Below are 109341 nucleotides of genomic sequence, written 5' to 3' on the forward strand. Positions count from 1 at the left end.
AATATCAAGTGTTCTTAATGTAGCAAGCACCTGGTTTTAATTCCATCATCTAATATATCATTTTGTCATTAACCCATCTTTTACAACTCATTTTAGCAGTATGTATATTGATACTTTGTAAAATTAATGTAATAATCTTGAAATGTTGTGGGGGTGTGTTGTTTTTTTTTTTTCCCCATTGGCTTGCTTGCATTTTTTTTCCCCCAAGAGTTTTAGGAGCAGTACAGACTTCTACAAGAAGATTTTCCTTTTCAAATGACACCTCCTGTATAAATCCGCCCATTTCCATTTCAGCCAATGAGTGTTATGCCAGTTTGCATGGTATAATGCCCTGCTGCTAAAAAAATGCCCTTTTTGGATGGTCTGAGTGAGGTCTTACGCTTCATTTACTGTGCTTGTCCCTAGCAAGAATGACAGGACAGTTCTAGCAGAGTGCCATGTTATTAGTGTCTCTGTACAGACAGGTTGAACAGATGCCTTCATCCCAGGTCTGGTAGCTGCGCGGTTGAAGATGTCATGACAACTGGGTAACAAGGCAGCATTTTCCCTGCCAGCATGCAAACGTGGAGGATCTAGCGAGGCTTTGTGCAGCCCACGCCCCCACAAATCAAAGCCGGTGTAGAAGTAAGGTTCTGCTAGGCAAGGGTCGGTACTTACACAGCCACATCGCTTCTATTCAGCCTTCTGAGAGCAACCAACAAAGTCATCAGCGACTGCAACGGGGGTAAGGGCAATCTGTGAATACTATTAGGATTTCCACAACAGCATCTGTGACATTTTGTCCTGTTGCCTCACTTCCATTTCGGCTCCTGCCCCGTTTGTTTCTAAATCAACAGCACACTGTTTGAAGGATTACTATATCATCTGTTTCCAGGAAACTTTCTGAATTTTACATTACTTTTTACTCCAGCAATATACCGAGCAGGGAGTTGAAGCTGCGTAGGCCCCTTCCCCCTCACAGGATATTTTTTTAACCACCAAACTGCCTGCAAGGGACTTTTGCCATAAAGCTTAGTTTCCTCCATAATTTGAGGACCTTGTTCAGGTCATTCAGGTCTATTTTATTCAGGTTTATTTCATTTTGCTTTATTTTATTTTATTTTATTTTATTTTATTTTATTTTATTTTATTTTATTTTATTTTATTGTTTTAAAGATTGCACACATTAGTACAGAGACCTAAGCCCACACTGCGTTTCAAGAGCCAAGCTCTTACTTCTGATATTGTTCTTTGTGCCCATTTTTTTGAAGCCACTTACTCTATTTTCAGGTTGTGAAATGCTTGTAAGTGGAAGCAGCTGTGTCATGCATACTGCATGCTAAGCACATCCAAACCAGGTTAGCCTAAAGTTCAGGTATGCTCTAAAGACGTGGTAACTCTTCCCTGTAAACAAGGTCCAAGATACTTAACAATATTCAAGGACAGTTCTGCACAGTTCCTGTTCTGCGATTGCTATTGTAAGACATCTTCCATCCCCTTTTCCCCCTCAAAAATGCAAAGCCAAATCCCATTAATCCCCCCCAATGAAATTACAGTGAGATGTAAATTTTATTCTCATTTTCAGCATCTAGAACTTGTTATTATTTCACTAGTTCCTTTTCCTTTTATACCAAATTCAGCAGTTATTCATCAAAACACTGGTTGTTGTTTAAGTCTCTCCTGATCTACACAACAGCTTCTGGGCCTGTACCTAGAAACAACCTCACAAGGCATTCAGAGCTGACAATAATGTAAACCCATTTACCCTAACAGATATTATATGCTTACAGCCTGTAACCATGCAACCAAATAAGTGTTGTCAGTTTCCAACCACAAGCCCTCGTTTATATTTTTAGCTTTTTTTAGAAGACAGGAAAGGTGTGGTCAAAACTGATCAAACAGCATTTTGCAGAAAAGAGTTCACACATCTGTGAAATGAATTCTCAGTCAATGTGTGTTTTCTCTATTTTCTCTAGCACCAGCGCTCAAGACTAAAGAAACGATTAAAGCCCTTGGATTCTCAGTAACTTGATTTTTTTTGCTTATGAGTATGCAGTGTGGCCTTATTTTCATCGTGTTCCTCACATGTATATACTCAGCTCCCTCTCCCCTCCTTCATTCTGTCCTGAAGAGGCCATAACCCATGGACTTTATGTTTGATGGTAGAGATTCTAGATCTCATTACAATCAAGAAATTATACTAGCTTAAATATGACTTATTCAATACTGTTGTAGACAAAGCCGTATTGCCCTTCAAGAGGCTACTCAAACCAACAACTATGTATTAGATCAAGTCTCATTTCTATCTTCATAGCTTTTATTATGATATGTAAATCATGCCAGAAAAGGGGAGTGCTCCCCCTGGTATAGATCAATTAGATGGAGTTTATGCCAGTCAAATGTAACTGCTATAAATATATTTTTCATAATCTCTTGTCTCTGGCACTTCTTTCTGACCACCCTTTTCTCTCAAATCTAAACAAAATTATACAATCTCTTCAGCAATGCAGACAGTAATCAAAATTCCCGTTGCCATCACAATACATGGCTTAGGATGTGTTTCTGAGAGCAGGGAAATATGCAAATAATTAATAAGATAATACAGAAAAACGTGTCCTGGCTACAAATTTTGAATGATTCGCTGATGTATTTGTTTTTACCAAACCTATCTTTATTTTATTTGGCAGTATGAAGCACTATAAATCCAGCTTAATCAACCACTTTTGTATTGTTGAAATGTAGTGGTCAAGCTGGCTTTCTGCATTAATTTCCATACCTTGCTGCTGTCAGGGTAGCACAATTCGCATGCCCCTATAGAAAAGTGGTTTAATTCACTATTAAAACTGACTGGGAAAAAAAAAAAAAAAAAAAAAAAAGAGTCATTTTTTTTCCACTCAGCTGAAAAGAAACTAGAACTGCATCAATACCGAAACTCTCTCTTCAGGCTGATTCCTGCCCTGTCATTGCACAGATATGAACGCTGCTGCCTGACATTTCAGGAAAGCATGAGAAGAAGAAAAGCTGAGCTGCTGACTCTGCATGTTACACGCAGTCAGAGAGGATTAGCTCACCACGCAACATCCAGACTAAGAAACAGATGCAAGACATCTCCCAGAAGTGTTAAACAAAATGGAAAAAAAAAAAAAAAGAAAAAAAAAAAGACCTAATTAGTGAACCCAGAGCCAAAGGCTAACATGCAAACAAACTAGGCACAAGTGGATGACAGACAAGCTGGATCTGTCGGCTCCGTGCATGATACTCCAGCTCTCGCCCTGCCGTTCCCTCTCCCCCTCTCAGACGCACACCAACGAGTGGAAGGGTCGGTGGTGGTCTTCAGGACATTAGCTCTACCTGTCATTTAGCCCGGTGGACTAAATTCAACAATCTATTCCCTCTTTGTCTGGATGCCCATATTTCTGTGCCTCTTGTGAAGGTTAATTCATTTATTGCCCGTTTTTCCTGGCACAGAAGATCAAGGTGTCGCTCAGACTGTCGTCTTCCTTTCACTTGCTTTTCTCAGATCTGCTGACTGGCACTGCTGTCGTTCAAACCTCAGGCTCCTGTTAGCACCAATTAACAGATGTAGTGCTGGTGGTGGGTTCTGGGGCACACAGCCTGGAGCTCCGGGCAGGAGCAGGGTGTCCCGGTCTCCTCCCAGCACGGCTCAGCCCCGCGCAGCGGCAGACGCACCCGTTCACCTCCAACCTGAACCCGCCAGCCGCCTGCAGTTCCAGAAACCATTTTACAACTCCTCATTGCACCTTCGGGTTGTTATGTGTGGGCATAAAAGCTACAATGGAAAAACTTACTCATGGAAAATTATGAAATAATTGCCTCCCTCCATAGCCAGTCATTACTATGATAAACAAAATGAGCCGGTGATAGTAACTCACCTTTACTCTTTGTTTGAGATACTAATATTCCATGTGCCTTCTTTCTTTTCGAAACAGTATTTATGACTTGCTCGTGATTCACTGCAAACCCATGCCGGTTTACATCAGAATAGCTCTACTGACTTCAGGGATGTTTTTCCAGTTTGTATCTATGCCTAGATTTATTTCCTTCAAATTATGTTGATGCCTACCTACTCTTTGCAGCTAGATATAAGCAGATTATTGCATGGACTCTGCTTGCAAAACAAATATATTCACAGTGATAATCTAGGTCATCAATTTTAATCCAACTAATTTCTGCATGAAGGCCGTAACTTCTGATTGCACTACAGTATCTCTATGAAAGAGAAAATTGGTCTGTAAGGGCTGAACTGAGAATCCACTGTCTCCTTTGATAAATTATTCTAATAGTCCATCAGGCTTGTTTGATGCATATCTGAGGCTCTGAGCTCTCTATCTTGGACTTGCTTGGTTTTGCCCTCTTGAGTTAGTCTATTTCATATTTGTTTTGAGGGTCATGAGGAGAAAGACCAGCGGATCCAGTCCAGCAGAGTGCAGAAGGCCAGACAATGGACTCAGCAACCCAAATGCTGTCCGAAAGGAAGATGGCAGGGAGGCCGTGGTTGTGTAACCTGGATGTTTCATGGTAACTCAAGACTGCATCAGATTCAACCAGCTTCCTTTTAGCAAGCTGATGATACCTGCCAGGATCTTTCGGAGATAAGAGGTGGTTATGTGTGATATGGCAGTAATGTACCACAGGTGTCTCTGGTGCTGCAGATGACACTTGGATAAGCCAAAATTACTGCAGGCAAGGTGTGGAAGCAAGAAGAACTCTGAGCAGGTGGCTGTTGGAAGACTTAGGGTGGAGTTACCCTGTGCCTTCTAACATACTTTTTGGTGTCATCCTACATTGCTCTTGTAGTAGGTGTTCACGGTACAGCTCCATGCTCTCACCCACCCTGCGTGGCAGCCAGGGACCACTTAAGTCTAGGCTGATGTAGCAACATGCAAACTTTGTCACTGTGCCACATCCACCACCTCTTGAATCGCTGACTTTGCAAATATCCTGAACTTTCCATTCCCATGAACTCACAGGGTACTGATATCACTGACAAGCGGAAAAGTGCTCATTTAATTCTCCCTCTTGTGATTTTATTAGAAGAGACGTGGGGAAGTAAGGTGGAGGCAGCCCTTCCCCTTTCTGCTGTACCCTGAGCTTCCAGTCATGTCACAAGTAGCTTGTCAGTTGTGCAATCCCTGCACATTCATCCACAAAGCAGCAATAGCCAACAGCAGTCTCATGTTACTTACCCTCTTGCAATGACATCCAGGAAGGATCTGACCCTGAATTGGGAAGCCCAACACACAAGCAGGACCTTGCTCATCTTCACAATATCTCAAAATTTTAACTCTAAACAGCTTTAAACTGTTTCTTTTCCGCCTTCCTTCTTCCTCTCCCTAATCCCTGATACAAATAAAAAACAACAGATATGAATATATTGAAAACAGGAACACCAAAATAAAGGACTATATACACAAGTAATTTTTTTCATTTAAATCACCAGAATATGTTTCACTAGAAGACAAATACAATTCAAACACCCGGAACAAAATGGCAAATTAAATCAATTTCAAATGTTGATGTCCTTAAAGTTTACTGTTCACACTCTAGTGCATTGACCAAACCTAACATGATGTTTATGCAGATTATTTATTAGACAATGACTGATTTAATCGAAAGCAGTCTCTAAGATGACTGGAGTCAGAAACCTGATATCACAAAAACCACAGCTTTTAACCATCATTCACAATACCTGAGTATATCCATATTGTTCGATACACACTGATAAACTCTTATCATACATCAACAAGTAAAGTTGTTATGAACTCCTGACTTCCAACGCTATCTGCAAACACCCCATCTTGTTTAAAACCTAGGGGAAGCAGCATGCAGTGTAAACAAAGATGATGTTTGATTATCAATATTTAATGAAAATGTAAAACCTGCCAAGCCAAGTCTCAGATCAATGTATTTTTTTTCCAGCTAAAAAGGAGTTGCTATTCGGGTGCTGAATAGCAAGTCTCAGATCTCAATCGTGTTCATTTTGGCTTCATGAACAGATGGAAAAAAGTATTTTTAAGTCCTCTTCCACTATTAAAATAGGGAAAAGAGGGGTAGAATTGGTACTGCTCGGTGATTTTAAAAATAAATATGTTGAAGTTAATGTTTAGTATATGACCTATTCCAAAAGGAAAGAAAAGAAGAGAAAGCCACTAAAAAGTTAGATAACTGAAGAGATGGAGATTCTGGGGGTGGAGGGAGGGGGAGGCAGGGGGGAATAAATGAATAAAAAATCTAATAGAACTGAAAAACTTCAAGTGACCCTTTGTGCCCCTACACTCAGCTTTGGCTTCTTTTTTCATTTCTTTTATCCTTCTGTCTCTTTCAGCTCTTACGTTCTTTAATGTTGCTTCCTATGTTAGGAAGCCTCCCACTCATTGTCAGCCAAGCATCTTTCTTTGCTTTCAAGCCCTATTTAAAACCCACTACCTCACTGCACCTTTACTAACCTACCCGGTTTTTGTTCATGCCTTCCCCTTCCTGAACCTTTCTCATGTTCTGTGCTGTCCAAAGCTGAAATTTGGAAGATCATCATGCTTGGAATGATGTTTAATTTCTTATTTCTTTTTTTTTTTTTTTTTTTTGGTAAAGCATGGAAGAACAAACCGGTTATTCAACCTTCTGTGGTGCTTGAGGGTTTCTTGGGGAAGTATTCTGCTACTCACAGCATCTTCTTGAGACATGCTGCTGGGTCAATAAGGGAGGAAGGGAAGTCAGCTCGTGCACATTTTTGACAGGTACAATATTCAGTCTTCCAGACCAGCTAGTGGCCTTTTTTTCCTCTTCTTCTCCTTTGTTTTCCAGCAAGTCTATTTCAGGATGGGCAAACTGACAGCAGCTACCCTGTGGTCTTACCAAAGCCTTTACACAAGCTATAAAAGAGATGTTCTTTGCTCCTTCCACACCCTTGTCTGTCTTCTGCAACCATGTAAGGGAGAGCAAGATTTGCCTCTTTTTCCTCTTCCTTCCTCCTATTTTTACAAACACAGCTGAGATAATACCTACAATATGTTGCCAGAAATAAAATACTGCTTTAGTATCCCACAAAGCATGCTTAGAACTTGTCTGCTTTCAATCATTCCACTAAATCTAGTCAGAACACAAAAATACATAGAATAAGTGAAACAACGACACCATATACGGTGGTGGGAACTTAGCAACAAATAAAACTTCAAGAAAAAAATAAGGAAAAAAAGACAAATCTACAATACTTCAAACTTGGCAGAGTAGCAATACAAAAGATCAGTGACAGACAATTTCTGTGTAGACTACATCTCCATTTTTAGGAATGTTATCCTAAAACTTGAAAAAGAAATCCCAGTTGAAATGAACTGAGAGTCTCCCCAAGAATCTCAATTACCAAGCAAGAAAGAAGCCTAATCAAGCAGTTAAATATTACCCTCTGACATACAAATAACTTAAAAGAAACCAAATCTTAAAATAACATTGACAAATCCATGACGATTTAAAAAAGATTAAATATTCAGTAAAGACAAGACAAAACCAAAGCAAACATAGCAAAGCAGACAGCCAAGGTGCCACCAAAATAGCCAAGGGCCTTCATCAAACTTTCTGTCCTTATCGCCCTATGTTCAGATATATTTTTATGTCATGTAAGGCACAATAAAAAGTACTGTGAAGTTTTCCAGTTGTCCTTTATATCAACCTTTTTTTCCAATCTCCGACTCTCAAAAAGATGTTTTTACTTTGTAGTACAATGTATATTGGAAAACATACGTGATTTACAGTGCAAAGCACCATATGTGAGCATTCACAAGATCAGAATCTTATTTATGTCACAGAAGCTAATCATTGCACCCACTGGACACAAATAAAAAGTTTTAATAGAGTCATCTACAGTTTAATATTGTGCAAGTGTGTTCTGATCCAACTGAAGTCCAAAGGCCTATATTGATGTAGTCTAATTCATTGTCTAGCTTAAGGTTAGGAAGAAAAGTTCATTTGCTAGCTTTTAAATGAAAATAAAAGAAATTCATGTGTAATCAATTTTTGTTCTGATATAACAGATTTGTGTTACGTTAGTAATGACAACTGATGGCAATTCTTCTCAAATAGCAGCCTCCTGCCTGGACCAAGATTATGAACAGGTTTTCTTCAAGGCCCACCACATGACACCTCTTACATTCCTGCAGCACATCCTGTACTTCTTACCATCTTCCCAGCTCTTAGGGAGTAGCTAAAATGCATTACTACACCTCCAGGCTGCAAAGGCAGCTTGCAGAGAGAAGCCGGTCCAGTGGAAGCAGAGTGGACACTCTGCACTCTGCGAGCAGACTTCGGGAAAAAAAAGAATCATAAGCCTCTAAATCATGGCAACACCTAAAATCTTGACTGATTCGTCTCCCCTACTATCAGTAAAGTTGAGAGCCATCGCATAAACAGAGCACAGCCAGCCTCTAACATTTTAAGCGGTGTTGATTAGGCCTACTCTAAATAGATAACAACGTTGAAAATGTTGGCAGCTTTGTTTACCCCAAAGCTCTAAACGCTGCCAGCACCTGAGGAGCAAACCAACTGTTGCAGCACTGGGACAGGTTTGCAGCATTTTCCTGTGCCGATGAGAGTTAGGTCTCTAGATATGTTTGACCCATCTCCCTCAAGCAACGTCTGCTGCAAGTTGGAGAGGAGCTAACAGAGCCTGCAGCCCTTTCCATTAGATTAGGCTGCATCTTCTCCCGGCTTTATAAAACCCAGAAACATTTTCCTCTCCTTGTTATGAGAACAGAAGAAAGTCAGTTCCACTTCTGGGAAACATAGGATGAAGAATGAGGAAAGCCTTCACACCGTTTGTGAAAACAGATGATTTTAAGAACTGAAGCAGGCCAAGCAGAAGGAGCTCTCCTTATCAGCCTGGCAGGTGGGTCACTGTAGATGTTCAAGAACCCACTGGAGCTGCTGGCACCCTGGAGGTGGCCTCACCTAGGTGAACACTGTGTTTCCACACAACGAATTTTCTTTCTCATCTTTCATCAGAAGAGGCTGAAAGAGCCCAGCCCAGAATATCCTACCGGTTGATCTTCAGACTTTCACCAGGAAGTGGAAGGTTGAAATCCCCTACAGAAGGAAACCAGACGCCTGTGGCCCATCTACCAGGTGTGAGATTTAGCCACCAAGTTAGCAGTAAAAGGGGGTTCTTCCAGCATCACAGTCAGGGTTTGGGGTAGGTTTTTTCCAGGTGGTGTTCTCTGAATACACACAGTGGGTTAGCTGAATATCCACACTTTGAAAGTCAATGCCTAATTTGTGCGTTTCAATTACTCTTTCTGTCCCGTGAGTTTGTCAGTGTCTCTGAGCACCCTCAGGTGAGACCTATGCCCACTTGGAGAACTCTACTGGTAGAAACAGACTGATCTCAACATAGGTGTCAGGCAATGCCAAGTTTGAAGTTCCATATTTTGGAACTCCATAATTACCTATATTTGCAGCCTATAAATAGCACTTCAGCATGCATTCACTTTCCAAATTCCTGAGGAACAGGATGAGCCTCTGGGGAGCATGTTTAGACCTCCCAGGACCAAGCTAAACTCTGCTAGAGTAAAGCTTAGGTATATACAATATAAATGGTTACTAGGTCCTGGCTGGAGGTCAATATCAGGGTCAAATGAACTATCAGTGAAGGCATGTATAGATATAGATATGTGCTTTTCTGGATCTAGGCTCAGGTAATGCAAAGAAAGAGATCTAGTGAAAATAATTATTGCATAAGATGATCACTACTACAAGCCCATTTCAAGTCTGTCACACTACATACTGTTTAATATGTCATATAAGGTAGTGCAGCAGTTTCTTAAGCTGAAGGTTTTCAAGTTATGGTCTACATATTCTGCATAAGCTGTTACCAGCATCTTTAACAGGTAGCAAAGAAAATTGCTTATTGACAGTCAGCTTAAATCGACTGTGCAAGACGTATGCTGCCCGTGCAGCCAAGAGCACAGACAAATAGAGACTGAAAACCTTTCCCATGGCTGAGTGCTCTGGATCATAGGCAGGAGGGTATGTTCAATCTGACATTCCAAAATCCACTCAAAATGAGTTCTGACTGCAAATGATGAAGCTCAGGGTATTTATTAAATCTACTCAAAACAACTATTTTTAAGCATGATCACTAGTGAGATTGCCGCAAAACTTCTAAGCCCAAAGAAATTAAACAGTCACTCAAACAATGCATAAGCGCCTAATTAAAACATGTTTACATAATAAAACCTGCATATCAAGGCTAGTTTTAAGAGCAATTTGCTCCTCCAGTAAAGGCCACTAGTAGACTAAAGGCATTTTCAACAGTCAAGCTGGATGGGTGCTGGCCCATGTTTTGTCAGCCACAAAACCCTGTGCAGAATGGCCAACAAGGCTTCATGCTGTCCTTAACTAGCCTAGAAATTCCATTTAAGTCAGGTTTCATTTTCTTTGCACTGCTGTACTGGCCCTGTTCAGTGATGTCAGCTATTGTGTTCATTCTGCCTCAGAGTTGTAAATAAGGAGTATGTCCTCCCCCTCCAATCTGTTCTTTCAGTCAAACCTTCCTTTGGGAGTTCTGCCTCAACTTTTTTCTTCAGAATCCAAATTTTAGGCTTTTTCTTTCCCATTAATACATAAATATGTCACACATTTTCAACTTTAAGTTGCACTGATCTAAAAGTAAAGAAGTTCTACTACATACATGGACAAAACATTGAAGAAAAATACACTGATCATTAGCAGTCATTTTATCAATGTGACAAAGCTATCATTACTTTGTCATTGTATGTCCCATTTTACATATCACACTATTTTTTTACAGAATTTAATGTTCAAAAGAGCATTAGATTTGCTTTACCATCATATGACTGGAGGAGGCTATGCAGTCTTTGTATACTGGCCCTGACCCCCTGAAGGTTTTGTTCATGTTTAAATGTTTACATATTTCAATTATGATAGTTTCCCTAACTTTCTGTAAGTCATTTCTTAAGGCACTTAAGCTGCTGACACCCTTCTTGGGCATGGGTCACAAACAGACATAGAAGAGCGGGTCATTGGCGGAGAGGATACCCCAAGAAGATAACCTATATTGTTTACCATCATATCACCTAATAAAGCACCCAGTTCTGCTCACTCTCATGTAACTGTGAGGAAATTCATCTACCGACTCTCATGTCGAGACCTCTACCATCTGGATGGAATCCAAGTGCGACTTTTCAATTTGAGAACATAGACCAACTATCTAATATTTCTCCTAACAAACCTACGATACGGCTATATCTACATAGGATCCGGTTCCAGCTAACACCATAAGCTAGACATACCGTTTCTCAGAAAAAAACCCCACACAATAATTATGAGTAACTGCACTTCTGCATGACCTTTTCAAGCGTACTGTTTCATTTACTCAAAGGAGAAAACAAAGATAGTCAGAGACTGCTTTATAAGTAGCAGATCTAAATACAGTACTCCTAAGCCCATTCATCTTGAAAGCCCTAAGAGCCCAGCACTCAGCAAGAAGACAGGAATATTTCCTCTTCCTTCAAATTGCTCTTGTAGACAATTTCTCCTTAAGTAGGCTGTCAAAAATGAAAAAGTATATGTATTTACTTTAGCTCCTTCTCTTCTAAACTTTCCAGTCTGTCTGTACGACAAGACCACAAAACCCTGCTGGGATTCAGATGACCACAAAACCCTGCTGGGCGAATGTGTTGACCAAGTGATCTGCACAGTTTTACTTCATTTCATGACTTCATTTCCTCTATGACGATGATGTTTCATTTAGCTAAATAAACCAACCTATACAGAAAATTCCACTGAAATTTTACTTCACCAAAAAAGGGAAACACCATGTGAAAGCAAAATATGACCATACCACCATTACAGACAAAACAGAGTTGCAATCTGCAGCCAACTTGTGTATACCTTATAACATCAACCGGTATCAATCAACTATATATAGCTAAATACGTAAATCATCACACATACGTGCTTGTATATTTGTACTTGAAAGCTAAATGCAGAAAAACAAACAAACAAACAAACAAGGACATACACGACTATTGGAGATACTATCATAAAACTGGGATCCCAAAGGGAATTTCATAAGCCCAATGGTAGAGGAAGCAGCAGCATATATGGTACAGTGACAGTTCTCACAAAGGAGAACCCAGTTTCACTGCTCTATTGTACCTTGTAGAGGAACTGCCAATCAACTTTTCTTTCTTTAAAAATTGTAGGAAAGGTAAAAGAAGACACAGCTTTCTTGCAATAGCGAAGAATGTGCAGATCCGAGCTGCTTGCTCTTTTCCCGGAGAACTGATCTTAGCACTGCAATGAAACAGCAACAATGCAGAAGAATTTGGGAAGTGGCAAGCAACCGCGCACACAGTGTAGCCCACTTTGCTTTGCAATCCCCGTATCTCGATGAATAAGAATACATAACTCCAGAACAGGCTTAAAAAAGCATGTTGGCAAATGCAAAGGTATGCTATTCAAGAATTAGGGATGCAGAACTCTGAGTGAGACACGTTATCCTCCAGATGAAAAATACAATGGTTTTGCCTGCCATGCTATCAATAAAATTGTCCAATTTTATAAAGTTATTTGTGAAGTTATTTTTAGCGCATTGTAGTGAGAAATATTTTTCATTGTCACTGAACTATAGTTTCCATGGAAATTTTCTCACTAAACTCCTGTTTTATTTGCCCTTACACAGAAGAACAATTCTTTTAATGTCTAGTTATAGTTACAATCAATTCAGAAATCTCACTGGATTCCTTAGTGGTTCTATGGACAGGGAAGGAGAGAAGGTGGAAAAGAAGGGAGGGAAGGAAGAAGGGAAGAAGGGAGGGAAGGAAGAAGGGAAGAAGGGAGGGAGGGATAAGGGGGGAAGGGAGAGGAGAAAGGCAAGAAAAGAAGAAGGGAGGGAGGCCTTCTGCTTCTGAATACAACTGATTAAGCTCATACACCCTTCTCTAATCTCTTCAAAAGAAAAAAAAACAAACCACAGGTGTGACTACAACTACGCAGTCTTCTCTGCCCTAAAGCAATACATGGAGAATTACCCAGCTGGAATTAAAAAAGTGAGCAAGTAGGCAGTGGCTGGAAGAAAACATTGAACAAAGTCAGCAGTGAGATCCTGAGATGCAAGAAAACGCAGAAATTAAAAGTGAAGCCTTAAAGACAGGAAGGTCACAGAACTAATATAAGGCATATCAAGCAGACTTTTGCATAAAGGTTTGGACCCTTTCCTCCGTAATCTGTTTTTGTTTACTGAGGCTATATAATCCTGCGGGTTGACAGGTTCCTAAGACTATGGGTTTCAAGTACCTGCTGTGCCTTGAAGTGCTGTAGAGCAAAGAATGCTGGTACTGGTGTGGTTCCACAGCCTCAGCAGAGGGTTGGGATTAATTCTTCATACTCCTTCCAAAACCTGGGGAGAAGAAAATTCCTTATCATGTCTAGAACTGTGTGGTAAGCACCCTAAACACTGATATGCACCAGTCCAAAAGAGGGGACTATCTTGCTGGCTGTGCAGCCCTGCATGAAAGATTCGTGCCTGTGTGGTAAACTCTGTTCCCTTGTACGTACGGATCCGTCAGACTGCGCCTTCTCCAACTGAGATGCTGGGGCAAGGGTGAAAACATTTGTCTGGGAACATTTTTAATGCCTTAAAACGCAGGAGTGTTACATAGAGAAAACAACTGTATCGGGCCAGGGCTACCTAAGTTATTACAGGATGTATTTCTACATTTCACTAGCTGCAAGTTCTTAACATTTCCTGTGTTGAACTACTTCAATTCAGATGTGCTTTCCATATTTCCTTTTTTACCAGAGACCACCCATGACACAAGAGACTTTATTTAAAAAGCGATCTAAAAGGGTTTCAAATAAGACCTATCAGAACTTTGGCAATTCAGAAAAATGACCGAGAAAGTCTGGATTTTTTTAAAAATTAACAAGAAAATGAAATAAGAAATTAAATGAACCAAAGACAACATATCACAAAACAAGTAACTTGAGAAGTGCTATTTAAATCAGAGGTAGTATTTCACAGGTGAATGGTAACTGTCCTGAACTGCGTGCAATAAAAGTACTAAAGTCTCATGAGTGAGACCTCTTTTTTTTCTTCTCTATTTTAAATATATGATGGAGAGCGACAGGCCAGTGTTTCTGCGGAAATTATGAAGTGTGCTGATTAGTTAAGCGTGTAATAATGAGATTATGAATTCCCAATATGCTGACAGAAATTTAGGTGTCTGAAAAAACATCGCAGAGATGTGGCTATGAGTTTTCCCTTCAGCTTCTTCTTTCATTTATTTTTTTTCCTATGATAACTGAACATATGGAGATTAATTTCAGTGTGGGAGTGACAGTGTGGATGTCTAATTAATTGCCCTAGAAAATAAAAAATGTTTCTGCCTTACTCATAGAGGCCATTTGGCTGAAGTGGTGCCTTACATTATCAAAATCTGGATGTAATATGGAGTATTTGATGTAAAAACTGCACAAAAGGCAGAAAAACTTAGTTAAGAACCTGGTTGTTTAGTCATTCACCAGGATTTCAAGCTGGGGTAGGTAAGCTGGGCTGTCACGTATGTGTGTTGGTTACTGCTTGTCAGCTACTGAAGAACTGCAAATATGAATAGGTACAAGTAAAAGACTGATGAATTTATAAATAAAACAAATGGTATGGTCAAAGAGACATACAGGCGAGTTTCCCTTCTCACCTTTAGCAGAGGACTTTTCCAGAAGAGATAAGGCCGAAGCAGAATGGGGTTTTTTCTCCTCATATACCTCAGATAGATACTGGATTTACGTTTCTAAGATTTTGGGCTTTATGCTTTGTTAATTCTGGCCTTATTTTTCCCTACCACCAGTCTCCCCATAGCATAAACAATCTGGCAGATAATTTTTAGAAAAGCATTTCCTGAAAGGACTTCAGTGTCATGTTTCCTATGCTATGGGTTTATTTCTGAAGAAGTCCTTATGGACTTACAGCGTGCGGGTCCCCTCTTCTAAGGGGAATACGCTCAAAGGATTACCGAGCTGGTACGTGACAGAAAGGTGCTTCGTGGATAAAGCAGCTCTGACAACAACAAACCAGGAGAGAGTGTCACTGAAAAACACATTCAGAATATGCAGAGAGACCAACAGGCTGCAATGCTGATGTAAAAACTCGCTTGCGCCACAGCACTTCAGCCCGTTATACAAGTGGTGCGCGATTACACATTTGATGAGTAGACACTGTACTACAGACAAAACTCTTGAAAGACTACATAACTTAGTAGGGAGAGACTGCATAACTCAGTAGTAAAAGGCCACATAACAGATTTTATAATAAGTCAGGCATGTTTAAAGGAAGGCAACCATCCCTCAAGAAAAGGAACTTGAATTCTTCTCCTTGAAAGTGTCTCATCCTTATCCCGCAGAGGTACAACCCTCACAGGCTTATACTGGCTATGAAAGACAATTTATATCCCGTTCAAATCTTCAGAGGCAACACTATTTTTTCTTCTGTTTTCTATTTCCAAAGGACATCGCCCAACAAATCAAATGTTTTGAACCTTGCAAGGCTGACATCAAACATCCAGAGTTCAGGAGAACACTTAAGCGTGCCTTAAATAAGAGGATAGAAGAGTGTGATGAAAAGGCAAATAGTTTCACCCAAGAATTGGCAACAATTCAGTGGACAAAAAGATATACTATATCATGGAAATCTTTTGTATGGGTAAAGCAAATTGTTTAATTGCAAGGTAATACTATCATTAAATAGGGAGTAGCAATTATATCAAACTATATTCATAAAAATATATCCCTGTTATTATCTTGTAAAATTAAATTTAATGAGTGAACAATATATGAAACTTAAAGTGTACCAAAGGATAACAAGTATCTCTTCGTAGATTAGATTTTATCTTTAACAATAAGGATTGTAAACTTTATTAAGGAAACTTAAAATTAAAATTCAGAGAACAAACTGATCTTATACACTGTTGACACATATTTTCCTTCACTGTATCATCTCTTTCTCAAAGCAATATTAAACCCATTGTTAGGATAAATATTAACTATGAAGGAAACCCAAGATCAGGGAAGACAAGAATAAAACGTGGATACCTTTCCCCCAGATGTTCTTTAGACTATTGGAAGCTTGACTCTACCATGATCATCCTGGGTTAATACTGCTTTGTTTATTTACTCATGAAACTGGTACTATCTGGCGCTTAGTGAATTATTTTTTCTCCAAGTTGTTGCATTAATAGTCCATTAAAAGGCTGTTCCCTTTTTAACCACAATAAAAAGTTAGTATACTGTCTTACCGATGTACACAAACATTATTTTAGCTCACCCGAGTCTTCATGAACCTTTGATATGTCTTCCACAGTTTACACAAATATCACCTTTAACTCCTTCTTGCATTTGATTTTGATAACACGAAACTACTTCTTCAGGGAAGCCTGGCTATATTTTAAACCTATTTTTGGCTTTGTAATCAGATACATCGTTATTAATGCATAGAATGTCTCATAGTATAGGAAGATGGTAGAAGAAAAAAATGAAGGCACCAGATACTAAAAATTATTTCTCCAAAGACATTTAATATATAGCAAAATATGGTAACTATGCTGTAACGGTTGTATTAATTAAACAGATCCTGCAGTCGTCAGCTAAATGTATATAATCTAGAGATAACAATAGAAAAGCGAGCCAAAAATAGAGAACAAATAAATGTTATCAGGAAGGAAGAAGTATTGTATAAGAAGCATAGAGAAAACTCATGAGTCATGTTTATAAACAAAATAAAACAAAAAATAACTCATGTGACTAAAGCCAAGCAGAAACAGAACATGCTATTGATGTTTATATAGATTATGGTATAAAAAGTAATATCTGTCTTAAACACTAAAAAAACTGTATCTTTGAAACATAATTTAGACAAATTTGGGTTTATTGCCTCTTATTTCACTCATGGTTCAAAATACGGACTAAAGGAATTGGAATATGGGTGAATGCATTTTGTTTGATTATTCATTTGTATTTTTGTGCTCAAATAGTTTTTCATTCCTGTACAGTGATGGAGTACCTCTAAAGACAGCCCTGAAAAATACGAGATGGCAAGATTGCACCATTCCGGGAATGAATATGTAAGATACTACGACTCAGCGGCTCACGCTTGAGATCCATTACCCCTCTGATTTCTCCCTATCCCGAGGAATTAATAAATTTTTCTTTTATAACAGACAACATACACAAAGTGGTAGCTGAGTAGAGATGTGTGGAATAAGGACTTCATTAATTTTCTTCTTTGCTCCCTCCCACCTACCACTTCTTGAAAGAGGAAAACACTCCGCAAAGTCATTCATCCTTTCCATGCAGTGAGACACAGGTAAAAACTGGGAAAAGTTGAACAACAAAATAAATTGGACCTGCCCAGTGACTTCTATTTTAAAAATACTTGCTGATCCTTGTAACCCTGCTGAAAATGACACACGCTGTGAGGCTTCAGATCAGATACTTCTTTGATGTATTTCAGGAGGGCAATAAAGTTGAAATATATTAAGAAGAAAAAAAAAAAAACATTCCTTATTCTCATAACAATGGAAAATAAGTGCACATGTTTAAATTTTCAAAGGAACAGACTGGAGTTCTGGCAAATGTTTTTTAATATTGTAAATGGAAAGCAATTACTATACTGAGAGAGATACAGAAACTCCCTGATATGACGCAAGCAATATATTTTCATGAGTTCCTTTAGGCAGTTTATATCCTAAACCTGCAAAGGCATGCACAAGTTTAACTTAACTTATGTACATGTTTCTGTTTGGAGCTTGCAACAGAATAATAAAAACCCCTCATCTAATACAGGTATGAGGCATATATTATATTCATTGCTTTCTCTCACATCATTTTATTTACTTTTGTCAACCATAAAACCAAAAATAAAATAAGAATACATTCCAATGTGTGGAACACATTGAAGGAGAAAATAAAAATGTTGTAGTAAGCTATTCAAAAACCTTACCCCTCAACCTCCAAAAAAAAAAAAAAAAAATTGAGGGAAGGCAAAAAATTATGCGTTCTTACCTACCTCAGTATCATGTCAACAATGAGAAACTCCACACACAAAAAGTACTGTAGTATGGGATAAGAGTAATGTTGTAGCTTCATCTCTGAATTTCCTGGCATTATGGGTTTGAGAGGGGTACTTCATCTTATCTTTACCTGTCTGTCAATTTAATGTTTCATGTAAGTTTTTATCTAATTTAGAAAAGAGGAAAAGATCAGGGGAAAAAAAAAACACCTTGTCTACACAACACTATCTGTTTTCTAGCTTTAGAAGTCTTAATTAACTCTTGCTGGTTCCATTTCTCATTATTAACATCACTGTTTACCACAGAAGTTCTGGTTCCTTTTTAAAAAAAAGAACAAAATTTTGTACTGTTCCCATATAAAACCATCAGACCTCCTAACTTTTTTCTAAAATGGATATTTTTGCTCGTCTTCACAGCAAAATTAAAATGGATGGGGACATGCATGAGGAAAATATCATGAATAAGGAAAGGAACAATTTTGTTTTAGGTAACAAGCTGGATTTTGTAATACCAACAGAATTTATAGACATTTTACTGCTGGTTTACAATTTTTAAATTTTTCTTATTTTTGCTAATTGCAATACTGGTTTCAAGTTTTAGCTGGCCGTATTTTCAAATTCCAGTTTCCTTCTAAAGCAAGTTCTCTTTATGTATATATTTGTTTTTATTTATACACACCAACACTATATTTCTGAGGGGGATTCTCGACATTTTTCCAAGTGCTAACATTTTCTTGTACTTCAGCAGAGCATCACGGACTTCGACAGAACCACATAAAGGTGGGAGGCAGACAAACATACAGTGATTAGAAAGATCAAAGCTTAAGTCTCAGTGCCACTCAAGTCTCAGTGTCATTTTCAAAATAAGCTGTGATGGCGCTGGCACTTCCACCCTGCATCTCAAGCCTTATTCTTAAGAAACTCCGTACACTACACCCAGCATGGGACCCACAGCCATTTTCTTCCCATGACTGGCTAGCCTAGCAACAAAGGATACACTCTACTGAGTTTATCAGGACTGCAACCGACCAGCTCAAGGGAATTCCAGACAGGAGCCACATCCTGCAAGCCTTCCGCATGCCGATATGCCTTTGCTTTTGGATAGCTCCACTGGACTCAGACGAACTTCACTTATATTGTTACTTAAGATCATGTCATTTACTTCATAAGGATTATTCGCCTCAATTCAAGTTTCCATGCTTTAATTACTAAAAGTTGTTAGCAAAAGTTGGACTAATTAAAAAAGTTGCGTTAATTAAGAATCACTAGCAATGCATTGTTTTAAAACCTGGTTCTCCTAGCGTATTTTTCTCCTTTTGGCTTCTTGGCATACATTCTCCGGTTGAGGCCACATAAAAGTAATGGTTAGTAGACTAAGGGAGTCCAGAAAATCATGCAGTCTGAAAGAGAAGTTCATCTCACATACCCATTGTTAACCTTCTAAGAGTTAGACATTTAAATTCAAACTATTCATCCTTGTGTACCTCCAGAACTAAAGAAGGAATAGAGACAAGTACAGAATTATCCTAAACATTAAACTTAGAATGACATACATTGCCTTCTAGAGGATGTAGCTTCTTACCATTGACCATAAGAGGAGCCTAGGGTGACTGGTACAGATCTAGATGTGTCCCTTTTAGATGTCCACATGAGGACAAATGAATCTCATCCCATACTGGCAAGAGGAGGAATACCACACACCAACAGCACAAACTGCAAATTCATCATCTGGTCCATTAGTTCTACAGATGTTCTTGGGATTGGGTTGGGTTGGGTTGACTTTGGTTTTGTTGGCAGGAAGTGTGGGAAAGGTGTTACTTGGGAAAAAAAGCTAAGCTGAAGGAAAAATGAAGCGAGTATATAAAAGGAAAAGAGGCAAAGAGAGTTATGCAAAGGAATAAAGGGAGTGGAAGAGTATGGTTCAGCACTTTGGCACAGGGCTGGGCAAGTCCTAAAGACAGATCTCTAGAAGATCCCAAATGCCTACCTTGGCTGTTTCTGAAACTGCACTGTGATGTGACTGAATTCTTGATTGGTTCACCTCCGCATATTCCCTACTACGGCAGAGAAGTATGAACACTTGAGTCATCCCCATTACGAAACAACTCTTAGTCCGGAGCAGAGGATGGGCAGAGGTGATTCTAGCTGAGCTTGATTTAAACCTCTGACACCCCAGTGCCACTCATTACAAGTCCTTCTGCAGCAAGTGTAAAGCAAGTATTCCTGCAGAATTCCTCATTAACAGTAAGTAAATAAGCGTTTTCAGAGTATACAGCCAAAACCTGCACAAATGCACCAGGATAGTGGTTCTCAGATGCTTTGGACCAGTGGATTATCACTAGCCCTGATCAATTTTAAAGACCATTACATATGCTGTCAAGAACATCTCATACATTTACTCCTAACTATAGTCCACAGACCAGCTGTGGGCCCCTTCTGATGTCCTGGAGGCCCGTTCTCACGATTGTCTTTAACATCCAGCTGAGTGAAACACAAAAGACAAACAAAATTAACCCTTATTTTAAATCTAAAATGGAATAGATCTAAAAGCCTTTTAATGGGAATTCATTTTTAAATACCTTTTACTGATCCAAGGTATTTTTAGTAGCATAGGTGTCAGTTTTAGTAATTATTAAGCTTGTGCAACTCTCACTGAATCCCGTCAGAACTGACGAGAGCAAAACTGTCAATGTTTGGACTGCTGTCACGTACAAAATATTTTTATATCTTTTAATCCACTTGTGTCCTAAACCAAGCTGCCTTTAATGCTGTATGACATGTTGTAGCCTGAAAATAACCTACAGCAGCCCTATTAGTAGATGTGCCCATAACATGATATATTTAAACTCTGGTGGTTCAATACAAGGCTGCCATGTTATCCAATTGACAAAAGGGAATTTAGACAGAGGAAAATCCTATTGATCTTTTCTACTAGTACATAATAGGAATAGAGTCAATGTCACAAGAACTCAGTTAATTTTCCTCATTTTTATGAACTAACAAGCAACCTTATTTTAAAAAGTTTGTTCCTACTCAACTTAGTATTTATAGTGGCAGTATTACCTGATAATAAAGACAATGCCCCAGTCAAGACTTTGATCTTTTCACTGCTCATAATCTATCCTTAAACACCTAAGCATATTTGATTTTATATATACACAAGTATAAGCATTTTATGTAATACTTTTACTATAATTTATACTAGTACGAAGAATAATTTACTTTAAGGCTTTGATACTAAATATTTTATTTATATCCCCAAGTTTTCATAGATATCCAAATTTCGATCTTGATAATCTGCAGATCTATTTGTATGTATTTGTAATCTGGAAATTATTATTCCTGAATAACCATTGCTAGGCTGAGCCCAGAGTTTTAAACAATGCATGTGAAATAGGTCATTATTAATATTTTTTAAATGCAATTTTAGGTAGATAGGATATTTTTTGTAGTAACTTAAAAACAGCCAAGATGGTTTAGAGCTGTACCTGATCTACAAAGAAAACAAGTAATTTATTCAAGTATGTTCTGGTCATTGTTTATCATTTGAACGATTAATTGTTGATTAAGGTAGTGGGAATAAGTAGTGCATTTTTTTCTGATACTTCTCCTTGAAGGAAATGCAGAATGGGAGCTATTAGCTCTAATGACTCTTAAATGTTTCAAAACCGTCTTGAACAATTGCCAAGGGGCAGAAATGCTAATGTTTGCTGAAGGAACCTGAGGCTTAACTGAATTATCTATTTTCTTATCCAAAGGACTTTGAAGTAGCATTGCTGAGAGACGATTTATTGTTCTCCTCAAGACAATTACCCAGCAGTGATGAGAGAGAGGAGGGGCTACATTTACCCTTCCTAAAACTAACTTTTGTGAGTCAGGAGCGTGACTCAGAGCGGTCAGTGATGTTGATGTTAGCCTCAGAGAGAGACAGCTTGGTTCCCCGTGTTGCTTCTTATCTTGGGGAGGGGAGGAAAAACAAACAAAACCCTTGTCACTTGATCACAGAGGGCAGGCTCACAACACTACAATTTATGAACCAGGTATTCAGTCAGCATGAATTGGAACAGGCCCACAAAACCAGTGAAATCAATGAAGCTTCACAAACTAACATCAGCTGACGAGAGGCTCTCAAAGATAAGACCACAACTTCATCAGACAAGTTCAGCAAAGAAGCCTTAAAAAGCAACACATCTAGAAGGGCCCACGGTAGCACAAGTCAAATCAACTAACGCTTTTTTTTTCAATCCAGAATTGTACGTACCATGAAGCCCTAAAAGCACTTTTGCACCTTGGTGAGTATAACGGATACTCCCACGTGTTGAGTCTTGGGGTGATAGGTGACCTGCCTGAGCAATACATATCCGTACCAAGGACGGGCACCAAGAGATGATGGCTAATATCAGTTCCAAGGAGACGGCAACAGCACTGCGATTTTTAAAAAACCCTCCTAGCGAACTGGACCGAAATGCTTCCACGACAGCCCTGCTTGAGACTTTGGCCATCCTTTAGGAATTCAACAACGATGCGGGAAGGGTCTGGCCATGAGGGAGAAAGTAGCAGCTCCAAATTGGGGAAGTGCTACATAGCAAAAGCTGCTGCAGTGGAGGTAGCTGGGTGTTCACTGTATGTGTTTTGGAGCTCTACCAGCGCGCTATTTGCAGACTAATAGCACACATTCATTCATCAGCCATTTCTAACTTTCTAAGACACAGCCATGGTCATACTGTCTCATCACATACACTTTTTATTTTTTATGTTTTATCATGAAAAGTTCCCCAAACATGTGTTTGGGTTTTTTTCCTACTCTTTATAGCAGTGTAAAGTATGGTTATCCTACTCTGCCCTCTTTTTTTTCTTCTCCTCTCTCATGCCTGATCCAAGTCCTTTAATTTGTCAGATTCTCCATCAGCTCCAGGATTTTATGCTTTGTTGTTTTTTTTTTCCTTTGTATGTAGACGTTGCACCTTTGTTCATGAAATATCTTTCTGCTTTCATCTGGTGTTGGGCTATAATGCTTCTTGCTGTGGTGGCACCTTGAAAAGAAAATGTAAAGAAGAAACAGTTAACATATGAAGTCCAGTGTACTTTTTCTGATGTATTTCAAATACAATATATAAGAAAAAGTGTTTTGTATATACAACAATAACTGTTGCTTCTCCCATTCCTTTCTTTATTTCTTTTATCCTTCCCCTCCTGATCCTGCCGTATCACAGTAAAAGAACACCTAATTAAAAAAAAAACAAAACAAAACCAAAACCAAAAAATTTTGTGAGGGAAATGGAACAGAGCCAAAAAAATAATAATTCAAGTATTTTAAATTACTATATGTATTCATAACAGGAAACACATTATTCACAAATCCCGAGCTCCTGAACAGTCAAGAGAAAGAATTTTGAGCTGATAAAAAATGCAAATGTTTACAGATAGGCCTCTTTCCTGAGGGAGAGGTGGACGATTTCAGGATGAATTGAGCGATATTGTTTTGTTTCACAAGGTCATTGCTAGGATGCATGTTTGGATCATAGAGCAATTTGGCCATTGTGACACCTACAAGACGTGCAAAAGGCCAATTGTTTCCTTATCTAGACGGCCCTCTAGTCTTTTAGGCAACAGACTGATATGTTACAATGCAGGATACTGGGACCATCACGAGATGCAGCCTCCACAGCCCTGCAGGACCCCGGGCCAGGAGCATGGGGAGCAGGAATCTTCTCCAGGGTGGTCTGTGGTGAGTGGTCAAACAGCAGCACTGGTCTGAGAAAGCTGACTGGGAGAATTGTAGCTGGTATGGAAAATGTTTGGCTCTTCAAGCCCGGTGGAAGCTTTGGACACATTTCCATGCTTACACACAAATATTCTCCCAACTTCTCATGCTTTCTCCACTCTCCAGTTTCATCAAATGTCATTCATGAGCTCAGTTTCAACGGCATCAGCACTAGCAGGATGGTCAGGTAAACAGCTGCAGAATTAAATAAAGTTTAGATCTATGCACAAACAAGGAAAAGTCTGTTTTCTGCTTTCCCTTCTCAGATCAAGCTCATCGCGCAATTTTGCCAAAAGGCCCCTAGTTCATACAGGATGGTGAGGTGGTCACTCAGACCTTGGCTGGCCTTTCTCATTTTTGACCAAATATTGTAACGATCCAAATACTCCAATTCATACTCTTTGTGTTAAAAGTCTCACAGTAAGTAGATCACATTCAGGCAACCCACTTGAATTCTCTGTGACACAATTTCTGCCTCTGTATGATACTTCTGTCATTAGAGCGTTGGTCACGGAATGAGTTGAGCTATTGTCACTGATTTGTCAAGTCTGGCCTTTCCAAATTGCCTGCAAACCACGCTGAATTTTCCTGAAATGGTAATGTTTCCTCAAAAGTTAAATGAAAGATTTCCAGAAATATTCCTTTGTGCATCTTGGTTTTGCTTGCTTTATATGATTAGTGACCTACATTACATGGAATGTTTTCTGTTAGTCAATTACATGTCCTAACCTTTAGAAATAGGAGGAGTGCTTATTTTCTCACAAAAAAAATCATGAAGAGTGTTGTAGCTGGAGGATTAATTTGGAAAACATTTTGCAATCCTCAGGGAGAAGATTCTGGAGGGCTGGAAGAAATTTCTTCTTACTTTCAAGGTGTCACATGTTTTCATGCTATCCTCGGGTATGAGTGCAAGAGGAATGTTAAATAACAACTATTTTGTGCCTTGAAAAATGTATCCACTTAGAGAATTCTACCATAACAGTATGTAAAAAAATTAATGTGGATATGTACCCTTCCCACCTTTGCGCTTCTTTCCTGCGAAGAAAATAGGGTATTATTCCCATTTCATAGACAAAGAACTGAAGCACAACCTACCTACCTTCCCTCAAGACAAAAGGGAGCAGGTACAGACATGTACCCAAACTGCAATGCGTTGAACACATCATCTCCCTCTTAGCTGTACCAAAGCTAATTTTGTCTGCCTGAAAGCCGGGAGATATGACAGAACTGCGCGGAACACATCTGCCGGGCTTCTAAAGCTGTATCGCGAAATGCAATTTCCAAGTGCCTGGGGAAGCCTCGCTGAGCTACAGCGATGGGTGCAGAGGAGGGTGCAGAACTGCAGACAGAATGTAAGAGAATGTGTTTTATACGCGTTCAGATAGTTTTATGTTCCCCTTCTGGGAAGACACACAAGAAATCTCCTCAGCAGAGCAGCCTGCAGGATTGCTTACCTCAGTATTTTGATTTTTCAATTGACCTCTAGATATGGAGAGGTAAGGTAGTATTTTTAGCAACATCCAAAATGGGCAGGAGCCAATTACCGCTCACAATCTCTTTTGATTGCCTCTCTTGAGCAAGGAGAAAAAAATGTAACAGGCATTCAGGTAAGAAAGGAAGAGACAATGAAGCTCAGGCAAGCCATGATAATAACGTCGTTAGGATGATTTATTTATTTGCCAGTCCTTGTAGGCTGTTTTGTGCTGACTTCATCCTGTTGCTTTAACCCTCGAGGCTCTGCAGCATCTCGGGGCTGCAACAGGAGTGACACATCGGCTTTTCCATTTAATTCCCTTCGCAGCCCCGGCTCCGGCAGCGGTGGGATTTGGAGGGTGACAAAAGGCGGCGCGGGGTCCCGAGGGCAGGCTGGGAGAGGCTGACAGCCCGTGGCACACACAGCTGGCCAGCCGTTCCAGCGGGATGCCCAGCGGACGGGCAGGCAGGATGTCAAAACAAGGCTGGAAAAAAACCACACAAAGGGGTTAGAGAATTGCGTATGGTTTATGGATGGGGATTTTTCATTGGGAGCCGGGGAGGGTGCGTGGGGTGTGTGATCTCCAGAGGAGAACTGAAATCGGGGTCTTTTATTTCCAGTCTCATTCCCAGCCTTGTTATTGACATCCATATACGTATCCCCGGACACCTCACTGGGGGCCTCAGTCCTTCACCCCACCATTTATTTCCCTTTCTCCAATCGAAGAGCCCCCGGGATGGAGACAGGCAGGCGCTGAGCACCCGCCACCCCCGCTCCGTCCCCGTCCTCCCGCGGGGGAGAGGCGGGCACGCCCGGCGGGAGGCGGCTGGCCCCGCTGCTCCCCGGTCCCCACCGCCGGCACCGAGCCCACACGCTCTTTTCCCGCCGCTCCGGCCCTCGTCAGCCCCCGCGCAACAGGGGACCCGCCACCTCCCGCCACGCCGCATCCCTGCGGCCGCCGCAGAGCCTCGCCCGCCCGCTCAGGCCCCCGCGGCTCTCACAGGCAGCGGGCTCAGCGCTCGGCACCGCCCGGCTGCCCTCGCCGGGGCTGGGGTGGGGGGTGACAGGCCGTGAGGCGAGGCCGTCCCGGCGGGCACGGGGAGGACCGCGCCCCGGCGGACCGTTAGGGCGGCCCCGCGCGGTCACACCTCCCCTCACGGCGCTGCGCACCGGCCCCCTCCCTCCCTCCCTCCCTCTCTCCCTCCCTCTCTCTCTCCCTCTCTCTCGGGACGGCGGCCTCTCCCGCCGCCGGGGGATCCCCGCCCGCTCCCCCCCCCTCCCCGAGGCGGTCCCCGGCTCCGGCGGCTGCGGCCCGGCACCCACGGGCGGGTGTGTGGGGGTGGACACAGGCCGCCCCGCCCCCGCCCCGCCCCGCGGGAGCCGCTCGTGGCAAAGTCACCGACCCCCGGAGCCCGCCGGGCTCCATCAAACGCCGAGGCCCCGCCCACCGACGTCATGGAAACAAGCGCGTCACCCCGCTGCCCGCCAGTGGCGGCGGCGGAGGGCGGGGCGAGGCGCGCAGTGGCCCCGCCCACACCCCCCCGCACACCCCCCCCCCGGCCGGCGCCGTGCCTATCGCGGCCCCTCCTTCCTTCTCCTCCCCCACTGAAGGCGCCGCACGGCGGGACCCCCCTCACCCCGGCCGCGCGAGGGGCCTCCGTCACGTGACCGGCGCTCCGCAGGCGGTGAGGGAGGCGGCGGGGACCGGCGGCAGCGGGAGGGGGGCGGCGGGAGCGAACAAGTGAGTGACCGCGGAGGAGGGAGGGAAGGAGGCGGGCGGATCGCTGCGCTCCGCCCCGCCCTGCCCGGTGGCGCCCCGGCTCCTGTAGCGGTTGGCTCTGCGGCGCCGGGGCTTCGGCGGCGCGCTCGGCGCTGCCCGGTGCCGGTGCGGGGGGGAGAAGGAAGCGGGCAGGCCCCGGGGAACGGCGGCGGCGGCGGCGGCAGCGAGGAGGGCGAATCGTTGGTTCCTGCCGGTGAGGCGACGGGGGCGGGGCGGGCGGTTCGCGCCCCCCCCCCCCCCCCCCCCCCTTCCTCCTCCTCCCGCTCTCCCCGCGCCGGTGCCCCCTCCCTCCCGCCTTCCCTCCCCAATTCGGTCGCCGCTTCCCCCCCCCCCCGCCCCCCCTCCCTCCCTCCTCCCCCCCTCCTCCCCCCGCGGCCGCAGGGCGGGGGCGGCGCGGCGGGGCCGGCCGGCCGTGGGCAGGGCGGGGAGCGCGGGGACCTTGTGCGCTCGGCGAGCGGGCGGCGGCGGCAGGTTCACGGGCGCCTCGTCCCGGCCCCCGGCTGGGCGGCGGCGGCGGGGTCGGCTCCGCGGGCGCCAAGGTAAGAACGGTGGTGGTGGTGGCGGCTCGGTGCGGATCTCCTCCCGGTCGGCCGGGGAGGGCGGCGGCAGGTGCAGCGTCGGTCCGCTCCCGCCGCGGGGCTGCGGGCCGTGGCCGTGGCTGGCCGGGGGAGGCGGCGGCTGGTGCAGCGGGGGTGGTGGGGCCGGCCGCGGGGCTGAATGCCGCGCTCCCCGGCTTTCGCTGGTTTTCCCCGCAGGTAACCGGAGCGCGCACCTGGCCGCCGCCGTGCAGCCGGGGCGCGGCGTGACCTTGAGGGCAGCGGATGCGGGGCTAAGCCTCCGCGGGAGTGGCGGCCACCGGGCGCGGCGGCAGCGCCGCCGCGGAGCCGACGGGCGGGCAGGGCTGGCACGCCGCGGCTCCGCAGCCCCCGGCGGGCGGCAGGGCGCGCACACGCCACGGATTAAGGTGGTGCTCGGCCCCCGCCGCCCGCCGGGTTAAGTAGCCGGGATTAGCCCGCTGCGGCTGCACGACACCGACATCCCGGGCGCTTCTCCACCGCCCCGCGGGGGCCGGCAGCCCGGCACCCGCACCCCCGCAGCCTCCCCCGCCGCCTCCTCCGCCGCCTCCTCCTCCCTCGCCCGCTCGCCGCGCCCCCGGGGCGGTGTTTTTGGCCGCGGCTGAGTCGTACGCCGCTTTCCGTCGGAGCGGGCGGGCTGTTTTGATTTATCGATGCCCGGGCGGGCAGCTCATCGACCCGAGCGGGGATGCGGCGCTCCTTCGGCAGCCGGGAGCGCGAAGCCCCCGCGGGCGTCGCTGCGCGGGTGAGCGCCGAGCGCTGGGGGGCCGCCCCGCTCGGCGCTGGGAAGCGCCTCTAAGGGCGGCGGCGGCGGGGTCATCCTCGTCCCGGCGGTGCGTGTAACCTTTGGATGTGGCACCACGTGAGTTCGGGAAACGGGCCGGAGCCGCCGCCGGGGGATGGCCGGCCGGCTGCCCGGCGCGGGAGGGAGGGAGCGCTCGCCGCTCACGGTGGAGCGGAGCGGGAGGGCGGGTGTCCGCGCCGGCGCCTGCCCGGGCTTCCCCCCCCCCATCTCCTCGGGTTCCCGTCGGAAAAAGGCTGAGGTGGGATGGATTTAGGATTTGCGGAGGAAGGTCTGGTGGAAAGCTGGCGGGCAGAGGTGGTCTTCGGGAGCGCGTCTGTCGGCTCCGGCGGTGCGAGGGGTGGCTGCCGGGGAGGTGGGGAGGACTGGAGGGGTCGGCCGGAGCCCGGAGGAGCGTTTGGAGATCGGGAGCGTTGGGTGAGTCTGTCCCAGGTTTTTCAGCCTGGGGGGCAACCTATTTGCACGGCTGTAAGAGGAGTCTGTGCAGTGCTACGAGTGTTCCACGCTCGACTTAAAAGCCTCGCTAACATTTAAATGTGGTTTGTTTGGGTTTTTCTTCCGTTTCACTTTTTAAAATGGGTGGTGGGGAAGAAAAATGCACAGTACCAAAATTTCTTTTTTTCATGTCATTTCTTGTAATTTCGAGATCCCCATTACAGAAATCCTTAAATATCTATTGCATACAGCATTCTTAAATTTGTAGGTTCAGGTGCTGAGGTTTTCTTCTTAAGGTCTGTTTAAAAGGAACAGGTGATAATAACTTTATTCCTTGCCTTAAACGGTCCTTTTGAGCATGTGTTTGCCCTGGTATTGGGCTGAGGAGTGTTTGAGGGGTGGCTAAGTAGCTGAATATTCAAATCGTGTCCCTTAACGTGTCCCTGCTGGGAAGTGAAGTCCCAAGGCAAATGTACCTGTGAAACATGTCTTGCATCATTAGCCGCCTTGGCTTGTTGCTGGGGGGGACAGAAGTAGAGCGTATTTTTGGAAAACCACCACCTGTCCAAAAGCTGCTGCATCTTTAAAACACTCGTGGGTCCTAATGAATTTGACTTGAAATAGTGTCTTTTAGGTGCTTGAAAAGATCTCGGTTAGGTAACTTGGCAGCTCCTTGGTTCATCATACAGTATATTCAGAAGGTGGCAGCTGCAGCTTAGCCAGTGCCTTTTTTTTTTTTTTTTTTTTTGCCTGTTTGTTGGAGCTTTTCAAGGATTTGGTCCAAACACCACAAATCGTGAATTCCAACAGAAGTAAACTTGTGTATCTTTAAACTATTGGCTCTTTTGGCAGGAATAGATTCCAATGTACTAGGGCTTTAATACTTATGGCATAATGAATGGAAACTCTCTCGGTGTCAGTGGAAAAAGTGGTCACTGAATTCAGTGAGGGGAAAAAAACCTCGTATGCTTCAATGTGAAATTTTCAGTCTGGAACAGCATCGTTGCATCGCTTGGTGTGTTGCTGCTCTTTCGGTTCACTATGGTAACCCATCCTGGTTGGGTTATCTGAAGAAAATGGGGGATCCCATGTTGTGTACGGACACTTGCAGGTTTTCCCAGTCAATATTGCTGTCTTGGTGCTGAATTGCAGCACTACTACTTCAGTTCATTCAAAGAAAAATGCTGCTTATGATGTGGGTAACAAGAACGATGCAAGTCAAAACTAAATTTAAAGGGAATTGTGGCTGTATTGTGTGTATGCACACATACAGTGACTCACTATTGCATATTAAGCAGGCGTGTTTGGGAACTTAAAGCAGAAAACAGACTAGTGTTGCATTTGCATTGGGTAAACTGTGTATTGGTTTCTTACAAAGTTGCATTACATACAGGTAATGATACAAGCAAAGGATCCCCATTCGTGTAATACACAATCAGCTAATAATCTGTAGAGTGATCCTGCCAATTAAAATGCTCTGCAGTCCAACACAGAATCTCGTTTAGAAAGTGAGTCTTTCATGGACCGCAATATAGAGAACTTCTTTCAGCTGTTAAAATTGAGAACCTCTAAACCATGTTGTGGGAGCTTAACAGGAAGCTGAGAGGCTTGTAAATGTCCTGCAGCTCAGTCATGACGGTCTAGTAATTACCTTTTTTTTTTTTTTTTTTTGCTGTTTGAGTTTGTTTGGAAGAGTATGATAAACTGGAGACAGTCATAAGATGAAGATATTAAGAAAGAAACATAGACTGGATCTGCTGAAGCCACCTCAAAAACAGATGCTTTGGAAGAATTAACTTTGCCAACGTTTAAGATTTTAGAGCTAGGAACTCAAATATTAATTGACAAGTTCAAAATGGACTTGACAAAGCAGTCAATAACATGCCATAGCAAGCAAGTTTCCCTTGACATAAGGGTGGACAAGATAACCTGAAGTATCTTCTAACTCAAATTTCTTCCATTAAGGTAGACTAAATATTAATGGCACTGAGCATTCTTTACAGCTGAAATGTGACCTCAGTGATGTCTTTCGGTGTTTGAACTGTTTATTTTAATATATGTTCTCTTCTGTTTTAAAGGGAAAATAACACTTGTGCAACAAGGATGCGCATTTTGCTCAGAGTTGAAGTCGGGTTTCAGTTAGCAACATTTAATCTAATGCAGAATAATGAACAGCCATGATTAGCCCAGGGCATTGAAATGTAAATAAGGAGAGAAATAAGGAAAGACTACTTGAATCTATAGCAGATTTTGTTGTAGAAATGCATGCTTGCTTTCCTCAAACAGGATCAAGAAAATTGCAATAATATTCTTAAATTTGTACTCTTTAGCATTCTCAACTTGTGTTAAAATGAATAATAATAAAACTTGTTAAAAGCTGCTGTTCAGGAGATAATGATCTTTCTCTGTAGAGTATTTTAATTAAAAATTAGATAAAATCTAGGGGTTGCAGTATCGTGTCTAAAAAGCTAAGATTAGCTCTGCCTACTGGCTTGCTATAGCGCGTGCAACAGTCTCAAGTAGGTTGTCTTTTTTTTTAAACCTGTTGAATTTTCTTTTAAAGGTGTCAATTTTATTTCTCGTTATAAAGTTAACTGATTGAAGACTAAAGAGGGCAGCGCACATGAGGTGATGCTGTTCTCTGTTTGAAAAAGAAAAGTGAACCTATGATGATTTATGTAGAGGATGTGTATTTCTCACAAGCATTACGGATTACGAATTAAATCAAAATGGCCTGTCTTTAGATTTGGATTTTTTCAGTTTTTAAATAACTGTCACTAATGTTAGTTTTTCCCTAGCTTTGGCTTCAAATCGTTGAAAAGATCATGTTCACTAATTGCACAGCAGAGCGATAAAAAACAAGGAAGAAAATTTTTTTTTGTTTGTTTGTGAAGCCCCCCCCAAACATTTGTATCCACATGTAAAAAATAAAAATGTGTTCAGCATCTTTAAAATAGGGCAGTTGCATACAGAAGATGGAAGCAATGATAATGAGCAGTATAGAATGAGGATTTCTAGGAGGTAACATGGACAATGAAATCAACAGGCAAAATATAGACTAACACATCTTGGAACAGTCATACTTTCTTACATCAAATGTAGTTTCAGGACAAGTACATGGTATCGTCCAGTTTGTCTTTTATTTCTAAATTATGAGGTTTTCAAATACAGTTTATAAAAATTAGTTTCTAGTTTTCATGACAGGTTTCACTTGATATGAACAGTAAATTTGAGGGATCTGCCTGTTCAGGCTATTCATATTCCAACAAACATTATGAAAGTGATTTCTGCTGCCACTTATAAATCTTATTCTAACTGACAGATGACAGCAGGAGGTGTTATTAGTTTAATTTTGGTGAATTGCAAAGTAGGCATGAGGCTTTCTCAGTTGGTATTTCAAAAGTCTGGTGGGAGAAGAAATGTAAAGAAAATGTAGGAGTAAAAAAAAAAAAAAAAAGCCAGAAATAGCTCTAAAAATAAATCCAAATTCTTTTTGTCCAGTAAGAGATAAGATGACAAGACAGACAAATAACATCTGCCCTGCCTTTGGAGGGGGATGGACTGAGGAAGAGGGTATACCCTCCCCTTACTGCTCTTTGCAACTGTACAGTGCAGTTAAGGAGCACACGGATGCATTTTGAGGATTTGATAAGCTTTGGTGCTGACCACTAAGTCTGGTTGGTTTTGCCACTTAAAACGTGACCGGTCTCAGCACTAAGGGGTAGTGTTGCTTATTACTGGCTATTTTCTGATACTGCTTTGGAGGAGAGAGGTAGGTAAGTTCCCGCATGGCCTCCTAACTTGTGGTGAGCTTCAGTGGCTTGCATGTTTCAGGTTTTCAATATTGCTTATGAGCTGGATGCTGCTGCAGTTCCCAGTGAGCACAGGAAACACCATGTTCTTAAAACACACTTCTGTGGAGCCTATCACTTGTAATCTGCTACCCTTACTTGTGCCCTTATATTCACAGAAAGATAAGGTGGCAGCAGGGAATACAACACTGTTGGGTTCTGACCACTTGGTGTACAGTGTCTGGTTTACGAAGAGGAGGCCCGGGATGTACCGTGCTCTGCATAGGTGATAGCAACAAACCCCGTTTCAAGGCAGAAAAGATGATTCAGCCGCTCTTGCTTTGAGCAGCTATCGAACTTCCTGGGACTCAACCCAAGGTTCAGAGTGGTGAACTCTTTTTCTGCTTGACTTACGTCTTCATCGAAACTCAAAATTTGGTATTCATTTTAAGATTCTAAATCCGAGATTATCTTAATCACATTTACAGTATATGCACCAGTGGAAGAAAAATCAAGTGTGCTTTTCACTGGAGTGTCACAGATGCGTGCTTACATAGAGATCACACAACCTTTTTTGCACTTGTTATTTGACAAGTGACTGGCGGCTTGTCCACGTGGCTCTTTCAGGATTGCTTCTGTGTCTGTACAAACACAAGGTTGTGTTGGTTGCGGTGTGTACTTTGGCTTCCTGAACTACTGCGTTTCTAATGAAATCAAGACGTCTCAGGCCTTATGTGATAACAGATCTCTGTGTTTAAAAAAAAAAAAGTGAAGTGTATATGTATATTGCTGTATGATAGAATAAACATCCATGTGCAGATCAGAATATTTATCTGGACTTAAAATAATTCAAAACCAATTGATAGCTCCATATGGGGAAAGGAGGAAGAAGAGACATTAGCTCTGTTAGGTGGAGCTTTTCTACCATAGAAAGAAATACCCCTAGTGCTCTGCTCTTCATTGAAATAAGGAGCTTAGCCACTAGCAGTAAAGAAGTATTGTAGCTACTGCAAACTGCTTTTTAAGAATACTTGTAGAATATTGTAGAATGTTAAGATGATGGCCACCGTGACTCTGCAAAAGCTTGGAAAACGTTTGGTTTTGTATGGTGGATGTTTCAAGAGATAAGAGTCTGTTAAGTCCTGATCCAGAAGACTTGCTAGTCACTTCTGTTAATATATTTGATTGCTTTTTTTCAATATTCTGAAGTTATGGCACACTTATGGCCTTCTGAAGATGCTGTGTTGATCAGAATAATCCAAGAGACTGTGAGGACGACAAGACAACTTCATTTGTGCTTGCCTATTTGGCTTGTCACTGTGAGTGGAAAGTTTCATGGGGTGGCTGAAGTGACCCGGTAGCTGCTTTCATTTCCACCTTGTCCTGGACTGCTCAATAACTCCCCCCCTCCTTTGTGCCATCTCTGCTTCTTTGCATCTACTCGCAGCACCAGTAGATGATCTGTATTGCACAATCCGTGTGCACAGACAGGGCTCTCCAAGGCGAGAGAAGAGAAGCAGTGTGTCTTCAGATCGGTGGTGTGGGAACAGTGGTGTGGGAACGTTCCTCCTCGCGAGATTGTCACGTGAAGCCATTCCCTAGAGAGTGTTAACCTTTTCATGCAGAAGAACTTGAAGTTACTGTTCTGACAGTAGATCGGAGAGCAGTTTGAGTGCCAGCCTTCAACTAATGATTTTCCAGAAAAGATTATTTGAATCTATCCGTAAAGATCTTTGCACTAATAAAGAATATTACAACACATTAGCCGTATGCCTAGGTGGTTTCTGATACTGCAGTGGAGGAAATTAAAAAGTCCTTGTATTGTGTGTCCAGTCTTGCTTTCTGTGATTTTTACTTGGATAAGACTGAGGAGAGAGTAACAAGAAATGGGTAGAAAAGGTGACAGGTATGGTTAGCCCTTAAACTATCTGAGAAAGGGTGGTATTTTTTAACTTCTCCTGGCTATTCAGATACAGTAGAGACTAAAGCAGGATCTTAATATGCATATTGACAGGAGGTTTTTCACTTCCCTCTAGGTGCTACTGCTATCACTGTTGATATAGCACTTTATGTAGCTTGGATCTGCCAATTTTTCTTCACTTGGGAATGAAGCTGGTGCAAAACTTCATGAAGCCTATGGAATACCATGCAAATCAATACTTCAATTAGAGCAGTGTCTAGCAGTCTCACTCCAGTGAGGTTGTATGAAACATGAAATGATTTAAACTGTCTGGCAGGGTCTGTCCCAGGTGGCTTTCAAATATATACATAGTTGAGAGTGACAGCTGGGGAGGGTTGGGAAGGTGCTCTACCACTGCTAGCAAAACTGCTTTACTTCTGCTTTATTAACAACTCAAATCACTTCAGCTTGTGTTCACCTACTTCAGCTCTGAAATCCATGTAGTTAACGGTGACATTGATTTTCACATTCTGCAGTGAGCTTGCTTTGCATAGTGAAATGTCTTAACATCTTCACAAAGTCTGATTTCAGACGTGTTTTGGTAATGGGTAGATCTGGCTGTGGTGACTGCGGATCTAGGGGGTTTGTTTCTAAACTGGAGCAAGTTGAAAGAGATTTGTTAATAAAGTACTGAATTATCTAGGATTTGTGCAAAGCGTGGTCTGTTGCCTTTCGGATTTTTTTTTTTGGGCCTGTTATTTGGTTTCTGTTAGTGGAGGCACTTGCAGTGGAGCTATCCTTCAGATGGAGGTGTCTGCTCAGGGCCCGTACCAGGTTACAGGAACCTTTTGAAAGAGCTTTAGTACCAATACATATTTCCAAAAATGAAATACCAGCCTATAAAGCAGTGGTACGTACTAAGGATATTGTCTGCTTGCGAGTGGACAATTCACGTGTGGCTTTCTTTTTTCCCTCTTGATCCTGGCATCGCTGAGCACTGGACAGCAGCACCTCAAACTGTATTACCAAAACTGTTCAGAAAAGGTTGTCTTGGTTATGCAAAGTCTGACACCCTAAAACTAGGATGTGAACTTAAGCTACCTCAAAGCACAGGAAAACAGCTGACCAGGTGGGATAATATAAGGGGTGGGTGCTTGAAGGAATTACTCTATATTTTCTGAGAAGATACTGTAGTAACGTTTTTGGTAATTGGACTCCTCATTCCAGAACTGAAATGCTGAATTTGCATAGGCTCGAAGCTCGATGTTCTCGTTCCATTGTCAAATCTAAAGCTAGAGAAATGAATATGGAGAGTAAATCTATATATATAACCACAGGCAAAATGCTTTGAACAGGACAAAGCAAATACGTGTTACTTTGAGGCAGCGATCATAAAACAGGACAGTTTCAAGCTCCTGCTGGAAGTTGCCAAAGACCCCTTCTGAGTGTTGCTGACCCAGCAGAGACTTTACTGAAGGGCTTTGCTTTTTGCTGTGACAGTTGGGAGTAGCTGGACATGGCCACGTGTGTTGGGTGCTGGATTGTGGTGGCAGGACTGCCAGCAGGTCTAGATCCTTGGGGGTGAGGGTGAAGAGGAAAGCTGGGGTTGCATGGCGCCTGTCCCCCTGTGGTGGGGCTGGAGGAGGAGGTCCGCAGGAGAGGTCTCAGCCAGTCTGCCGGACCCTGAGTCCGCAGCAGGGCTCTCCTGTGCTGGTGAGGACTTGCCCACTCTGGACTGCATTAGCAAGAGCGTGGCCAGTGGATTATTGCCCTCCACTGTGCTCGTCAACCCGTCCAAAATGGTGCTCTATTTTGCACCTCTTCTGGCAGAGGGTCACTAAGCTGCTAAGGGGCCATCCTGTGGTTTGTGGGGAGAGGTTGAATGAGGTGGCTTTTTTTGACCTCTAAGGGAGAAGGATAAGGAGGGACTCTGATGGTGGTCTTCAGTGGGGCCTTGCAGAGAAGGTGCAGCCAGAAGGCTCTTCTTTTTCCCAGGATGAACATGAGAGTGAGGAGAAGAGCTTCCGTGATTGACTTGAGCTGGTGAGGCCTGTGCTGTGTTAGGAGGGGGCAGTCCCCATCACCTCTGTGACCTTCAGGAGGAACCGCCGATCTTGTGGCCATCTTCCTTGTCACTGGTTCTCACCTAGGCCTGTCCCCTGGCCAAGGGCTCAGGTGAGCGTTGGTGCAGGCACAGGCCATGGCACAGGACTGCACCTCCTGGCAGTAGCAGAGGCTCGGATATTCCTAAACTAACTGTGAAACCACATCCTTCCTCTTCTTGCCTGTGCCTGCTCCAAGATGGTGATGCAGCTGCCTGAGAGGCGAGCTCAGCCCAGCCGACCGACAGCGCTTTGCTTCGGCAGCTCAATCCCGGCCACTGTCACGAGCATCTTCAAAACCTGAAACTAGTTGCTCTGGGCCTCCTCTGATGCTGAAGAGACACCAGCATGTCTAAGATGAATCTCATCTGACTATTTCAGATCGTGCCCTAGGTGGCTAAATTTAATCTTTCAGCAGAGAAGTTACAATTTATTCATTGCCTATTGAGAAAAACAAACAAAAAAAAAAAACCAAACCAAAACAAAAAAAAGCTTGAAGTGCCTACCTTAAGATATAGGTGTTACCATTTGGTCAGGCAAATCTTCCATGTGATGGGAGGAATGTAAACTTTTAACCCTGTGGAATGCAAACAGGCTTCAGAACTTCAGACCGGACCTCCAGGTGGTGAGAGAAGGGGATGGGGAAGAGCACGACTTCAGCTTCGGCTTCTGAAAAAAAAACCTCTGGCACATGCCGCAGGCTGGCTGTTACTAATTATTGAAGTACTAAATCTCGAGGAGTGATTAATACTGGAATCAGTGATTCTTCAGCTGTATACTAAACATAAGGTCTTAAGCTTTTACAGTTAAAAACTGAGATAATAACAAACCTGTGTAGATCCATAAAGGCAGCTCTAGTAATTTTAAAGTATAAAATTCTGTGGAATTTGTAGAAACTTATCCAAGAAGAGAAGTGCTCCAAACATACTCATGCTTCAAGGGGTTTTTCATTGCTTCCCCCCCAGTCTACCTATTCCATATAAATGGATCACATGTTTTAACTTGCTGATTAGAAGCCTATTGTCAGTCTCCCAAATGTAATGGTATTATGAACATAAATATAAGCTATTAATAATACAGAAGCTTAAGGTGAAGTACATTCAGCTGTCAGCGAGATACCTTTTTTTTAAATTAGAAAAGGGAGGACTTGGAAGAGACAAAAAGCCAAGATATTAAATTATAATTAAGGATACTAAATTATTTGGGAGCTTAATGATGCTCCAGTTGCAGGATGAATTAGAGTTGTGATACCATACTCAACTAATAAATTGGTATGTAAATTTTTGGCATTCACTGTGCTTAGACCACCGGTTTACAACTTAGTCATAAATTCAGTCATGTCTTTTGAAAACTGCATCTTTCTTGCAAGCATGGCTTCACATTTGCTTTACTCAAGCAGGCTCATTGTAGTTCTGTGCCCTGTTTTGAGTTGGCACTGGTATTGGATTATCTGTGTGATGAGTTTGATTAGATGACCGGTCTGCCTGAAAACCATCGTGTTTTTCTGTCTGAATCAGCATCTCTTGTATCTGCAGGAACCTCACTGTTGTCACAAGAGACAGCAATAACTTGGGGAAGGGCAGGATGATCAGAGTGGCTGGGATGCATCCTGATACTTGGGCATCACCATGCTTGTGATGGAAGAGGCAGGGCTTTTCCTGGCATGATTGCCCTACACACACGCAAATACAGATCGCTGCTGGAGCCCTGAATTTCCACAGCAGAACTGTGAGGTGGTCTTGTCCCATGCTAGGGGAGAAACTTTAGTCACCTATATACAATATTCTGCCACAAGCTCTGTAAGATGGGAACCAGTTTGGCCCATTTTGACTTGCTCATTTAGTGAAGCTACATGTGAAAATGAAGCTGAGAAGTGAACGCCACTTTCCTGTAGGAAGTACAGAGCAGAAGCAGCCTTCTAACTTGCTAAAGGGTGGTTCTTCTATTTTCAAAACTTGAAACAAGTGAAGGCTAAATTCCATAGCTACAGGCACATTCTTCTTCTTGGGTAGGTAGTAATCAAAATCTAATGATTCAAGCTGTCAAAGCTTTTTAAAGTTCATGTGAAATTTAAGATGATGGAAATTTATCTTTTCTTTGGGAGCAGGAGAGTGTTCTTGTAGAGGAAATTTTGAGACTGAGCTTTTCGTACACAAACTTTTAAATAGCAAAACTTAAAAGTAGCCACCCAATAAAATAATTGGATAAACGCCTAAGATTGGCAAGAATTTTTTCTTAGTTTAGCCTCTTACCAACAAGTTGGGAAATACTGACTTTATTTAAATAAAGAAAAAATCTTGTCTAAATTTTTCAGTCTATACAAGCAAGGAGTGTCTGTTCGTGGAGTTTTTGCCAGGAAGGTATGTTGTCTTTTGTTGGCCTAGAGCTTAGCGTTCACCTCCTCGAGATGGCAAAAAGCTATCAATCTGTCTGCTTAAAGCCTGTTCCTCTTTCAAACTGTTTCCGCAGCCGCCGCTGTGTCAACACTGTTCAGTTGTAATTGCCAACTCCAGAGCAGACTGATCAATGGAAATGCTAAATAAAGCAGCAAAACTCTTGTATCAGAGGATGTGTAGAACCAGATTCGCCAGCAGGTGTGTGCCTCTGCAAACGCCGGCAGAAGGGTTAGCTGTTTATTACCTTCCAGTCCAACACCGTGACATGCCTTCCTGGCTCCTTTGCTAGTGGGTCGTCTTGAACTCTGAGTTTCTTAACTTTTCTTCCAGGTGAAGCTGCTTTTTAAGAAATGAACAACCAAAGGAGTTTAGCTTTTTCTGAAATTGAGAAACATCAGAATCAATAGGAATAAAAAATATCGTGGACTGTAGCTAGATAATGTGGGGGGTTTTGACGTGTGAAGTATTAGGCTGTTGGTACTCGTTAGTACTGTTAGAGCTGGTCCTGCCATTTTTGTCAGATACGAGACTTGGAGATATGACTGCTGGTTGGGGATCAGAAACAAAACACCAACTCTACTGGCCATTGACGTACATGTCTGTGGAAGCCTGAGGAAGTTCTTGGCATGCTTTAAATTAACGGCATTAGGTTTGCAGGCACAGCTCTTTTAGTGCTTTCTTACAAGGTATCTTTTCCATAGCCGATAAGTAAAATGATGTCTGTACTCCCTCTGCTGGCTCTGCAAAAATAGCTTTCATGAGCTTAAATATTCGAGTAGCACCTCTTACAAATATGCCTGTGTGAAATTCTGAGTTTGGAATAGTTTAATGAATGGAAGAGGGGTTTTCCTGAAAAATGGGTCAACAAATAGTTACTGAAAGCTAATCAGGTGTCTCAGATGCTATCTCCTGCCATAATGGTAAACACTGGTGTTGTATATACCTTTGTAATTGTAGTCTGGTCTGTTTTTGTGTATCAATGATTGCATGGGACTATCCAAATTAAGATACCAAATACTTGTGCATCTAGTCGTACATCTGAGCCCTATTTTTATAGGTATTGTGTGCCATATGTATATAAAAGAGGTATGATATCTGGAAGCCTCCAGTGGGGGAGGAGAACTTATGTCCTTCCATAAATTACAGTGCGCTGTACATTTACTTCCTCGTTTTGAGACTGCTGGTTTCTTCCTGTGTGAAGAGATATCAGATATAAAAATTCTCAGCCAGAATGGAAGAAGTTCAGCCCTTGAACGATAGATAGAGATAGGTGTTATGTTCATAATCAAAACAGTTGATCTTGGAAGTCAGAGACATCTTTACATGCCAAAGCAGTTCATTCTATTTTCTTGTTTTCTGATACTATTACTCTATTATACTGTTCTAGTTATTTTTGCTTTCTGGAATTTAGGGATGGTTTAAAAGTTTTGGAGGACCGAGGGAATCGCCTACCCTGCTATACTGGTCAGTAACTGGTCTGAAGCTAAGTGGAATAACAAGCCAAACTGCCTTTTTAGTATTTTTTAGTTCAGGATATCTCTGAACAAGAACCCCTGAACCTTGTGGTGTGGAGAGCCTGGCTTCTGGTTGCTAAGTCCGAGGGTGTTTTCTGGCTTTTCATGCCTGCAAGGTGCATTTCCTGGAAAGTGCAGTCTCTTGTCCAGACCTTTTCTTGTATAATTCATGACTGTCAAAAATTTCAGAACGGTAAGACTACTGTGCAAACCCGATTCAAGAGTTGGGTGCAGCCAGAGACTCTGTGGTTCCTCCTGTTAGACTTCTCTTTGGGTTTACCTGTGGATGCCTGCAATTGGCTTTAGGCATTGCTGTACTGAGAAGGGACTGCTGTATAAAAGCAGACAGTTGCGTGGGCATCCACACAAAGGTTAGATAGAGCAAGTCTTCCTCTCACAGTGAGTGTTTTCCCTCTCCCAAATATCCTGCTGTTCCAGTTTTTCCCTTTGGGCATGCTATTGTGGATTAAGGTCTTGAAGTTTAGCCCTATCACTTGGATATGCCCCGCTTATGATCAGAATTTAGAGTTTTACTGACATGCTCAATAATTTTTGTTTTAATGTCCCAAGTTGTATTTTGATAACGTTCACGTTAGTTGACAAATAAACCAAAAGTTGCTGACCTGCATAATACAGGCCATAAAATTTAGCTTAGCAATGCTTGCCTTGAACTCTAATCTTGTCCAAGCAAGAACAGCTGAGGATTCTCAGTGCACAGGGAAATGCTTCCATTTTCTAGGAAAGCCTAGCGCATTTTAGAAACCTCCAAGTTAAGGAGTCAGAGATTCCTATTCTTAAAATAGCTTAAAATAATAAAGTATCTTAAAATAGCTTGGTTTAGGCTTTCTTTGAGCAATTTTGCTGTGAGGCAATTGTTTAAATACTTGAAAATATTTGCTCAGTGAAAAATACTTTTTGACAGCTAATGGCTTATTTCAATAATAATTGCTCAACAACAAGCTAACGTTTTAGTAAGCACCTACTTTTTGAGTTTTAAGGAAGAAAGCTGTCTTGAAAGCTGTTTAGTCTTAATTATGTGCATAAAGCATCATGCCTCAAACTAGATCGTGGTTTTGACAGCTGTGTAGCTGCTGAAAATTGTTCCTTCACATTGTTTGATTCTGGATTCTAACTGTATATGGTTTGATCACGTTGCCGAGTTCCTTTAATTAGATACCTGCTCTAAACTGTGCTCAAATACAAGAAAAGACATTCTGAGACACCCCCGTGCCCCCCACCCCCCCCCACCCCCCCCCCCCAAAAAAAAAAAAACAAACCAAAACCCGTCAGCCAGAACTATCACCCTAATTTCATGCTGTTTTGATGAGAGGGAAAGATTTCAGTAGGAATGGGTACATGTGCGAAAATCTGACTCCTGTAGCAGGAGTGTAGCGCACCAAGAATCAATGTGCTATTAACAGTCTAGGGAAAGGTACTGGCTTCTGATGTTGAGTCCTACAAGTGCAAAATACAAAACCACACCTAAATGTTCAGTGTAAATGTCTGTTTGTTCTGAAGGTGAACTGGAAGCACTGTTTGCTATACCTGTGAATGTTAAACTTATTAAGTATACTCAGGATTCTGTTGGTATAAATTTGTGTCTATTTTAAAGCATCCCTTTCCTGCAGAAAAAGAAGGAAGTGGAAAACAATGTTGTAAAATATTGGAAGTAGAATCAAGCTAAGAATTTGACTAAACATAGATTAGATACCATAGTAGAACTTGGCTGTCAACCTCCTTGACACGGTGTACAGACTTGAATATGCATATAACTTAAATTAGCCAAATTCATAGCATAACTTTGAAATGAGGTGTATGGTTGTTTTTCAATGTGTAGGACTACTCAGAAGTTTACCTTCTTCCTAACCAGTGTTTGATTGCCTGCCTAGAGAGAGCTTATGAAGTCTGAAAGTGTGAAAAACAAGTCTGCTACTTCTAACTAGCAGACTTCATGCTTGCGCCCGTTTTTTCTGAGTCTTGTCTACCTCAGGTAGGTTTTTTGGAAACACTACTAAAGTAGTCCTTAATTACAGAGGTTTTCAGATGGCTTCTTCCTGTACTTCCCTTGACAACCTAATTGAAATAAGCCATTGTTAATGGGACTTGAAATAATAAGCAGGTTTTTGGAGAACAGTCCTAGCACAGCTGCTTCCTCGCGGTCTGCTTTCTCTTCTCCATTGGAAGTGGAGACATACTGCTATGCGTCTTTCAAGTTAGAGAGTCTATTGAAGGTGCTGAGAAACCAGCTGATGGTATCCTGGAGGGAAGACAGGGATACAGGAGGCTGCTTAGGAAACTGGAGCACTAGGAGGCAGAGGGAGAAAGTTGTAGGCATTTTACAAAATTACCTCTAGAAAGACTGAGTCCCTAACTGTGGGAGTTACGGTAATTCATGTTGTCTCTTGTTTCATGGTGCTGCATCACTCTTGTTTCATGACACTGCTCTTCTTGGTCACTTCCCTCCAATGGGGAGTTACTTCTCTGAGTCTCACTAACCTCAGGCTAAAGGCAGCTCTCACCATCTCTACTCTGCTTTACCTCTTTGCTGCAGTAAGGGAAACTTGTGAGCTGCAGGGGCTAGATTAAAAATGTAGTTAGCTTCTGATTTATCAGGGCTAGTCTGTGAGCCCCTCCTTGGCTGTATGGGAAAAGAAGCGCGGAGCTGAGTGTGCTGCAGTCAGACATGTGATTGCAGTGTCCCTTTGTTGGAAACCATGAGCGGGACATAAAAATCTTGGCTCTTAAAAGAGTGTGCCTTCAGCAGTGGCCAGTTGGAACTAGTCTAGCATGCACAAATTCATCAGTTTAGCAGGTTGCTTGGAGTTTGTCACTTGAGTGGAGGAGTTGATACTACCGTTCCCAGTTCCCTTTCTTCAGAGATACTGTATGCTATTATAAAAAAACAACCTGATTGCAGAAGTTGCAGAACATTGCCATTGTAAAATAAACACATGTGGGAAGTAGCTTTATGTAGAAGCAACAAAATAGGTCTGACTTCACTGAGTCAGAATGACGATCTGTAGTCTTCACGGATGGGTAGACTCTTGGCCCCGAGGGTCAGCTGCAGCTGAACTGATGGCAGTAGACTCCCAATTCAGATGCCGTCTTTTGGAAGGAGGGATATTACCCTTATTGAACTAGCCGCTAGGAATTGATGCTGAGGATTCAGAGCTGCCTTAGCAGGAGACTGGCACCTCACTGTCTATGCCAGTGGTGGTTATGCTCTAGGCACCTGAGTACCTGCTGGTTTGTCATGTTATTTCTTATAGCCTTGGGCTTCGATTGGGCAGGGGAGTGAGGGAAACAAATAGCCGATCTTCAGTACTGAATAGGTCCAGCTGGTTGCTATGAAGTGTTTCAAGGCACAGCCTTTCCATACTTAGAGGAATAAGCATTGTGCCAGAGCTAAACAGACGCCTAGTTCACCTCCTAATCTGAATGCTTGCTACTTAAACTGGAAGCGCACAACCATCTACAAATTGCATTAGGATCTACTGATGCTAGTGAAGAGTTAAGACCTTTGGTTTATGGGAAACTGGGAGAGGGATTTCCTTCACTGGTTAGAATAGGACTTTTAAATATTGTCATGGAGCATGGTTTCACTTGCATTCTTTTCCCCAGCCACTTTTTTTCTAATGAATTAATCATGCGCCTCATGTCTTTGTGCTCTCAGAAACCTGAAGAGTTGTGCACAGTACAGATCTTCACACCTGGAGATGTTAGAAATTAAGCTGCAATTGTTAATTGGGCATAGCCAGTTTGTACAGCAATTATTAAATAGTCTACCAAAACTGAGGAACGAATTAAGTTTACTAGGTCTGCTTGAACTGGCATTTGACCATCTGGTGAATTTGCTATTCAGTTCAAACGGTGTCTGGCCTTGGCAGTAAAGTGATAAATTGTGTGATTTGTTTAGTGGCGTGTCACTTTACCTGAAATAACAGAGAGAGGATGAACCTTTCCTTGAATGGAGATTAATGTTATCTTAAAGGGGGCAGCAACATAGTTCCATGATGAAGACACTCCCAGCATTAGCTGAATGTGTGTCCCTTAATTTGGCATATCCACATTGCTTTTATGACTTCTACAAATGAATCAGCTATTCTGGCATCTTGTGGAAAAACATCTGGGGAATCTGTTGTGGCAACTTCTTCAGCCAGTAGAAACCCTGATATTTAAATCTTTTGGTTTTATTTTGTGTCTGGGCGGGGGGGTGAATGCTTTTTAGATGACTTTGTGCACCAGGCTGCTGCAAGTAGCCCACTCTTAGACTGTAGAGAAGCAAAATGCATGGCTGCGATCACATCTGGTGGGAGGGTGGAGGCTTGGGAACATGCATGGTGCTTTCTGTCTCCTTGGATCCAGAGGGGCAGATTGCATTGCTGTCAAAAAAAATTGTCTGTTCTTAAGGATCGTGGAAGTGCAGGGAGAAGGCAAGAGCAGTGGAAAAAAGGATTAGTAAAGGAATGAGTGCTAAAACTGGTTGGAGTGCTCTGTGTCCCATGAGAGACGGACTTAGAGTAGGATGCAAAATGAAGTGCTATCTCTCAGTGGCTGGGGTGCTGTGAAAGAAGAGTGAAAAAGCACCCAAGAAGTTACTGTTCTGAGCCCTGGGTTGCCTGTGTGACTGTTGCGACAGCAGGCTTTCACACAGTCTATTACTTCATTAACGCAGTTGACGATTAATGTAGGCGGCTTTTCCCAACGCAAAAGGATAAGGGTGGCAGGTGTAAGTTGCAGTGTTGTTAGTGTCAAATAATGAGAGCTGCTTCAGGACCTCTGTGGGTTGGAAGTCGTATGCCTTGACACTGTAGCACAGCCATGCCTTTAGTCACTTGAGGATGACAGACATGCTGCTTGCATTATTAAAGTGCTATGATGGGAATCGCGGATTTGTGCATCTTGTCTACTAACAGTGCTTGCGCACACTCTCTACGTTAAAGAAACAAACTGCCAAGAGATTAATTTATTACCTTATATTGAATGGTGGACCAGGGATTGTCATGTAACTCATACTGATCACACAGCATTTAATTCAATGTCGTTCTACAGACGGGTACCAATAGCTATATTGCAGTAATGCTTAAATGTATGCAAAAAACCCCAAACCAGCAACCAACCCTGCATAAATGAGAAAGTTCTTTAAAAGGAGTAGTTAAGAACAGGACAGTGCAGGCAGCATGAGAACTTAGCCTTCAAGTGGGTGTCAGACTTCAGAAAGATCAAAAAGTACAGTCATGAGGAAGGACCAGTTTGGAAACTGGAGGTTGGCCTGAAGGATAAAGCAGCATGTAGCCCCACTAAATGGTAAAACATAGCAGATAAGATGCTTCTTACAGTGTACCAGAAAAAGGAGGCCCGCTGGAATAGATTAGTGAGCTAAGCTCTCAAAATTTATCAAAAAGAGCTAAAGGGATGATCAGTATAATCATAATGAAGAAGTTTGCAAGAGATTCCACACCTGTGTTTCTTGCAAAGCCATGCAGTGAATTCTCAAATCCAAATATTGAGGTTAAACAAACAAATGAAAAAAACCAACAAAACACCTCCCTGAGCCTCCTCTTACCACCACCAGCAGGAGCAGCAAACTTGGGTAATAGTACTGAAGGAGCTACTTAAGTGTAGACCAGTTATGATATTTGAATTTAAAAAAACTTTGGCTTCTTAGGAATAGAAGATGGCAAATGTAATTACAGTTTTTTGAAAGGGGTTTTCTTAGAATGACTCTTTAGCCAATTCACTTGGTGTATTTCTGGCAGGCAGGGATTAATACGACATGCAGGGGAAGCTAGCATACCTTTCAAATTATAAATTTTTCGAGAAGTAAGGTTTTTTGGTGGTTTGAGGATGACTGAGGATAAACTGTGTTCTTGTATTTCAGAAATGCTTTTGAGAAATCTGAAGATGAAGGATCTTAAACTGGCATGTTAGAGGACAAGAGGGAAGCTTCTTAAATTTGGCTTCAAGAGGACAAAATTGATACCTAATTTAGCATTGTAGTGTGTGCTCATTGAGATGGGTGACCAGAGCTGGGGGTTTTGTTTGTTTGTTTTTGTTGTTTTGTGTTTTGTTTTGGTTTTTTGTGTTTCAAACTATTGCCTGGTGGGGATGATGATTTTAAGGATCACAAATGGATGACTTACCGTATAAACATTGCTATTTATATATTGTGTGTTTACAGCTCAATGAGCATATAGAATATTTTGTAGTACTGTTTCTACATAGTCCAAGGTAGTCAAAAACTCCTTAAAACTTAGCCTACAAAGTTGATTTTACTGCCTTAATAGAAAGGAGTCAGTCATATGCAGAGTGATTTTTATGGAAGTAATTAGGCTTAATCTCATTAGGCATAAATATTTCCTAGTAGTTTTAAGACTAATTTTAAATTTCTCTTGAGGTTTCCTGAATACAAAAAGAATCGGGTAGGGATGGACTTTTGCCATTCGCCTGAAGGCTTATAGCTCAAAAGAGCTTTTGGCACCTCTTTGATATCAGGAAGCATGGTTACAGTCAAAAGCATACCGCTCTGCTTAAGTGGATGTTAATATGAAAGAATACTTTCTGAAACGAAGAAGGGAGATTGTTCAAACTGAGATGAGATGGTAAACGTCTGGTTCTGGCTGATGTGTTGTATGCAATTTAACTTGAACATGTTTTAATTTATATGGGCGCAACAAGTTCTAAAACAAGGTTTCTGGTGTTAAGAACTCCTGAAGTTGTCCTGGAGCTCCAGAACAAAAAAAAAAAAATATATATACACTAATGCTACTTAGTGTCTAATGACAGGGGAAAGGAAGAAAATCATTGCTCAAACTGACAAAAGCAATTTCAACGGTATGCATGTATGGTATTGTGGGAGTTGAAAGATGGAAATAAAAATAGAGGTAACATCTGAAATGTGTGTTTATCTCAAAAGGTATCGGAAGCAGGCTTAAGGAGAAGTAGCAAAAATTAGAGGCTTTGTGAAAAAAGGTAAAAAGATTTTTCAAAACAAGTACAATAGCTGTAGGAATAACTGTTATGAGGAAGTCAGCTGCTGCTTTGCTCTGAGTCATAATTATTGTCAGAACTGATCAGCTGGACGCATTGCTTACAGGCGTGCAACGAGTGACTGAAATGCAGGAATCCAATTCCAGCTCTTGTTGGATGAAATTTGTTACCATCTCACTTTCCCTTTAGTTGAAACTTAGCTGCATATAATGACGTCTCATGCCTCATTTAACGCGTGCCTGTCAGGTTTTGTGACTGGAATGCACCTTGTAATCTGGGAATGCAAGTAAACTCTGATGTAGTCTTAAGATGCATAATTTTAATAAGTGGGATGCCATGCTACCATCTCTTTGAAAAAATTCAGCTTTTTGTATTGCAATTCTTGCCAACATGGTTTTGATAAATATTGATGAGAAAAGAGTAGTAAGTTGTTCCTGAATCTATTAATGTGAATGTTTGTCAATGGATGACTTCACTGCACAAAAAAATAATAATCTACTTTTAGGGATATATATGAAGTTATTAATATGACAGACCTGTTAATACAACTTACTTTACAGCATAATTATGCCAAAAAAACAATTTTAGCCTGAACTGTGCAGGATTAATAGACTCTCCGTCCTCAGTCATCTTATTTAGGATTCAATGGATCTAAAGTAAAGGAAAATAATTGATGGGCATTGGGCACATATTTTTTTTCTTTGCATTTTAAACACTAGTAGGCAGAGCTGTGTGATATCCCAGGTTTGCCTTTAGCCATAGTTCAAGTTTTGGCAGCTCCACTCATCTGAAGTTATCTGAGGAAGCTGACACATTGCAGTGAATGCATTTTAGGTACTTGAACACGCTGAAACAAGGCCAAATGGGACAGAGTCATGCCTAGAGATTAAAACTTTTTTCTCTGGTATTATAGTCTTAACTTGGAATTACCTGGTATTATATGCCGTCCTGTAAAATTTAGCCTTTTTGGTTTAGTTGATGATGTCATTGCAGAGCAAAAAGTAGATGAGCCTAGTAAAAGGAAGTACTGAGAAGGAAGCTTCGGGGCTTGCCGGTGGAGAAGCTGTCTGAGTGCTGATCAGAGTTGTGAACTGCAGGAGACCCTTCAAGACATTGTTCTGTTCCTGGGTATCTGGAATGAATAACTCCTGCTTCCAGAAAAGCGTTTTACGTAGTTACAAACTCAACTTTTATGTGTGGGTTTGTGTCTTGAAGTGTTTGGCTTCTTGTAGGCACCTCAGCATTGTAATATGAAATAGGAGAGTGTGAAAGCCTAGTATTTTAAATAAATGGGACACTTGGATGCTTTCTGTAATGATGACCGCATTGGTTTTATTCTCTAGGGCTTTCTAGTATGCCTCAAAGTCTGATGTTCCCTGAAGGTGTTTGTAGGTTTTTCTGAAGTCCTACTTGTTGGTTCAGTCTCTTGCATCTCTTTAGTTCTCTCATGTTCAAGTCAAAATACCTCAAACTCAGAAAGCTAATGATTAGTTTAAGCTTTTGATAAAATAGTTTTTTCTATACAGCACTTCCTGATCTTGTTTCTTAACCCAGCTGTCACTTTGGTCGGAGTTGACTTGCTTCGTGAGTGTGGAAGGGCCATGGCTTGGGGAAGGCAGGGCGGTACAGGCCTGTGCAGCTGTTCGATGGCATGAGACAATGTCTGCTGGCTTGCCGGGCTCCTTGCAGAGGCTGTGGAGCGAGCTGCTCCGTACAAGAAGGTCATGGTCTTCCTGCCGTAATAACTCGCCTTCAGGATTTACGATTTTCACTTGCTGCTACCAAAACAGGAGCGAAACGATGAGAGAATCCTTTGCATGCACACACCTAATTTGTACCACCAAATTGACTTCAGACTACTGAAGCCCTAATTTGTTAGCCATCATTTCAATAAGAAATAATTTGGGGTCTTAAAAGCAAGAAACAACCATTAGATGAGACTGCTACCACAGAAGTGTCGATCACAGTAGGCAGCAGCAATCCTTCAGATTAAATGTGATAAATACCAGTGTTTACCTCCACCGCAGAGTCTAGAAACAGCAGCCTGTTTTTATTCGTTAGGCAAGTACATCTGCCTCCTAAGAGATTAAGCTTCAGAATGAAGTCAGATTTCTCTTTAAAAACCCAGCAAAACTTGTGACCTTTGAGTTTACAGTTTATAACACGGGAGCTGTAATAAGGGAAACTTGCCATTACAACACTGTTGGGCACGTTACAGGCCGAAGGTGATGTATTCAAAATTTTATTGCAGAGTGCCTTCTAAAATTGTGCCTTCTCCCCCTTAGCTGTTCGATCTACTTGTAATTCTTAAACCAGGCCCTCTGAGATGCTTTAAAAACAACAGCATGCCACTGAAATGGTTTAACTCCTAGTTGTTCAGTTAGGCACATTTTAACATGCGGAATGGTGACCCTTAAATGCGTACTGTTCTGTGTGTAAACTTCTTGTTTTATTGGCATTCATTCATATTTCTTGTGAAACAGCTGGTGAGTTCCTGTAGCCTTTCAAGTAGGTATGAGGGTCTGTCTTTTAAAGTAAGAAAACTGACTCTGCAGGGCAGGTGGCCTCGGACCTTTTCAGTGTGATTTCCAGGTCGCTTTCTCAGTAAAATTGCTTGCCATTATTATAATGTTATAAGCAACTTCCTCTGCCCCCCAGGAAAAATGTCATGTGATAGCTTGAAGCTGTGGAACATACACAGTGCTGTGGGTTTCAAACTAAAGCATGCAAAGGCATATTATATTTTTCGGTATCTTAAAAGCTGTTTTTTTGAAACAGATTAAAATGGCACAACAACTGAAAGATGGGGACAGTTTTTATCACTGCAACCTCTTGGTATGTCAATCTGTCCAGTCTTCATTGGACTAATTAGATTAAACAAAGGCTTTCCTAAGATAATCACTTTGCAAGCCTTTTCCTATGTTACAGCAACCAGCTTTAGTGTGTTGTTGAAGGTCAAATGCTAGTACCAGGTAATACTTAATATCTGAATGCAAAGTCTTCAAGCAGATGTAAAAATTAAATTGAATGGCACAGGATATATAATTGCTGGAGCTTTGGCTCTTGAGGTATGAGTTTGCTTAAGTGTTTTAAGATTTGATTTTCTTAATCAATATTAAGATGCATTTCCTGTAGATTGGTGAAGCAAGTATTAAATGCAAATTCAGTAACAGGAGAGGCTTGGATAGGGCTCTAAGGTGTGCTAGGACCTGTGCATCTCGGCAATAGCATTTATACCACTCTTAAACTCTGCTGTTCGCATTTGATTGTCAGTGTGTGGCCACTGCAAGCTGTCACTTCAAGGTAGCCTTAATTTTAAAGAAAGTACAACACAGATTACAGCTTTCTTCCAAACAAGGAATTTCTAAATTACTAATTCCTAAATACTTTCACCTACGAAGGACTATTTTTGGAGTAATTTTTGAAGCACACTTAATGTTCGGGCCTGCCTCAAAAGTAGCCACTTTTGGGGGCGGGACAGGGGATTAACATGGGTTTATATTTAAGGTGGTGTTACAAGAACATTTCAAGAAGCACATTACAGCTTCTAGCTTGGTCAGCACAGTATGTTCTGGTGGCACTAAATAGAGTTGTAATCTATAGTCTCTTCATGCTTTGGTAAACGTCTCTACATGTAGACTTCTGTTCAGAGCGTGTCCTTTTTCCAGGCCAGCTACAGAGGCTCCTGAGGTTACTGAGCTTCTAATAACTGGTAAAATGATCTGGCCTTTGTTTCATGGGTTACGGTTTTGAATTATTGTCTTTGGTAACAAAGCACATTCACTTAGTGGTAAATACTAATTTGATTTGGTTAAGGAATTTAAGATGCAGTGCTTCTCGTAGGCAGCCGCTGTGACATGACATGTCAGTGAAGCCGTCGCAGTCGTGGAGCATCAGGGTCCTGTCAGGGACACTTCCACAAATATCTGAGTCCTGCCTATGGGAGCGTGTGCTGCTGCTACAGCAAGCTGCCTCTGCGGCACAGGATTTTGTGTCACTGAGTGTGACAGACAATAGCTTTGAAGTTGCTCCTACTCTCAGTGATATGTAAACAAAGGATTATCCAAAAGTTGATGTGCCTAATGAAAGACAGACTTCTCTTAATCATCTTCTGTGCAGCTTCTTTGAGCTGGATGCTAACATAACTTAAACTGAATTAAACTTTGAATAAGCGGGAACTTCAGCAGTGGTGTATAAGTGGCCTTTAGTTTCTGGAATTTAAATAGTGATATATTAGGAGATTGGAAGTTTGAGGCAAGTTGCTTTAAACTATAGTACTTAAGAGCTCGTGCTACTCAAATAATATATCTCAAATGGCTGCTGCAAGAATTAAGAATTCAAACACTAGTCAAAACAAAATATTCCAGTAATTGAAGAGATAAATACTATTAGATTATCTATGCAGTTTAAAAATATGCTGTCTTTTATGGTACTTGAATTTCACTGTTTATAGTTGCATTATGCATCACCGCTTTGTTACAAAAGTGGACTGTTGGAACTTGCTGTAACAGGAAGTGATTGAATGTTGCAAGGTTTGACATCAAAACTGTATTAAGGACATTTCTTAAAGAAGGTTGTAGTGAGATTTTTCTGTAGGAATTGGCAAAGAAACTGTATTAAAAGTCCCTTCTGTACCTGTGTGCTGAGAGGCTTTTATACTGTCCGTTGAAATGCCTGGTAAAAATGGACGACTACAGCAAATTCCTTCTGGTCTGATTTGGTGTAACAATTGCTAATCTAAGGTTTTATCATTTGGAGCAACACTGTTTTTGAATTCACTGAATTTGAAGAGTCTTTGCGGTGTTCCTCTCAATTTTCCACTGCTATTTCCTAACATGGCTGTGTCAAGTAGTCTGTGCTGCTGTCAGAGCTGATCTGCAGAGCCACACTGCCTTTGTAGTGTTAATGTCAGCTTATTGAATTGTCTGTGAACCCGGGGGTCTGTTGGTACCTTTGGACATCACTGAGGTACTTGAGAACATCTGAGAACCCCTTTTAGTATAATCTGTTAGTAATAGCTAATCAGTGGACTGTTATGTCCTAACAAAAATGGATCCAGATGCATAGAGATGATAGAACCGAATGCAAAGCAGAGTAGGGGCTATGATTCAGCACTGTTATTGTTCTTCAGGTAACTTGCATATGAACACAAGTCTTGCTATGGTCCAGTATTCAGTCTCAAATCTTTTCGGTGCTGGACAAGCAGTGACTAGAGCTGCAGCTTTTCCTAACCTCATGTCTGCACTGGGATTTGGGTGTATTTGGGCCTCAAGTGCAGGGCTCCTGCTGGAGGCTTGAACAGAGCTTTTCTTAATTAAAATTAAATCAAGTTTGATGTAATTAGTGGTGGGGCATTCTGCTTGGTCTATTTTTGCCTAATTAGTAGCTGCAGCATCTTCTCCTTAGCCATACAAACACGTTTGCCTGATCTGCTTCTTGTTATACTGTCATAGCTTATGATCAGATGCCAATTGATAAATTCTCCTAGGCTACTAGTTGGTCAACAGCATCTGGCTTTTGGGCATTAAATGAAGAAGTTGTGTGGCTTTAAAGAGCACTCTTTTGTACATGATTTGCATGAATTTCTTCACTTACAGGATACTATAGCAGGACATGTTATAGTCAGCTGAAGAATGTGTGTTAATGAAAACCGCACCCTGGTGTGCCGGTCCATTGCCACGGACTCTTCAACTGTAGTAATTTTTTTTTTTTTCTGCAAGTAGCAGAGAAAGCAATGAAGGTTTAAACTGAATTTTTAAACTTGGTACCTTGATGTTGTAGGATGTTGCAAGTTTTATGCAAATGAATATTGATTGCTTTATGCTTTTTGTTGTTCTCCAGAAAACAGCTATAGACAGTGCTTTTATAGGAATCTCCCAGTGATAGGAAAAGAAGAGTGGTGGCAGTTCTGCTGGAGATGAGACTCACTTGTGGTCAGGTGACATCCCTTCAGGGTCTTCTGAGCATTAGTGGTTGTTTTCAGTGCAAATACAGTACTGTGGCTCAGCGCTTGAAACGATAGATGGACTATAGCTAAAGCTGATTGTTTCCAGAGCAGAAAACTGAGACTTTCCTGGAACCAAGACCTTAGATTTTTGGTAATTAGGTGCTTATACCTGGACCTCAACATAGACACGGTAGTTCAGCTGAACTATCCTCTAACATTGTAGGGCAATAGCCAGAAATCCTTTTCTTCGCTGTTTTACTCTTTGCCTTCATAAAGCAATGCAGTCAGTGGTAACTGTTTCCCTTTGCTAGGCATATGACACCTGAGGGTCTTGTTGACCTGGAAGTGTCCAAATTATTGTTCATCTGAGCCTGACAGTAGTCACGTCTCATGGGGGAATATATTGTTACTTGTGCCCCATTATGTCGATAAAGCTGACTTACATGATCAGACTTCTGTCTTCTGCACACAGCAGATCTTTATATAGGCATGAAGTGTTTGTGCATTCACTATACTGTTGTGCAGATACATGGGTACATGCAAGATGTGTCAGCTGAGCAGGAATTAAATATAGAGTGCTTGGGCAGGTTAAGAATCCTGTGGGTAGATGTTAATTTCTCAGCTGCAGTGCTCTGATAATCAGATGGAAGAGCTGCTCTTAGTCTCCCTATCCCTTCTGTAGGAAAGCGGTATTGTGCAATTTTCCCGTCTGTTCAAGGAATTAAATGCAGATACTGTGGGAGGCTTGAGTTGTGATGAAATGGGCTGGAGGGGAGGCTAAAAGTGTTTGGACACGAAAATGCATTAAGACCTAAGTCTGCCTGAAGATATACTCCTACTTACACTACAAAAGTACTTCACGCATGGGCTACCTTAGTGGTGAAACTGTTTACCTTGAGGTTTGCACAAATGAATTCATGGGAACGCACAAAAAGCTTGCTCATCCCAAACTGTAAGGTGACAGCTTTGGTGAAAAGTTGGGATTTTTAACTTGAGCATGTTCTTACCCCATGTGACATAAGTGGTAGATGCTTCAGCCTCCCTGGAAACAGATTTACTTCCAGGTGTGTTTAAGTTTCCTCTTGATGATGAACGGCATGTATATGCCAAGCAAAATGCAAGACTTAAAGGCAGCAGCTATTCTAAGAAGTTAAGCAAGTATAATAATACAAGGTTATTTTGGGATGGGAAACATCCATTTTATGCCTCGTCACTCTTGCCAGCTGAATGCTAACTAAAAATAGGAATATAGGAAATCTGAAGGAATTGTCCTTAAGCAGAAATTTGTTCTGTAACCTCAATACGAAGAGTAGGGTTGTTTTGCAATGTATTCCAGTATAGCTGTTATGTAACTCAATGTATATTTATTCTTTCCCTAGACTGTACATGCCATTTGGCTTGGGGAACAGAATGCGCCATGGGACAACCTCAAAGATATCTCTCCAGACGGGGTCTCTTACTTGGGTGATGTGTCTCCTCTCCTGACTGTCTTCATACCCAGAGGATTTATTTTCCTTTTGGAAATATTTTAAGTTGAAATCTTGTTCCTTTCTGGAAACTGTCTACGCTAAAGACTGCATGCATCATGGGTGATATGGCAAACAACTCCGTTGCATACAGTGGTGTAAAAAATGCTGTAAAAGAAGCTAATCATGGAGATTTTGGAGTTACTCTTGCAGAGCTCCGTTCTCTTATGGAACTTCGAGCTACAGATGCACTGCATAAAATACAGGAATGCTATGGAGATGTACATGGCATCTGTACAAAATTGAAAACTTCACCAAATGAAGGTAAGTCAATTTTAACGCTATTATTGAGGAAACTCCATTTAGGAAAAACCTTAGTCAAGCAAACTACATCTCTTTTAATATATCAAAGTTTTAAAAAGTATTTCACTTACCATAATAAAATATAGCTTCTTACTCCTCTAAGGCAGAGGTATTCACTGTTAATAAGTAAGCAAGAGTGTTTCAATTGGTCTAACTCATGTGAGATGTTGGATTAGTAGTGAAGTTGCACTTTCCCATAAAGTTAATTGGCGTAGGCATCCACGTATGGAATAGCAATGCAACATAGCAATGTTTAACTTACTGTGAAAGTGTAAGTTTTGTGAATAGCTCATATAACCTATAATTCGCAATTCAGATCATGCTGTCATAGAACACAAGGTTTTAATAGCCTAATGCAGGACTTGCTTATGCTTCTGTGTTGCTACCTAGTTCTTATATTCTCTGATGCAACAATTTTTAAAACTTACATATGTTTTCTATTTGTTGAATTGAATTCGTAATAGCAGGATCTAGTTTTTAAGTCTATAGTATTTCTGTATATTTCATTTGATCCATGCAAAATAACAATACAGCTTTAGGCACTAAGAGGTACTGTCACTATTGGTAGTAGGTTTGTAAAGTGATCACACAATCTTATTCTCTAGAAACAGCATCTTTAAAAAAGTCTTTGCCATGTTGGACTTGGTGGCATTCTTGGCTACCTGATGTTTTGCTCTTTATAGAGTTATTACTCCAAGATAAACTGTACAAATGTGAAGAAGGAAATAAATGTATCAAGTCTCCTTCCTGAAAGGTTTCCGGAAGTTTTCCTTAAGATCTGTCCCTCTCTTACTACTTTCTTCCAATGTGAATGAAAGCTATAAGCTTTAATTTGTGAAAGATGCAAGTCATATTGCTTAAGTTATCTAAACTGTAGTATCCTGTACAAATGTTTTTACATATTTTTATCCAATATAAAAATGTAACGTATCTAACTTCAAATAAACTTAACGTGAATGCCTGCTGTTGATAGTGATTGAGAAGTACCAAAATCAAGATTTTTGCCAGATCGTGGTGTCTCCGTATTTAAGCACTCACAAAGATTTCAACCAGTGTGTTGTCGTGCTGGTAGCAGTAAAGTACCTGCGGTTTTAATCCTGTAGAGCTGTTATTTTCCGTTCTTCAGAAATGCTATGGAAAGGCTTCTCTCCTTGGATCAGGAGCAGACTACTAATGCCATAAGGTATCTTGGGTACATCTGCATTTAGCACGTTTTGTCTTGATCTGCTTTTGAAGCCAAACTCCTGACTTCCAGGCTCCTGAAATTATCTCGGTAGATGAACTGGGTTCCTCTTACCAAACTGAAAGTAGCCAGCTCTCATACCTGACCTAACAGTGAATGGGAATAAACCAGTTTTAGGCTGAAGAAGAAATTTTTAAAACATGAAGAGTGCAAACTTCTGTTCCTTGGCATCAGTGGAGTTAAGAAGTTTTTAGTGCACGCGTGTGAAGCGCTGCTGTGTACGAGCAGTGTAACACCTCCTCGGTAAGAGCAGCAGTCTCTCGGTACTCTGTTGACCTGTTGCATAGTATTGAAAGGCAGGTTCCTTTCTCAGTGAAAAGGGCTGTAGTTTTCTAGAGTCAGGAGCTGAACTGAAAGTTGAATCCTGTTTTACAGCAATCAGCAAGTTTTAAGGCCCATTATTACTGCAGGCTAGGTGGGCATATGATTGTAGACGGCCACGATGCAGTAAGCACCAAATACCTGGTATACTGAAGGATTCGCTGTGTGTCCCTTAAAGTAACAAGTGGGTTTAACACATGGGAATGATGAGTGTCAGGGTACTGAAACTAGAAAGGGTTAGATGCCCTAGATCCTGCTGTACTGAGGACTGCGCGATCAAGGCCTTTCCCTTTCAAAAGGAATTGACATTTAGATGTACTGTCCTGCAATCAGTTAAATACAATCACTAACATGATAAAAGGGCACCATCTTTTTTTTCTTGTGGGAGAGCAGCTCATAAGCACAGCAAGGCCTTGGCAGTTGATTGTGATAATTAGCTCAGAAAAGGTTAAGTAAGATGAGTTAGAGCAGTGTCCTCTACAAAGGTGTCATTTAGGCTCTGAATCACTCCATAAACCTTTAGAGAACCAGCCTCTCTGTCAGGTGAGCTGCTACAAATTTCTCTGAGGTAGTACTGGAGAGTTCTTGTAAAAGTAGAACTAGATCTCTTTTGTCAAATTCAAGTTGTAAGTATAGAGATGGAGACATTTCTAATGGAGAGAATCTAGGCAAGATCTTTGCAGACAGCTGCTATGCGACTAGGTCTGGCTCTCTAAAATCTTGTGTGTACACCTGCAAGGCCTTATGACGCGTCTTCCTCTTCAGAAGCTTTCTTTATGATATGAAATGCTGACTCATGTAATCAGCGGGGGCTTCATGGCAAAAGTACCAGGTAGTTCCAAAATGCCATGCGGTGGATGAGTTCAGCTCGTATAATTTCATGCTTTGAAGTTGTTGACAATGTAAGGCAATGTCTGTTTTCAGGCAAAATCTGTATCAGACCTAACTGATTTGAAAAGAGGAATGGGAACTGTCCTCTACCAGTGTTACTAAAGACAGACACTAAGCAGACTTTACTGCTTAGGGTTTAATGTTTTTTATGCCCTTTACATGTGTACAGATGTATACAAATGGGAATAAAAGAATGTTTGACTTATCTGTAGTAGCTAAAGTCCTTCCTATATTCTGGAGAGATGGACCACCATTGATATTTCCACAGATCTACATAGTTTTCATTGTCTAGTAACTTCTAGATTTTTAATAAAATTTGTGTATGAAGCTTTAACTAGTCCGTTGCCTAATACTTTTCAAACTTAACCCCACGTAACACAAATCGCCCTAGTTAAGATACGTAGTAAACAATATAATGGCAGTAGTTTCAACCTTAGGACTCTAGATTGTAAACTACGAAGTTGCCAGCCGCGTGGTAAACGTAGCAAGTTCAGCAATGGTGTATGGTGGTAGTATGGCAAACGCTAAAAATACAAATGCTTTTTGTCTTTGCTAGGCTTATTTACTAATCTTCACTAAGTGGTTGTGATAGTAGCTTGACTTTATATAGCCTTGTTGGAAAATGCTCTTCGTTCTTCAAAGACCATTGCTGTATGCTTTTGATGTTCTGCATCCTGGTACCCTGTGAAGGGAGGAAGAAAGTGGTCCCACTGACAATAAGTAAATAATCTTCCAGACTCTGCCATGCTAAAAGGAAGAGATAGATGGTACCTGTTGCAGAATAGCAATATGGTCTAGCCTTTTGGAATGGCCAAGCTGTCCTGAGTTTCTCAATCCTCTCCTATAGCTTTATTTTTTCAAAATGGTCTTACAGTGCTCTTTGAGTTGAGTGAAAGTAAGCACCTCAGAGCTTGAACTTCAAGAAGTGTAGTGTTATGGCTAACCACTAAAATTACTCCTTTGTATTAAACCTCCAAGCCTGTGAATTCAATGTGAATCTAAGAGTGTTTGAATAAATCTGATTTATTATATACAGTAAGTTTAATTTGTTTCACTTTTGAAAAGACTTGCACTCCATATTTGGCTTTTCAGTTAAGTGATTACACAGCAGTTGTTAGTATTTAAAACTGAGCTTTGCAGTTCCGTAGTCTTTGGAAAGTGTCGTGAAATACCATGTGATGGTTCTAGGAAGTGTCTGTTAGAGGTGTTAAATACCCCACTTATGATGAAAGCCAGTTGCAGAGGATGCAAGGGGTTCTTATTGATTACCTGGTGTGTTTGCAATGCTTTTATCACTAAGCAGTTGGGTTAACTACTAAAAAACTGCTACTAGGAAAATTGTTGTATTTTAAGTAGGTGACAATAACCTTGGGGGCAATACGATTGCAGTATCCAGATCTTTGCTCTGAACATGGCTGGACGTTTGGACATTTTGCTTTGAAAAATGAGCTCTGAATGGCAGGTTAGGTAGCTGGAACGTGTTGAAGGAGTAAACAGGAGGTGTACTTACAGAAGATTTTTGAGTGCATGACCTCGCACTGAATCACGGAATCACGGAATCTTCAGAGTTGGAAGGGACCTCTAGAGATCATCTAGTCCAACTCCCCTGCTAGAGCAGGATTGCCTAAAGCACATCCCTCAGGGCTGCATCCAGGCGGGTCTTGAAAATCTCCAGAGAAGGGGACTCCACAACCTCCCTGGGCAGCCTGTTCCAGTGCTCTGTCACCCTCACTGTAAAGAAGTTTTTCCGTGTATTTGAACGGAACTTCCTATGTTCTAGCTTGTGCCCATTGCCCCTTGTCCTGTCGCTGGGAACCATTGAAAAGAGCCTGGCTCCGTCCTCCTTAAACCCACCCTTTAGATACTTGTAAACGTTAATCAGGTCCCCCCTCAACCTTCTCTTCTCCAGGCTAAAGAGTCCCAGCTCTTTCAGCCTTTCCTCATAAGGGAGGTGCTCCAGTCCCATAATCATCTTGGTTGCCCTACGCTGGACTCGCTCCAGTAGTTCCCTGTCCCTCTTGAACTGGGGAGCCCAAAACTGGACACAGTACTCCAGTTGTGGCCTCACCAGTGCAGAGTAGAGGGGGAGAATGACCTCCTTCGACCTACTGGCCACAGTCTTCCCTATGCAGCCCAGGATGCCATTGGCCTTCTTGGCGACAAGGGCACACTGCTGGCTCATGGATAATTTGCTGTCTACCAGGACCCCCAGGTCCTTCTCCTCAGAGCTGCTTCCCAGCATGTCCGCCCCTAACCTATACTGGTGTTTGGCATTCTTCCTTCCCAGGTGCAGGACCCTACACTTGCTTTTGTTGAACCTCATTAGGTTCTTCTCTGCCCAGCTCTCCAGCCTGCCCAGGTCACGCTGGATGGCAGCACGGCCCTCTGGAGTGTCATATACTGGTGTCATATTCTGGAGTGAATATACTTGGTATTCCTTTATTTTTAAGGACTTGGATAACTCTTGAAGCATGTAGTGCCTTTTAGTGAAGGTCCCTCACTCTTGCCTGCTAGTTACTGTTCCTTAAGGATGGTACGAGAGTTGAGGCTCTGAAAGAAACATGCCATATTAGAAAGAAGATAGGTACAAAACTGAGGTGACAGACCCTGCACAGTGTTAAATATGGGCTCTACATGAAAGGAGATAGAAAAAGAAGATTCAAAAGAGCAAACAACTGCTGTCCAGGTGGAAGCAGCATCATTAAGTGCCTGGAGAGCTTCACCAGCTTTTAATAGTATTTTATATTATAATTAAATAATACACAAACACAACGTTTATAGTCTTTTATTTTATTGATATATTAAATATTTCATTATAAATGTTACATTAATTGTAGGATCCTAGGATGTTATCTCTGAATACAGAATCCCTACAGTGGGAACCAGAGCTGGCTTCACAGGCTGTGGTCTTGCTAAAGCTCCATGGTGCTACTCAGTCTCGATAGTAGTAACTCTGCTAATGATGTTGTCTTGAAAACTTGTTTACTTTTTACGAAGGTATGTCTGTTACTATTAATTCTGTTGCTATGTCATATTAAGTGCAAGTAGGTAGACCATCAACTTACTTTATATTGGCAGAGTGTGAATTATAAAATATAGCTGATTTTCTATAGTGACTCAGAGTTAGTGATAATACTTATGAAATTATACTTGAGATATGGCTTTTCAGAATTGTTACTGAAATATGGAGTGGGACTTCGCTCTGTGAATGGGAAACCTCAGTCACTTCTAATGGGAGGGTGAAATGCAAATAAGTGTCACTAACTTTGTCTTATTATTAAATAGGTTTAAGTGGAAATCCAGCAGATATAGAAAGGAGAGAAGCAGTTTTTGGGAAGAACTTTATACCTCCTAAAAAGCCAAAAACATTTCTTCAGTTAGTATGGGAAGCACTACAGGACGTTACACTAATTATATTAGAAATTGCAGCCGTAGTATCCTTGGGCCTTTCTTTTTACCAGCCTCCGGGAGGAAATGAATCACGTAAGTAAACTTTTTAAAAAGTAGGTCTCTACCTGTATTATACTACTGACTTTTACAGTCCAACATGCCTGTACTGTAAATCTGATTGGAGACTGTAAGTCAGTGGAAAAGCAGCTTATTGTTTTCTTTTTGAGAGAATGTTACTAAAACTCTAGCTTGCCTTAAAAGGGCAACATGAGAGATTTCCCTTATCATGATCTGGTATCACTCTGACCAAAATAATGCCAAAGGTAGAGTGCAAGCAGCAGGAGCAAGGACTTGTCTTAGATCCTGTCATGTTTCTGTGCAAGTGGTTTTTTTTAGCTTTGCCTCAAATATTTAAGCAATTTATTATTTGCGGTCATGTGCTTTCTTTGGGGAGTCAGCAAGTCTTAAATTTTCCTTGATTTGCAATATGACACTGGTAACTTTCTAATTTAAGAAATTAAGCTATATTTGTACTTCTAAATGGAAGATGAAGGGATCTGGCCTTCATTGAACTGAATTTTTGCTATGATATCTGACTTGCTAATATAAAGTAGGAAATGCTGAGAAAGCAGAAGGTTGTTAACTAATTGTCTAGCGTGGCTTTCTTATGCCATTATTAAACAGGATAATAAAGACACATAACTTTCTATATCAACTTTTCTTACGTTCAGATAAGCAGGGATGTAAATTCTAGGTGGTTTAACTTCCCTGAGCTGCTCTAGCTTTCAGATTCTTTAGCTTTGTCTGTGTTACCTTTACTGAAAATAAATGTAAAATTGCAAAGAAGGCTAGCATGGAAAATGTTTAGCAGCTATTAGAAGTTTTTCTGTTTGGCAAAACTTTTTTTTTTGGTTGAAATAACTATCTGCTTGAACTTTCTTAAATCTAAAACCTGTCTTCTACAGTATGTGGATCAGTAAATGTTGGTGAAGAAGAGGAGGAATCTGAAGCAGGTTGGATTGAAGGAGCAGCAATCCTCCTATCTGTAGTTTGTGTGGTATTAGTAACAGCTTTCAATGACTGGAGTAAAGAGAAACAATTTCGGGGATTGCAGAGCCGTATTGAACAAGAACAGAAATTCACAGTCATCAGAGGTGGCCAAGTCATCCAAATACCAGTAGCTGACATAATTGTTGGAGATATTGCACAAGTGAAATATGGTAAACTTATTTTTAAAGTTGAACTTTCTTTTATTTTTAAAAAAGGAACTGCAGTCAACATACCCAGTGATCTTTCGTAGGTGATCTTTTACCGGCTGATGGTGTACTCATTCAAGGAAATGACCTCAAAATTGATGAAAGCTCACTGACGGGAGAATCTGATCATGTTAAGAAATCTCTGGACAGAGATCCTATGCTGCTGTCAGGTGTGTAACATTTCACAATTCTTGCAGAAAATGTTTATTTATTTCTTTTTTCCTGGGGGTAAACTGGTTATTTAAAATTTTGAAGTTAAAATCTGGCAGACTGGACCTTATCTAGGCTGACTCCTAAAAGTATCCAAAGCCAGTGCAACTAGTACAAAACTTGGTAAAAGCAAGCAGACTCTTAAAGCTGACAAACATTTTGTGTAGTTGCTTATGGTTTTATTTTCCTCATAGCTTTGTCAATTAAAGCTCATGGGGAACACAGTGGTATATATACACATCTTATGGTTTCAACAACATGACGTTTGAGAGCGCGTTTCCTTTGTGCTCTGCCATATGACCGCTCAAGTCTCAGTGGAAAACTTCATTCAATCTTTCAGGTACACATGTGATGGAGGGCTCTGGAAGAATGGTAGTTACTGCTGTAGGTGTGAACTCTCAGACTGGAATCATCTTTACCTTACTTGGAGCTGGAGGAGATGAAGAAGAGAAGGAGAAGGAAAAGGAGAAGAAGGACAAGAAAAGTAGGCATAATAATCTTAAATCCCTGGGGAGGGAGGGGTGAACTTTTGACTGTTTCTGGATAAAAACATGTTCTAGTCATCTGGAGCCAGAAATCTTTCGTTAAACCTCATACTTTCAGTAGGTTTCACAGGAAAAAAGCCCCAGGTCCAGTGACCTGAGAGTACACCACTACTAATAACTCTTCTCACTTGGATTTCTAATTAAACTTCAGATCTTGTTGATCAATTAGAGGCTGGAAAGTTTACAACTCCTAACCAGCCATACCATGTATGAATTGTTAAACTGCCATCTTGTGTAACTTCAAAGTACACTCATGTCTAATACCAAATATTTATTTATGGCATACAGGTTATTACCAATAACTCAACCTAATAAGTATCTAGTTCTGCTTTTGATGTATAGAAAATGTCCTCTATATGGAGTTCTTCTACAACACTTGAAGGGGAAAAGCTTGTATCATTGATACATGTGAATATCTTAAACATATATAAGACTGATTTTGAAAAAAATGAGCAGACAGATTGTTGTGCCACCCTTTCTTCCAGAGCTGAAACTTTGAATGTTCAGAGATACACAAAAGGCAAATCCCTAGCAGTACTTTTCTGTAAACTTTTTTTTTTTTTGAGGGATGAAGGGCTTGTAACCCAGAATATTTTGGAGCCCTTCTGTGAAATGGGTTATCTTCCTTGTTCTGAAGGACTTGCTTAGTTGCTGGAATTAGAAGGGCACTTACCTAAGCCGCAGCCTTTATCCTGAGAATCAAAGCTTGGAAATGTTAAGCAGTAATGTTTTAATATAAGCTCTCCCAAGGCGTGTTCAGGACCAAGCTTCACCACAGCAAAATTTTTTCTAGGAACTGTTGTGAGGCCTACTCATGGGCCTGAGCCTGAGGATTCTTGGCAGAAAAATATACTTTTTTCATCAGAGGACTATGAAACAGTAATGGAAAGCCATAAATGGAAAACCACACACAGAAATGCATTTAGGAATCTCTGTGGCCTTCAAACTAAGGAGGCAATTGTTGCAATGTGTGCTTGGTGCAGGAATTAGGATTGAACTCTGCTTTTTGTCTCGTCCTAATCCACAAATACTTTACAATTCTGACCCTTCGTTTCTTCAGAAGTAAATTGTAGGAATTGTTACAAGAAGAATCGAAGGTTCAAAACTAGTTTCAAGCTCAGTCATGGTAGTGAAGAGCAAAAGTTGACCTGCAACACTTCCAGGGATTAGTGTGGAACAGTTTTTATCCTTTGCTCCTTCCCTTACAGAGCAAGGAGAAGGAAGGAAGCAACAGTACCAGCTGTTACAGGAGATATGAAGAAGAGTATAGCTTTTATTAATAGTCTGCCAGTGTTTATTATTCTGTAAGCAGAATTCTTTTTGACAAGTAGTGTTCTGGTGTATCCTAGGGCCTGAATTTCTGTGATTTTTTTTTTTTTTTTTTTTTGTCTTTCAGGGTAGACAACCCTCTTTCCCTTAAGTTAGGTGCCTAATAAGATTCTCCTTGGTAAAACTCAGGTTAAACTAAATTAGCTTCTCTGTGAATGTTAAGGAGATTAAAGTGGCTATTTTTAGTTGGCTGTGTATGGCTTGGTTCACAGTGAAAGCAAACGTATGTACAAGGAGTTAGAAGTAACACAAGTGTAGAGCTTTGCTCATGTAAGAGGGAAAGGGGAACTAGGAAAGAACAAATACTAACTTAGGAGACTATGGTGAGTTCTTAAGAAGTCTGAAGTGGCATCTTGTGGAGAAGGTGAACATGCCTTGTGGTTTTTTCCTCCTTGGCTGTTCTGCAGATGCTCGAGGGGAAATTTTATGTATCAAAATCAGACTATGTCTATAGTAATAATGTAGTGGAGGTATTAAATGTCGTGCCACACGCGCTGCTTGATAATTTGATTTTCTTCTACCTGAGTACTTTCATACATTTCAGCCTACATAACCTAAGGCTGAAGACTTAATGAATTACCAGTGATACTGAAAAATTCTGGGTTTTGTTCTAAGTTCCCCAATTTTGTGCTTTCATTTCAGGTTATTGCAAAAAGTAACTATAACCATTGCTTTCTCTACTTAGGAGAAACGTTTGTCTCTTGCCAAGGTATTATCTAAACCTTTTTACCTGAAAACCCAAAAAAAGAAGGTAGTGTGTGCCCCTCTGCCCCAATAAGCTACTCCTAATGTTTGGTCTTCTGGTTACCTTTAATGTTTCACTCATTAATGTATTTCATTATTTCACTGTACTTCTTTATGGTCTCTTGTTGAGCTCCATTCCTGCACAGAGGTAGGAGTGATATTTTTATTATGAACTTGAACTATTCTCTTAGCGGTGGAATATTGGTATGTTGCCAACAGATTATGTTCATGCTTGCGTAAATAGGGTTAGCATAGATCCAGTAATCCAGTGCTGTGCCTCCATTAAGCTTTGGTGTGGATTTATAAGTATTTTATACTACAGTAGCTTCTGCAATGTTGTACAGAATCACTGATTCTGGAAGTGAGATCCTACAGTTCATTTACAGTAGTAGTCAGATACAGTTGCCAAGTGTTGGAAGAACAGAAAGCAAGACTGAGGCCATCAGAATCACTTTAACGTCACAAATTTCTTTCCTAGAAAAATGTTTAGGCAAGCCTTTTAAAAGCTTTCCTCACAAGTAATAAATATCTGTATTAGTAATTTGTGCAAACTTAACTGTGGTAGCATAACGCTGCGGCAGTCTTGTATGGGAAAACTAAAGTCCAAAAAAATGATGTGAGATGTTTCTGTGAGTTGACTTACACTTTTAAAGCCTTGGTTATGTCAGCACTCTGTCTCCAGCTTGTTCTACATTTTTTTTCTGAAATGCAGTTGCTTGTTTCAGCATATGGTAATATATGCATTATATATAAACATAAACACTGAAATGAACTATGGACAGCCAATTTAAAACACAACTTGTTCCTCTTTCCAACAGGTAAAAAGCAAGATGGAGCTGTTGAAAACCGTAACAAAGGTAAGTGCATGTTCTCTGATCCTTTCTTGCCCTTCTGTGTTTTCTGAAAGTGTATGTAATAAATACATACTCTCTTATGAAAATGCATATTGAAGACTTGGATCCAAGGTGCTTATGCTAAAGATGGCATAAGTGAATTTGCCCAAAACAAACGCTTAAATGAACTTGTTAGTCTCAACATAGCTAGATACTACAAAAGTAAACGTTACCAATGATTCTTCAAGCTATCTTGTTGAGGTGAGTTAACCTTGGCTGGCTGCTGGATGCCCACCCAGCTGCTCTCTCTCTCTCCCCTTCCTCATCAGGATGGGGCAGAAAATAGGATGAAAAGCTTGTGGGTTGAGATGAGGATGGGGGCATCACTTGCTAATTATCTTTACAGCTGGAGCATGCTCAACTTGGGGAAGACTAATTTATTGCCAATTAAAAATAAAGTAGGATGATTAGAAACAAAACCAACTAAAAACACTTTACCCCCACACTCCCTTTTCGTATAGGCTCAACTTCACTCCTGACTCCTCTACAGCCTTCTGAGGAACACAGAGGGATGGGGAATGGGGTTTTTGTTCAGTTCATAACGCTTGTCTCCGCTGCTCCATTGTCCTCATGTTCCTCACCTGCTCCATGTCCGGGTCCCTCCCACAGGATGTAGTCCTTCATGAACTTCTCCAGTGTGGGTTCTTCCCACGTGGTACAGTCCTTTGTGAACAGACGGCACAAATGTGGGTCTCCCACAGGCCCACAGTTCCTGCCAGGAGCCTACTCTGGCATTGGCCCTTCACAGGCTGCAGTTTCCTTCAGGGTACATCCACCTGCTGTGGTATGGGGTCCTCCGTGGGCTGCAGTGTGGATATCTGGTCCACTGAGGTACTCCGTGGGCTGCAGGAGGACAACCTGCCCGACCATGGTCTGATCCACAGGCTGCTGCTGTCAGCACCTGGGCACCCACACCCAGTATGCTTGTTTAAACATTCACGTGTAGTATGGCATCTCTGGATACACGGTGTTGTGCAGTACTGGTGTTTAGTGCAGCCTGGTGTTATTAAGCTTTTGAAGTATCCCTGATTTTGGGTACTCCTCAATGACTAAACTTTATTTCATCTTAACTTCTAGCTAAAGCTCAGGATGGTGCAGCCATGGAAATGCAGCCACTGAAGAGTGAGGATGGTGGGGATGGAGATGAGAAAGACAAGAAGAGAGCAAATTTGCCAAAGAAAGAAAAGTCGGTTCTTCAAGGCAAGCTTACAAAGCTTGCAGTTCAGATTGGCAAAGCAGGTATGATGTATCAGTACCCTCCTTACGTTGATGTCACACATTTGAATAAAATTGGAATATGCATAGTTTGTAAGGTGATAACTTAAGTAGCTAGCCTTGACCGGTTTGATTATTTTAAATGCAAAATTCCAATGTGTCAAAGCATGCTGATGGCTTCTCAAGAGCATGTCATGTAGATGGCTTTTACTTTTCCTTGATTTAAATAGATTCAGGCTGTAGAGTGTCAGCTTCTGAGAGAGAAAATTCCAACTTCATAACATTGAACAACTGTTATGAAAGATGTTTTTAGGTAAGATACGGCATTTAGTGATGTACCTAGAGAACTACAAATTGAGTGAAGTCTGGAAAAAGTGGTAGGGGCAACCAGGTTATCTCTGGTACTTCCAGGGGCTTAGGAATTTCCACTTAAAATACACCTTGCTGATATGTAACATTTTTATTGACTTTCTGCTATTCTTTAGCTTCCGTTTCTCTTCTGTGGGCTAATATTCAGCTGTCTTGTCAAAACGTTCAGTAAACTGTTGTTTCTTGAAAGTAGACTAAAACAACGATGAAGTTCAGCGTAAATTTTGGGCTATATTGTCTAGTATGTAGAGGTTTAATTCAAATATTTCAGGATTTGTTTTTGTCTGTGTAGAACTGTTGAAAGATTTAGGCTAGAAGGAACTTCTAGAAGTCTTGTAGCCCAGCCCACAGCTCAAAAAGGGCTGACTGCAGCATCTATGTCAGAAGACAGTTGTGGTGTGAGGACAAAGCAATTAAACTTTTAGCTTTAGCATTCCATAGTTATGTATAGCAATGTTAACTTTTCAGAGAAACTTGTACTAACAAATATTGAATAAAGCTTGTCCTGTTGCTCTGGGATGGTGCACACACTGAAGCATCTTTCTATGAAGAGCTGAAACTTCGGTGACTTCTGTTCCTTTATTCCAGCCAGGTCCATTTTCCTTCACTGTTTTCATGTGGTGTCTTAAGTGTGCCACCCAGCTTGCTAACAGCAGTTTTGATTTTGTCTTCCCAGTTACTCCCAGTTCATTGAACACTGTGCTTAGCTGCCGTATTTAATCCCACCTTCAGCAGGAAGCAGGGTGCAGACTGTCAGCAGCTTTCCCTACTGAATAAGTTAGCAGTATGATTGCTGAAGGCCTGCTGAATTATTTCAGTTCTTATTCTGCTTGGTTAATTGACTTTATAGATGGGTGCCTCCTGTTCATAATTAGATCTATGCTTTTCAATTAAATGGGAAGGAAAAAAAGTTATTAGAAGTTTCTAGGTGCAATGCATGAGAAAATACTTGCATTGGAAGGTGGAACACCTTATGAGAGCTACCTCAGTGTTTCCTGTCTTGCCTGTTTAACATCTTAGTTATAAACTAACTTCTGTAAAGGCAGAATTATTTGCAGTTGACTTATCCAGAGTCTCTATTGCCAAATATTTGAGATAATTTCTGAAAACTGTTTATTCTCTTTTTAACAAGGTTTGTTGATGTCTGCCATCACAGTCATTATCCTGGTGTTATATTTTGTAATTGATACCTTCTGGGTTCAGAAGAGACCTTGGCTTGCTGAATGTACACCAATTTATATTCAGTATTTTGTGAAGTTCTTCATTATTGGAGTTACAGTCTTGGTGGTGGCAGTACCAGAAGGTCTTCCACTTGCGGTCACTATATCTCTGGCTTACTCTGTTAAGGTAAGTGAATGGATGGGAGAACAAATTTTAATGGTAGGTGGTTGTATTCATCAGCTGTACAATCTCAGGTGAGATATGCTGCATCACGTATACATAATAGACCGGGGAGAAGCTTTACTCATTTCTCTGAACTTCATAAGAAATCTGACACAGTATTTCTCTTAATCTCTGAATACACACTAATATGAACAGTGAGCAGTAACAGCCTGTTGTCGCCAACTAAAGATGAATGGGTCTAGCTCATAACATTGTAGCATTTGCTTATAATAAATAGATGCATTAGAGTTTGTGAATAACAAACTCTTCTGTGAACCTGAACTTCTAATGAACTGATGTGTTAAGCAACTACTACAAAAGTTTCCAGATTGATTCTCCTTGAGGACTGACTGTTGTCAAACATATAGCTTTCAAATAGCTTTCCGTTTATTATATAGCATGGTTTTTTGCTCTTTGCTGTCTTGGTTTTCTTATTGCTTTAGCGTGCTGGGACTGATTATTGATCTGAAAATCCAATTGTAGATACTATGGCTGTTTAGGCTGTGTTCTAAAACTTAACTTACAGCACTAACTAGTCATAGTATTGTATCCTTTGAATTTACTCTTCCTCTTTGAGGTTAAAATACTATCCAAAACCTGTTGAGTAAAGAATTTGAAGTGATACTTAATCTGTGAAACTTCTGTAATCCTCACTATCTCAGCTGAAACATTAGGCTCCCAGTTTGTATTTAATTTTAAGTCTGACTCTAGCGTCTTTGAAATAATATCCTGTGATTTTCGGATAAGTCTGTAACAGAGCTTACTTATCGTTCTTTTAAGAGGAAAGACTTTTTTTAATGTTGTATCTGGTAAAGCTCAGTCTGTACCTCTCTATTTCTAAATATATCGTAAACTAGTTGCTCATAATAGTCTGAATAGTATCAGTAGTCGATGTGATATGCAGATACAGGAGATTAAGACTGTATTTATGAACCTTCTTCAAAACAAAATTTACTGTGATATAATAGACTTAAAGGTATCCTGACAGAATGTGGCAGCTACAGATTCTTCCTTGGTGAGATGCCAGATAACTTAAAGGCTGAGTGTCTTCTGAAACTGCTGTGTAAGACTGGACACCCTAAATAAGGATTTCTGAAATGTGAAAGAATGGTCATGGATGGCTGTTGACTGCTTTTATTTCCTTAGAAAATGATGAAAGATAATAACTTGGTGAGACACCTGGATGCATGTGAAACAATGGGCAACGCAACAGCTATTTGCTCAGATAAAACGGGAACATTGACTATGAACAGAATGACAGTGGTCCAAGCCTACATCAATGAAAAGCATTATAAAAAAATTCCAGAACCAGAAGCTATTCCAGAGAAAATTATGGCTTACCTTGTGACAGGAATTTCTGTTAATTGTGCTTATACTTCCAAAATACTGGTAAGTGGATTTCTTCATTCTAATCAAGGTAACTAAACAACTTCCTCAAAAGATGCAAATTGTCTGGTGGCCGCGTGGTAGGCAGTTAAGTGTAAGTGTGTGGCAAAATGCAGTGTAAGTTATTTTGTATCTGCTGTAAATTGCTCAACTGTTCATTTGAGACTAAGCTTCAAAAATAGCTTATTTCAGTTGGAATTGGTAATTCAAAGATACCATCCCCAGAAGATAACTTCCTTTAAGTTCACAGTTGCGTCTAAATTTTTTAGAAGTGGGGCTGTTCATACCTTACTTGAAGAGCATCTTGGCTTGATTTGAGTGCTACTTCAAAGTAAGCATGTAAGAGTAGCATAACATTAGCTCGAATGTAATGAGACAATGCAAGTACAGATGAGGATTTTGATGGATTTTTTAGTCCAGATACTGCTGTATGGGTTTGTAGGCTTTATAGTTGTAACATCTTTGCTCATACCTTGTTTGAGACCTCCAAAATATTTTGAAATAAAAAGAATAATGGACTGTTACACATTTTACATACTTGGCTATTTAGCGTTTTTGCATGCGTCGTTTTCTGCAACTCCAAACATAGTTTCTTTGCTGTAGCTATTCCAATGTGTTGCATAACTTCTATTCTTTAAGGCAGTAAAAATAATAATTAGAATTTAGCTTAAAAAAAATATTAATAAATTAGCACTTCAAGATTTAGTAGAAGCTTCCACTGTGAATGCCTTTGTACAGGAATAGTAGTAAAACCCCAGTCCAAAAGCTATTTTTCAGCCAACAAAGATGCTACCTTGGCAAGAGTTTCCTCAGTAGCAGTACTTGAGGCGACACATCAAGATCACCAGCACAGATTTCTCTGAAACAAGACTGAAGTACTAATGAGTTAGAGCATGTGAGCATTATAGAAAGAAAAAAAAAAAAAAAAAAGTAGCTGCATGTAAACTGACCGGGTCCTTTACTACTAGAATTTTAATCAAATTACATCCAATGCAGCCAGAGTTAGTCTGTTTTTCAGAATCACAGAGGGCTGAAAGGGACCTCCTGAGATCCTCTGGTCCAAACCCGCTGCTCAAAGCAGGGTCACCCAGAGTGCATTGCTTAGGGCTGTGTCCAGTTAGGTTTTAAGCATCTCAAAGGATGGAGACTCTTCAAACTCTGGGCAACCTCATTAATTATTTGACAACCCTTAGAGTAAAAAAGGTGCTTCCTTGTGTTCAAATGGAATTTCAAGAGCCTTGGTTTGTACCTGTTGTCCCCTCATTGGGCACCACTAAAAACTCTGGCTTAGTAGTCTTTAGCCTTGTCCTGCTCGCCTGCCCCATTCAGGCATTTAATACATACTGGTAAGTTTCTCCCCCAGAGCCTTCTCTTCTCCAGGCTGAACAGTCCCAGCTCTCTCAGCCTGTCCTATGTCAGGTGCTCCAGTGCCTTTATCATCTTTGTGGCCCATAGCTGGACTTGCTGCTGGATGTCCATTGCTTTTGTACCAGGGAGCCCAGAATTGGACATCTTAAACTGCACATTAAAGTGAACATTTTGAAAGTGTGAGTATTCAGTACAGCCAAATACAAGATCTTGCAGCTCTGGATGATGAAGATGGATCACTGACTTTTGATTAATATAGTTCAGCTCTAGTTGCTTGAGGCATGTCAGGCTGAGTAAGTGCTTCTGCCTTTTTTGCTACAAACTACGCTGCAATGTTATAGCTATGTAAGCTCAGAAATATCTTGAGAGAAATACTCCTTTACTTTTAGCACTAGTATGTGCATATTCCACATTGCTGAGCTTAGAAACTTGTTCTGGTATTAAAGGGTTGGAAACTTGTTTCTGAACTCTTTCCAGTTAAATAGGCCATGGCCTGGAAAACAGAACTCGTAGTGAGACTTAAGAGGCTTAAAGACTTAGTTTGTTCAGTAGAAGGCTAACAGGTGATGTGATTGTAGTCTAAGTCATTGAGGAAGAGTTATTACAGGAGAGGATACATTAATTTAGCAGAAATAATGCCATTTAGCTTGCTTAAATCAGTTTAAGTAAACTTATCTGTACTTATAAAATGAAAAATAATTATTCAGGGACTACACTCAATTGATCAGGTAGATATTTCAAGCAATGGAGATTGCCTTTTAGAAAAGTCACGTTGGGATTTGACACAAACTTAATGGGTGATTTTTGAGTCTGAGAAAGGGACTGAAAAATCCCAAACAGCTCCAGAAGAAGTTACTTACAAAAGCCAGCATTATGATTTTGACTCGTGTCTCATAGGAATTTATAGCGTAATCATTGTGAAAGCGAAACTTCCCCATCTCAGAGCTGAGCTTGGCCTTAGCTTCCTTGTTGCCTGAATGCTGTACTTCAGTGGTTCGTAAGTTAACCTCCTAATCAGCAAAGGTTCTTGTTCTTCTTGCAGCCTCCTGAAAAAGAAGGTGGCCTACCACGTCATGTTGGAAATAAAACTGAATGTGCCTTGCTGGGATTGCTCTTGGATTTAAAACGTGATTATCAGGACGTAAGAAATGAGATACCAGAAGAGGATTTGTACAAAGTGTACACCTTCAACTCTGTTAGAAAATCTATGAGTACTGTGTTAAAAAACTCTGATGGCAGTTTCCGGATATTCAGTAAAGGTGCCTCTGAGATAGTTCTTAAAAAGTAAGAAAAACTACTATTGTAATTCAGCACTTAAATTTGGCTAAATGTTGTGATAGGTGAGGAGACTGAAGTGCTAAGGAACATTGTGCCATAAATCTGGGAAATGTTTCTGTCGTCCTGTTATCAAACAAATGCAGCCGTCCTGTACCCTTGTGGTTGCAGCCGGCTTCCCACCTTGTCTCCCTTAATTGACTTCCTACAGTAAGGTGGGCAACTAGCATTTCATTTACTTTAATTCTCACACCTCAGCCCCACCCCCCCCAAAAGAGCTGGTGATTATTTTTAACTTGTGAACTCTGCTCTGATACAGGAAAGCATCTATGAATTGATCTATTCTCTAGTTAAACTATTTAAGTTTTAGGTTGGTCAGAATGCTCACCCATCTTCCAGTGAAGCCCCAACAGCTGATATGCCTTAACTCCAGGAAGGAAAGACTTGTGCCTTTGAAAAGCGATTGCTTTTAGCTTCAAAAGACCCTGCAAATTCGTGTCCAAGTTGATCATTTTAACAGGAGGTTGAACTTGGCCAATGGAGAAACTTGAGGGTTTTTAATGTGACAAAGCAAATTGCTTCCTTATTCATCTGGCCATCTATAGAGGATTTATTAGAATGAGATTAGACTATTAGTGAGAGATTAGTCACTACTGGGACAAACCTTTGGGCGTGAAGGCGTCTGTGGTAACTCCTAACTAGGTTAGGAGAGAAGTCAAGCATGTATGCATGATGTTCTCTAGGAACAGCAGTTGCAGCCCTTCTGGTTTCGGTTCTAACGTCAGACTATTTCTAGTCTGAGTACCGCATAGATTATGTTCATCAGTTCAGTTTGCCTTTTTGCTTTCTACTAGCTCCCCAAATCATTATCTAGGAAAGTACTAATGCACTAAAGAAAAAAGATGAAATCTTCCTTTTCCTCAACTTAGTGCTGACAACAAAAGGTCAGTCTTTAAAGGACTCTTGTTCCTTTTGATATGTGAATTATTTCATAGCTAGATTTTAAGCCAAGTCTCATCGGTGGATAACTATGCCTATATTTGCATTACTTCTACCTTCAGAAGTATTTTGTACCTTATCTTATTGAGCAATTGAACTGTAGAAGTTGCTAGAACTCATTCAGCCCAGACTCATGTGGTCCACTTGGCTTTGTAACTGAGATAAGAAAATAAATAATAAGAACATTTGGCAAAGAACAAGAAAACCTAGACTGATTTGGATACTATTAGAATAGCTGTAATTCCAAAACTATTTCAGAGTATGCACTGACTAGGAAAAAGGCTTAGCATCATAAACTACGTTCTTTACCCACTACCTATGCAGTGCCAGAAATTAATCTCAGAGCTTGTAACCTGGTTTGCCAGTTGTGCTGCTCATTCTTTATTATAACATGTATGACTATTCTTGAGCACAGAAAGCTGAAACATGAATATTTATAAGACACAAATGAGTCACTAAGAAGTGTATAAAAAAATGCAGCAATTTTTTTTTCAAGCAGAGCAGTTTTATTCTTCTTGACTTACTTCAAGTACTTGACTTGATGGTGAGTTTCAATGAAATCTTTACATAAAACTTACTGCCTTCCATTTAGTCATCTTGGAATGCTGTGAATTTATCACAACCTCTATGATGGCAGATAACACAAGATATCCATAGTGGTTGCTGATGTTTGAACAGATAACCAAATTCAGATAGACTTCAAATTTCAGTTATGATGAATACTACAAAGCTTTAAGGGACTACTTCATTTTAATTTCCCATTTTTTTTAATATGTATTGTATCTGGGAATCCCCTTGGACTAAGCATTTAAATGTAGCAGTAGTCATCTTAGCAGATCTGACAGGTATGACTGTGATACTTTAAAATAGTCATAAATTCCTATCTTTTAGTACTAAATAGTAAATTGCGAATTAGTACTAATTCGTAAAACACATGCTTATGGCGTTGCTTTATGGGAAAACTTTGCTAAGGACACAGATGAATAAGACTAAATTTATTGATAAAAATATTTCATAGTGTTATATTCATGGCATCAGTATTGGTAACGTACTTATGCTGTCTATGAAATGAATGGCATCTTTGGCATGAAGAAACGTAACTAAAAGAGCATGTGTTGAAATGCTAGAGTACGTAGTGTTGAATCCAGTCTCTTCTACGAACACTTAAATCAGATTTAAGTATTTGTTTTTAATTTAATACTTCACATTAAGAACTCTATGCCGGATGCACAGATTGTCGGGGGAGCAGGGGGCAAACCTTACCGCTTTTAAGGATAGCAGTACCAGAGATTGCTTTTAATGCTGTGAGTTTAGTGCTTACAGCTGTGTAAGCACCACATGCGTGTTCTGGAAGCGTACTGTACTTCTGAGACTTGTATAACTGTTAACAAGGTGGGATTATTTTGTTGAACTTGAAATTGGATTGACTGACTCAACCAGCGCAGACACTAGTCTGTTTACATACAATGGAGAAATGGATGCTTCTGGGAGGTAACTAACTTTTGTGTCCTAAATTCATTGTGCATTATTTTCATCCTATGATGACTGGCTCAGTTAACTTTCTATTATGTTTTGCAATAGGGAAGAGATTAAGTACATATGGAGAAGATTACCTTGGAGATGCTGCTACTGGCTTTTTTTGTGTGTGTGTGTGAGTGAGTGAGTCTAGTGAAAACAAAACTTTTTGTTTAGTAAGTGGAAACTTACTGCCGTTGACTAATAAGCCATTGAATGGGCTGAACTTCTGGTTAGAATTTGATAACTCTTAAAACCTTCCCTTTCAGGTGCTTCAAAATACTGAGTGCTAATGGAGAACCAAAGGTATTTAGACCTAGGGACCGCGATGATATCGTGAAAACCGTAATTGAGCCAATGGCTTCTGAAGGGCTCAGAACCATCTGCCTTGCATTCAGAGACTTCCCAGCAGGGGAACCTGAGCCGGAATGGGACAATGAAAATGATATTGTTACTGGTCTGACGTGCATTGCTGTTGTTGGGATTGAAGATCCTGTGAGACCTGAGGTGAGGTCACTGACTAAACTGCAGTGATTCTGTTACAATGGATCTTGATTCATGTTGTTGTTCATCATGCAGAGAGTACAAGAAACTGAATTGCTGTTGTATGCCTTGAGCATAGTTGATAAATGAAAATCTAATTTCTTGGAGGGAAAGTTAATGGAGCTATAAAAGCAGATTAAAACTTCTTAATGTCACTTATGCTGTGTTACTGAAGCTCTGAACAAATTAATGACTTAAGGCGCTTACTGTGCAGCGTCTCAGTAGATGGAACAACTTGTCATTTTTTTACCACTTGGGATATTAGGAGTATTGTTTAGGATAATATTAGCCATTGTGCTTGTTGCCAGCTTCTCCTGGGGAATGATGGAGAAGGAGGGTTTGTCACCTGAGAACTGAGGCAAGGAGTCTGGCTTGTGGTTGGGGTCTAAGGAGGGCAGTATTTTTCAATAGCGAAAGTTTTTAAACGACGTGTAAGTGGAACTCCAGTCTGATCTGCACTGTCACCCCTTCACACTAGAAGTCATGGGTGAAGTAGTGGAGTGTGAGCAGTAGTTTATTTCATATAATCGTAAATGAAAAGCCAGTACTCTAGTTTTGAATACTACAGCCTGTCATGGGGGCTGTAGTCATGGGGATTTTTGTGGTATCTTTGAATACTGCAGTATTTGAAAAATGGGGAGGGCATGTGGCAAGGCCCCATGACATAACAAGAAAGCCCCTTTGCCAGAATTGCCATTTGTGTGTTTTTCAGGAAAAGAATTATGGTAAACTATTTTTTTTTTTAAAAAAAAAGTTCCATAGCAAGCGTCTTGATATTTTAAAATAAGAGTTATCCTGGATTGAGCCAAAACCATTATTTTCACTGACATGTCTAGATTTATTCAGCTAATGTACAGTCTCTAAGCCTGTGGTTGGTTTGTTTTTTGGTTTTTTTGTTTTTGTTTTTTTCTTACAGGTACCTGATGCAATAAAAAAGTGTCAACGTGCAGGCATAACTGTACGCATGGTCACTGGTGATAACATAAACACTGCTCGTGCTATTGCATTGAAGTGTGGTATCCTGAATCCTGGCGAAGACTTCCTGTGTTTAGAGGGCAAAGACTTTAACAGGAGAATACGCAATGAAAAAGGAGAAGTAAGCATGCTGACTGTGTAAAGTAGATCAGCAGATATTCTAAGTCTCTTAACTGTAAGATATAACCAATGCTCTTTTTGCAGATAGAGCAAGAGCGAATAGATAAAATCTGGCCAAAGCTTCGTGTTCTTGCAAGATCTTCTCCCACTGACAAACACACTCTAGTAAAAGGTAGGTAAAAACTCTCAGCTTTTAAGCAAAGCTTCTTAAAAAAAAAAAATCTAGAACTGAGCAGTGGGAAATGCCTATGAGGGTGTCTTCTTTTGCCAACTGCTGTTTGGTTTTTTTTCTGCTTGAGAAATGGAGCCAACTAGAACTATCTGTTGTGATTTTTTTTAAGTGTATATATATATTTATTTTAATGGCTCTGAGGAAGACAAAAGCTGGGTTTCTCTTTCAGGTCTAATCTGTGCTGTGTTGTCAATTTCGTACTGTGTCATTTTATTTTAGGTATAATTGACAGCACTGTCTTTGAACAGAGGCAAGTTGTAGCAGTAACTGGTGATGGTACCAATGATGGTCCAGCTCTGAAGAAGGCAGATGTTGGATTTGCTATGGTATGATTTTTTTTAATCTTCAGTATTTTGGAGACCTATTTTGATAAAATAACTTATCAAATCACTTAAAAGAAGATTGAATAGCCTTGCTTGTTTCATGAGCTTAATATACAACTAAGTTAATGGAGTCAACATGTCTCACTTAATACTAATTACTTTTTCCTCCTTCTTCAGTCTTCCAACTTTTTATTTGATGGAAAATGTCTTTGTGGCATTTGCCATTGAATAAAAGTCTTGTTACAAAATGTAGGAACGGAATTACTGATGCTGAAGATTTCTGAAATGAGATCTTTCAACATAAGGCAAAATTACTTTAAATGTTTTCCATGAAATGGTGCATAGAAGCAGGGAGACGATAATGAGAGAGACTGACAGTTGATGTTTAAAATGGCTTGCGAAGCTATACTAAGAAACATCTCCAGTACAACTGAAGTAATGGCTAGGATCTGCATTTTTCTGGATGGTACCTTAGATTACTTGGCTTTCTCAATTTAAATTCTCAACTACCCTTTCAAATGGTAGCCAAACCAAGTCCTGTGTTTAAGTGCTAGTACTAGACAGACTCATGCCTGAAGTATGTAGGCTTCAGCTTTCTTCTGTCTCTTTCGCAATACTTTAAGATAGATTCCTCAAGATTCCTCCTCAGTCTTAAGCTGAGAAGGTGCAGTTTGGTGCTAGTAGGTCACTTTAGTCTTTAAAAACTCATTATTGAGCATTTGAAGGAAAAAAATGTGAAGACCGCATTCCTCCTACACCACGTGGAGATGCACTGACTTGGATGGTAATCTTGAAGGAAAAAACGGGAAGAGGAAGAGCTTTCATGTCATTTGGACGGAGCATTTTTCAAAAGCATAACTTCCAAATTTGATAGCTACAAACGGAATGTTCTGTAGACTGTAACAGTCTTGTTTTAATGAGTATCTGTTTTCTGCTGTTGTACAGCTGCTGTAGTTAGCACTGTCAGGGACAGATTTATTTTAATCTTCCAGAACTTAAATGTTTCCTATAGTTGCTGTCTATGTTCATCTGTGTAAGAAGCTAATTTTTCTAACTGCTTACCTAAATAGCACTTAAAATATATTGTCTACTATATGATATTTAAAGGTACCATTTAAGCTTTACACAGAGCTGTGCAGGTGACTCGTTTCCTTGGCAAAATAATGTATTAAGAATAAGGATCATTAAATTTGCTATTGAGTTAGTGGGTTTGAAATGCCAAAAGCAAAAATAAACATCCTTGAAGTAGGTATTACACAGAACTCGGCTTAACTGTTTGGATACTGTGGGAGACCTACAGGTGCTTAAAACTAAGGAATTCATATTGCATTGCAATGACATTGTATATTCTACTGTTTAATGCCAATGCTCTTCTGCAAAAGGTGTTTGGTAATGTGTATTGTTCTACTGCATGGTTAACACATGCATTTCCCTACTGCTGGAATCCATATAGCAAACTTATTAGGACATAAACTAAACTGTAGTACTGCACCATCTGGTGGCCTTCAACTTGAACAGAGTTCAGTGACATTTTTTTGGGGAGAACTCACACAGTGTCTGTGTTGTCAACTTGAGGATTTTTATTAAGGTCTTTATTTTAAAGACAACATCACCATACTTGAGTAGAACTTGCAAGCCGAACTTGAATCAGTAGCACATTAGGTGCTTACATTGAAATAGTCCTGCAGATGTGGTGCATCAAAGTGAATGCTGACCCAAGGATATAATAATAGCTTCTGTTGCATAAGTCAGTGCATCCTGTTATATTTCATAGTGTTTTTCTTTTTCTACTAGGGTATTGCTGGAACAGATGTAGCTAAAGAAGCTTCTGATATTATCCTTACAGACGACAACTTCACAAGTATTGTTAAAGCAGTTATGTGGGGACGAAACGTGTATGACAGCATCTCCAAATTTCTTCAGTTCCAGCTTACTGTCAATGTGGTAGCAGTAATTGTTGCTTTTACAGGAGCATGCATAACACAAGTACGTACTGGTGGTGGATTGGCTTAGCTAATAAAGGTTGAAAATGTCATGACTGATTAAGTCGAACTCAAACTTTCAGTTAAATGCTAGTCCAAAGAACATGCCCATGTTGTATAACAGATGCCTTTAATAGCTGCAATTTGTTCACTTATATTGGAGGGTTTATGTATCTATCTTTATAGGATTCTCCGCTTAAAGCTGTGCAGATGCTGTGGGTAAATCTCATAATGGACACATTAGCTTCTCTTGCCCTGGCAACAGAACCACCTACTGAATCTCTTCTGTTGCGGAAGCCTTATGGTAGAAACAAACCTTTGATTTCCCGTACAATGATGAAGAACATTTTGGGTCATGCGTTCTACCAACTCGTAGTGGTCTTCACACTCCTGTTTGCTGGTAAGAATACTGAGGCTTTACAAAGTTATTCTGAAAGTCGTACAGAGATGTGATCTTAAAACTAGTTTTTTGTTGTAGTGTATGTGTGTAAAGATGCCAATTAAGCTGCTGATAAATGCCTTTTATTCACAGGTGAGAAAATTTTTGATATTGATAGTGGAAGAAATGCACCTCTGCATGCTCCTCCTTCAGAGCATTATACTATTGTATTTAATACATTTGTGATGATGCAGCTCTTTAATGAAATAAATGCCCGAAAAATTCACGGTGAAAGAAACGTTTTTGAAGGAATCTTTAACAACGCTATCTTCTGTTCTATTGTTCTGGGGACATTTGTTGTGCAGGTAAGTAAATTCTTGGCGGGTGGGGGGAAATGCGCTCAGTACACTGGTGTACTTGCTTAGCTTGGAAACGCTAATCAGCTAGTGCCAGGCATTTACCTTCTGCGATGTGAAAAACCTTTGGTGTCAAACGCGCTATAAGTCACTTGGCAGTGCTGCTTGACAGGGTTTTCAGGTAAGACCTGTTTGAAATTGGTAAAATTGGAAAGGAGAAATACTTGTATTTAACTTTTTACTTTTCTAGTCCTTAAATTTGATCTTAGTGTTCTAGTGTCATGATAAAATGTGAAGAAGTTGTATATTCCCCCGGCCCCATTCAGAACTCTTCCTCATAGTATCTGCCTGTGCATCTGAGTGAGAGCCCATTTAAACAATTACAGAAAAGTTACAACTTCTCATATCTTCTTAATGAGATTTGGACATGAATAAGCTTTAGAAACCTAAGTATTGTTTTTTTGTTTTCCTGATGCAGAAATCAATTATCTGTATTTTCAGGGCATGCTCTAGTGACAGATTGTAGGGGGGGGGGTGTGTGTGTGTGTGTGTATGGTTGGACTCAATGATCTCAAAGGTCCTTTCCAACCATGAACATTCTATGATTCTATTGGTATATATTTTACAGTTATCTGTATAAATGCTGCTGTTTCAGGCAACAAACTTTGATGGCCAGGGACCTTCTAGGCAGACTTGTAAAAGCTAGTTTGTTAACTCAATATATCCTAACAAATAAAATGAAATCGTCTGAAATTGATTGGGTTAACACTCTGGTATTGAAAAACACCAAGTCAAAATTGAATCTAAAGAAAATAGTTTACAAGAAAGAGTTTCACCTTCTAACTTTTAATTCATCAAAAGAAATAACCAACAAATCAGTATACTGCCTTTTTTCAGAACTGTTTCCCATTTTGGCTTAAGTTATTTCGGATTTAAAATATAACCGACGCCTTTAAGTTTCTCCTTGGGATTCCATGAAGTTAACCAAATTCATAGCGGTTCAGGTGATGCCAATGTATGCACCTCTGCTTCACATAAAGTTAGTTCTCTTATCAACCCAGGTTTATGCTTTTTTTAGATAACACTTCTTCAGAAGCCACTCTTATTTTTAGGGTTGCATATGCAGCAGACTGACTGCTGTTGTACAACAAAGCCAAATGTGTAGAAATTACTGCTGACTGCAACTGTGTTCCCTTTATAAACTTGGCAGACTGAATGCCTTCCCAATAAGTAACTCCTGAGTTGTCGTCTCAGTGTCTTATTCTGTGTTAATAAAAGAAGATACTCTTGGGCTTTTCAGCTGTCAGGTGTCCTACTTACTGGTCAATACTGTCTTCTTTCCACGCCTGCCCTGCTACTTGAATTGTTGATTCTCCAGGGCAGACTTTCATGCATATAATTCCTATGCAGAGGGATACGTTGCTCGTTAGGGCCTGTACAGCTTGTTGTAATAGGTAAGTCAGTAGAAGATTTTTTTAATTTAGCTGTTGACATCTTTGCCCCCTCTCCCCAGATGTACTACATAGGTGTTACACCGTGATGATTTAAAGCCTGACATTTAACACTGATGGGATACATATTAATATTCTGTTGAATTATTTCTGAAATGCTTCATGTCGTGTGGATCTACGACTTGTATTAATACAAGTTTATTGATCAGCTTGGTTCTGAGATGGGTGTTCATATGGTAAATAATCACTGTAAATTTGTAGCATCGAATACATGCTGTAATTGAAGGGAAATGAATGAAGGGAAAGAACTGCAAGCAAAATGAAGTATCCAACAGGTTTTTGTGAGTGTGGCATTTGAAGAATAAATGGGTAATTCTTGGAATACTGAAAAGCATAAGAAGATGACTTAGCCCAAACTGCTGAGGCAGTGAAAGTGTATGCTTAATAGGACGGTAAATCCTATGTTCTATTGCAGAATTGTCTGTAGTGATCTTGAAGCATTGGGGAATTTTCTAGTAACAGGTCACTGATTGTTTTAATGATGTTGCTTTTCACAGATAATTATTGTGCAGTTTGGTGGGAAGCCTTTCAGTTGCTCAGAACTCTCGATTGAGCAGTGGCTGTGGTCCATTTTCCTGGGCATGGGAACACTACTCTGGGGCCAGGTAAACTAGCTTTTTCAAAATGGCAAATGCCTACTCACATTAAAATACTTTACATGGAAAATCAAAATACACTGTCTTTTAGCATTCAGATCATTCAAGTGGACTATATGAATAATTGACTGGTTTATATATGGCTTTATGAAAAATTGACTAGTTCCATAGCTAGGAAGTCCTTAGTTGGATATTCCTTACTCTGACTCAATCAATTAGTTACATTTCATAACTAGATGCTATGGCTGGTTTATGTTCAGTAATTTTTAACTAGAAGGAGCTGTAGTTATCTTTTAAATACGAGACCATATCTTTAAACAAATACGTGCTAGAAGAAGTTCTGTAAGAATACAGAGGTAATGAACATGTTAATGTTGAAATATTTAACTTAGTGTTGAATGGTTTTCTTGAAAAATCATAATTGTTTAACTTGATGGTATTTTCTTCTTGATTTGAAAACTTCCTGGAGTAGCAAGAAATGCAGCAAAACGGAAAACAACTTTCTCTTTAATCTTCATCTGCATAATTATGAAATAATTGGAACGTTCACCCACCTATTAAGCTGTTGCATTTTTTTCCCCTCTTAGGGTTTAATTACTATTGCATGCACAACAGTGCTTGTAAGCAGCAAGCTTATTTACATGAAACTTCAGAGCTATGGAGTTTTCCATTATTTAATGACATAGTTGTCTAAACTTTTCATACCACATGAAGAGTTTTCCATTACAGTTTCTTTCCTTCCGTTTTGTAAAGGACACTTCAGGTTTCAGTACAAAACTGACAGGGTGAATTTTAGTTGTGAATATGTACATAGGCACATATTTATAAAGTGACTATAAGCTTTTTATTAAGGCTCTCTAGAAAATCAATTATTTTAAAAAATCAGATAGAGTCACTCTGAGGTTTAAAAGTAGTCTAGAAGAGAATCGAGATGACTGGAAATACCTTTGACCCAGAGTGTCTTGCAAGGGCAAAGCTTCCCTGCTGCAGTTCATGCTGCTCTAGCATCTCATTAAAGTCAAAGAGCTTTTGGCTTTCTGAGAATAGCAGAAACTGAAGTGCGATCTGGGAGCATTCATAGTAGCAATTTCAGCATAAAGGGCGGTTTATCTTGCTTTTGGAGCAGTCTTTTCCCTCTGCAGCTGCTGAAATGGTCTTCTAGGCTTGTGATGATCAAGGAAAGCAGTCTTGGAACTGATCTGGATCTGCTAGATGGGACATATCAAAAGATGACTCCCCTTGACTCCATAGTTCACCAGAGTAGCCCTGAAGGTGGGGATGAAAAGGAAAGATGGAACAACCACATGTAGTTCTTCTTTAGTTTAAGACAGATGAGCTAGTGTACACCAAGTAACAGAGTAACAGTTTGGAATAAGGGTTTTGGAAACCTCACTTGCCTTACAAATGGATTGATACCTTCCAGGTCACAAAATAATGCATGTCTGTTCTGTATTTCTGAATTAACTGTGGCTACTTTAATTAAATTTTGTGTCTCTCACATGAGGTATCACATCATGCTCATCAAACTAATGGAGCTCTGAAAGCTCTAGATACGAGTACCATCTACAGAATTAATGGATTTTGTACCTCCAGTACTGCTCCTTCCTGGCATAGTCAAGTAATGTTAAAGCGGAATTCTTTGTGCCTAGCAAGGATGTTTTGTTTTCTAGGTTTGTAGTCCAAGTTTAATTTCAGTTGAGGTGGTGAGGATATTCACAGCTCTGCAGCTGTTCACCTCTACATTGATGCACTCATTCCATTGATGTAATTTGTTTTTTCCACTTTGCCTTAAGTCTGGTATTACAGTTGTTATTTAAAAAAAAAAAAAAAGAATTATTCTGATTCATACTTTTCATTCACCGTTAGTTGATTTCAACAATTCCAACCAGCCGTCTGAAATTCCTTAAAGAAGCTGGTCATGGAACACAAAAGGAAGAGATTCCTGAGGAAGAACTAGCAGAAGATGTAGAGGAGATCGATCATGCTGAGAGAGAATTACGTCGTGGTCAGATCTTGTGGTTTAGGGGCCTAAACAGGATACAAACTCAGGTATGGTCTTGAAAAAGGTAGGACTCAGTGGGTGTTATGAGGGAAATCTCTCCTCTCCATCTACAGTCCTTTGACTAAGGTGGCAATTCTAACTGGTGTGACTGAGACTGCCAAAAGGGGGTATGGATGGATGTGTAATCCCTCAGGGTCCTCTGTTTTCTTCAGCTCTAAATGCAACTCTTACCTATGTATCTTGTGTATCTACTCTATTTAAAAAAAAAAAAAGTGCCTTTTTTCTTTACTTTTTGTGTGTTATAGATGGGATGGTCCTTTCTCTTGTTCTCTCTCTCTCTCTTGCTGAGCAAGCTGTCACAATCTCTGATTCCTTGCAGATGGATGTAGTGAATGCTTTCCAGAGTGGAAGTACCATTCAGGGGGCTCTAAGGCGGCAACCCTCCATCGCCAGCCAGCACCATGATGTAACAAATATTTCTACCCCTACACATGTAGTGTTTTCCTCTACTACTGCTTCTACTACTGTGGGGTGTGAGTGTGTGTTCCTAAAGTGCATGAAATTAACGTTTCCTAATTCACGTACCTAACGTTTCTCATTTTCTCCTTAGTACTTAAAATCATCGTTCAGGCTTTTATAGAGCTCTTCCACAAAGTGGAGTCCTCAAGACTTTTTTTTCTTAGAGGGCTGAGAACAGGTGGAACAGTTTCAACAAAAGACTTTAATGTGAAAGCTGTGAGCCTGCACATCCTGTGCCTTCATCCATTCGTGTACAGAGGGATCTTTGAGATGAAACAGGAAAACTGTTGTAAATTTTCGAGTATATGCCTCTTAGGGTGACTTACATTGAATAAGTAAATTAAATGTATAATCATGGACCCAGGTCAACAAAAATAGATGTCTGGCGCTGCAGTGCAAATGTTACCTAAGGTAAACAAGCTGATGGGAAAGCAAATGGTATGTTAAAAATAATGAAGTTAGAACATGGAGCACTAAATATATTTTCTTTGTAGCCTGTAAGGAACTTCTGAGTCTCTGCTTTTGTTGGTTTTTTTTTTGGTTTTTTTTACTGAATAACACAACTTTCTCAACATCAGGATTCAGGTGGCGAAACAAGGCTTCTAATAAAATGGGTGCAAGTCAGAAGAAGGATTTAATTAGCTAATCTAAAAAGGAAAAAAGTTTAAGCGTTGACCGGTGAAACTCAAATCTGAAGGGTTTTTTCCTCTCTAGGTTCTGGCAGCAGTTCATAAGCCATCACTGAAAGTAAAGTTTATCTCGTCTTAATTCTGCCCTCTTCGTATTGTGCTCTCAGTGGCATTTCAGTTTCAGCCTTCCTCGTTGTAGAGGCTAGACACTTAATTACTCGTGTATGTAGGCTTAAACTCTGGAGCCTGAAGATGCATAACAGTTGTAGTTAAACACTGATAGCTAATATCTACTGTTCAAAGAGTTTTCCCTCTTAATTATATATTACATGTTTAACTTCCTTCTCTAACTTCCTAGAGACTGGTTAAATAATTGTTTTTTAAAATAACTCTGAGAGGGCTTCTTTCCCCCCGCCCCGGCTTTTTAAACTTTCAGATTACCAGATGGATGAAGACCCTTAATTTCAGGAGCTGTCTTAAATGAAATTTTCTCTTCTGACTTTTTTGGGTTTTTTTTGGCTTGGCTAGAATTCCTGTGTGAGCTTGCACAGGTATTTACCTCTGTACTTGTTCTCCACCAGCAAGACCAGGTACCTTGCAGTAGTATTGAGAAGCTCGGCTCACCAATTCGCATGCCTCAAGAACACAAAATGAAAAGTAGATTTAACAGTGGGGATGCACAGGATTGCATCTCCTACTTAAAATGCTAATTAGTAACCTGTATCCCTAACTACACTCAAGAACAGTAATTAGACATTCAGAATTCTCTAGAGAGCAACTTCATGCCATGCTGCCATTTGAGCAGAATCTAATGGGCACTGCAGCATCTCATGGCATCAAATGACCAGTGCAGATACGGAGCTACAATAGCAGAGAACTAGTTTTTTCCCCCTCACTAAGTAGCGTACGGCCTTCTGCTACACCCGCCAGGAGAACAACTTTAGATAACTAATATGTATTAATGGGAAGCAGATGTGTTATTTCATTGTGTCTCTCTTTCGGAGCTGTTTGTTGGAAAATAGTTCAGCTGTTCTTCTGAAGTGAGGTTGCAACTCTTAAGCAGCCATCTGGCTAGGAGGATTTGGAGTGCTTAGTGCATTCCTTACTATTCTGGTACTAATATGAGGAAGGCCTGATGACAGTATAAATTACACATAACAAATTGTCTTGTTTGCTCCTCAGTTATGCAATTTATTTATAGTTACCTCTCTCTTCTAATTATCTTGAGTGGTTGAAAATAAAGCCTCCGAAACACTAGATTTTCCCTCTTCAAGTATAACTTAAAATGCTGATAGTCTGATTTCTGCCTTCATGGCTGGACTCTTTGAGGATCCTGGGTTCACAGGAGTGTCTAGACCACTTGTTTAGTATGGATTCTGCATGGGAATCAAGCTTGGTATGCTCATATTCCTATGATAATTACAGCTGTCCTGTTAAGCCAAAAATTGTTTTCCATTATTACTTATGTTCTAACTTACCATCTGTAAGCAATGAAAAACCAGTCCCACGAGGCAGTCGTATTTCATTTTGCCACATAAATCAGTGTCACAGTGGGATGCTACATGCCAAATAAAGGCATTTACAAACTTTCAGTCTGTCATTGTCACCGCTGTTTTTTCTTGGTAAGTGCCAAGACGGTTTATGTGGCTTGCTGGACTTGTTTAAAGCTCATGTAGCGCGCCAGCTCCTTAACAGCATGCTCAGTTTCTTCATGTGAATGAACAGTTAAAGTACTAGCTGCTGCTGTAATCTTTTACTTCTCAAGCACATTCCCGTTATTCTCTCTCCTCCCTTTATTGGGTGGTAATGTCCTCCCCCTTGCGTGTGTAGCGCACCCCCTCCCCTCGTTTCCGTGGTTAATGGAGCTCAGACCGGTACTTGTAGTATAAAAATGGGGACATGATAGCTTTGGACTAAAATTCTTCGTGCAATTGCTCAGAGGGAGTAGAAGTAAGGGAACAACACCATTTCTAGAGGTCAGAGAACAGAAGGTCGTGGTAAAGGCTTAGGCCTTTATCACCACAGTGATTCTGTGGTAACAAATTTGGTAATGCATTACTTTTGGGGAGCCCTTCTCTGTGTTTACAGCGAGGTGGTTTGGCGTATCTTAGGTGTTTTGAAGTCTGTGCTGTTGATCTGCTTGACCTTCCAGCTTCATTCCTTCACCTGGAAGTCACTTTATTTTTACTGTCAAGGAACTCTACGGAACCACTAGTCATGACATATTTCTCAGCTCAAAACGAGTCATCTTGGAAGTGTTTAAAAAAAAAAAAATCTTTAAATTGGACTTAATGTTTATAACAGTAAGTTCTTTTATACCACTTACTATGCAACAGAGGAGCTCTGGGATTGAAACTGCTCTGCTGGACGCTTAATCAGAATCAGAGTAGAGATGTTGTAATAGGAGGGGGAAACTATCTTGTCAAAATCTTGGACAGAGGGGTCACTGTCTTCTGCCTAGCCTTATTTGTTTTATCAGTTCAAGAATGAATCCTGAATTCCTGTAGTTGGTCAGGGAAATGTGTGGGGCGTGGGAGGAGAAGGGAGGTGTGAGCAGGTGGTTTCATCATTCAAATTACAATTTGGAAAGCTTAAATTCAAGTCAACCTGGACCCGCACGATTTGCAAAATGAAGCTGCACTTTATTCTGTCTAATTTCCCTCTGAAATGTTTATCAATTCTGTAAACTTAGCTTTCCGACTTGAAAAACAGTAGTTGAACAATGTAAAGGACTTGAAATAATACTCAGCCTGGGAATTCTGTCCGTGAATTCAGCATAAACTGAAGGCTCAAGCAAAGGCTGATCATGTACTGCTCTCGTACTTTGTGCTACTTGGATAGTCTCTTTTAAAGTTACAACCTGTCGTGGCTACTTAATTGTACAATAGAGTATTCAATTTCCTAGTTCTGGTCTTAAGTTTCCAAAGCACTGTTCAGTAAGGAACTTTCTCTAGTGTGGTAAATGGGTATATACTCGAATATTTACAGCTGTTACAGCGGTATCCTTTTTTGCATGACTCTTCGTAAATGTCTAGTCATCGTGACATTGGCTTTACACTTGCTTGGCTTTTTCATAGTCAGTTGACATCCCAGTTCCTCGCATGAGAATTAGTAACCCTTTTATCCTCTAACTTATTTTCAGCCTTCCTGCCCCCCCACACCTGTCCCAAGTATTCAATAAAACACTCATTGAGATTTATTTAATTTGTGAATACGTAAAGAATTGTTGGCCTCACTCCTGAAAAATGCTTAGCCCGTGTTAAATAATTGAACAGTTCTAGTGCCATGTCTGAATTCTTAGGCCCTTCAGCTTTTTGCAGTACTCTCACAATTTTTATTCCTACTGTGTAGACTGGCAGTGCTGTACCGAAATGCTCTTCATTTTTTACAGTTTATTGCAAGTTCCACTGCATCACATACAAATTCGATTCACTCATGTCTAGCTGTGTGTGGATTCAAACTCATAAGAACCATGCCATTACCAGTAAACCCGCAGCATTTTAATGGCCTTTTTTCTTCGCTTACAGATCCGAGTGGTGAATGCATTTCGTAGCTCCTTGTACGAGGGGCTAGAGAAACCTGAGACACGAAGTTCAATTCACAATTTTATGACGCATCCCGAGTTTAGAATAGAAGACTCCGAGCCTCATATTCCCCTTATTGATGATACTGATGCTGAAGATGATGCTCCAACAAAACGCAACTCTACTCCCCCACCCTCTCCCAATAAAAATAACAATGCGGTTGACAGTGGAATTCACCTTACAACAGACATGAACAAGTCTGCTACCTCTTCATCCCCAGGGAGCCCGCTACATAGTTTGGAAACATCACTCTGATTGTAAGCTGAATGTTAACACACTATCTGCATTGTAAAGAAATTGAAACTGGGTCTCTTCAACACATTATGATGGACAAGATGACATTCTTGTCTTGGACTTCAACAGAAGACACACTTGTACGAATGTAGATTTATTTTTTTAAAAAAAAAAAGCTTTCTGCCAGACTGGAGGGTGCTTTTCTGGGGGTGGGAGTAATAATGAACTCTGACAGATAAACAGTAACTCGGCATAAGTGACCTGTGGATCATCTGTTGTACTTAAGAATGGTCCTGAACAGTGTGTTAGCAGAGCTTTAGTTTATCATGATCCTTTTCTGAGGGGAAGGCTGGGAAGGGCAAGGAGGCCCTGGATCATTGAATTGATACTTTAATTTCTGCTGTTGGCTGTTAATAATTTGGATTATTTATGTTTATAAATGATACAGATCTGTTTACAAGGTTTGTAGATACTTTTTTTTGTTCCTGTTCATAGATGGGAAGCTTCCTTATAAATGATGCAGAGAAAAAAAAAATACAACAAAAAAACAAAAAAACTAGTCCTTCAAATACTGCTGTATTTTCAGGAAAAGGGTGTTTCTATTGAAACTGTACTAAATTTTGCCTGCAATTTACCTTGTTAAATATTGTAGATAAATTGCTAATACTAATAGCCAAATAGATAACACTAATGCTTTGTAAAAACATGAGCAGTGGTGTTCTAATGAAGTTATGGCCTCTGTCCTAATTAGTTTCTTAAATACATTTACTACTTAATGGTTTTGAAACAACTGTTTAATTTTTAAAAATTTTGAGAAACTTACTGAATAACTTTTGTTCAGAACTTAGTAGGATTGTTTAATGCAGGACATCAATATGTGATGGAACTTGCTTGAAATATTTCTGTTATCTCGGGCAAAATGGATTAAATCAAAATACATCAGAATCTTAGTCCTTTGTTTTTGTCTAAACATGTTAGTTTAGTGCTGTCTTGGTGAACTGTGAGTGGAACTGTGATTTTTTTCTAATCTATAGAATCCTTCATGCAGCATGAGGGCTGTTGGCATTTTGAAAGGTTGTTAGTGGGTAGCATACATGTTCTCCTTTTTGTTTTTGAAACTTGTTTGTAAACATGAATAAATCTGCCCTTTTGTTAAAATAAAATTGCAGCAATGGTTTCTTACAGATGATTTTTTTTCCTCAGCTCCTTCACTGGAAACACTGAAAAGTACTCTTTTTGTATTACTGCTTAACTTTTAAACTGCAATTTCAAGATGGTAACAGCCCCACTAAAAATAGTACTTTGGGTAAATGGAATCATGGTGGCTGCCTCCAGAATGAATGTAAGCTGAGTACTCAAAAGTCTTCACTGAGCCAAAAGGATACTCCTTGGGAATGACTAGGTCTGCCTGAAATGCCAAGACTTCCTGTGAGTACTGTGTAATAAACGTATCCCTGACCACTTAAGCGAGGGGAAACTGAGAACTGACATAACAGCACGGATGAAAATACATTTCTCCAGTTGGTTAATACCTTATGCACCAAAACTGACCTGCTAGTGATTGACTGAAGAAGTTATGGTCTGCCTCAACGGTATTGTTTAAATGGCGAAGGATGATGGAACGGTACTTGATCTGGTACTTCCTCATGTTTTCTAGGTCCAATACTGCTTAGAAGAGCAACCAAATCAGTTGTAAACTCTTTCCTTTCCCTTTTGCCAGCCCTGTGTTCTTCAAAATAGCAAGTGAATTTTTTTGCCAAATAAACCAGAATTTTGGGCATTTTTAAAGGGGTCACTTCAAAGGAGTGCAGGAATTAAGTTGTTAATGAGGGAGGAGATAATACTAGAAGGAAGTGCAGAAATGAGCAGGTTAGGAAGCTCAAGCCTATCTTTCCCTTGTGGTGGGATACATGCATGGTTGGGTTTGTCCTGTAGTGGCTGGTGTTCAACCTGTAGCACTGTATCCCACTGTCAACCACTCCTAAATTCACTGTTTTCTATGGTACTTAAGTAAAGACACTGAATTCTAGGCAAGGGGGGGTTTGCACTTGACACTTTGTATAGTAATTTCTCTGACGTGTTTCTAGCACTTCCCTTTCGTCATAGTTTTTACCTGGTAGGGGGATCAGATTTTATGGAAGCTGTTCTCTCCTACTACAAAAGTCAGATAAGCATCAGCTTAAAATGAGGAGAGTTTCTTTACCTGTGAAGTAGAGTGCTGTGTGAGAAAGTATCTTCATTTAACTTCATTAGCGCATCATAATTTGACTTAATTTGAAAACAGACTTTAATTCTTCCCTCTCTTCCAGCTGTGACCATGACTGCATGTTATCTTTTTTAGAATAAAGTCTACGCTTCAGCCTTTTGGGGAGCGGGGGGGGAGAGGATGAACGTAGGCTTTGTACATCAGTGGTCCCTCTTGATTCTGTTAACATCAGTACGCTGTTCTTACAGGAAATTTCCTTGCAGAAATAAGGAGAAGTTGTTTGAGGGGGGGGGGGTATGCTTTTTTTGTGATCTCAAGAAATCATGACGTGTTGCCTAAATTATGAAATGGTTATCACTGAGCTCATGAGACCTTCATTGCCTTTTTGGTTGTAAGGTTTACTTGTCGTCTTGTAACTGAAATAAATAAAAGTGCTGTTCATCTCAGTCTGTATGGGGACTGAAGTTCTTGAATGTCAGTACAGTACTGATTTAAACCTGAAATGCATGACAGTTTTATAAAATAGCTCTTACTACGACTTAAAGCCCTTTCAAGAGGTCATGGTCTACATGGTATTGGGATCAAGCAATAGTAACTTATCAGTCAGGCCAGAACTGCATTTCTGTTTGAAGTGGCTTAAAATTCAGTGTTCTGGGTAGGGTGTCTACTGTACTTGTGTTTAAGACAAATGTTAGGATACCTAACCTTGGCTTTGAGGGAGGGGTGAAAATTCTCATATAAGAGGACTCTGTTTTTCTGTATTGGTCTTGTCAGGAAGAGGAAAATGCTGCCTCACGGAGTAGTCTGGAGAGAATAACGGAAACAAATGCCTTAATGCCCAACCAATGGGTAAATGCAGGGGTCTGTCGCAAGTGTAAGCAGCCAGAAAATATGAACTAACACTCTCAGAGATTTTCTTAGAGTAACAGGAGCTTTTCCGATGTGTTTCAAAGTAAGCACGCAAATGTAATATTCATGGAAGGGTAACTCATGTATGGCTGACTATATTGGGAAGTTATTCCAAAGGCCTGATAAGTTTAGTTTCTACGGCCAGTAGTGCCAGCCTCTGCAGAGCCCTAGGAGAATCCGGATCATGTTAAGCCTTGCATACATTGAAGTAGAATGTCTTAACGTCCTTATTGCTTTTCTGATGCAAATACTTGGTTCTAAAGAGCTCCTGCTTTTTTCCTCCTCCACCCTCTCCCCAAGCAGTGCATATCTTCCAATCTTACAGATTTCAAGCCCTCACTGAAATACTTTAACTTTGTTGGATGAGCCTGGCCAGCTTGGAGGGTCCAGCTCCGACTTGCCTCCAGACTGAACTGGCCTGCTCATTCAGGGCCATGTCATGAGAAATTCTGGGCCAGAATCGAGACCCTTAGAGCTGTTCCTGCCTATCTTCTCCCCTGGACTGTATACAGAACTACCTAACCACCTTCTTCAAGAGACTGCAGGATCCATCAAGGAGATCTGGCTTACACGGGGTCTAAACCAAAAGCTTCCTACAGGTACTACTTGTCCTTTTGTTGAAAGTGAGGTCTAGGATGAGGATTTGCTTAGAAAACTATGGGATGGGCTTAGACACCTGAAAGAAGACAGCATGGAAAGGGTTGCTCACTCGACAGTGGCAGCACCATTCTAGTTGCAAAGCATGAAGCTAGAGTTGGTGCTTACACTGCAAATCTGGCGAAGCAGGAAGCATTCCTCAGTATGGGAAACAAATTAGACATGGCTCTTAGGGCTTTCATAGGAAGTCCGCAGCATTAATAGGAGATTTTACATAAAAAGAGATTTATATAGTTTATATCCAGAACGTGAACAGCTCTGAGGAAGCAAGCAGGTTTTTCCTGCCCTGTATGGAGCGGGCAGAGGACTTTGTTCTGTGTCCACATACAACTTCATGACCACTTCACATCTTATTAGTGTTCTGGGTCTGATCCTTTAAAAGGCAGATAAGGATGCCTAGAATTGCAGAAGATGGGCAGTAGCTAGCTTCAGCCATATCTGATCTTCAAGATCTAGTGAATTCCTCTGTATCTCTACTACTGTTGCGTGCACCTGACATCTAGTTTTCTAAAAATCTATAAAACCCTTAGGCTGAAAAGGGTTCCTTGGCTTGCTCCTACTGAAAGATGGTGGGAATTAAAGCTTGGAAAAATGACTAGCAAGGGGATTTCTGGGAATTAACAGCTTTTGGTTGATGGAAGTGTACATTCTGGAATACTGGAACATCAACTGGCATCTCGAATTGTGGTGTAGTGACAAGTGTCAATCCCACTGTGAAGCAGCAGTTGCTTGCTGAAATGCACGTGTGCATTCTTTATCCCTTTGATTCATTGAAATCAGTATTTAACAATATTCTGAACATCTTCATCTGCTTTCCTAGGCTGCCTCTCTTATAGGGCACGAAGCTGAAGTATGCTGGAAGACAGTAAGTACGATCATACAGAAAACTTTCTATGGCTTCCTCCTTAACAAAGGCACAACCTTGGCGTTGCTCTATGACAATTGCGAAGCTGCAAAGTGAATGCTAGCTTCTCACATTTAAAAGCTTTCAGAGTCTCCTGTAGAAAATCAGACCATACCGTTCAAATGCTTCTAAACTTTGTATGAATAGCCTCACAAAACTTCTGATTTAAGGTACTACAATAAAAAAACCAAAAGCACTCTACAAATAAACTCTAGAAGATACATCTATTATCTTTGATCTTTGACAATTTTATTTTTACAAATACAGGACTTGACATTGTCCCTCTTCCACAAGTTGGTTGCTCTGATGGCTGTAGGTATAAAGCATCTTCAGTTATGACCTAAGCTAGCCTCAAGATCTCCTCAAGGTAACCCACTATTTTGGCTGGCGTTTGTGGGGAAATAGAGAGATTATTTTAAATACTGTGCTGGAGACTAATGCGCAGTGTTTTGTTATATGTATTTTAGGAGAGGACCTGCAAAACTATCAATTTAGAACGTTCAGATCCATGCCATAGGACCTGTCAAAGGATACTTGGGTCAGGCATAGATTATGTGAAATAGGGAGCTCTTGGAATTGATATTTTGGTAGGAAGTGATAGTATTTGCTTTCTGACGACACTACATCTGAAGATGGGAAGTTAGGTCTTTCCTCACATGCCTTGTATTGTCATTAATATTCTAATCAGTGCAACAGTCTAATTCATTGAGGACCATAATTCAAAAAGCACTCTATTAAGTGTTTTTAAATAAAAAAATACTCTGGAAAATGTACTTTCTGTCGTATTTTAATTTCCAAAAAGATGAGTCATTCCTAGCTTTTTTTCCTTTTACCACATCAACTAGGCTCTGTTCTACTAAAACTAGCAGTAGTATGGACGTGACCTAAAACTTGGTATCTTCTCCCTTTTTCCTCTTCCCCCTTCCAGTCTGACAAGGACTATTGTAGGGAATCAGTGAAGGACAAATGGAGTAAGAGGTGCAACTGTGGATTTTTCTCCTTTATCATCTTTCTACCCTGTCTTATGATCTTCCTTTCTGCCTTCTACTTCAAGATCTTGCCCACTATCAGAAAACACGCTGGAAAACTGCTGTACAGTGTGGCTGTTCGTGTTTCCAGTGAAGGGTCCTTAATGTGCTCCTTCCACTTTTTGATTGGTGTGAAGGCTTGAAGAATTAGGCTTTAGACTAAGAATGAACAGTGAATGAACATAAGAATGAGCAGCAGAGAGTGAACGTTTAAGACCCAGTGTTTCTCCCAGGTAGTTCATAAAATCCCCTTACCTCGCTGAGCCCTTGATTTTCGTTTGTACCTCTGTTTCTGCTTTTATGAAAGCACCTTGGTATATAGACAAGGTTCCAGCTCTACACATACCGAGACTTTGAGGTCATGCTTGCAGGTGTACAGGTGCTGAGAATTAGGATAACACTTTTAAATTTAAGCCTTGGGCAGGAAACTTCAAAAGATTATGCCTTACAGTAGACTTCTATCAGGTATGTCATAAAGACCCACTTCTAGTAAAAAGTCCTAAGGGCAGGGCTTTGAAAATAAGCATAAAAGGCCTATGAGGATTTAATAAAGCGGCAATGTAAGGTAGCTATACTATAAAACATCTACTTATTTGAACAAGCGTAGTGATTCTGACCTGCAGACCCCCGTACATGGAGGAGTGATCGATCCACAACACAATCAACACGAGCAGGCGCAGGCTGTGCGGTGCTGCACAGATCCCTTGGCCCCAGGCTGTGCGGTGCTGCACAGATCCCTTGGCCCCGGGTAGCAAACACCTGCTAAACACCCCCTCTTCCTCCCCACCACCCAACGCCAACAAGCATTAAGCTCTTCAGCTGTGTAGGGGTCTAATTTGCCACAATTGTGCATGTGCAATGGGTGGAATCAAAGGAGGAAGCCAGATGCTTCTCAGTGGTGCCCACTGACGGGACAAGAGGCAACAGGCACAAGTTACATCATGTGAAATTCTGCCTGAACACAAGAAAACACTTATTTTACTGTGCTGGTGGTCAAATGCTGGACGAGGTTGCCCAGAGAGGTTATGGAGTCTTCATCCTTGGAGACACTCAAAACCCAACTAGACACAGCCCTGAGCAACCTGTGGTAGCTGACCCTGCTCAAAGCAGGGGCTTGGACTAGATGATCTGCAGACCTCTCTGCCAACCTGGTCCATTCTGTGATGCTGAACTTCTTGAGAAGGAGGTGTGATTCTATAGGGTTTCCCCATTAGCCTCAGGGATATTATTTGTACACGCAGATGGGATTCAACAAAGAAATCAGTCACTGGAGTGATCAAACCTGAGCCAAAGCAAGAAAGCAACAGACGCCTCTCTCTTATCTTAAACGGACCTGACCAATGGGCCTGTTGGTATTTGCCTGCTGTAACACTTACTGTGATCGCAGAGCTTGGATCACTTCTGTTATAGTAAACCTTTTTGAATTATGACTGACTGGGAAAGTAAAAAACTAATCCCTTAAAATGGCATCAACTTTAGCTATGCTCTGTAAAGTCACGATGGGCCTTCTGGAATCCTGATGTGCTAGGTAACCAGCGAAGCAGTCCTGGTGATAGCTTTTTGGGCTTTGAAACTTTGAAATGAAACTCATACTGTTGTTTTTCTAATGGAAAGGAAAAAAAGCTGTTCTTCTGTCTTAAAAATAGGTATTTTTTCCAAAGCTAGTTCTTTCCATACGTGTTATCAAAAGACCTCTCCTATGTGTGTTGCTCTAGACGGCAGCACTGAAAGATGCTACCACTTAAAAAGTACTCCCAAAATGATATGATTAAGCATAAGTAAGTCTGCCTTGCTTGGTTTTTTATCTAAAATGCTACAACTTTCAGGCTTTACGTTACTGCATGCAAGATGATATCCTATGCTTGCTGGCCTGTTAGGTATCCCAGAGTTGTTCTTACAAGAGGGGGATTCAGGTTGTCTAAAATGTTGCCGGTGGCTTTCATCTTTTTTGGAAAGATGGGGCCATTAGGTGCAGAAGAAAGGGGATAGCATATGTGCATTGAAGAAAACTTGCAATTCCCTTTCCCCTGCAGGAACATCTTCTAGTAAATAGAAGCATGCGTTTTTCTCTTTTCTAGCAGCTCTTCCTTGTATCATCTTCTTACAAGCTGAAAATGGAATAAAATGAATTAAAAGTTCATCCTGTGGCTAATGTAAGTAACAAGAAGCTTTGTGCAAATAATGTAACTTAAGTGTTTTTGCAGTTCTTAGAGCTGATCTCTAGTGAGCTGAACTTAAGCTAACATCTGATCTTGAAGTCTTCAGTGGTGATATTTTTAAATTTCAGAGATGGTCACGAACTGAGTTACTGGTCATGAGCGAAAAGCTCCTTGTAGGATGCTTCAGCTTAGTAAAGGTCGGTGAAGCTTAAACTGGACTTGAGCTTTTCTCATCTCCTGTTAGAAGAGAAACCTGCAGGAGAAATAACACAGAGCATGGCTGTTAATGCTGAGTGCTGAACTGCAGAGATTTTCTGTGGCTTCTAATCCCTGCCCCTTCCCCTCCTCCCTGAGCTTATCCAATGCAGTTCTGCAGACAGCGCTCTGGGAAGATATTCTGAGCCGTGAAGAGGGATACTGGGTTAAATCAGTATTCAAACACTCAAAATAACAGTTTATTCAATTATTCTTTTGCGAAGATGGGAGATTAGTCTGCAGAAAATTACTCTTCAGTGAGGAAAATTCACAGCTTTTTTGTTTTTGCAGGCATTAAAGGAATGATGCTTCATGAAATAACGTGAATGATGCTTCATGAAGTTCTGCTGCTTTGAGCAGGAGTTTGCATTAGATGGTTTCCCAAGGCCCCTTCCAACCTGAATTATCCCGTGATCCCATTTTTAAACTGTCGTCAGTGGGTATCTGTTAAACTTTGCTTATGCCTTCTAATATTTGTGTTTTATACTACAAGCCAGACACTCTTAGCCACTTCAAAGTATAATGTTCTGGAGTTCATAGGAAGGCCCATAGATTTTTAATATGATCTCCAGAAAGCTCTGCTGCAGACCTGTGGAAAGCAGCTGCTCCTCAAGGAAGAGGATTTCTCACTCTATTATTTGGTTCTTTCAAATCTTTCAGGTGTATAAAGAATAAAAATTGTAGTTATTTCTAAGGAAAAGCTGACTTATTTGTGGGGTTTCACTGCCCTGCTCTCTACTGTGCATTTTTAGTGTGTTTTTTTGTATTTAAAATCAGTTTCTGAAAAAGAAAGTTCTCTTGCAGTCCTATAAAGTTAATGAAAGCTATATTATTGTTATAACTTACCAAGAATAAAAAGCACTAAACAATAGATTTTCCTTCATAGAAGCCTATAGTTTAAATTTAATTGAGAAGCTGACTTTTCTCCGTACCTTAGTTCATGAAGTGGTAGTGTTACAGGCTTTTAATTGAGCGAAAAACCTGTGAAAGTAAATTCAATGCAGTATTGGTTCTGCTGTTACATGCAAATGCTCCCTCTTCTGCCTTGAGTTACGCAATTACTTTGTTACACTTGGAGAAATTAGTGTTATGTCGGATTTGGAGTCTCTTTTTACCCGTTCTCAGATAATTGCATATAAAACTTTAAATGCTAATGCAGAAAGCCTGACATTACCAAACTGCCATTCTAGTCTTAAAAAGGATGTAACAGGAAAAAGCTTCTGTCAAATGTTCCACGTATAAGCTGAATAGCGAAACTAGCTGGCTGGTTGACCAAATGTTAAAGTAATGTGAGATGATTCAAATAGAAATTTGACATTCTAACTATTGAAAAAAAGATAGCTGGGTTTCTGCAAAACAGTTGTCGTAGCCTTTTTTTTTTTTTTTTTGGTTATAAATAACACATTGCTTCTGAAACTAAAACAGACTTAAAATAAGTACGTTTAGAAGACGTGGGGGAGTGCCTACACCACTAAATCTTAATATGCTGCATTCTGGTTCTCTACCTTAAAGGTGCAGAAATAATTTGAATTTTCTTCTGTAGGGCCAGTATATTGCAGTGTGTTTCACTTCAAAGGTATTAATGTTTCAATAAAAAATGAACTTAATCCCTACAGCAGGTGGTTAGAACTCTTCCGAGCTGCCATTTTTAAAGAGTTTGGGATATCAGGAGTCCGTCCCCAAGCATTCTGCAAGCACGGCAATAGCTGATTACAATTATTACAGCTTTAGGTATCGCAGACCGCTCTTTTTCAAAGGGGCTAAAACAGTGCAAGTCTCAAGATCAACTAAACGATCATGTGTCAGCTTGATTCCAGTCAACACGATCAGCATTTTTATATGTTGGAATGAAGAAGTGCTACAGGCTTTTTTTGATCGCTGGATGAGGAGCGTGCGCTGATAAAACGCCACTTGAGAATACTGCTTTACATCAGCTTTCTTCATTACTGTCCCCGAAGGCAATCAGCACAACCAATAGACCCCTCAGTGTTTGTTTGCAGAAGTGACGCTTGATCTCTGACTATCTTGTGTCTAGAAGAATGAAATGCTGAAACAGACTCCTGCCTGCGATCGTAAACCCAGTTTGAAATGTTGCGCTTGGAATCAATACAAGTTCTAACAGTTAAGCCGTAGATGGTTATTTCCAAACTGACTAGGTTTGGGATATTGCCAAAAGCGGGACAAGTGCTCCTGTGGCTTTCTTGCCTTGTTTCAGTCTTGCAAGGCTTGATGGTCGTACTCGAACTTAGAAATCAGGCCTTTGAGGAAACTTTGTAGAGAGATACATTTAACGACTAACCACCCTGATAAAATTATGCAGCTCAAGAGGTTTGATTTTAGGAGGGGGAGAGTAATGTTATGCAATAAAAGAGCTTAACCATTTCAAAGAACGGAATTTGAGGGAGAAGTGTTATTTTTTTTCTGTGAATGCTTGTTGTTGCTGACACTCTACTTTTGAAGTGTGTTGAAGTGTTTTGAAGTGAAAGACACACAAGCTTTTGAACAAGATTTGACACTTGTCAAGGGGGATCTCCCGGTGCTGGGCATCTCTTTTGCTATCCCAGTGGAAAGCGTGGACAAGTTGCAACCCTTTAAATATCTATATAGCCAGCCTTGTCCGTTGTTCAGCAAAACTCCCTGAAAATCGTACCTGTTCCGAGAAAACCGCTCTGCCTGGTTGCAGGGGGATGTGGCCGGGCACAGCAGGGTGGGACTCCATGATGCTGGCTTTGGTTTCCCCTCTCCGCTCCGCTCCTCTCCTCCTGCAGCGTCCCCTCAGTTGTGCCATTTCAACAGCTTCTGCCACAGCGTGGTGAACCGCACCGGAACCGCTTCTGGGTAAAGTGATGCCGCTGTTGCAAGCTGGCGCTTGTTGGATGCTACCGGCTGCGTGGGCTGTTCTCTGGACAGCAAAACTCGAGCAGGAAGGTGCTCCCCTCTGTGGCTCCTCGTGCTCCAGTAGCTGGAGGTGGAGGAAGCAACAGCTGAAACGCTGTGGATGAGGGAAGTTAAGTGGGAGTTGAAAGGCGAGAGTGGACGCTGCTGGAAGCTTCAAGGGAAGCAAAGCAGGATAACAGGATAGGAGCAAAAAGAATGAATATACAAGTTGAAAAGTGTGTATCCCAAAGCAGCCTCCTCCAGCTCGAGGCACTAATGTCAGGAGTGCTACAAACCATGCCCTCTATCAGCTCGTGCTTTTGCTTGAGCATTTCAGTCATCTTTACTCCTTGTTTTGCTTTGGAGGAGAACCTGCTATGATCTGCACTGTGAATCTGAATACAGAAAATTAACAACCACTGTGGATCGTTGCATGATTTGACATAAGTGATGATAGGTTGGAGGGAGTGTAAAAAGACTAGAAAACCAAATGTTCTAAGTAAACGGATGTAAGAAACTTAATCTAGTGCTTTTTATTTAAAATACCAAAATTAAATGTAGCTAACATAATTAAGTGATGTGTCACAGTAAAAAGAGCCTACCTCCAAGCGTTCCTATGCTTTTGGTGAAGACCTAAGTTTCACGATTATCTTCAATACTGTGGCAGGAGAACTTCCTTGCAGCAGGGGTGATCTTGAAGGCAGCTCTTGTAGCAAGCACATAGGGCTCTTTTCTGACAACGACTGGGAACTTCAAAGCACACCCTGACTGTTCTATGGGTGCAAGAACAAGATGTTTATGCTGACAGCAGGCTGTCTTCTTCAAAACAAAAGTCTGGTTAAGGATGAATTCTCTTAAACTAGAGTCAAAGTAGCCAGCAAACAATTTCTAAGTAAGAATTAGTGCAAAAAAATGCAAGCAGTGCACAGAGCAAGTTAGGTGCTATCATCTCTGACAGGCTGGCTTATCACCATTTTAGCATGAATTTCATATTTTGTCTCTATCAGAGAGACTGTGTGGTGGGAAAATACTTGTTAGGTTGCAGCCTCGCAAGATACTGAAGGAAAACTGTGCCTGGGTTAGTTCTGAAGGGGCAGAAGCCGTCAGAACACACTTCCTGCGCCGTTCCTCCCACTGCAGCTGCGAAAGCTGTGGCGCCCAGATATCCCTTCAAACTTTGAAAGGGGCAGCGCTTTGACTTCTGTTTTCTTTTCTGTGGTGCTCGGGGGTGACAGTGATACTGATGTGCTGCATATTTTGTTTGCTATGACGCCCTCTTGACCCTCCCCACAGCTGGGACTGGTCTCCAGAGAACCTGTGTGCAAACTGCCACTGTAAAACACTCTGCGGAATCCCAACTGGACTGTGACGGAGATTCTGGGTATAGCGTGTCCATATGCAGTAGCCTTGCGATTAGAAGTGTGCAAAATGATAAAAACAGGTGATGGTTCATGATACAACAGAATGCTATAGGGAGCCCGAGCAGTGTTCTTGCAAACTTGTTTTATCAAGAAAATTAGGGGCATTCCTCCCTGCTCCCTTTTGCGCTATCAAGCAGATGCCACCTTCTGCTTCTCTCCCCTGTACAGTACATGGGTTGTTCAGCCATTCAGAAGTCGTCCCTCCCTGAAACAAAACCAGTCGTTATGCTGAGATCAGCATAAGATTCCTTAATTCTATCTTTCTTCCCTGAAAGAAGTCTTAAAGCAAGGTGTGTATACAGCCTTCCTGCAGGAGAGAAAAGGGGGTGTGGAGTGGGGAAGATATTCGCAGTTTGGACTTTCTACCGCCAAAATGACCCACTATACTTGCATGCCTCATTGGTGGAATAGGGCCCATTGGTTAGATTTTTATCGTTTCATAAGCAGCATTTGATAAGATGCAACTGCACCACTTACTCTTGGAATCAGACCATCGTCTAGCTGCCTCATTTATGGTGGCAGCTTTTATACTCAATGCAGGAACCCAAACAGAATAGTGTATTTAATAATAAAGCTTCTGAGAGTCTGAAATGACTAGTACTTCATCTTCCTGTGTGCACCAGCCACACGAGTAATAATCAAGAGAAAATCTAAATGGTAGCAGCAGGAAGCATCTGTGGTACTCTGTCATGTCGTGGGTTTGTGAGCTGTCATGCCGAAAAGCTCTTCCTGCCCAAGCAGCCAGTGCTGCAACAGCAATAAATAATAAAAAAGTAATGTATAGATGCAGGCTTTCCTTCACCAAAGAAGTCCCTACTCTGCTCTGGTATAGTAATGATGAACGCAGATCAATTAGCATTTAGGGTTGCCTATGAAGTGGCAAAAAATGAATCTGTAAGGTTTTCTTTCTCTCATGTGACCCAGTCTTCTCTGTTACAATCCTGAATTTGAAGCAGCTGCCACTGATGGTCAGAAACACCTTGCCTTACTCCTGTCCTTCTTGAAACTAGCCTAAGGGAAGAGTGGAATCAAGTTCTCCTAGTTCTTTTATGCGTACTAACTTCAACCTAGTTCAGCCCTGGTAAAATAAACTGGTGTTTCTGTCCTTAGATACATGCCACAAAGGGGCAGCAGAGGAAAGAGCAATGACATTTCTAATTCAGTGCTCAAGTCACCTCTGGACCGGTCATGAGATATGTAGTCAAGGATCCTTTTTAGATGATGGATGGGTGGTGTGGAGCTGGGAGGCTGGCATTGTGACAGTGCCAAACAGATGCACCTGAAGTCTCTGATGGGTCAGACCCTGGCCTTCACCAAGCATTTAGCAGAAGCAACTAATGCCATGGATAAAACGTGGTACATGCACCAGGCTGTGCAGTTGAAGACCACCCCTGCTCCATTGAGTGAGCTCTTCTGCTTCCTTCTCTGTCTCGCTGGATACCGTGCTCCCCCTCCTTTGCCACTATAAACGGACTTGTTAAGCTGGAAGTCGTAGTGGAGGACCCAGAAGACCAATTGACCCACTGACCTCCCCTTGTGATTTATTAACAGCTACATACTCCCTTCCTCCACTTGTAGCCGCAGGTGTTCAGGTACCATTAGGTTCCCTGTGTTCCAATAATAGTGGCACATTGTTTTTCCTCACTTGTTTCTGTAATAACATTTGTTATCATTTCTCATGATTTTGTACCTGGCAGTTCTGGTCGCATTTGCTTTAGTTTTTCTGTTGTACCATCGTTGTTCATTTATATTTCATATATTATGTGTGTTTTTCCCTAGTCCTCCTTGGGGAAGTGCAGACAAGCAAGCTTATCAAAGACAGGAAAGTAAGCTAATTTCCATTTTCCCCTCCCATCAGCAGCAGAAAAATAAATTAGCATAAGAATGCTAATTAGCATATCTGTTTGCCTATCTATGTACAAAGGAAAAATAGTGTATTTTTCTGAGTGTTTCTAACATCTTTTTGGGGTCCTGAAATATACTGATCAATTGTAATTGGAAGTGGTGAAAACAGGTGCTTCTCTATATTTTCTGTTTAAAGCAAACGCATATAGTAGTTTTCCTTTTGAAAAGCCGAGTCAAGCGAGATGCGTTAGGTTCTGTCATGCCTTATATTCTCTGTATCTTCAGTTTAATGGTTGAAAACCTCACCCATGCAGTTTTAATGTAGTCTGGTTTAAAACAAACCACATCAACTTATAAAATAACTACTAATATGAATTCTGCAATGTGCAAATACCAAGTTCCTCGTTAACACCCAGCAAATAGATTTACTGCAACCTTTTATTCATAAATTTGTCCGCTAAGCCAGAATTTGTTTTCACAGAGTTTGGACTTCAATAAAAGCTACATTATTTTTTTTTTTAAATTAAGTGAGCTGCGATATTAAGAGCTCATTTTTCTAGTTAAATTTCTTATTTTAGTTTTTCTTGCTCCTGTTTGTTCCACTCTCTAGTTCATTCTCCTCACCAGATTCTTTAGGTGAAGTGTTGCCTTGTGATATGTACCTAAACAGACACTTCACCAAGCTAGGTGTCTCCATACAGCAGTTCACTGTTCATCAGTTTTCATCGACTCACTTTTAGAGCTGATATCCACATTATGCTAGATGATGCTGTTGTTAAGCAGTACTAAATGGAAGATATTCAATAAACACCATTCTATACGGCATCTGCTGAAGCATTAATAAATTTGTTCTAACCTTTGCTACATTGTACTAAATTCTTCCAAACTTGCTCTAACCCTTCATGAACCCGCTAAAACACATAAATACTTCTTGATTTTAAACACACATTTCCAAACAGTTTAATAAAGTAACTTGATTCCAACACATTGAATTTTGCAACATGACAGTTTCTCAGGTATCGCATACAACGGCAAAGAGCCATCACGCCACGTATCTATTTAGAAAACAACTGCTTTGCTTATTTTTAGAAAAGCTAGATGCAAGTGCATTGAAATAAAAAATATATTTACCAACCTACCTATATTACTGTCAACACAGTAAACATTACTGGTACTGATCATCCATTAAAACATTACCCAAAAAAAAAAAAAGAGAGAAAGATGTTATTTAAATTTGAAATTGCATGAGGGTATCCAGCCAGGTAGTGATGCCACTGCTTTAAAACACCAAAATAGGATTAGCCCAGAAAATTCCATAGTCAAACCAGTTCTGTTATCAGAATGCAATCAGTGGCTGCAAACACTCTCAGATTGCACATACATTATGGAGGGTATGAGTAATGGTCAGACATTGAGGGTGACACTAAAAGAGATTTAAATGTAGTTCAGTGTATGCTTCAGCTGCATATTACTATGTCAGTATTTTTACTGTGCTGTTTGGGTACTCAGGCAGAAACATTAAGGAATTTAGTCCCTGTAGTCATTAGAGAGATATGTATCTTTTATACAAAAGCATCTAATTAAAAGGAACAAACAGAAAAACCCCTTTGGATAACACACCCACTTTTATACAAAGTCTAATTACTTTAAGACAAGTTCTTTGGCAGAGTAATTGTCGCTCTCAGCTTCTAATCCAGACGGTTATTTGGTTTAAAGTGCTGGTTTTAAATTATGCAGTTTTCCTTTACAAGTTTCCCTCTGGGCACTTTAGGTTCTTTTATTTATCCTTTAGTACAAATACAATCTATACACTGAACAAGGAAAAATCTCAAATATCTATCAGCTGCAGCAGCCCTCTGATCGTTTTCACGGCCCTCCTCCAGACCTGCTCCAACAGGTCCATGCCTTTCCTGTGCTGAGGGCTCCAGAGCTGGACACAGTACTCCAGGTGGGGTCTCAGCAGAGTGGAGCAAAGGGGGAGAATCACCTTCCTCGACCTGCTGGCCACGCTTCTTTTGATGCAGCCCAGGGTATGATTGGCTTTCTGGGCTGTGAGAGCACATCACCGGCTCATGTTCAGCTTTTCATCCACCTTTATCCTCAAGTCCTTCTCAGCAGGGCTGCTCTCAATTCATTGGTCTGTACTGATACTGAGGATTGCCCCAAGCCAGCTGCAGGACCTTGCACTTGGCCTTATTGAACTTCATGAGGTTTGCATGGGCCCACTCCTCAAGCCTGTTGCCTGTCAAGGTCCCCTGGATGGCATCCGTCCCTCTATCATATCAATTGCACCACTCAGCTTGGTGTCATCCACAAACTTGCTGAAGGTGCACTCAATCCCACCATCTATGTCTTTAATGAAGATATTAAATAGTATTGGTCCCAAAACAGACCCTTGGGGGATACCACTCATTACTGGTTTCCATTTGGAAACTGAGCCATTGACTAACTTTTTGGATGCAACCATCCAGCCAATTCCTTATACATCTATCTAATAGTCCATCCATCAAATCCATATCACTCCAATTTAGAGGCAAGAATGTTGTGGGGAACTGTATTAAAGGTTTTTAAGAAGTTCAGGTAGATGACATCAGTTACTCTTCCCTTGTCCACTGATGCAGTCACTCCATTATAGAAGGGCACTAAATTAGTCAGCCACAGTTTGCCCTTGGTGAAGCCATGTTGGCTGTCTCTAATGACCTCCTCAGCTTCCATATGTTTTGACATAATTTCCAGGATGATCTGCTCTGTGATCTTACAGGGCACAGGGGTGAGGCTGACTGGTCACTACTTCCCAGGGTCTGGGTGTGATATTCCTTTTTCTCCAGTCACTGGAGTCTTCGCCTGACTGTCATGACATTTCAAATATGATGGAGAATGGCTTAGCAACTACGCCTGCCAATTCCCTCAAGACCCTGAGATATTCCTTAGACTAAAACTAACATCACCTATATTCCAGATCATCCTTGCATTTCAAATCTATATGTACCTACTTGATATCCTTTTCTTTTCTGTTGTCTTGTTGCTCTTGGCAAACAGACTTTAATGGGATTTTGATAAGAAAATTTCAACAAAACCAAAAAACCAACAGTACTCCACAAGTTACTTTACAGTTTTAATATTTATTTTCATAACCATTTTGATGTAGGAGAAAAAAAGGTAGGATCAGAGGTTGGAAAGATGCTGGGGGCATAAGGTATAATGGTTCTAGAACTGCAAGACAGCCTATAATTAAATCTTTGTGCCCTGAGGCTACATTCTTCCCCTGCATGTAGGTGGATGAATAACTGACACCATGCTGGCAAAGCATATCTCACACTCCCCTCTAGCCCCCACGGGGCACTGCCGCCTGCTTGTGTCCCCCCTCTGCCAACAGCCCGAGGGCCAAAGGCCTCTCCGGGGGTCTGGACAGCTCTGCTGCTAACACAGCTGCTCCCAATATCATTCCATACAATTAAAGTTGGGGTTCTCGGTTTTATTTTAGAGTCTGATATGACATTGAAACTCCATGCTAACATTAAGTTGTAAACTCCTCATTTTAGATATGGTGGAACTTTAGGAGGGGTAATACATTAAATTTGCCCCTTGAGAGCATGCGTTGTATTACCTCTATAATTATGAAATCATATGTGAGCAGTGTAATTTATGTGTGCATTGCAACACACACACACACACAAAGGGTAACAAGTTTGTCTATGTGTCCTTGACACGCACTTTTACTAGGTCCTTTCCTACAGTGACCATGCAGCCTGCATGAACCTTGAGTTACAATCTTAAAAATGTTCCTCCATACACACAATTTCTGTTTGGACATAAACTGCCCTAACTCAGTGCCTGAGAAAACAACATTCACAGCTGCTGAAACAACAGCCTACTGAGACATGACACTGGGAAGATGTTTTCTGATGCCCCATTTATCATTGTCATCACAGCGCACAACAACTTAATACAGGAAATTGCACTTGTGTATCGTAGAACAGTTATTCTCAACCTTAGAAAGACAATGCCAACTCATAATTGTATTGAATTATTATGAATTACAATAATCTTACAATCATTCTAAAAATAACATTTATGGATGCTAATGAGAAAAAATAATCAGCATAAAAACTATTACCTGCCAGCTTTATAACTACAGTTATTATAGCTAATTACATGTCTGTGGCAAGGGAGTACTTTGCTTCCTACAAGCATTTGGGGAGTCTTCAAAACACTCTCAGGTGAGGAGAAGCAGCAAGGAACAGACTAACTTTGTAAGCCCTACGATTTCAGAAACACTCTTCTAGCTATTTGTAGAAAGAGGGATACCACCCTCTTTCTCTCAGTAGTCACAGTCGTGCCTTTGATTCATGCCTGTCACCTGGCAATTCAGGAATTTTCTGGGCAGGTGCAGACTCCAGTTTATTGCTAGCACCCCAAAATGAGTAAAAGATACCGAGCCGCGGGAAGTGTAGCAGCTGTGAGGAAGGCAAAAGGAAAAAGATTCAGTATGACTGGGAATTGTCATTTAGCTCAGCTTGTACATAAAATGACATGTACTCCTCTCCACTGGGTTTTAAGGAGCTTCTGAACACATCTGAACCTGAGAACATAAGGTACCAGAGATACTGAGATACCATAATACACAATTACAGCAGCACAGAGTGTAGTATCTCTCATTCAAAAAAAAGGGAAAGGAGAAGACAGAATAACGTAAGATCACTCAAAGTTTGGTAGTAAACCTGCTTCCCAGAGGATCTAAATGGAGCTTGGGTGTCTCCCTGCTGAGAGGCGTCATTCACAGCTGGTAAACCCTAGGAGAAAGAGGATAGTTGGAAAAACAGTTGAGAAAGAGCTGGAAGACTTCGGAAACGGTGAAGGGGCCAAGTGAATTTAAGTTTATCTGGTTAACTCACTATTCCTGCAACGTGGTAGAATGTGGGACATTTAAGTTTTATCATTACCAACTCTTTTTAATGCCATGTTTTACTTTGTGATAACTAAATCATGGGAGCTAGCACAAAGGGATGGGTGAGTGATCTGTGTAGAAAAAAATAACCCCAAATACCCCAAACCAAATCAAGAACAAATAATGACATAAAACTGTAGCATTAGTTAGGCGCAAGTTAAAGCCAATGTGTCCTGTCCCACCACTTTTATTTAAAAAAAACCAACTCATGTTCTGAAGCTGTAGAGGCAAATTATCAGCCTGCATAACATCAGTGCAAAGACTGGCAAGCAGATTTTCATGGAAGCCTTCTTAAACACTTGTCGTGATAATCCTGCTTTTTTCAGCACTTTAAAAAGTGTTATTTTAAATGTACATTTCATGGTTAAACACAATTGATTTAGAACTGTCCTATAACTGACAAATCTTACACGTTAGCCTAATTACTGACCTGATTCTGTAGATCT

The 109341-nt window shown here is 40.8% G+C and overlaps 2 protein-coding genes and 1 long non-coding RNA gene across 8 annotated transcripts; 1 reads left to right on the top strand and 2 right to left on the bottom strand.

The window, feature by feature from the left end:
* Positions 1-25484: 25484 nt before the first annotated feature.
* Positions 25485-28675, bottom strand: LOC128908758 (uncharacterized). The gene is made up of 3 exons (XM_054199610.1): positions 28356-28675; positions 27527-28058; positions 25485-25792 (listed from the first exon to the last, which is right to left on the bottom strand). Exons 1-3 carry the CDS (start codon positions 28673-28675, stop codon positions 25544-25546), a joined length of 1101 nt encoding a protein of 366 aa, XP_054055585.1. The 3' UTR covers positions 25485-25543.
* Positions 26869-90849, top strand: ATP2B1 (ATPase plasma membrane Ca2+ transporting 1). 5 transcript variants are annotated; one of them, XM_054204944.1, is made up of 22 exons: positions 26869-26993; positions 54920-55330; positions 61110-61307; positions 62180-62434; positions 62515-62640; positions 63021-63164; positions 66117-66155; positions 67269-67430; positions 68908-69122; positions 70305-70547; positions 72955-73196; positions 75971-76208; positions 77161-77340; positions 77424-77511; positions 77791-77897; positions 79689-79880; positions 80063-80276; positions 80409-80620; positions 82620-82727; positions 84585-84767; positions 85100-85186; positions 89396-90849. In XM_054204944.1, exons 2-22 carry the CDS (start codon positions 55126-55128, stop codon positions 89705-89707), a joined length of 3750 nt encoding a protein of 1249 aa, XP_054060919.1. In that variant the 5' UTR covers positions 26869-26993; positions 54920-55125; the 3' UTR covers positions 89708-90849. The 5 variants fall into 5 exon arrangements, with proteins under 5 accessions (XP_054060919.1, XP_054060929.1, XP_054060901.1 ...); XM_054204954.1 differs by having other exon boundaries at positions 26955-27049; XM_054204926.1 differs by lacking the exon at positions 26869-26993 and adding an exon at positions 27085-27281.
* A 3587-nt stretch (positions 90850-94436) lies between these two features.
* LOC128910932 (uncharacterized) lies at positions 94437-101719 on the bottom strand. 2 transcript variants are annotated; one of them, XR_008466930.1, is made up of 3 exons: positions 101284-101719; positions 100455-100766; positions 94437-97802 (listed from the first exon to the last, which is right to left on the bottom strand). It is a non-coding gene; the product is annotated as an uncharacterized LOC128910932 (long non-coding RNA). The 2 variants fall into 2 exon arrangements; XR_008466932.1 differs by having other exon boundaries at positions 100455-100788.
* Between the last annotated feature and the right edge of the window lie 7622 nt (positions 101720-109341).

Source organism: Rissa tridactyla, chromosome 1, assembly GCF_028500815.1.
Source record: "Rissa tridactyla isolate bRisTri1 chromosome 1, bRisTri1.patW.cur.20221130, whole genome shotgun sequence".
NCBI lineage: Eukaryota > Metazoa > Chordata > Aves > Charadriiformes > Laridae > Rissa > Rissa tridactyla.

Bases quoted from the DNA above. Each gene is read 5' to 3' on its own strand.
- LOC128908758 (XM_054199610.1), bottom strand. From the start codon at position 28,675: ATGGGGGGGGGGAAGCCCGGGCAGGCGCCGGCGCGGACACCCGCCCTC. The intron at 28,059-28,355 runs GCATCCCCGCTC...GCGGGGGCCGAG, and splicing joins CCGGCTGCCGAAGGAGCGCC to CACCACCTTAATCCGTGGCG. The intron at 25,793-27,526 runs GTCCCCGCGCTC...GTTTTTTTCCAG, and splicing joins CCGCTCGCCGAGCGCACAAG to CCTTGTTTTGACATCCTGCC.
- ATP2B1 (XM_054204944.1), top strand. From the start codon at position 55,126: ATGGGTGATATGGCAAACAACTCCGTTGCATACAGTGGTGTAAAAAAT. The intron at 63,165-66,116 runs GTAGGCATAATA...TCTTTCCAACAG, and splicing joins GGAGAAGAAGGACAAGAAAA to GTAAAAAGCAAGATGGAGCT. The intron at 70,548-72,954 runs GTAAGTGGATTT...TTCTTCTTGCAG, and splicing joins CTTATACTTCCAAAATACTG to CCTCCTGAAAAAGAAGGTGG.